This window comes from Ranitomeya variabilis, chromosome 4 (assembly GCF_051348905.1).
Source record: "Ranitomeya variabilis isolate aRanVar5 chromosome 4, aRanVar5.hap1, whole genome shotgun sequence".
Classification (NCBI taxonomy): Eukaryota; Metazoa; Chordata; class Amphibia; order Anura; family Dendrobatidae; genus Ranitomeya; species Ranitomeya variabilis.
The window spans coordinates 238,668,760-238,801,859 of NC_135235.1; the positions used below are offsets into that span (position 1 = coordinate 238,668,760).

Consider the following 133,100-nt stretch of genomic DNA (forward strand, 5'->3'; position numbering starts at 1 on the left):
ATATTCTGTACATAGCGGCAGTATTATAGTAGTTATATTATTGTACATAGGAGCAGTATTATAGTAGTTATATTCTTGTACATAGGGGACAGTATTATAGCAGTTATATTCCTGTACATAGGGGACAGTATTATAGTAGTTATATTCTTGTACATAGGAGCAGTATTGTAGCTGTTGTGTGTTCTTGTATGAGGGTATAATTTGCTGTTTTCCTCAGTGTGATATGTTCTCTTTACGGGAGGAGATGGATATGTTTCTCCCTATGTGCCATGTTTGGTGTGTTTCCCCAGCCCCATTAATACCAGTGGTGGTGCTGGTATACAGGGGTCTTCCGCCCTCCTCGCCGTTCCCTGGATGTCATCGTGTCCTCATGAAGCGGATGCAGGTGAACAATGAGGCAGGTGCAGGTCGGTCCTTGGCTCTCGTCCCGTTATTGTCTCTGGTGTCATCACTGTGCCGCCCGCGTCGTTCAGCAGGAGACGGTTCCGGTCTGAAGACACCAGAGACCTTTGTATAGCGCAGGAGCTGCAGCAGGTGATGGGGTCGGGGCATAGACATTCATGTCGGGCGTAATAAACGGCGCCATCATCTGGTGACGGTGTGTGATCGGTCGGGGGTGTAACCCGGGCCCTGGAACTTAGGGGGCTCAAAAGGTCCCTTTGCCCAATATGAAAAGGCGATAACTAAGGAAGACCTGTGATAGTTGGGGATGCTGTTGGAGCCCAGGAGCTTCACGCTCCAGCACTGTCAGGTGGTATTATTGTAGACGCGGGGTGCAGCACATGTGATGGTACTTTCCGCACAAGGTGGTGGTGGTGACTGTGGCTGCAGCCTGAAGTGTGGAGGTGATTATGGTGGCAGCCTGCGCCCACGGGGTTGGGGCATGGATGGTGGGGGAGGGGCGTCCTGTGCCTGGGGGAGAAGTAGGGTTGGCAAAGAGCAGGTGGCTTGTGCCCTGGGGTGGAGTTGGTGAGGGAGGATGGACCTGTGCCCGGGCAGGGGGATGGGTGGTCTGTGCCTGGGGATGGTGGGGGCAGGGTTGGTTTGGGGGGCGGCCTGCTTTTTATTCTTGTCTGTAACCACTTTGTGCTGCTTGTCAGCACTGGCAAGCACGGTGGGGGGACTTTGGGCGAGCGTGGTGAGGGGTGGGGGTCGTTGGGTATGTGAGGTCGAGGGAGGAGCGCGGTGAGGGGGTGGGCGCAGTGAGGGGGCTATGGGCGAGCATGGTGGGGGTTGATGGGTGAGGGGGCGATGGGCGAGCGCGGTGAGGGGTTGGGCGAGCACTGTGAGGGGGCGATGGGCGAGCGCGGTGAGGGGTGGGGATCGTTGGGTGAGGGTGGGCGCGGTGAGGGGGCGATGGGCGAGCACTGTGAGGGGTGGGGGTTGTTGGGTGGGGGCGGTCGCGGTGAGGGGGCGTTGGGCGAGCACTGTGAGGGGTGGGGGTTGTTGGGTGGGGGCGGTCGCGGTGAGGGGGCGATGGGCGAGCGCGGTGAGGGGTGGGGATCGTTGGGTGAGGGTGGGCGCGGTGAGGGGTGGGGATCGTTGGGTGAGGGGGTGGGGGTTGTTGGGTGAGGGGGTGGGGCTCGAGCGCGGTTGGGGGTGGCGTTGGGCGAGCATGGTGAGGGGTGGGGGGGCATTGGGCTAGCTACAGGCCACATTACACTCCTCTGTACACTCTGAGGCTATGTGCACACGTTGCGGATTTTGCTGCGGATCTGCAGCAGTTTTCCATGCGTTGTACAGTGCCATGTAAACCTATGGAAAACACAATCCACAGTGCACATGCTAAGGAAAAAAAAGCGCGGAAACGTAGCGTTTATTCCACAGCATCTTAATTCTTTGTGCGGATTCCGCAGCGGTTTACACCTGCTCCTCAAGTGAAATCCGCAAAAAAAACGCGGTAATTCCGCAGATGCTCCACAGTGCAGATTTCATGCGGATTTACCCAAATTAGTCCGGACAAATCCGCAGTGGTTCCATCTACGTGTGCACATAGCCGTAGACCTCGGCCGTGTCCGTCCTTTCAGCATTTTATATGAATGGTAAAAATCTGCAGCAAACCGTCAGTGTGTACAGAGCCTGAGGCGTCTGCGACCAGAAGAACAGAGAGCTGAAGTGGCGCAAAACATCCAGAGAACAAGGGGTAAATGCAAACCGGCTACAACGGGCCGGTGACCGAGGAGCCATCCGCACACACCGGACTCGGCTTCTCCGCCGCCTTACAGGACCCCGGTACCGGCTGAAGCCCCTTTAAGCCTCTAGCTACGCTGGACCTGTGCGGCCAATCAGGCTGCAGCTTTCATGTCTTCAGGTGTGAGAAGCGTCGTGATTGGCTGTTACAGACCACGCCCCGCCTGCAGCGCTGTCCTCCTGTGTCCGGGGTAACGGACCGGTCCGGTGGAGTTGTCGGTTGTTACTGGAGCGGAGGGACCACTACTCCCGGCATGCCCCGCGTACAGCGCCGGCGGCCGGTACCGACATGGCGGCGGAGACGGGTGAGAGCGGCGAAAACCACCCACAATGCACTGGCGGGGGGGTATATATATTACTCGTACCAGTGTGTGTAGGGGAAAATACTGGGACTGGGATGTGTGGAGGGGGGCTGGTCGGGGCGGGGTAATACTGGGACTGGTGTGTGTGTGTGGAGGGGGCTGGTCGGGGGGTTATACTGGGACTGGTGTGTGTGAAGGGGACTGGTCGGGGGGTTAATACTGGGACTGGTGTGTGTGGAGGGGGCTGGTCGGGGGCTTATACTGGGACTGGTGTGTGTGAAGGGGACTGGTCGGGGGGTTAATACTGGGACTGGTGTGTGTGGAAGGGGCTGGTCAGGGGGGTAATACTGGTGTGTGGAGGGGACTGGTCGGGGGGCTAATACTGGGACTGGTGTGTGGAGGGGGCTGGTCAGGGGGGTAATACTAGGACTGGTGTGTGTGGAGGGGACTGGTCAGGGGGGTAATACTGGGACTGGTGTGTGTGGAGGGGACTGGTCAGGGGGGTAATACTGGGACTGGTGTGTGGAGGGGGCTGGTCGGGGGGCAATACTGGGACTGGTGTGTGTGGAGGGGACTGGTCGGGGGGGGGGGTAATACTGGGACTGGTGTGTGTGTGGAGGGGGCTGGTGTGTGTGTGGAGGGGACTGGTTGGGGGGGTAATACTGGGACTGGTGTGTGTGGAGGGGGCTGGTCAATGGGGTAATACTGGGACTGGTGTGTGTGGAGGGGGCTGGTCAATGGGGTAATACTGGGACTGGTGTGTGTGGAGGGAGCTGGTCAGGGGGGTAATACTGGGTCTGGTGTGTGTGGAGGGGGCTGGTCGGGGGGGTAATACTGGGTCTGGTGTGTGTGGAGGGGGCTGGTCGGGGGGGTAATACTGGGTCTGGTGTGTGTGGAGGGGGCTGGTCGGGGGGGGTAATACTGGGTCTGGTGTGTGTGGAGGGGGCTGGTCGGGGGGGGGTAATACTGGGTCTGGTGTGTGTGGAGGGGGCTGGTCGGGGGGGGTAATACTGGGTCTGGTGTGTGTGGAGGGGGCTGGTCGGGGGGGGGGTAATACTGGGTCTGGTGTGTGTGGAGGGGGCTGGTCGGGGGGGGGGGTAATACTGGGTCTGGTGTGTGTGGAGGGGGCTGGTCGGGGGGGGGTAATACTGGGTCTGGTGTGTGTGGAGGGGGCTGGTCGGGGGGGGGTAATACTGGGTCTGGTGTGTGTGGAGGGGGCTGGTCGGGGGGGGGTAATACTGGGTCTGGTGTGTGTGGAGGGGGCTGGTCGGGGGGGGGTAATACTGGGTCTGGTGTGGGTGGAGGGGGCTGGTCGGGGGGTAATACTGGGACTGGTGTATGTGGAGGGGGCTGGTCGGGGGGTAATACTGGGACTGGTGTGTGGAGGGGACTGGTGGGTAATCCTGGGACTGGTCGGGGGGCTTTTACTGGGAGCTGTGCTTCTTGTCGCCATGGTGATTGAACCATTTGGTTGTCGCTTCCCCCTCCTGTAACCGCTGGTGTGGGGGGTTCAGCGTCTGTGGATTACTGACCCCCGTCAGCTGCTCCGAGGGTCGTCCCCTTTCCTGGACCCCTGAACGGAGGCAGGCTGGTGATAATGCGGCCCCTGTCCTCGGGTGCCGCCTCTTCTGTAGGGTGGCTGCTGCCAGTGGGCGTTGTGGGGTCACCACACAGGATGGGGTGACTACAGGTCAGAATCTCGGTGGGGGGGGGGGGACCCTTGTGAAGTTGCCCCATGTGACCCTGTGTGTGGGGGAGGGGGCCGTGTGATCTGTACACTGATGCGCTGACGTCTCGCCCGTCACATGTCGCCCGCCGGCTGCGTCACATGAGGACCGTGTGCAGGACGGTGCTGCGTCCCCGTGTGTTGGCCACACAGCGACTACAGGACGTCAGAGGGGGAAACTGAGGACGGTGGTGTCACGGCTGAGTCAGCGGCTCCGTCCTGCGCTCGGGGGCCTCGTGGCGTCACCTGCACTGGGGGCCTCTGCTCAATGTACTGTCCATCCCACCCCTACAGACCTGGGGGTCTCCCCTAGTGTCTCCATGTCTGGGGGGCACTCGGATGGTGACTAACGGGTGCTGTGATTTGGGGCGCCCCCTATTGTCAGGGCCGCGGTCTCCCGTGGGTTATTTCTGCTCTACAGGTCTTATCTGATCGGGGGTCCCGTGATCAGCGCTGCGGAGGGTGGGGGTCACGCGGCTCCGGTCGCAGCTTCTTCCTCTTTTTTGGTTGCTGATTGCTTTTCTTTCCCTTTTCTCTAGTTGTGGGCGCAGGTTATCGCGGGCGCAGGTTATCGCGGCAGCGGGCACACATGGTGCCCCCCGTACTGCTCAGGATTTGGGATTTTGTTCATTTTCTCATTAATTTTGCTCTTTCATCTTTTTAACAATTAGACCTCTGAAAATTGAGGTCTGTTCCCCCGACACGATCCGACGGCAGCGTCCGGGGAGGTGACACTGTAACGCAGCTGCTGTAAGAGATGTGATGTGGCAGCTTAAAGGGCCACAGACCCCACATTCAGCCGCTGGGAGGAGACGAGCCACACGTGGCTGACCCGAAATCTGCGGCTCTGGCTCTGCTCACTGCCGCCGAGGGGATAGCCACAATGATGCCACGTCTGCCGATACCTGCCAGGATGCCGCCGATATCCGGCAATAATGGATGGAGGGGTCCGCAGGTGTAATAGTACAGGGGATCTACAATAATCCAGGGGGATCTCTACACCTACCACCACTCCTCCCAGTGTAATCACCGTCCCCAGTAATGGCTGATGGCAGCGAGTAATAGATGGTATTTGATGCAGATTGTGTGGTGGCCCTTTAAGGACTTGTTTCTTTTTTTGATTACCGGAATTTTCCATCTTCTCAGGCTGCCCCCCCATCTTCGCTGATATGACTTCAGTGGTGACATCACAACTACTGCTCGCTGCAGCCAATCACTGAGCCCAGTGGTCATGTTGATGTAGACAGTGTCAGAGTGCTGAGCTCTGTGATTGGCAGCAGCGGTCCTTTCCGGTGGTGGTGGTGGTGGTGGTGGTCCTGTCAGCAGACACTGGGACCCAGCGCAGAGGCCGGGAATGAGTACGGATCACTTTGTCTTTGGGTTAAGCCTTTAGGCAACAAACTGAAAAACTGTTTTAATTAAAAATAAAATGTGGCCGGACCCCATGATCGAGGCAGCCGCACACCTGCCCCCGGAGCATACGGTGCGTGACAGGGCGATCCCTTGGGAGGAGTGATGCATTATATTCACAGCTTCCTTTTTCCTGGCAGTGCCCTCCCCAGCCATCTGCTGCTCTCAGGGGCAGGCACTGCAATTGTTGGGTTTCTTAGGCTATGTCTTCCAGGACCTGTGCGCCCAGGGCGGGGGATTGTACTCCCAGGCCCTGTGTGCCTGGGGTGGGGGATTGTGCTCCCAGGACCTGTGTGCCTTGGGCGGGGGGTTGTGCTCCCAGGACCTGTGTGCCTGGGGTGGGGGATTGTGCTCCCAGGACCTGTGTGCCTTGGGCGGGGGGTTGTGCTCCCAGGACCTGTGTGCCTGGGGTGGGGGGTTGTGCTCCCAGGACCTGTGTGCCTGGGGTGGGGGGTTGTGCTCCCAGGACCCGTGTGCCTGGGGTGGGGGGTTGTGCTCCCAGGACCCGTGTGCCTGGGGTGGGGGGTTGTGCTCCCAGGACCCGTGTGCCTGGGGTGGGGGGTTGTGCTCCCAGGACCCGTGTGCCTGGGGTGGGGGGTTGTGCTCCCAGGACCCGTGTGCCTGGGGTGGGGGGTTGTGCTCCCAGGACCCGTGTGCCTGGGGTGGGGGGTTGTGCTCCCAGGACCCGTGTGCCTGGGGTGGGGGGTTGTGCTCCCAGGACCTGTGTGCCCGGGGTGGGGGGGGGTTGTGCTCCCAGGACCTGTGTGCCCGGGGTGGGGGGTTGTGCTCCCAGGACCTGTGTGCCCGGGGTGGGGGGTTGTGCTCCCAGGACCTGTGTGCCCGGGGTGGGGGGTTGTGCTCCAGGACCTGTGAGCCCGGGGTGGGGGGTTGTGCCCCAGGACATGTGCACCCGGGGCGGGAGGTAGTTGAGCCCCAGGACCTGTGCACCCGGGGCGGGGGGTTGTACCCCAGGACATCCAGTGAACACACAGTGGTCCTGGTGTCCTCCGTTGCCTGCTGGCCGGATCGTCTGCCTCTTCCGCCTAGTGCGCAGCGCTATACCTCGTACTGGCAGGCAGAGCGCTGCAGTGCGCACATGGCCGGCAGTAATGGGATGATGAGCTTGTTGCCATGAGCGGTGGCATCTGAGCATTAACTTTAACATTTATTACTATCCATTCCTAGTGGGAAGACTTTGCCTTTAACCCTTGATAGACCCTCCATGCACAAGTGGGAGTGCGGGATAATCGGCTGGTGAAAGCAGCCGCTGTCCCTTTAAGCCGTTTCCGTCCTGTAATCCGTGAGATCCCGCTTCCTCCTCGGTAGACTTGGGTTAATGATTGAGCGGCGGCAGCTCGTTATCGTCTCCGCGGGTCAGGAAAATGTTATTAATGCCGCTGATCAGATATTGAAGAACTCCTGCCGCGGTCAGATTCTGGGGATCCTGTAGATCCTGTGTGGCGAGATCTGGTAATGTGGCCACCAGGGCCTGGGGGAGCGCGGATGTAACATGTATGTCTGATAGTGGGGGAATTCCAATCATCCAGCGGGGTCATGGACACAGACCCCACAATGTGCTTCCTTCTGGATCTCTGATTCCTGACTACGCTTTCTATGGGGGTCCGCTCAGCCGCCACAATCGGGGATGTCCGTCCCTATGGAAGGTAGGGGGATAGCGTTTGTGCTCTGTACATGAACCCTCCAAAAGTTTTACCACCCCATAGTACCGAACCTAAGGTTCAGGACCTGACGCCATACCGACCACTATGTCAGCTATATCTGCGAATACCTGATACAACCCTCAGCGTCCTCTGGCAGAGAAGCCTGGGAGTGATAGTTACGTCTCCGCTAAGAATCCTTAATCCTGATCCAGTTATAACCAACCGCCATATACATCCCGAATAGTGTGAAAGGCGAACAAGACGCGATGACCAGATTATTCCGCTTATAGAATAGGGGGCAGTATTATAGTAGTTATATTCTTGTACATAGGGGGCAGTATTATAGTAGTTATATTCTTGTACATAGGGGGCAGTATTATAGTAGTTATATTCTTGTACATAGGGGGCAGTATTATAGTAGTTATATTCTTGTACATAGGAGCAGTATTATAGTAGTTATATTCTTGTACATAGGAGCAGTATTATAGTAGTTATATTCTTACATATAGGGAGCAGTATTATAGTAGTTATATTCTTGTACATAGGGGGCAGTATTATAGTAGTTATATTCTTGTACATAGGAGCAGTATTATAGTAGTTATATCCTTGTACATAGGGGGCAGTATTATAGTAGTTATATTCTTGTACATAGGGGCAGTATTATATTAGTTATAGTCTTGTACATAGGTGGGCAGTATTATAGTAGTTATATTCTTGTACATAGGAGCAGTATTATAGTAGTTATATTCCTGTACATAGGGGGCAGTATTATAGCAGTTATATTCTTGTATGTAGGGGGCAGTATTATAGCAGTCATGTTGTGGTCTCCTTTTCCCCTGCTGTGTACAGGTGTAATATACTTTTGCTCGTTGACGCTGGTGATTATGTCCTGGTCTTGGCTTGTATTTGCCAGCATTTATGTCTCTGCCTCCTTTCCTTGCTCGCGTTCCTCCCTTCTGGTATCTTTATACTCTGAGGTCAAATGGAAAAACCGGTTGTATTGCAGCTTTCCGTGGCTGCCATGTGGCGGTTTGAGCAGTGGGTGTGATCAGTCGCATTTCTTGTGTGCTCAGGTTGTCGCTGCAGTCTGACACCTGTTTCCCCGGAGCTGTGCAGCGCAGGTGGAGCAGAACCGTCGTGTCCCCAGCCGCCCACCAGTGATCCGTGTGATCGGCAGCTGACACAGGTGAGCGTGGACGGGGCGGTCGTACATCTGATATCGGAGGCGATGACTATAACGCCGTGTGACTCTGGTGTTGGCTTAGTATTTATTATATTTATATAGCTCCATCATATACCGCAGCGCTGTACAGACATCATCACTGTCCCCAGCGGGGCTCACTTGCTGCATTGCCTGTCACTATGTGTCTGGAGTGTGGGGGAAACACACGAAACTCGGGGCGAACTTTATGCCATAACATTTGCCAGGGTTTGTACGTTCTCCTTGTTTTTTGGGAGTTTTCTCCACGTTGATTGTGGCCCCGATGGGGACAGTCTTGCATCGCTTCGGTATATGATGGCGCTATAAAAGTGAGTAAAACTTTAATGTTTGGGTGTAAGAGTGCCGGCCTGTATGAAGACTGTGGCCCCGGGATGGCCGGACTCGGGCTCTTGAGGGTCCTTACAATGTGCCCCTCGGATCCTGCCAGCGTCCTCACTATATGGACTGATCTGTGCCATAAACCCTCCGTCCTCTGCTGGAATCTGCATTATGGGTGACGTATCAACTGAGGCGGAGAGCAGGTAATGGCCTGGTATGTGCATAGACCAGAAGTGTCAGCGGGCTGCTGCCCTGTCGCCCCAGGCCCTGCTACTTCATAGCGATACATTCAGGTCACGTTCCGAAGCTTCATTCCACGGAGCCCTGAGATGAATGCAGCCCGACAGGAATCTCCTCATTGGTGTCACGGATCAGAGATTCCTGTAATATTAGTGTTCCCAGGATCCAATTCAGAACGGTCACCAGCTCCGAGGAAGAGTCACTACATACCGCGCGGAGATCTACTGCTCAGAGTAACTGGTATACCCCAGAGCTGTGCTCACAATTCTGCTGGTGCAGTCACTGTGTACATACATTACTGATCCTGAGTTACATCCTGTATTATACCACAGAGCTGCACTCACTATTCTGCTGGTGCAGTCACTGTGTACATACATTACATTACTGATCCTGAGTTACCTCCTGTATTATACTCCAGAGTTGCACTCACTATTCTGCTGGTGCAGTCACTGTGTACATACGTTACATTACTGATCCTCAGTTACATCCTGTATTATACCCCAGAGCTGCACTCACTATTCTGCTGGTGCAGTCACTGTGTATATAAATTACATTACTGATCCTGAGTTACCTCCTGTATTATACCCCAGAGCTGCACTCACTATTCTGCTGGTGCAGTCACTGTGTACACACATTACTGATCCACGTTGGTGACGCCGCTTTTCCCTGCTCTCATGCTTTGCACTGCAGCGCTGATCTCTGTGCCCGGCGTTGCTCCTCTTCTGTGTTTCTTACACCGGTTTCCTCTCTTGATATCGGCTGAATTGACAGGACTCAGTGTAAACAGACGTCGCTGCTGTTATCACAGGGAGGGTCCTGGGAACGTCACAGTGCACACAGCGCAGGATGCTGGGACTTGTAGTACTCACCTGCTGTTATCACAGGGAGGGTCCTGTGGACGTCCCCAGTGCACACAGCGCAGGATGCTGGGACTTGTAGTACTCACCTGCTGTTATCACAGGGAGGGTCCTGTGGACGTCCCCAGTGCACACAGCGCAGGATGCTGGGACTTGTAGTACTCACCTGCTGTTATCACAGGGAGGGTCCTGTGGACGTCCCCAGTGCACACAGTGCAGGATGCTGGGACTTGTAGTACTCACCTGCTGTTATCACAGGGAGGGTCCTGTGGACGTCCCCAGTGCACACAGCGCAGGATGCTGGGACTTGTAGTACTCACTTGCTGTTATCACATGGAGGGTCCTGTGGACGTCCCCAGTGCACACAGCGTAGAATGCTGGGACTTGTAGTACTTGCCGGATGCAGTCGTTGTAGTGAGACCTGAGCCCGATCGGATGTGATGATTGGATTAGTTGTCGCTGATTATGGAGCCTCCTGCCCTCCCCTGTGATGACTCTCTCTGAGGAGCCATTGCTCTGTTATCAGCCCTTCTGACCACAGAGGTACTACTCTGCTTGTGAGGAGGATGCAGATCCCTTCGGACTATAACCCTCAGCATTCTCTGGCTGGGTCCTCTGCGCCTTCTCATCCATCTCTCTGTTATTTGTTCCTTTCTGGACTTTACTCCTGATCACTGGTATCTGCAGCGGTGAGGTGCGCGCAGACTATTGCTCTCTGTTATCAGTCTTTATAGGGTCCCCGCACGCTCAGCCTGTCTCCCTGTATTTGCTGTACAGGTGATTCAGTTCCTTGCTCCGCTGTTGCTGTGTTTGCCTGTAGGCTATTGCTTGCTGGTATCAGCCAGTAGCAGGGTTTTCCGCACTCACACTATGGGCTTTGTGTTTGCAGATAGCAGCGAGCTGCTGGGCAGCCGGCAGAACAGCGGCTACGGGACGGTGCCGGTGTGGACCCCGAAGCCTCGCATGGTGAGTGATACTGGGGGGCGGCAGTGTACGGTGAGCGCGCCCCCGTAGCCGGTGACTGACCCGCCGCCGCCCTCTGCGCCCCCTTATTGCAGGAGCTTTGTGGGTACTGCAGAGTAAGATGGCGCACGGTTGTCTGCTCTGTCCTCTGCGTCCTCACCCTGGGGCTCCCCCTCATCCTCTTCCACTGGAAGCCTCGACTCCTCGTCCTGGCCACCCGCCGCCGCTGCTCCCTGGCCGAGGCCGACACGCTGGTGGTGAAGGTAAGTGGCCATCACTGGGGGGGGGGGGGGTCCGGCCTGTCACACCCGTGGGTTAACGCCGCCGTCTGTGCTTTCAGGATGTCTTCGGTCAGATCTGCATTGTGGAGGTGCGGGAGGAGCGCGGCGTAGATCCCAGGTGCGTCTGTGTGGCACTACACAACCTATATGGCGGCACAGTCACGGACCTGCGTAGGTAAAGTGCGTGCACCGGGGATAATATGTCTGATGTGCACAGCCTGCAGGTGGACAACGCCGGGCAGCTGGGGTCCGCAGCGGGGGGCAGCGTGGCTCTCGCAGTTGGGGAAGAGGAGGACTTCAAGGACACGATTCAGCTGCACCACAAGGAGGAGGTGAGGAGCTGCCTTCATCCTCAGCCACAGCTGTCCCAATATGATCAATGTGTGAATTATCGGGGTCTTGTGCCCCCTCTGGTCTGCGTGTCAGTAACGCTGGGTGTGCGGTTTTCAGGCGAACATCCTGCGATACTTTGTGTTCGAGGGGATGCGTTACATCTGGAGACCGGCGGCCATGGCCTTCATAAAAGTCAGGTACGGTGGTCGGGGGGGCTCCCTGTAGACTGCATGCTACTATGACAGGTCTTCTGGTCACACGGGAAATTACTGCAAATATTTCTGCTCGCAGTTCACTGGACGAAGGGTTAACGTGCGGAGAGGTTCATAAGTATAAGTCCGGCCTCAGCCAATCAGATCACGATAACAGGTGAGCGGCGGGCCCCGGGGAGGAGGCTGCGGGCCCCGGGGAGGAGGCTGCGGGCCCCGGGGAGGAGGCTGCGGGCCCCGGGGAGGAGGCTGCGGGCCCCGGGGAGGAGGCTGCGGGCCCCGGGGAGGAGGCTGCGGGCCCCGGGGAGGAGGCTGCGGGCCCCGGGGAGGAGGCTGCGGGCCCCGGGGAGGAGGCTGCGGGCCCCGGGGAGGAGGCTGCGGGCCCCGGGGAGGAGGCTGCGGGCCCCGGGGAGGAGGCTGCGGGCCCCGGGGAGGAGGCTGCGGGCCATGGAAAGTAGGTGGCGGGCCCTGGGGAGGAGGCTGCGGGCCCCGGGGAGGAGGGCGGCTGCATCAGAGAGGAGGCTGCGGGACCTGGGGAGGAGGGCGGCTGCATCGGAGAGGAGGCTGCAGGCCCTGGGGAGGAGGCTGGGTTCCCTGGAGGGGATGCTGCCCTGAAGGGGAGGCTGCGAGACCTGGGGAGGAGGGCTCCAGGGGGAGGGTAGCTGTGCTAGAGAGGAGGCTGTGGGCCCCAGGGAGGAGGCTGTAAGCTTCCTATGTCCTTTATGAACATTGACTCCATTTTCTTTCCCCCAGGAAGCTGATCTATGGTCCTAATGAAATTGACGTCCCTGTTAAATCCTACGGGCAGCTTCTAGTCGACGAGGTGAGTTCTGATCCCAGAGTGTCGACTTCCCTGCGCCTCGTCCCTGCTCTCCGTCCGGGGCTGTGTCTGGCGCCATCTTTCTTCTTCCCCACGATCGATGATTGTGTCTCTCTTGCAGGTCCTGAATCCCTTCTACATCTTCCAAGTGTTCAGCGTGGTGCTGTGGTTGTGTGAGGGATATTACTACTACGCCGGCTGCATCATCGTCATCTCCGTCATCTCCATCACCATCTCGCTGTATGAGACAAGGAAGGTGAGGTCACTGCTGCCTCCATCCTCAGGCGCTGCCTCCGTCCCCTCTGCAGGCGGTATATTATATGCCCCGATAATCAAATGGGGAATCGTTCTGCCACTTCACATCCCACAATGCATTGCTCCTGTCTCCCCAGCAAAGTGTCACCCTGCACAATATGGTGAAGCTGGCGGTGAGCGTGACCGTGCGAAGAGCGACCGGAGGTGAGTGCCCATCCTACATAGTGTGAAGGATGCGGGGGCGGCTGCAGGACGGGTGTGGGGGTGCACAGATACGCGGCTTGCATGGTGGGGCCACAGGCACCGGTGTAGGGTCTGGATTGAGGTGCTGCAAACATGGATGTAGGGTCTCAATTGGGGCGTCGCCGGCACTGGTGTAGGGTCCATATAGCAGCTTGGGTGCAGGTTCCATATGGCGGTGCAGGTGTAGATTGCAGATGTGGCCTCCCAGGCGCGGGAGTATGGTCTGGATGGTGGTGCCCCAGGTGCGGGAGTAGGGTCTGGATGGTGGCGTCCCAACCGCAGGAGTATGGCCCGGATGGTGGCTTCCCAGGCGCAGGAGTATGGTCCAGATAGTGGCGTCCCAGGCACGGGAGTATGGTCCGGATGGTGGCATCCCAGGCGCGGGAGTATGGTCCGGATGGTGGCATCCCAGGCGCGGGAGTATGGTCCGGATGGTGGTGCCCCAGGTGCAGGAGTAGGGCCCGGATGGTGGCGCCTCAGGCGCAGGAGTAGGGCCCGGATGGTGGCGTCCCAGGCACGGGAGTAGGGCCCGGATGGTGGCGTCCCAGGCGCGGGAGTAGGGCCCGGGTGGTGGCGTCCCAGGCGCGGGAGTATGGTCCGGTTGACAGCACCGCAGGGTGGTATGATGGTGCACAGGTGTAGGTGTTGCGTGGTGGCGGCTCAGGTATAGGGTGTGTAGCTGCGGACCGTGATGCTCCACCATTGTGCGTGTGACCTGAATCCTCGTCATCCCCTTCTCTCGTTCTCAGAAGAGCTGATGGTGAACTCCATGGATCTGGTTCCCGGTGACTGCATCCTCCTTCCTCCGGGGGCGCTGTTGATGCCGTGTGACGCCGCCCTGCTGTCCGGGGAGTGTATGGTGAATGAGAGCATGCTGACCGGTGAGCGGCCGTCGTCTATCCCCGTCGTCACAGGACCTCATTATACTGCATACAATGCTCCCTTTTGATATTTATTTTTTTTAAAGGTGAAAGTGTGCCTGAAATGAAGACCCCCTTACCTGACGGCCCCTCTACAGCGGATGCACCTTACTCCTCCGACGCCCATCGCCGCCATACTTTATTCTGTGGAACCCAAATCCTCCAGGCCAAGAGCTACGTGGACAAGGAAGTCACCGCCGTTGTCGTAAAGACGGGTATGACATGAGGAAACGCCATCAGTGATGGAGGAAAAAGGGAATTATTGTTATGGGTCAGACGGCAGGAGACTACAGCCAGGAATCGTTACACCCGTGTGATCCTCCAGAGCTGCGCTCCTGTGCTCAGAGATGGACGTTCTGTTACATCCACTTTACATGTTTTCAGACTTGTAAATCTTTGTTGTTTTTCTTTTTTCCTTCTTTTAGGCTTTTGCAGTGTGAAGGGAAATCTCATCAGCTCCATCCTGCACCCCAAACCCATCCGCTTCAAGTTCTACCGGGACTCCCTCTGGTTTGTCCTTGTCTTGGCCATATTCGGTGAGGGTTCAGCACTAAATATGCCATGTTGTTTATCCGACTGCTGTCCAGATCCGTGGTGCCGGTCCCTGCACCCCCCTTTGATTAGCAGCCGTGGTGCCGGTCCCTGCACCCCCCTTTGATTAGCAGCCGTGGTGCCGGTTCTTGCACCCCCCTTTGATTAGCAGCCGTGGTGCCGGTTCTTGCACCCCCCTTTGATTAGCAGCCGTGGTGCCGGTTCCTGCACCCCCCTTTGATTTGCGTCCGTGGAGTAGAATACATCAGAGTTACTCTCCGTCCTGGGTGTCTGGTTCCAGATCTGATCACTTTCTCCCGCTTTTTTTGCAGCCATCATTGGCACCATCTACAGCATCATCCTCCACCTCTTGTATAAGGTAGGTGTCCTGTGCCGCCCGCCGGTGCCCCCGACACGTGACGCTGATCCCCTTCCTGTCTCCTGGGCAGGCTGCCATCTCTGAGATCATTATAAAAGCCCTGGATGTCATCACAATCATTGTGCCACCTGCTCTTCCGGCCGCCATGACAGTGGGAACGATTTACGCCCAGAGCCGGCTGAAGAAAAAGGGCATATTCTGCATCAGTCCCCCGCGCATCAACGTCAGCGGCAAGATCAAGATGGTCTGCTTTGATAAGGTACGCTTTTTTTGTCAGACAGGATTTATGTGCGGAGGTGTGTCAAGGGGTCAGTATAAATTCTCACCCTTTTTGCTGCCCACAGACGGGGACCCTCACTGAGGAAGGCCTGGATGTTTGGGGTGTCGTCCCCCTGGAGAACGTCAGCTTCCTGCCGATCGTCCACGACGCGCGTTCCCTCCCCGATGGTCACTTGTTGTATTCTCTGGCCTCCTGTCACGCCGTCACTCTCCTCGGCGGGCAGCCTATTGGTGACCTGATGGATCTGAAGATGGTGGAGTCTACGGGCTGGGTGAGGATCCGGGGTCCCGCGTGTGTGACCCCTGAATCTTCTCATTATAACGGGCCGATGCCCAAAACTCGGTCCTCATATAATGAACAGTTCTGCGACTTCCTCAATGTTTATGCTTGCTGTCAATGAATGGAATTACATTTAGTGAGTCTGTAAATTGCATAACTTTTCTCATACAAGGATTTGCACACAACTTCTCACCCCTTTAAATGGCTTCTATCTCCTGCAGACCCTGGAAGACGGAGATGCGGATCCACAAACAATAGAGATTTTTGGGACTAAAGTTCTCTCGGTAATGAAGCCCCCAAGTCTGGAGGAGCAGCCTCTTGGCCCGGTAAATACTTTGTACTCCATCCTGTCCCCTCCTCGTTATCACCGACGACCTGAAACCTGAAAAAAGCAGTATTCTGCGTTGCAGTATGACGACGACTCCGCAGAAGTGCCGCCATCTCATGCGCCTGTCTCTCACAGGAGGGGATTTGGTTTCATCCTCCTCTTTCTTTCCCAGCTAATGTCGCCTCTTCTCTCCCCCCAGAAGCACCAGGTGCCCGTGGGCGTCCTGCAGAGATTCCCCTTTTCTTCTGGTTTGCAAAGAATGAGCGTGATAGCCACAGTGCCGGGAGCTGCGCTGCCGGAGCTCTACATGAAGGGGGCCCCCGAGATGGTGGGCAGTCTGTGCAGGCCAGACACAGGTGAGGGCCGCTGACTGTCCCTGGGACTGGCGCTGTCTGCGGGCGGTGAGCAGGGCTGCTCCATTGCTGCCTGTACCGTTGTGGTGTAATTGTTCTTCTCACCGCAGTGCCGCCCGACTTCACAGCCATGCTTCGCCAGTACACGCAGGACGGCTACCGGGTCCTGGGCTTCGCTCACAAACCGCTGCAGACAGTGCGAACGTTCGAGGAGGCGCAGTCCATCACCAGGTTTGTGTCTCGGGAATCGGGTCGTTCTATTTACTGTTCCACAAAATGCCGGATCGGCCCCTCTGTCTGCGGCGCTCCCCCCGCTTTGTGTCCGTGATGATTACAATTTCTTCCGTCCTTTCATATCTTGCAGAGATTTGGCAGAACGTGATCTCATTTTTTCGGGATTCCTGGTGATGAAAAATGTCCTTAAACCGGAGACGGCCCCCGTCATCTACTCGCTAAGGAATGCGGAAATACGGACCGTGATGGTGACAGGTGAGTGGCTCGCTGGCCGCAGGACCGTGGCTACGGCGGCCGTGACACTGACGCTCCTCGCTCTGCAGGGGACAACATGCTGACGGCTGTGAACGTCGCCCGGAGCTGTCAGCTGGTGGAGCCGGCAGAGAAGGTTTTCTTTGTGAACGCGTCTCCGCCGACATACAGCAGCTCGGCCACGCTGAAGTTCATTCCATCAGAGCCGACGTTGTCGGAGGAGTACAGAGAGGTGAGTTGTCGCCCCACATTGCTGCATCGGGGGGTGCACGATATGTGGCCACTGTGACCGCGTCTCGGCCGGCGTGTGCAGACATCAGCGTCACTCACCGTCCAATGCTGCCGGAGTAACACCGTAATATCTACGAGATGCACCACAGAGGGAAGTGGGCGGACGCTGGCTCACCACAGTGTGGTCTGTTTGGGGGTCTGCTATCCGAGCTCACCACCACGTCTCCTCCTGCAGGGACTGTACCAGCAGGGGCGGCTGTTCCTGGAGAGGCAGCCATACTGTTTCGCAATGAACGGGAAATCATTTGCAGTGTTGTCGGACTTCTTCCCCGAGCTCAAGCCCAAGGTAAGACGCTGGGACAGCGGTTACAAATCCTTCATCTTCTTCTCCAGTCACATCCAAAGCTGCAGTCTCTATCCTTCTGGGCGCCCTGCGCAGTCTGCAGCGTCCGATGTGAAGGATGAGGCCTCGGACTGTCACGTCGAGCTTCATTGCGTTGTCGTCTCCATCCGCAGATTCTTATTCATGCTGCAGTTTTCGCCCGGATGTCGCCGGAGCAGAAGACGCAGCTGGTGCGCGATTTCCAGGATCTCAAGTACGTGAGTTATCCCTCTGGTGACGGCTCCTCTGCCCCAGGACATGACCAGGGCGGTGGGGCGGCTCCTCTATGGGACACACCGGCCATTATTATTGCAGTGATCCATGTGGGTCGTGGTTCCGTGGCCCAGACCCAGCGTGGCGTGTACCGTGGGTGGGGAAGCGCCGTCCTGTGCTGGTCTGTGACCATTCTCTCCGGTGATGGCTTCTCTGCCCCAGGACATGACCAGGGCGGTGGGGCGGCTCCTCCATGGGACACGCTGGGTCCAGTGCTCTCTGTGGTTCCGTGGCCCGGATCTTTGTATAAGGACAGACCCAGCGTGGCGTGTACCGTGTGGGGGTGCGCAGTCCTGTGCAGGTCTGTGACCATTTCCTCCGGTCTCGTGCAGCTACTGTGTCGGGATGTGCGGTGACGGAGCCAATGACTGCGGAGCCCTGAAGGCGGCCGATGTGGGAATCTCGCTGTCTGACGCTGAAGCTTCAGTTGCGTCTCCGTTTACATCCAGAGTCGGGAACATTGAGTGTGTCCCCATCGTCATCCGGTAGGCGGCCATTACAGGCACTGAACCAGGACCGCATTAGTGTCGCTCATTAATATTCACCTGGTTCTTGGTAGTGACTGGGCTGACACAAGTATTGGTTCAGTCTGGTCCGTGCCGGTGACCGGCGGAGGGTGTACGACGCCTGGCACGGTGAGTGGGATGGATGCGCTCAGCCTCCCCCATGCTTTATACTGCAGCTCTCCTGACTTCTATTACCAGCACACTGACTGTAACCCACAAGTAACTGTCGCTGCGGTGAGCTGATCCGGAAGCTTCTGCTGTCTCACACCGCGGCGCCCGGCTGTGGGTGGTCTCGGCCCCCATTACCTGTCTTCTGTTCTTTCTTCCTCGGTGCCGCGTGTCTTGCAGGGAGGGCCGCTGCTCGCTGGAGACATCCTTCGAGATGTTCAAGTACATGGCCTTGTACAGCCTGACCCAGTTTATCAGCGTTCTCATCCTGTATACGGTGAGTGATGGAGGTCTGCCCTCCATGTATTGGGGTCGGGGGCTGCAGCCGGTCCCCCCCCCCCCCCCCCCCCCAGCCGTGCCGCATTACGGTTCTTCTGATATTATCGGTTTTACAGGTGGACACCAACCTGGGCGACCTCCAGTTCCTCCTATTTGACCTGGTCATCACCACCACCGTGGCGGTGCTAATGGGCAGGACAGGGCCGGCCAGTGTGCTGGGGACAAGGCGGCCGCTGGGCACATTGATCAGTATCCCGGTACTAGGAAGCCTGATCGTACAGACCAGCATGATCCTCCTCGGCCAGCTGCTGGCCTACTTTCTGATCCAATCCCAGACGTGGTGAGTACAGCGCGGGACGGAATAACCCGCCTATGTCATTGTATAATACCACATCACCCCACATCCCGTATCCTGACTCCTGTGTAATACCGCATCGCCCTGCATCCCATAACCTGACACCTGTGTAATACCGCATCGCCACTCACCCCATAACCTGACACATACCTGTGTAATACCGCATCGCCCCATATCCTGACACCTGTGTAATACCGCATCTCCCCGCACCCCATGTCCTGACACATACCTGTGTAATACCACATCCCATATCCTGACACCTGTGTAATACCGCATCGCCCCGCATCCCATATCCTGACACCTGTGTAATCCCGCATCGCCCCACATCCCATAACATGACACCTGTGTAATACCGCATCGCCCCACTTCCCATAACCTGACACCTGTGTAATACCGCATCGCCCCGCACCCCATATCCTGACACATAGCTGTGTAATACCGCATCCCATATCCTGACACCTGTGTAATACCGCATCGCCCCACATCCCATATCCTGACACCTGTGTAAAACCGCATCGCCCCACATCCCATAACCTGACACCTGTGTAATAACGCATCGCCCCGCACCCCATATCCTGACACATACCTGTGTAATACCGCATCCCATATCCTGACACCTGTGTAATACCGCATCGCCCCACATCCCATAACCTGACACCTGTGTAATACCGCATTGCCCCGCACCCCATATCCTGACACCTGTGTAATACCGCATCCCATATCCTGACACCTGTGTAATACCGCATCCCATATCCTGACACCTGTGTAATACCGCATCGCTCCGCATCCCATATCCTGACACCTGTGTAATACCGCATCGCCCCGCATCCCATATCCTGACACCTGTGTAATACCGCATCGCCCCACATCCCATAACCTGACACCTGTGTAATACTGCATCGCCCTGCATCCCATAACCTGACATCTGTGTAATACCGCATCGCCCTGCATCCCATAACCTGACACCTGTGTAATACCGCATCGCCACTCACCCCATAACCTGACACATACCTGTGTAATACCGCATCGCCCCATATCCCATATCCTGACACCTGTGTAATACCGCATCTCCCCGCACCCCATGTCCTGACACATACCTAATAATAATAATAATAATAATAATTTTATTTATATAGCGCCAACATATTCCGCAGCGCTTTACAACTTATAGAGGGGACTTATACAGACAACAGACATTACAGCATAACAGAAATCACAGTTCAAAACAGATACCAGGAGGAATGAGGGCCCTGCTGCTCGCAAGCTTACAATCTATGAGGAAAAGGGGAGACACAAGAGGTGGATGTGCCTGTGTAATACCGCATCCCATATCCTGACACCTGTGTAATACCGCATCGCCCCGCATCCCATATCCTGACACCTGTGTAATACCGCATTGCCCCACATCCCATAACCTGACACCTGTGTAATACCGCATCGCCCCACATCCCATAACCTGACACCTGTGTAATACCGCATCGCCCCACATCCCATAACCTGACACCTGTGTAATAACGCATCGCCCCGCACCCCATATCCTGACACATGTGTAATACCGTATCCCATATCCTGACACCTGTGTAATACCGCATCCCATATCCTGACACCTGTGTAATACCGCATCGCCCCGCATCCCATATCCTGACACCTGTGTAATACCGCATCGCCCCGCATCCCATATCCTGACACCTGTGTAATACCGCATCGCCCCGCATCCCATATCCTGACACCTGTGTAATACCGCATCGCCCCACATCCCATAACCTGACACCTGTGTAATACCGCATTGCCCCGCACCCCATATGCTGACACATACCTGTGTAATACCGCATCCCATATCCTGACACCTGTGTAATACCGCATCGCCCCGCATCCCATAACCTGACACCTGTGTAATACCGCATTGCCCCGCACCCCATATGCTGACACCTGTGTAATACCGCATCCCATATCCTGACACCTGTATAATACCGCATCCCATATCCTGACACCTGTGTAATACCGCATCGCTCCGCATCCCATATCCTGACACCTGTGTAATACCGCATCGCTCCGCATCCCATATCCTGACACCTGTGTAATACCGCATTGCCCCGCATCCCATATCCTGACACCTGTGTAATACCGCATCGCCCCGCATCCCATATCCTGACACCTGTGTAATACCGCATCGCCCCACATCCCATAACCTGACACCTGTGTAATACTGCATTGCCCCGCATCCCATATCCTGACCCCTGTGTAATACCGCATCACCCCACATCCCATATCCTGACCCCTATGTTATACCACACCCCCAGTCTCCTGCTTTCTGTATATTTCCGTGTCGCCCCTTAGCCCTGTTTACTAGGGTTGAGCGAAACGGATCGTTCATTTTCATAAGTCGCCGACTTTTGGTAAAGTCGGCGTCTCATGAAACCCGACCCGATCCCTGTGTGGGGTCGGCCATGCGGTACGCGATCTTGGCGCCAAAGTCGCGTTTCGTATGACGCGTTTAGCGCCATTTTTACAGCCAATGAAGGAGCGTGGGTAGAGTGATGACATAGGGGTTAGGGCGTGCACGCCTATCATCATTTTATCGCTTGTGCGCAGTAGCGATTTGGAATGTGTAAAATGAAATTTTCTGTGCTGGGACGGAGGAAGAGAGAGAGATAATAATATATAAATCCCCATTGACGTGCATAGGGTTTCGTGTTCCGGCCGATCCTCGACTTTGCGCAGTAATCGGCCGATTTCGCCCGACTCGACTTTTCCAACAGTCGGGTTTCGTGAAACATGACTCGACCCTAAAAAAGTCAAGGTCGCTCAACCCTACTGTTTACTGGTCTTGGTCTCTGATTCAGCTCCTCTCCTGTCATCTAGTGGCCGTTTCCCAGAATGCAGATCACTATTCCGCTCCTCTCCTTTCTTCTCATCAGTCACTTATTTATTTTACTCACTTACATAGCGCTAACATATTCCGCAGCGCTTTACAGGTTGCACACTTTATCATCGCTGTCACCGATGGGGCTCACAATCTGCATTCCCTATCAGTATGTGTTTGGAAAGTGAGAGGAAACCGGGTAACCCGGAGGAAACCCACGCAAACACGGGGAGAACATACAAACTCCCTGCCGATGTTGTCATTGGTGGGATGGTTGTTTGTCTGCAGGTTTGTTCCGGTAAATATCACAAGCACCGTGCCGCAGCACCTGCCAAATGATGAGAACACGGCCGTCTTCTGTGTCTCTGGATTCCAGTACCTGATTCTCGCTGTCGTCCTCTCTAAGGGATATCCTTTCCGGAAGCCGCTGTACACAAACGGTGAGTAGCTGCGGGGTAGAGTCGGGGCTGCGGCTGCCACCTGAGTGCACGGTGCAGGATGGACGGGGGAAGCGGTGACACCAGGGGCGTCCATCAGTGCTGGGCGGCCTCTCGAAAGTGATGTTCTCCTGTTGCTCCTCCGATGTCCTCAATGTGTACTTACTATCTCCTGCCTGTGCGGTGACCTGTCCTGTTCCTCATCTCCCTCCTCACTATGCCATGTGACCCCCAGTGACCTGTGCTGTTTCCCCCAGTCCTGTTCCTTGTCTCCCTCCTCGCTGTGCCATGTGTGACCCCCAGTGACCTGTGCTGTTTTACCCCAATCCTGTTCCTTGTCTCCCTCCTCGCTGTGCCATGTGTGACCCCCAGTGACCTGTGCTGTTTCCCCCCAGTCCTGTTCCTCGTCGCCTTCCTCGCTATGCCATGTGTGACCCCCAGTAACCTGTGCTGTTTCCCCCCCAGTCCTGTTCCTTGTCTCCCTCCTCGCTGTGCCATGTGTGACCCCCAGTGACCTGTGCTGTTCCTTGTCTCCCTCCTCACTATGCCATGTGTTACCCCAGTGACCTGTGCTGTTTCCCCCCAGTCCTGTTCCTTGTCTCCCTCCTCGCTATGCCATGTGTGACCCCCAGTGACCTGTGCTGTTTCCCCCCAGTGCTGTTCCTCGTCGCCCTCCTCGTGCTCCTCGCTATGATGCTCTGCATCACGCTCTTTCCCCTGAAGTTCATGGTGTCGCTCCTGGATCTCCAAGTCATCAACGACTTCAACTTTAAGTTTGTGTTGATTGGAATTGCAGCCGTGAACTTCATCGCCGCTTTCATCGTGGAGGTGAGTGATATCGGGGGTCTTGTGTAGGGGGCTGGGGCGACCTGCCAGCCATTGGGTTATCATTGCTGACAGTCTCCGCTTTCTTCCAGATGGCTCTGGATCACGGATATTTAAGCTGCTTAAGGAAAGTGCGAAAAAAGAAGGAACCCAAAAAAGTTTATAAGAAGCTGGAGCAGCAGGTCCGGGTGCAGCACAACTGGCCCCCTATAGACCAGACTCTGCACCCCAGCCACTCCAAGCAGCCCAGGTAGCAGGAGGTTCGGGGAGCTGGTGCTGTGCCCCCGTTACTGTGCACGCTCTGCGGAGATGGACGGCTTCTGACTGGGCAGCCATATTTAGGAGAGCACCGGGCTGGGATCCCAAACTTCCAGGCGGACACCCCTCTCCATTCACTTGTCTGCTGCTCCGCAACCTGATCCTCCGCTCACAATGCACAGGAAGCAAAGACCACCAGGGCGGCCGCGCTGGGGACCATCACTGTGCAGGGCAGACTAGGCAATTCCTGCATCGTGCTGTGTAGCCGCCCAGCTTCCTCGGAGCTGGGTTGTAGACTGTTTCAGGTTCTAGATCCCCATTACAACCTACTGTCAGATTCTCGGGGGACGGCGTGATGCCGATAATGACATTAAATTAGGGAATTGTGCTTTAAGGAATTGCCTGTCTTATTTTGCAAAGTTGAAGGATTTCTTCGTGCCACAGTCTGGGGGTCCGGTCTGATGCTGGTTGCGCCATGGTGGATCCGCGGCCTCTGAACTCTCAGGGAATATGTCCGCTCCGCAGATGATCTCCGAAGACAGCGACGCTGCTTATCTCCAGACGACCATGGCCCTGACTAATGGCCGCCTCTTATTTATTTCTGTTTTATGTCTGTGCTTCAGATTTTACTGTTGGGGGTGCTCACACCACAAAAAACAACGCACCTTATTCCGTCATCTCGCGTCTCATTTATATATCCCGTCTCTTCTGTTTCTTTTTGTTTGTTCCTTGAGACTCCCAGGAATGAAGATGAGATCTGCAGCGATGGCCGGGCGCGCGGTCTTCTGCTCGCTGGGCATTGTTTTTGGTTTTTTTTGCTGTGTATTTAAGTTTTGATAATTTTCTAAATGCACTAGATTTAATGCTGAGGTTAATTGTTCTGCATCAGTCAATCTGTCCCATGTTATTATAGGGACTCAGGCTTTTATTATAGCGGGGTCGAGGGCGATTGCACAACTGATGTCGGATGAGAGCAAGAGCAAAAATGAATGTGTGAACAGATTGCATATGTAGTACCTGTATTATAGCACTAGATTGCGCTGTGTCATCAGTGGTGTACTGTAGTACCTGGAATGATGACACAGCGCCACCTAGTGCTACAATTTAGTTTTGCATGGGATTTCTGAGGACATCTCCACTTAATACTGCTGCCATCCCGTGTCATACCGTACTGTGGCCCTGTACACCTTGTTGTACCCCTGCTATGGCACCATATATCATACAGTAACTGTGCACTGAAGCCATATTGTGGGCACAGGATGCGGGCCACTCATTGCACCTGCCTGTGTAATTCTCCTTTCGCTGGCCCATGACTAGCACATTCATGCCCTCGTGGTCCTTGGGTCCTGGTTCCACAATGTGGGGTCCGTACACAGTGTTGCAGGATTCCGGCCTCTGTGATAGAACAGTCTCCCTCTTCTTTGATCGCTGCGGCACTTTCTGCGCTCTGACTTGATACCTTCTTGGTATAAACCCGATAGATGAGGTGCGGCTGACAATAAACTTTATATTTTCTATTTTTTATTGATGTAATTTATGATAAAGTTAGAAAGGAAATTGACCGTGGGCAACAATCACCTGCTGCAGGAAGGGTCCGGCACCAGAGCAATGGTTGCCCACCGGCAGATTGCACCCGGGGGCAGATATCATATCTGTCTTATTGCCTGGGGTGTGATCATGAAATGTGTTCAGGGAACAGATTTTATATTTCTGGCGACAACCTGCAGTGTAAAGAAGGGGGATCTTTTGTTGTAGCGATGGTAATTGCTACATTGTAAATATTACAAGTATCTTTTATACCTGAGACTAATTCATCGTCTGCAGTTGGGGCAGCAGCGTGGAGGATAGGGGGCAGGGGGCATAAGGGGGTAGGAGTCTTGGGGCATAAGGGGGCAGGAGTCGCGGGGGACAAGGGGCAGCGCTGGGAAATACTGAGATCACAGAAGCTTCATGTGTTTGTCGATAAAATGTAACAATGTGCGGAATGTTTATGATTCTCTCAGTAACCATGGAAACCGGGACTAAAGAACAAAAACACTGAAGCCTCAAAATGTGTCAGTGTCAGAACTTATTCTCACAGCCGTACAGTTTACAGTCAAGCACAGCACTGGTGTGAGCGCAGGACCAAACCGCCATCCTTTACACTGCAGGCTCCATCCCAGGAAGGCGATATCTGGGGGCAGGAGACCTCTCTGGATTCCTGCGCATGATATAACACGATTTTAAGCTCCTGGGCCGAGTCCTCAGCAATCCGCACAGGCAGTCACAGTAGCAACCGAAAAGCTCACACTCTAAACACTCAGTCATCCACCCCAGGACTGCTGACAACCAGCCTGTATACCATGGGACAGTTGTCAGCTCCCCTAATACGTGATGTGTGACTGGTTTGGCTGTTGCTCTTCGGCAGCCGCCTGGCATTGAGCAGCAGTTCTGCAGATATCGGCGCTGAGTCCTCACATCGGGTTCAGATTTGACCCCTGTGATGGCCCCCGGGGCTCTTAGCATCTGGGCTCCTATCCCCGGCCCGGTCACAGTTTACAGAAGAGCTCAGGTCCTGTAAACAACAATTAGAAATGGATCCAAGATCCTCAATTCTGGACGAGAAGTCCGAACACAATGAGCGCAGCTGACATCATCAAAAGGTGATAAACTGCAGGCCCTGATGTGACACTGAGGAGAATGTAGAGCGATGCTCTGCAGAGAGGTCAGCGGTGTAATAATCTGCAGGATATATCACTATCTGTCAGGAGGTGGAGGAGCGATGCTCTGCAGAGAGGTCAGCGGTGTAATAATCTGTAGGATAGATCACTATATCTGTCAGGAGGTGGAGAAGCGATGCTCTGCATAGTGGTCAGTGGTGTAATAATCTGCAGGATATATCACTGTATCTGTCAGGAGGTGGAGGAGCGATGCTCTGCAGAGAGGTCAGCGGTGTAATAATCTGCAGGATATATCACTATCTGTCAGGAGGTGGAGGAGCGATGCTCTGCAGAGAGGTCAGCGGTGTAATAATCTGCAGGATATATCACTATCTGTCAGGAGGTGGAGGAGCGATGCTCTGCATAGTGGTCAGTGGTGTAATAATCTGCAGGATATATCACTGTATCTGTCAGGAGGTGGAGGAGCGATGCTCTGCAGAGAGGTCAGTGGTGTAATAATCTGCAGGATATATCACTATCTGTCAGGAGGTGGAGGAGCGATGCTCTGCGCAGTGGTCAGTGGTGTAATAATCTGCAGGATATATCATTATGTATCTGTCAGGAGGTGGAGGAGCGATGCTCTGCAGAGAGGTCAGCAGTGTAATAATCTGCAGGATATATCACTATCTGTCAGGAGGTGGAGGAGCGATGCTCTGCAGAGAGGTCAGCGGTGTAATAATCTGCAGGATATATCATTGTATCTGTCAGGAGGTGGAGGAGCGATGCTCTGCAGAGAGGTCAGCGGTGTAATAATCTGCAGGATATATCACTATCTGTCAGGAGGTGGAGGAGCGATGCTCTGCAGAGAGGTCAGCGGTGTAATCTGCAGGATATATCACTATGTATCTGTCAGGAGGTGGAGGAATGATGCTCTGCGCGGTGGTCAGTGGTGTAATAATCTGCAGGATATATCACTATGTATCTGTCAGGAGGTGGAGGAGCGATGCTCTGCAGAGAGGTCAGCAGTGTAATAATCTGCAGGATATATCACTATCTGTCAGGAGGTGAAGGAGCGATGCTCTGCAGAGAGGTCAGCGGTGTAATAATCTGCAGGATAGATCACTGTATCTGTCAGGAGGTGGAGGAGCGATGCTCTGCAGAGAGGTCAGTGGTGTAATAATCTGCAGGATATATCACTGTATCTGTCAGGAGGTGGAGGAGCAATGCTCTGCAGAGAGGTCAGTGGTGTAATAATCTGCAGGATATATCACTGTGTATCTGTCAGGAGGTGGAGGAGCGATGCTCTGCAGAGAGGTCAGTGGTGTAATAATCTGCAGGATATATCACTGTATCTGTCAGGAGGTGGAGGAGCGATGCTCTGCACAGTAGTCAGTGATGTAATAATCTGCAGGATTATCACTGTGTATCTGTCAGGAGGTGGAGGAGCGATGTTCTGCAGAGAGGTCAGCGGTGTAATAATCTGCAGGATTATCACTGTGTATCTGTCAGGAGGTGGAGGAGCGATGCTCTGCAGAGAGGTCAGTGGTGTAATAATCTGCAGGATATATCACTATGTATCTGTCAGGAGGAGGAGGAGCGATGCTCTGCAGAGAGGTCAGTGGTGTAATAATCTGCAGGATATATCACTATGTATCTGTCAGGAGGTGGAGGAGCAATGCTCTGCAGAGAGGTCAGTGGTGTAATAATCTGCAGGATAGATCACTATGTATCTGTCAGGAGGAGGAGGAGCGATGTTCTGCAGAGAGGTCAGTGGTGTAATAATCTGCAGGACATATCACTGTATGTCAGGAGGTGGAGGAGCGATGCTCTGCAGAGAGGTCAGCGGTGTAATAATCTGCAGGATATATCACTATGTATCTGTCAGGAGGTGGAGGAGCGATGCTCTGCACAGAGGTCAGTGGTGTAATAATCTGCAGGATATATCACTGTATCCAGTGTCGTACTGGGGGGGGCACTTTTCACCTGCATACAGATATTACACTCCCTTCATTCACAAATTTCCCTCTATCTCTATATAATAATACAATGGGCAGTTTGGTTAATGAATGATGCTGCTGCTTTTTTTCTGTACAGAGTGAGTCAAGTGAATTATGGCAAGTACTGCCCATACAGTGGGGTTGGGGGCCCAGATCTGCACAGGGGCCCACCGGTGATTCCCCTGTTACCCTGAGGGCCAGTCAGAGCCTGACTGTATCTGCAGCACAGGGGGGTCAGGAGTTGACTCTTTCCTCGTAGTTATCCTGTTTCTCTAGGACCCAGCGGAGCAGCGCGGATGGATGCTAGGATTTGTCCCCTTGTGAGGAGCCTCAGAAAGAGAGAAGATCAAGAGACTGCGAGAGCGAAGAGAGCCGGAGCCCACAGCACTGCCCTCTGGTAAGACCCCCCAGGACAAGACCCCCAGACTCTGCTGTCCCCCAGGATAGGACCTCCAAACTATGCTGCCCTCCAGGACAGGACCGCCAGACTTCTTTGTTTCCCAGCCCAGGTCCCATAGGCACTGCTACTCCTAGGAGATGACAACCCAGACATTGCTGCCCCCCAGGACAGGACCACCCAAATTCTGCTACTCCCAGGCAGGACCCCAGACTGTGCCTCCCCCACCTGGACAGGACCCTGGAATATTCATCTCCCAGCACAGAATCCCGATTTTGCCATCATCCAGTATAGGACCCCCAGACTCTACAACCCCCCCCGGAACAGGACCCCCAGACTCTATGACCCCAGCACAGGACCCCCAGACTCTACGACCCCCCTGGGACAGGACCCCCAGACTATACATCCCTACCCCGCACTGGACCCCCAGACTATACGACCCCCCCCCCCCGCACAGGACCCCCAGGCTCAGTTGCCCCAGCACAGGACCCCCAGACTCTACGACCCCCCCGCACAGGACCCCCAACTCTATGACCCCCAGCACAGGACCCCCAGACTCTATGACCCCCAGCACAGGACCCCCAGACTCTATGACCCCCAGCACAGGACCCCCAGACTCTATGACCCCCCCTGCACAGGACCCCCAGCACAGGACCCTCTGACTCTACGACCCCCCGCAGAGGACCCCCAGACTGTATGACCCCCAGCACAGGACCCTCTGACTCTACGACCCCCCGCAGAGGACCCCCAGACTGTATGACCCCCAGCACAGGACCCTCTGACTCTACGACCCCCCGCACAGGACCCCCAGACTCTATGACCCCCACACAGGACTCCCAGGCTCAGTTGCCCCCAGCACAGGACCCCCAGGCTCAGTTGCCCCCGGACAGCCCGCACTGTTGCAGTTGGGGGTCTCTGTGTCGGGGGCTCATTCATTTCTATTTTGTGATTTCATTCAATGTATCAGATTTGCGCTACATGGTAACAATCACTGCTGTCCACGCCCCCTCATTTACATACTCATTACTATTCACAGACAGGACATTGATATCTCCATATAAGGGACATCCGCGTCATTAACCCCTTAGTGTCCCTCCCTGGTGCATTGTGGGCCGTGGCGGGGTGATATTAGCGGTTTGGGGGGCAATGGTTCCCCCATAAACTCTGCATTGTTCTGATGGCAAAGCCGTTGATGAAGGGTTAATGGCACTTTCTGATGTCCGTGGGTTCAGTTTATGGGATCTATAGGGGGGTTCTGTAGAGTTCAGAGTTTTCTGGGGTCTCCGGTGCCCCCTCCCCGCCGCTGCCTGTAATTAGTTTCTCTTCCTGGGCAGCTGCCAAGTCCTGAATTTTGTCTGTTTTTTGCCTTTTATCCCCCTTGTTCACAGCTGGAAATGTATAAAAGGGAATTAGGGGGGTGGGGGCTGGGAGTGGCCCCTGGGGCTGGTGGGGTGGGCTGTCCTGGGTTTTGGATGGGGGGTTAGAGGGGGTTTTGCTGATGAATCCCAGATGTTTCCATCCTGTATGAACCACAAAATGAAGGGAACAAAGGCTTCCTGTACTTGTGAGGGGTGCAGGGGCGCGAGTGCTGTGGGGGTGCGAGCGCTGTGGGGGTGCGAAGTCTGGGGGGGCTTTGTGGGGGTGCGAGATCTGGGGGGGCGTTGTGGGGGTACGAGGTCTGGGGGGGGTGTTGTGGGGGTGCAATGTCTGGGGGGCGTTGTGGGGGTGCGAGGTCTGGGGGGGGGTCCGAGGTCTGGGGGGGTGTTGTGGAGGTGCAATGGCTGGGGGTGCGAGAGTTGTGGGCTAGGGATGCAGGGGTTGTAGGGTGCGGGGTCAGGGGGCTCCCGGGGCTGGGGGTTGTAGGGTGCGGGGGTCACCAGGTCCCAGCACATGGAGCCTCCGCAGCAGCTGCCCGGACACCATATGTCCACCTCTGACACCTCTGTACACGGCTGTGCGCTCCACCTGCCGACACCTGGACACCTGTGCCGTGATCGGGGTCCAGGCAGGGACATAATTATGGGGTCCCTGCGGTTTCCATCCCATTGTTCAGTGACAGGAGGAGGTATATTTTGTGGACCTGTTGCGTCCCACCATGAAGATACCTAATGTGCGGGGTCTGTAATGTGCGGGGTCTTAGGGGCCACAATAAGGAGCTGATCATTAGAGACAAGAAGTCACACGACGCTTCTTACTGACGCCTCACAGATGGATGATGGGACGAGTCCGTGCGGCTCCTGGGCAGGGGTCTTTCTTCTGGGGTCCTGGTTGGCACTTGGATGCCGCCATCTTTTTCTCCCTCATGATGATGTAATCCGGCGCTGTCTCCTGTGTGCGGGGTCTATGTGACGAGCGCTGCCAGCAAGCAGCAAAATAAACCTGAGACCCCCAAAGTCTGGCAGCAAAAAGCGGAAAATGTGACCTACAAGTGTCCACCTGTAAGCGACATCGTGCCAGCGCCACATGTGACTCCGGGAAGGGCGTGTAAACTTTCAGAAAAGACTGGAAAAAATCGAGGCCCAAAATATCATCCAATACATGTCCAACCGCAGATAATGGCGACTGTCATTTGACCGCGACCTTCACATCTGATCTGATTGTGGCGATTAATAAGGTCGCTAGTTGCTCAGTACATGAAGCCCTAAATCACTATTGGCACCCCGTTCCTCAGCTGTGGGAGATCTGGGAGCCTTATCTGCCTTGTCTGAGGCTCTGTGGTGGGTCTATGGCTCTGGGTGCCTCGTGTGAGGCTCTGTGGTGGGTCTATGGCTCTGGGTGCCTCATCTGAGGCACTGTGGTTGGTCTGAGGCTCTGTGGTAGGTCTATGGCTCTGGGTGCCTTGTCTGAGGCTATGTGGTGGGTCTATGGCTCTGTGTGCCTCGTGTGAGGCTCTGTGGTGGGTCTATGGCTCTGGGTGTCTCATCTGAGGCTCTGTGGTGTGTCTATGGCTCTGGGTGCCTCGTGTGAGGCTCTGTGGTGGGCCTATGGCTCTGTGTGCCTCGTGTGAGGCTCTGTGGTGGGCCTATGGCTCTGTGTGCCTCGTGTGAGGCTCTGTGGTGGGTCTGAGGCTCTGTGGTGGGTCTATGGCTCTGGGTGCCTTGTGTGAGGCTCTGTGGTGGGTCTATGGCTCTGGGTGCCTCATTTCAAGCTCTGTGGTGGGTCTGAGGCTCTGTGGTGGGTCTTTGGCTCTGGGTGCCTTGTCTGAGGCTCTGTGGTGGGTCTATGGCTCTGTGTGCCTCGTGTGAGGCTCTGTGGTGGGTCTATGGCTCTGGGTGTCTCATCTGAGGCTCTGTGGTGTGTCTATGGCTCTGGGTGCCTCGTGTGAGGCTCTGTGGTGGGCCTATGGCTCTGTGTGCCTCGTGTGAGGCTCTGTGGTGGGTCTGAGGCTCTGTGGTGGGTCTATGGCTCTGGGTGCCTTGTCTGAGGCTATGTGGTGGGTCTATGGCTCTGTGTGCCTCGTGTGAGGCTCTGTGGTGGGTCTATGGCTCTGGGTGTCTCATCTGAGGCTCTGTGGTGTGTCTATGGCTCTGGGTGCCTCGTGTGAGGCTCTGTGGTGGGCCTATGGCTCTGTGTGCCTCGTGTGAGGCTCTGTGGTGTGTCTATGGCTCTGGGTGCCTCGTGTGAGGCTCTGTGGTGGGCCTATGGCTCTGTGTGCCTCGTGTGAGGCTCTGTGGTGGGTCTGAGGCTCTGTGGTGGGTCTGAGGCTCTGTGGTGGGTCTATGGCTCTGGGTGCCTTGTGTGAGGCTCTGTGGTGGGTCTATGGCTCTGGGTGCCTCATTTCAAGCTCTGTGGTGGGTCTGAGGCTCTGTGGTGGGTCTTTGGCTCTGGGTGCCTTGTCTGAGGCTCTGTGGTGGGTCTATGGCTCTGTGTGCCTCGTGTGAGGCTCTGTGGTGGGTCTATGGCTCTGGGTGTCTCATCTGAGGCTCTGTGGTGTGTCTATGGCTCTGGGTGCCTCGTGTGAGGCTCTGTGGTGGGCCTATGGCTCTGTGTGCCTCGTGTGAGGCTCTGTGGTGGGTCTGAGGCTCTGTGGTGGGTCTATGGCTCTGGGTGCCTTGTGTGAGGCTCTGTGGTGGGTCTATGGCTCTGGGTGCCTCATTTCAAGCTCTGTGGTGGGTCTGAGGCTCTGTGGTGGGTCTTTGGCTCTGGGTGCCTTGTCTGAGGCTCTGTGGTGGGTCTATGGCTCTGGGTGCCTTGTGTGAGGCTCTGTGGTGGGTCTATGGCTCTGGGTGCCTCATTTCAAGCTCTGTGGTGGGTCTGAGGCTCTGTGGTGGGTCTTTGGCTCTGGGTGCCTTGTCTGAGGCTCTGTGGTGGGTCTATGGCTCTGGGTGCCTCGTGTGAGGCTCTGTGGTGGGCCTATGGCTCTGTGTGCCTCATGTGAGGCTCTGTGGTGGGCCTATGGCTCTGTGTGCCTCGTGTGAGGCTCTGTGGTGGGTCTGAGGCTCTGTGGTGGGTCTATGGCTCTGGGTGCCTTGTGTGAGGCTCTGTGGTGGGTCTATGGCTCTGGGTGCCTCATTTCAAGCTCTGTGGTGGGTCTGAGGCTCTGTGGTGGGTCTTTGGCTCTGGGTGCCTTGTCTGAGGCTCTGTGGTGGGTCTATGGCTCTGTGTGCCTCGTGTGAGGCTCTGTGGTGGGTCTATGGCTCTGGGTGTCTCATCTGAGGCTCTGTGGTGTGTCTATGGCTCTGGGTGCCTCGTGTGAGGCTCTGTGGTGGGCCTATGGCTCTGTGTGCCTCGTGTGAGGCTCTGTGGTGGGTCTGAGGCTCTGTGGTGGGTCTATGGCTCTGGGTGCCTTGTCTGAGGCTATGTGGTGGGTCTATGGCTCTGTGTGCCTCGTGTGAGGCTCTGTGGTGGGTCTATGGCTCTGTGTGCCTCGTGTGAGGCTCTGTGGTGGGTCTATGGCTCTGGGTGTCTCATCTGAGGCTCTGTGGTGTGTCTATGGCTCTGGGTGCCTCGTGTGAGGCTCTGTGGTGGGCCTATGGCTCTGTGTGCCTCGTGTGAGGCTCTGTGGTGGGTCTGAGGCTCTGTGGTGGGTCTATGGCTCTGGGTGCCTTGTCTGAGGCTATGTGGTGGGTCTATGGCTCTGTGTGCCTCGTGTGAGGCTCTGTGGTGGGTCTATGGCTCTGGGTGTCTCATCTGAGGCTCTGTGGTGTGTCTATGGCTCTGGGTGCCTCGTGTGAGGCTCTGTGGTGGGCCTATGGCTCTGTGTGCCTCGTGTGAGGCTCTGTGGTGTGTCTATGGCTCTGGGTGCCTCGTGTGAGGCTCTGTGGTGGGCCTATGGCTCTGTGTGCCTCGTGTGAGGCTCTGTGGTGGGTCTGAGGCTCTGTGGTGGGTCTATGGCTCTGGGTGCCTTGTGTGAGGCTCTGTGGTGGGTCTATGGCTCTGGGTGCCTCATTTCAAGCTCTGTGGTGGGTCTGAGGCTCTGTGGTGGGTCTTTGGCTCTGGGTGCCTTGTCTGAGGCTCTGTGGTGGGTCTATGGCTCTGTGTGCCTCGTGTGAGGCTCTGTGGTGGGTCTATGGCTCTGGGTGTCTCATCTGAGGCTCTGTGGTGTGTCTATGGCTCTGGGTGCCTCGTGTGAGGCTCTGTGGTGGGCCTATGGCTCTGTGTGCCTCGTGTGAGGCTCTGTGGTGGGTCTGAGGCTCTGTGGTGGGTCTATGGCTCTGGGTGCCTTGTGTGAGGCTCTGTGGTGGGTCTATGGCTCTGGGTGCCTCATTTCAAGCTCTGTGGTGGGTCTGAGGCTCTGTGGTGGGTCTTTGGCTCTGGGTGCCTTGTCTGAGGCTCTGTGGTGGGTCTATGGCTCTGGGTGCCTTGTGTGAGGCTCTGTGGTGGGTCTATGGCTCTGGGTGCCTCATTTCAAGCTCTGTGGTGGGTCTGAGGCTCTGTGGTGGGTCTTTGGCTCTGGGTGCCTTGTCTGAGGCTCTGTGGTGGGTCTATGGCTCTGGGTGCCTCGTGTGAGGCTCTGTGGTGGGCCTATGGCTCTGTGTGCCTCGTGTGAGGCTCTGTGGTGGGCCTATGGCTCTGTGTGCCTCGTGTGAGGCTCTGTGGTGGGTCTGAGGCTCTGTGGTGGGTCTATGGCTCTGGGTGCCTTGTGTGAGGCTCTGTGGTGGGTCTATGGCTCTGGGTGCCTCATTTCAAGCTCTGTGGTGGGTCTGAGGCTCTGTGGTGGGTCTTTGGCTCTGGGTGCCTTGTCTGAGGCTCTGTGGTGGGTCTATGGCTCTGTGTGCCTCGTGTGAGGCTCTGTGGTGGGTCTATGGCTCTGGGTGTCTCATCTGAGGCTCTGTGGTGTGTCTATGGCTCTGGGTGCCTCGTGTGAGGCTCTGTGGTGGGCCTATGGCTCTGTGTGCCTCGTGTGAGGCTCTGTGGTGGGTCTGAGGCTCTGTGGTGGGTCTATGGCTCTGGGTGCCTTGTCTGAGGCTATGTGGTGGGTCTATGGCTCTGTGTGCCTCGTGTGAGGCTCTGTGGTGGGTCTATGGCTCTGGGTGTCTCATCTGAGGCTCTGTGGTGTGTCTATGGCTCTGGGTGCCTCGTGTGAGGCTCTGTGGTGGGCCTATGGCTCTGTGTGCCTCGTGTGAGGCTCTGTGGTGTGTCTATGGCTCTGGGTGCCTCGTGTGAGGCTCTGTGGTGGGCCTATGGCTCTGTGTGCCTCGTGTGAGGCTCTGTGGTGGGTCTGAGGCTCTGTGGTGGGTCTATGGCTCTGGGTGCCTTGTGTGAGGCTCTGTGGTGGGTCTATGGCTCTGGGTACCTCATTTCAAGCTCTGTGGTGGGTCTGAGGCTCTGTGGTGGGTCTTTGGCTCTGGGTGCCTTGTCTGAGGCTCTGTGGTGGGTCTATGGCTCTGTGTGCCTCGTGTGAGGCTCTGTGGTGGGTCTATGGCTCTGGGTGTCTCATCTGAGGCTCTGTGGTGTGTCTATGGCTCTGGGTGCCTCGTGTGAGGCTCTGTGGTGGGCCTATGGCTCTGTGTGCCTCGTGTGAGGCTCTGTGGTGGGTCTGAGGCTCTGTGGTGGGCCTATGGCTCTGTGTGCCTCGTGTGAGGCTCTGTGGTGTGTCTATGGCTCTGGGTGCCTCGTGTGAGGCTCTGTGGTGGGCCTATGGCTCTGTGTGCCTCGTGTGAGGCTCTGTGGTGGGTCTGAGGCTCTGTGGTGGGTCTATGGCTCTGGGTGCCTTGTGTGAGGCTCTGTGGTGGGTCTATGGCTCTGGGTACCTCATTTCAAGCTCTGTGGTGGGTCTGAGGCTCTGTGGTGGGTCTTTGGCTCTGGGTGCCTTGTCTGAGGCTCTGTGGTGGGTCTATGGCTCTGTGTGCCTCGTGTGAGGCTCTGTGGTGGGTCTATGGCTCTGGGTGCCTCGTGTGAGGCTCTGTGGTTGGTCTATGGCTCTGGGTGCCTCATCTGAGGCTCTGTGGTGGGTCTATGGCTCTGGGTGCCTCATCTGAGGCTCTGTGGTGGGTCTATGGCTTGAGGCTCTGTGGTGGGTCTATGGCTATGGGTTACTCGTCTGATGCTCTGTGGTGGGTCTATGGCTCTGGGTGCCTCGTCTGAGGCTCTGTGGTGGGTCTATGGCTCTGGGTGCCTCGTCTGAGGCTCTGTGGTGCGTCTATGGCTCTGGGTGCCTCGTGTGAGGCTCTGTGGTGGGTCTATGGCTCTGGGTGCCTCGTGTGAGGCTCTGTGGTGGGCTTATGGCTCTGGGTGCCTCATCTCAGGCTCTGTCGTGGGTCTGAGGCCCTGTGGTCAGTCTGTGCTCTGGGTACCTCGTCTGAGGCCCTGTGGGGGTCTATGGCTTTGGGTGCCTCATCTGAGGCCCTGTGGTGGGTCTATGGCTCTGCGTGCCTCTGCTGAGGCCTTGTGGGGGTCTATGGCTCAGCGTGCCTCGGCTGAGGCTCTGTGGGGTGGTCTATGGCTCTGGGTGCCTCATCTGAGGCCCTGTGGGGGCTCTATGGCTCTGTGTGCCTCGTCTGAGGCCCTGTGGTGGGTCTATGGCTCTGCGTGCCTCGTCTGTGGGTCTGGATGTGACCGGCGCGGGGTCTTGTCTGGACTCGCTGTGCTGCAGGATTTGGATTTCCTCCAGCCTTCTCTGAACTTCCCGGATAATAACATAAACTGCTCACATTACCGTCAGGATCGTGTTATGTCTGCGCCGGCAGGAGGCGAACGTTAGCGCTGCGGGTGTACAGTATCGCCCTGTATTGCAATACAAGAAAATGGAGTAAAACAGTCCAAAGCTGCATTATAAAACAATTATAAAGTTTATTAATCAATAATTAATCACAAACATAAATGTATATCTGCTGTATGCAAGAATATACCGAACAGGACAAATGATACAAGAAGGATATGACGGTACATCAGGTGAAATGTGGTAGAACAGGGCATCATCCCTAAATAGTGCACATAGTATAGAACTGTGTCAACATATCACAGGGATGGCGAGCAATCACCACAAAACATCATTAGTATATCAGCCATCCCTGCACCGATAGTCATGCAATAAGTATTGCTACTATAAATTATATGCACTTACCCATGAGTCAAAGGGGACCCGACCACACTCCACCTGAATGCCCTGGACGCGCGTTTCGCGGTAAGCTATTTCAACAGAGATTTAGTTTTCCTCACCTCAGCTGAATGATTTACATCTCTTAGCCAGCTTCATTACATGTGGGGATTCCCTAGCAACCAGGCAACCCCCACATGTACATATGCTGGCTAACAGATGTAAATCATTCAGCTGCGACGAAGAAAATTAAATCTCCGAGCACTAAAAAATACTCGGAGGACACCCGAGCATGCTCAGGAAATCTCGAGTAACGAGTATATTCGCTCATCACTAGTGATGATGCTGTACAACCCTGGATGGTCCAGATGTATGGAGTAGTGGATGGTTGGTGGACGGCAACCATGAGCTAACAAGGCAGTGATGTCAGCCTGGGACGGAGTCATGTTTAGGCCATAATCAGGGAAAGAGGTGGTAGACCCTTTAGGGTCCCTGAAGGTGTAAAAGTGACCTCAGCAAAGACCATACAGTTTCTGACTGATCACTTTATTCCATGGTACAAAAAGAAGAATAGGGCTGTCTGTAGCAAATTCAACTCCTGGTGACATTGTCCCATCTCCTGCTGACATTGTCCCGTCTCCTGCTGACAATGGCCCGTCTCCTGCTGACCATGGCCCATCTCCTGCTCACAATGCCCCATCACCTGCTGACAATTCCCCATCTCCTTCTGACAATTCCCCGTCTCCTGCTGACAATGTCCCGTCTCCTGCTGACCATGGCCCATCTCCTTCTGACAATTCCCCGTCTCCTGCTGACAATGTCCCGTCTCCTGCTCACAATGCCCCTTCTTCTGACAATTCCCTGTCTCTTGCTCACAATGCTCCGTCTCCTGCTCACAATTCCCTGTCTCCTGCTGACAATGTCCCATCTCCTGCTGACAATGTCCCATCTCCTGCTGACAATGCCTCGTCTCCTGCTGACAATGTCTCGTCTCCTGCTGACAATGCCTCGTCTCCTGCTGTCAATGCCCCATCTCATGCTGCAGGGAAACCTCCGATTCATTGGCTGCTATGGGCATAAAAGAGAGAGACTCATGGTGTGGCCACCACCCTCCCCTGACCTCAGCCTTATTGAGAACCTCTGGAGTATCCTCAGCAGAAGATCTATGAGGGTGAGGGACCGATCACATTAGAACAGCAGCTCTGTGGGCGATTCTGACATCATGAGGAGAATTTCAGGCAGAAACTCTCCAAAACTCCCAAGATCAATAGATGCAGAATTGTGGCGGTGAAATCCCAGAAGCTCTGATGTGACATGGACTCGGCCTGAGGAGATTTATGGTAGAAAAGCTTCTGATGTCAGTAATGTGATGTCATAAAAATCCCCACTCCAGTGTTTTTCTTTATTGCACCATTAAGAATGGGGCTGTAAACGTGAGTCCCCGTCTCATACTCACCTTCCAGCGTTTGTGTCTTTTCACCGCCGCTCCCTTGATCTCCGGCGAAAAGTGACCAACCTGCAGCTCCAGTGTTTCATAGAGCTGCGCGGAGGTCACTTTTCAATATAAGTCTGAGAGCTTCTTTCTGGCCTCTTCTGCTCCTCATTCTGTCCTCCTTCAGGCCTTGTTCTGGCCTCATTATGTCCTCATTCTGGCCTCACTATGTCCTCCTTCTGGCCTCATTCTGGCCTCTTCTCTCCTCTTGGCCTCATTCTGGCCGTATTTTGGCCTCATTATGTCCTGGTTCTGTCCTCCTTATGTCCTCGTTCTGGCCTCTTCTGTCCTCATTCCGGCCTCTTCTTGCCTCATTATGTCCTCTTTTTGGCCTCCTCTGGCCTGTTCTGGCGTCATTATGTCCTCGTTCTAGCATCATTATGTCCTCGTTCTGGCCACATTCTGTCTTCTTCTGTCCTTGTTCTGGCCTCTTTTTAGCTTCTTCAGTCCTCGTTCTGGCCTCTTCTGTCCTCATTCTGGCCTCGCTATGTCCTGGTTCTGTCCTCCTTCAGGCCTTGCTCTGACCTTTTCTGTCCTGTTCTGGCCTCATTATGTCCTCTTTGTGGCCTCATTCTGGCCATGTTCTTGCCTCTTCTGGCCTCTTCTTGCCTCACTATGTCCTCGTTCTGACCTCTTTTTGGCCTCTTCTGGCCTCATTATGTCCCCATTATGTCCTCGTTCTGGCCACATTCTGGCCTCTTCTGTCCTCATTCTGGCCACGTTTTGGCCTCATAATGTCCTTGTTCTGGCCTCTTTTTGGCCTCTTCTGGCCACGTTCTGGCTCTCCTAGACTTGTATTGAGAACTTGTGATGTAACTTCTGACTTCCAGCCAGTCAGAAGCTACTGTCACAAGATGGAGCCGTAGGACCAGAGCAGCCGTGAAAAATGGTGAAGACACCAAAAGGTGAGCATATAACTGGAGGCCGGGGGGCTTCTATGTAAAGCGCCACTCCAGAGGGGCAAGAAAAGACCAGCTGCAGATCCCGCAAATCACCGTTCTCAGTTCTTTACAACCTATAAAATGTTTGGACTCTTGTTCTGCAGAAGAATTTGGAGCAGTGTAAAATCCAGTTCTGATTGGGAGATTTGTCCCATAAATGTGATTTATCTGATTAGTTTGTGCCGTTTCGTCTGTCTCTGTGGGGGGCCGCTAGATGCAGATGTGTGTAATGATGGACCCCCTCTGCCCTTGGGCATGATGCCCAGGATCTGGCTGGTAATGATTTCCTGAAACTTTGATCAGACGGCAAGAAAGAATCTGAGGGAGGATGCGAAGTAATGAGCGGCGGAGGGGAGAAATGGGGTAATGACAGAGGTAGGGGCGGATGGGGTCACACATGGGGGGTGGGGGGAGACATGGGTTAATGACAGGGGTAGTGGCTGACGAGGTCACACGTGGGGGGAGGGGAGACTTGGAGTGTCACAGATCACACCACTGGATATGTCAGGGATCCCACCACTATGTCACGGTACACGGGGAAGATACCTTTATCATCCCCACCAATCACACCAATTTGTCACAAACCGGGGTTTGGTTGCCCCTGGTTCCTTCTGAAGGGGATTTATCTATATCCAATTTCCCAGTTCCGGTTTGTAACTTGTCGCTCTCTGGCGCTCCCCTTACCCTCAGGTCAGTCAGGGTACTGCACTTAGGATAATTAGTCACCAGACAGGCTGGCTGCTATGTACTGGCTATTGGGCACGCTGCAGCGAGGGCGATTTAACTACTCCCACTCAGGCGGGAACAATAATTATCAGCGCCGCCATCGTACAAAGCCTCCCAAACACACAGAACAAAATATGCTGCCACCAGCTCCGATTTTCTAAGGATTAACGGGTCCGGAACCAACCCAAATCAGTAGCGTAATTCACTTCAGAGGACACGACAGTTCTTATAGAGCAAGGAGAGGCAAAGCTAGTAATTTCATATTTTACTCCAACAAATAAAATGGGATTAAAATTGAAAAGAAGAAAGAAGACTTACAGGTCGTTATGTCATGTATAATCTTGGCTGGCCGTGTGCTGGGGGAAAGGGTGAGCATATATCCAGATGCATTGCACCCTCTGTACAGCAGCAGGTCTCGAACAAAAGACGCTGCAAAAATGCTGTCTCACTAAGTCATTACTAGCCGAAAACCCAGGCACTCCCCTTGTGGTGACATCACTTAGAGGCTGATACCTCCCCTTTACTTAGAATATGAAAACTATTATTTATGCATATCTTGCTGTATGAATCTCATATAAGGAAGACACGATGATCAGAATGTGCCCCACATCATGGAGATTCTTTTAAGTGTACACAATGAGTAATTACCTGAACCGCTTACTGAGAAATCTTCACTTTGCACTCATTGCGTTTAGCTGCTAGCGCTTTCAGTGAGTGGTAGATCTACCGATGGACATCCGGAATATATAATTCTTATCTCTCTAGCCCAGATCGGTGCCAATATATATAACTTTAATCGAACAAAGAAACATCAGGGCTTTACACTAGTTCCAACTAGTATTAGATGGAAGGGGGGAATGAGGAGTGTAGGGAGATCTGCTTGCAGCTTAGAGCAATAAAACGTCAGTGATTCTAGAGAGGGTTTTGAATTACACACATAGCAGCAGGCAGAGAGAGAAGACGGTGAGTCGGAATGGCCCACAGCCTCTGTACTCTGCTCTTGAATGTAGCAGAGCTCAGTGTGCATGATAATACACAAATACCTCAAGTTCCTGACATGGGTTAATGACAGGGGTAGGGGCGGACGGGGTCACATGGGGGAAGGGAGACATAGGGTAATGACGGGGGAAGAGGCGGATGGGGTCACAGGTGGGGGAGGGGAGACATGGGGTATTGACAGGGGTAGAGGCGGATGGGGTCACAGGTGGTGGTGGGGACACATGGGGTAATGACAGGGGTAAGGGCGGATGGGATCACAGGTGGGGGGAGGGGAGACATGGTGTAATAATGGGTAAGGGCGGACAGGGTCACAGGTGGGGGAGGGGAGACATGGGGTAATGACGGGGGTAGGGGCGGACGGGGTCATAGGTGGGGGGAGGGGAGACATGGGGTAATGACAGGGGTAGGGGCGGACGGGGTCACAGGTGGGGGGGAGGGGAGACATGGGGTAATGACGGGGGTAGGGGCGGACGGGGTCACAGGTGGGGGGAGGGGAGACATGGGGTAATGACAGGGGTAGGGGCGGACAGGGTCACAGATGGGGAAAGGGGAGACATGGGATAATAAGCGGGGGAGGGGCGGATGGGGTCACACATGGGGAGACAAGGGGTAATGACAGGACGTCTCTTCCATCAGAATGGGAATGGTTACTGGTGATACAATGTAACAAGCATCTCCTAGCAACCAGTTTGTCTCCTCCATTCTGTGTTCCAGGACCCAGGGCTCGATCATGTGATCACGGTAGCGTCCTGGCCGCCATGTCTTGGTCTCACAAGCTCGATCTTGGTGTACAAGACCCCCAGACTGTCCTTAGCGCCCCCTCATGTCTGTCAGTCCGCGTACCCCCAGGGTCATCCCGTCTGCTGGCAGTTGTATGATGTTATGGGGGATCCCGGCACGGCTGTTAGTGAGGTCGGGGCACACGTTGTTGCTCGGGGGCTCACATTGTGCCGCGCTGCTGTGTGAGCGCTGCTCTGATGGCATCGTTCATTCTGACTGTTATGTTCCAGGTCTGACCGCTTCCTGCCGCCATGCGCGCCGCTTGTCTCCTCATCCTTTGCATCCAGGGTAAGTGACGACCGTCACCAGCTGACGTTGCTGATCTCATCCAACATGGCGGCCCCCACGGTCCGCTCCTGTACGGGGGCATCCGATATATAATGACCCCATGTTCATTGTGTTTTTTCAGGAATTTGGGCGCAACAGTTTGAAGCAAATGCCCAATATGATGGCCCCACAGGTAAGAAGACGGCAGCACCCTGTGTACAATGCGCCCTCCTGCAGGACTCCCATAAACCGCTGCATGACCAGCTCTACCCTCACCTACTGTATTCTCACCCATGCCTTGTAGATTGTGAGACTTCGCGGGCAGGGTCCTCTCTCCTACTGTACCAGTTATGACTTGTATTGTTCAAGATTATTGTACTTGTTATTATGTATACCCCTCCTCACTTGTAAAGCGCCATGGAATAAATGGCGCTATAACAATAAATAATAATAATAATAATAATAATAATAAATAACTCCAGGGACCCCCCATTTATATATATATGGAGCATGTTACATTTAAAGGGCCGGCGCGGTCCACTGTCAGTAATTCTGGTTTGTTCTGCTCAGATCCATTGTAACAAACCCTCAGTTGCCAGGAACATTAGTCTGCACCTAATACATTGTAACAAACCTGCAGCTTTGGCTGAGGTTGGATTTTGAGAAGCAGAGATATTGAGCAGAGCGATGAATTAAAAAAGAAAGTCCATTGGAAAGTTATTGAACTTTATTACACAATGGATAGCCCCATTAAAGGGGTGGTGAGAGATCGGGACGGGGTCTGCTTTACTGTCCACCGATCCTGTGAATTGGGCTGAGCTGTAGTACCGGCCATGGCCAGGAGCGGTGCCTTCCTCCCAGAGGTGGCAGGACGAATCTTGTGACATCAGGAGCCAGTGACGCGTGCGGATACCGTCGGTGTAGGGCGAGTCCTCAGCGCCCGCCTCTCATGTATGGTGCCCCGGTCCCGGATATTTGGCTCTGGGCCCTTATTTTACTGCTTCTCACTTCTTCTCTTTTCTTTTTTAGAGGTTCCTTATTACTACGACTATGACGGTAAGTGCCCAGGGTGGGATCCCCGAGGGTCCTCCAATTACCACCCCATCAGCAGCGCTTGTATAATGAGCGGGAATGAGCCCTGGTGCCGATGTAAACCCCTTACCCCTATTATCCCTGATTTCACAGTAGATCAGTCCGTGGCGCAGCAGCAGCCGAACTCGCACGTCCAGACCGGATTCCACATCCTGACCCAGCCCGATCTGCACCACTTTGAGTTTGTTCCTCAGCAACAGCAGCAAAACCAACAGGAGATCATCCCGGCGCCAACGTTTGGTAAGAAAATGGAACTGCGGAACGTTCCATGTGACCTTGGAGATCGACATCATGTTTCATGTGACCTTGGAGATCGGCGGAATGTTCCGTGTGACCCTGGAGATCGGCGGAACGTTTCGCGTGACCCCGGGGATCGGTGGAGCATTCCATGTGACTTTGGAGATCGGCGAAGCGTTCCGCGTGACCCTGGTGATCGGCGGAATGTTCTGCGTGACCCCGGAGATCGGCATTACGTTCCACGTGACCCCGGAGATCGGTGGAACGTTCCATGTGACCCTGGAGATCGGTGGAGCGTTCCACGTGACTTTGGAGATCGGCGGATCGTTCCGCGAGACCCTGGTGATCGGCCGAACGTTCCGCGTGACCCTGGAGATCGGTGGAATGTTCCATGTGACCCTGGAGATCGGCGGAACGTTCTGCGTGACCCCGGAGATCGGCGTTACGTTCCACGTGACCCCGGAGATCGGTGGAACATTCCATGTGACCCTGGAGATTGGCGGAACGTTCCGCGTGACCCCGGAGATCGGTGTTACGTTCCACGTGACCCCGGAGATCGGCGTTACGTTCCACGTGACCCCGGAGATCGGTGGAACGAGAACGTTCCATGTGACCTTGGAGATCGGCGCTGACTTGTTTGTCTCTCATTTCAGATAGTTATCAGACTGAACCGACAGAACCCGGACCCCTGGGTAAGTGAGCTGTGGCTCAATCCAGCCATAGACTGTACATTAATCGGGGGGATCTGGGGGTCTTGCAGGCCGTCTACTCCAGGTGTTGGGTGCTAGGGTATAAAAAAAGGCAATAGACTGAGAGAAGGAGCGAGCCTCAACCAGTGGCCGGTCCCAACATCCTGAGTTGTTATCTGCACATCCCCTCCGCCATGTGCAGATCTGGAGGAGGAGGATGGATTCATGTATAATGATGATGGATGAACGGTGATGATAGATAAAACTGGTGTTCTCTCACAGATTGTCGTGAAGAGCAGTATCCCTGCACCCGCCTGTACTCTGTGCACAAACCCTGCAAGCAATGTCTAAACGGGATCTGCCTGTACAGGTGAGCAGCTGTGGTCTGCGGGGGCGGGGTGTGGATAAGCAGCACTGGTTCTGTTGGGGTCTGTAAGTGGACGGTGGCTGAGCTCGTTGGGGGTGGGTGCATGGATAAGGTGGCTGAGCTCCTTGGGGGTGGGTGCATGGATAAGGTGGCTGAGCTCCTTGGGGGAGGGTGCATGGAAAAGGTGGCTGAATTCCTTGGGGGTGGGTGCGTGGATAGATGGCTGAGCTCGTTGGGGGTGGGTGCATGGATATGGTGGCTGAGCTTGTTGGGGTTTGGTGCATGGGTGAGGTGGCTGAGCTCCTTGGGGGGTTCATGCGTGGCTAAGGTGGCTATGCTCCTTGGGGGCGGGGCTAAGGTGGTTGAGCTCCATGGGGTGGTACATAGATTAGGTGGCTGTGTTCCATGGAGGTGGGTGCATGGATGAGATGGCTTTACTCCTTGGCGGCGGGTGCGTGGCTCAGGTGACTGAGCCCATTGGGGGTGGATGCATGGCTAAGGAGGCTCTGCTCCTTGGAAGTATGGCTAAGGTGGCTGAGCTCCTTGGAGGTGGGTGTGTGAATAAGGTGACGCTACTGTCAGTGCATTAGAAAGGTGGTTGATTTCCTTGGGAGCAGGTGAGTGGATAAGGTGGCTCTGCTCCTTGGGGGTTGGTGTGTGGATGAGATGGCTGTGCACCACTACGACTGGTACATAGAAAAGGTGGCTGAGCCCCTTGGGGGTGTGGATGCATGGCTAAGGTGGCTCTGCTACTTGGGGGCGTGGGCATGGATACGGTGGCTGAGCTCCTTGGGGTTTGGTGTGTGGATGAGGTGGCTGTGCTCCGCTACGACCGGTGCGTGGGTTAGGTGGCTCTGCTCCTTGGTTGCTGGTATGCGTGGGTGAGGTGGCCAAGCTCCTTGGTGGCGGGTGTGCGTGGGTGTGGTGGCTGAGCTCTTTGGTGGTTGGTGTACCTGGGTAAGGCGGCTGAGCTCTTTGGAGGCGGGTGTGCTTTGGCGGAGGGTGTGCGAAGGTAACGTGGCCAACCTCCTTGGTGGCGGGTGTGTGCGTGGGTAAGGTGGCCGAGCTCTTTGGCGGCGGTTGTGTGTGCGTGGGTGAGGCAGCCGGTGTGTAGACTGGCGTGTGGGTACGTTTTGGTCGGTGGCTCCGTCAGATTCTCCGGCTCCTCACTCTCCATCTCGGCTCCTCACCATTCTCCTCTTTTGTCTTTCCAGCCTACGGCGCATGTACGTGATCAACAAAGAGATCTGCATCCGTACGGTGTGCGCCCACGAGGAGCTCCTGAGAGGTGAGCGCTGCCCCTGGATGTCGCAGCCCCCTCATTCCTGATACACGATGTGCCACCAGATACCCTCATATGAACAATAGTAACATTCACCCCATTAAAGGGGAACTCCAACCAGGACTGCGGGGGCCGACATCCAGGGTCTCCATTACAGTGTAACAAAGTGTCTGGTTCTGGTTTTTGTGCTGTCGGCCAGGTTGGAGACATCACTCCCTCTCTTCTCCCCGCAGCTGACCTGTGCCGGGACAAGTTCCCCCGCTGCGGGGTGGTGGCGTCCAGCGGGCTGTGTCACTCGGTGGGAGCTCAGTGCACCAAGAGCTGCGGAGGCTGCTAGAAGAGAATGTGCCCCCAAGAGAAGCCGCCGCCAGCAGAGGCGCCCCGAGCCCTCATCAGTGTGATTACTGGACGGGCGGCTGGCGCCATTATATCCCCCATATGTTACTGTATTGTGCCACGGTTGGGGCGCGGTGGGCTCACGGCCTTCTGCCCAGCACACTGCACTGCGCTCCCGTATTCCTATGGACTCTGCTTGGGACTGGCTTCTCCGGCAGTCGGGGGTCTGGCCAGTCACCGGCGGTCACTGTGTACTGTATGAGCTCCCGCTGCTCAGTCCTCGTGGGCTCCACCTCGTCCGGCCGCCGTCCCCCACCCGCCGTGTTGTAGCCTCAGAGTCGCGATCCGCTCCACATTACGGGCCGATCACTTTTCTAATGTGTTTTGTATAAAAGAAAATAAAAGTGAAAATTTTTACCAGACGCGGCGAACGAGTCTGAATCCGGGGGCATGGCGGCACAGGGAAATGCGGGGGGGGACACAGGGAAACACGGGGAGAGTACGACGGCACAGGGAGGGCACAGTGGCGCATGAAAATGTAGGAGGCACGGCGACATAGGGAAATGTGGGGTGAGTACGGCGGCACAGGGAAACGCAGGGAGTACGGCGGCACAGGGAAACGCGGGGAGGGCACAGCGGCACAGGGAAACGCGCATGGGGGGAGTGGGGGTTAAGTAGTGTGGGTCTCTGCCCATACCTAAAACAAAGAACAGTTACTTTTGTCATCACCAGGGGGCAGGGCTGACAACCTCTCACATAGTGCACAGGATGGTTGTCAGTAACAGGTCAGGCCTGACAACCTCTCACATCTCATACAGGAATCAGCAGAATAGAAGATTGTGACTTTTTTCTCATTTTATTATTTTCCTATAATCAGTAATACTCATGTAGATCCCCGCGGTGTCTCCTCTCCCGACCGCCGGATCCTTGCCCCGCGGCGCCTACTCTCCCGACCGCCGGATCCTTGCCCCGCGGTGTCTCCTCTCCCGACCTCCGGATCCTTGCCCCGCGGCGTCTACTCTCCTGACCGCTGGATCCTTGCCCCGCGGCGTCTCCTCTCCCAACCGCCAGATCCTTGCCCCGCGGCGTCTACTCTCCCGACCGCCGGATCCTTGCCCTGCGGCGTCTACTCTCCCGACCGCCACATCCTTGCCCCGTGGCGTCTCCTCTCCCTACCGCCAGATCCTTGCCCCGCGGCATCTTCTCTCCCAACCGCCGGATCCTTGCCCCGCGGCGTCTCCTCTTGCATCTTTTCAGGTTCAATTCCTCTGAAGACAGAAAATGCCTCTGAAGACAGAAAATGCTAAAGAGCCGCATCTCGAAGACCGGCGTCTCGTGGGATCAGTCTGAGGTTTCCTCACTGGACGCCGTCCCCCAATATTCATTCAGAGCCCACAGATGGCGGAAGACTTCAGCCTGCAGCGGGGGAGGGGAAGACGCGTCTGATAGAGTCGCTTAATACAAGGAAATATTTTTGGTTTTTTTGCTTTTAATAAAATAGACATTTTCTCTACATGAAAAAATTAGAAAATCAGAGAGCGCCGCTCCGCCGCCATGTTGTGTCCAGAGTCTTCGTCCTTCACGATTGGCTTTAGATTTGCGGCCCCCCTCCCCTTCAGTGCGATTCACAGTTTTGTGCCCCCAACCCAAAAATATGTTCAGTGCAAGTGTCAGTGCTGGGCGCAGAGTAAGAAAAGGAAATGTGAAGACATTTTGGTCCCGGAGAGCGGTGGTGGGGTACAGCTCCACGTCACTTCCCGGAGAGCAGCGACGGTGGGGTACAGCTCCGCGTCACTTCCCGGAGAGCAGCGGCGGTGGGGTACAGCTCCGCGTCACTTCCCGGAGAGCAGCGGCGGCGGGGTACAGCTCCACGTCACTTCACGGAGAGCAGCTGCGGTGGGGTACAGTTCTGCGTCACTTCCCGGAGAGCAGCGGCGGCGCATAGTGAGACTGGCCCCGGCGCAGTTCCTGCTGCAGCTGCTCCTTCAGGGTGGAGATCTGGGGATGACAGACAGCACATGATACAGATGCAGGTCCTGAGGGCGCCTGCTGGGAGATGTAGTCCGCTGAGTTGTGAGTCTACCTGTTCCTCCAGGCCACGGATCCGCTGGCGGTGTGCTTTCTCCCTGGCATCCAGCGTGCGCTCGGCCTGGGTCTGCGCGCTCCGCAGTCTCTCAATCTCCACCTGCAGCTCCTGCCGATGCCGCGCGGCCGCCTCCATCAGGCTCTGAGAATGCGTCTGCTCCATGTCTGCGATCTGCGCCTGCAGGAGAAGCGGGGGATGGGATCGCACAAGGCACGGGTGCAGCTCACTGCAGGGGCCGAATCTACGAGCAGCAGAACGGCGAGCTCTGTGCTACAGGAGGCGCGAGACCAATGTATCGCCGAAGAACAGTCATACTCCAGAGCTGCGGTCACTATTCTGCTGTTACATTGTGTCTTATCCTCCAGTCACCTCCAGAGCTGCGGTCACTATTCTGCTGTTACATCCTGTCTCATCCTCCAGTCACCTCCAGAGCTGCAGTCACTAATCTGCTGCTACATCGTGTCTTATCCTCCAGTCACCTCCAGAGCTGCAGTCACTATTCTGCTGTTACATCCTGTCTCATCCTCCAGTCACCTCCAGAGCTGCAGTCACTTCTCATTTCCTGACTGGTCTCAGCTGCTGTTCTCTGTTGTCAGCCGGGCTACACTGGAATAACCACACTTGCGGCACCTTGTGAAATCTCCATGTTCACCAGGCAGTAGAAATGTCATTGCAGCTCTGGCTGTGACTGGAGTAGGATTTTTGGAGCCACCATCGGGAGTGGATCCCAGACGCCGCAGATCTCCGTTCCCGGTGGAGGCCGCGCTCCGTGTTACGGGGGGAAGCGCAAAGAACAGATCCGCCGACAGTCGGGAAAGAAGAGGGTGAAGATGGCGGAGACGTCGGCGCTCACTCACCAGACTGACGGTGATCCTGCGCCTAACCCTGTGCAGCTGCGCCTTTGCAGTATAGCGGGCGGGGGAAGGGAGAAAGAATGACATGAGGCAACCAATAGGAAGATGGAGCCCGTCCTGCGCCGCACCCCGCGCTGCCGCCTGCACACCCCACACCTACCTCCAGCGCCTGCACCTGGCTCTGCGCCTCCGCCAGCTCCTGCTCCACCGTAGTCAGTGACCGATCCAGGAGACCACGCTCGGCGGACAGGCGCAACGTGTCCTCCGCCGTCTTCAGCTTCTCTCGCTCCACCTGGAGGAAAAGACCACCGGCGGCGTCACACTGCAGCACATCCTCCGCGCAGAGCGGCTGCTCCGGACCCCCGCACAGAAATGTACACTGGGGCTACAACTGCCGATCAAGCTTCCAGCGCTGAGAAGTCGGGGGACGCGCAAAAGACAACAAAGCGCCAAAAAGACTGAACCCCCCGAGGCCGTAACGACGGGACCGTGCTCTGCACTAAGTCACCGGGAAAGATGACGGGACCGCGCTCCGCACTAAGTCAGCGGGGGACGACGGGACCGCGCTCCGCACTAAGTCACCGGGGGGGATGACGGGACCGCGCTCCGCACTAAGTCAGCGGGGGACGACGGGACCGCGCTCCGCACTAAGTCAGCGGGGGACGACGGGACCGCGCTCCGCACTAAGTCAGCGGGGGACGACGGGACCGCGCTCCGCACTAAGTCAGCGGGGGACGACGGGACCGCATTCCGCACTAAGTCACCGGGGGGGGGGATGACGGGACCGCGCTCCGCACTAAGTCAGCGGGGGACGACGGGACCGCGCTCCGCACTAAGTCACCGGGGGGGATGACGGGACCGCGCTCCGCACTAAGTCACCGGGGGGGATGACGGGACCGTGCTCCGCACTAAGTCAGCAGGGGACGATGGGACCGCGCTCCGCACTAAGACTAAGTCACTGGGAGACGACAGGACCGCGCTCCGCACTAAGTCACCGGGGGACGACGGGTCCGCACTAAGCCACCGGGGGACGACGGGACCGCGCTCCGCACTAAGCCACCAGGGGACGACGGGACCGCGCTCCGCACTAAGTCACCGGGGGGGGGGGGGGGGGGGGGGGGGGTTGTGTGGTGTTAAATAAAAAATACACCGAAGAAGGAGCGGACGAGAGGACGCGCTCAGGAAATTACCCCAAAAATGCTTAAAAAAAAAAAAACTCGCCAGCGTCTTCTGCAGCTTTAACCTATAGAAGAGCTTGTGTGCACAGAACCCTAAAGCCTCAGGCTGCACCACTGACACACTGTGCCGAAGGCGGCTGCGGTGCTTATAGTGGGGACCGATCCCTGCGGTGCTGATGTCGGGGAGGGTCCCTGCGGTGCTGATGTCGGGGAGGGTCCCTGCGGTGCTGATGTCGGGGAGGGTCCCTGCGGTGCTGATGTCGGGGAGGGTCCCTGCGGTGCTGATGTCGGGGAGGGTCCCTGCGGTGCTGATGTCGGGGAGGGTCCCTGCCATGCTGATGCCGGGGGTCCCTGCGGTGCTGATGTCGGGGGTCCCGGCGGTGCTGATGTCGGGGGTTCCTGCGGTGCTGATGTCGGGGGGTTCCTGCGGTGCTGATGTCGGGGGGTTCCTGCGGTGCTGATGTCGGGGGTCCCAGCGGTGCGGAGGTCCCTGCGGTGCTGATGCCGGGGGCCCTGCGGTTCGGATGTCGGGGGGTCCCTGCCTCGCTCCTCTCACCTTGTCCAGCATCTTCTTCAGGGCGCTCTTGTCCTTCTCCAGCCGCAGAGATGAACGCTCCATCTCCCGCTTCTCGCCCTCCAGCTGAGCCACCGCCCGCTGCAGCCCGCACAGCCGCTCCTGCAGAACGTCGCGCTCTTCCTGCAGCTTCTGGAGGTTGCGCACAGAGACGCCGTCACATTCCTGATGCTGCCGAAGAAGCTGTGAGGGACAGAAGAGGAAATGATGGGGGACGCACAAGGCAGCGGGACCCCTGTAAGCCGCGCGAGCGGTGACCGACCTCCTGCAGGTGGCGCACTTGTCCTTCCAGCTCCGTGCGGCGCAGTTCTCCATCAGCCATTTTGTCCTTTAGTTCCTGCATCTGCTCAATTAACCCCGCGTTCTGCTTCTTCCCATCCGCCACGGTGAGCCGCGCTGCCTCCAGACGCTCCTGGGAAATCAGCAGAGACCTCAGAACATTACCTCCATCACAGGAGCGACGCTCTGCAGCGAGCACATGGCGCTGACCTGCAGGATGCGGCGCTCATGGTCGCTGGTGGTCACCATCTTCTGCAGCTGCCCCATCTTCTTTTGCGAGGAGCTGCTGCTGGATACACTCTCCGAGAGCGCGGCCGACAAACTTTGCACCTTCTCCTTCAACGAGTTCTCACTGTCCTGGACCCTCCCTAGTGTCATGTTCAGGCGGTCTACACACATCTGCAGAGAGCCCACCTTCACCTCGCTGTCCGACACCTGCAGAGAGCACAAAACCATCCATCCTGTGCAGGACTTACATTCAATGCTCCAGAGCTGCACTCACTATTCTGCTGGTGCAGTCACTGTGTATATACATTACATTACTGATCCTGAGTTACATGCTGTATTATACCCCAGAGCTGCACTCACTATTCTGCTCATGCAGTCACTGTGTATATACATTACTGATCCTGAGTTACATCCTGTATTATACTCCAGAGCTGCACTCACTATTCTGCTGGTGCAGTCACTGTGTACATACATTACTGATCCTGAGTTACATCCTGTATTATACTCCACAGTTGCACTCACTATTCTGCTGGTGCAGTCACTGTGTACATACATTACATTACTGATCCTGAGTTACATCCTGTATTATACCCCAGAGCAGCACTCACTATTCTGCTGGTGCAGTCACTGTGTACATACATTACTGATCCTGAGTTACCTCCTGTATTATACTCCAGAGCTGCACTCACTATTCTGCTGCTGCAGTCACTGTCTACATACATTACTGATCCTGAGTTACCTCCTGTATTATACTCCAGAGCTGCACTCACTATTCTGCTGCTGCAGTCAGATACAGGACAAGTAATGTACAGTTCCTTGAAAAAGTCTTCATACCCTGTGAACTTTTACACGAAGTAACAAATATTAGTGGTGTATAAAGGAAATGATACAGGGGTGTACTAAGTATTGTAATAATATAAATCTAAACATTGTGAGGTGCATTAGTATTCAGCCCCCGGGAGTCTGTACTTTCTAGGACCACCTTTCTCTGCAGTCTTTTGGGGTCTGTCTCTTGCACATCTAGAGGTGACATTTTTGTCCCTTTTTTGCCCCCTCGCTCATTGACATTGGATGGAGACGTCTGTGATCAGTAATTTTCACGTCTTGTCTCAGATTGTCTGGGATTTGGGTCTGGACGGTGACACACAGGAGTATTCTCTGATCTACACCCTCCATTGTTGCTCTGGCAGGATGTTGAGGGTCATTGTCCTGCTGGAAGGTGAACATAGGCCCCAGGCTCAAGTCTTCTGTAGTCTCTGACCAGCTTTACTCCAGGATTACCCTGTATTCAGCTTCATCCATCTTCCCATCACCTCTGACCAGATTCCCTGCCCCTGCTGAGGAAAAGCCTCCCCACAGCAGGATGCTGCTACCACCATGTGTGATGGAGGGGATTATGTTTTCAGGGTGGATAGGGTTAGTTTTCCAAAACATGTAGCTTTTTGGTTTCATGCGACCAAAGGCCCTTACTCCACATGGTCGCTTTGCCCCTACATGGGACTTCTTATAGCTTTCTTCTTGCTGCTTTTCCACAAAGGGCAGATTTTCTGAAGTAAACAACTAATAGTTGTCCTGTGGACAGATTCTCCCCCTGAGCTGTGGATCTGCGGCTCCTCCAGCGACCATGGTTCTCTCGGCTGCTTCTCTAATGAGCACTCTCCTGGCTTTGGAGGTCAGGTTAGGAAATGTCTTCGTAGGTCGGGTTAGGTGGTCGGCCATGTCTTGGTAGGTCAGGTTAGGAGGACGGCCATGTCTTGGGGGGTCAGGTTACGTATTTGGCCATGTCTTGGGAGGTCTGCAGTTGTGCCATACTCCTTCCATGTTTGGATGATAGATTGAACAGTGCTCTGTGAGATGTTCAGAGCTTGGGCTATTTTTTATAACCTAACCCTGCTTGCCTTTTTCCACAGCTTTATCCCTGACCTGTCTGGTGGGCTCCTTGGTTTTCATGATGCTGTTTGATCCTAATGTTCTCACACAATCCTCTGAGGCCTTCACAGAACAGCTGTAGTTGTAAAAAAAAAAAAAAATCACACCCAGGGGGACACAATGTACTAATGATGTGACTTCTGGGGGCGATTGGTCACTCAGACTCTAGGGGGCTGAATACTAATGCACCTCACAATGTTCAGATTCATATTATTACAATAATTAGTACACCCCTGCATCATTTACTTTACACGTCACTAATATTTAGAACTTTGTGTTGATGTCACAGAAAATCCCAATAAATACATTATGCCTGTGGGTGTAACGTGAGAAAGCTCTGTATGGAGTCCGTGTAAATCCTCTTGGGGGTGTTCTGTAACCTGCAGTCCTATGTAAATGTGGTGAACACACAGGATAATACGACATGCTCGGCTCTGCTACATCTGCGCACATCACCTGTCTCTGCAGCCCTTCTATCTGCTGCTGCGTTTCTTGCATCTCAGCCTCGCGATCGGCCAGGACCAGCCGGACCCTCTGCAGTTCTCCTTCCAGTCTCCTCCGGGACAGCTCCAGCTTCGTGTTGCGATTCTCGGCAGCGTCCAGCACTTCCTTCAGGCGCCGTTTGTCTCCGTCGAGTTTTGCTTCGTTTGTTTTCATTTTATTTACTTTTTCCTGATGCGGAAATTAGAGGGTGAACAGTTAACACCCCTAACAGGAGAAGACAAGGACCCGGTGTTGGCTACGGTATGAGTATCCCCCGAATAGGTCCTCCGGTGCGTGGGGCGAGCGCTAACAGTGGGCCCCACCACATGGGGCGAGCGCCCACAGTCTGTCCCCCAGAGCGCGGGGCAAGAGCCCACAGTCTGTCCCCCAGAGCGTGGGGCGAGCGCCCACAGTCTGTCCCCCAGAGCGCGGGGCGAGCGCCCACAGTCTGTCCCCCAGAGCGCGGGGCGAGCGCCCACAGTCTGTCCCCCAGAGCGCGGGGCGAGCGCCCACAGTCTGTCCCCCAGAGCGCGGGGCGAGCGCCCACAGTCTGTCCCCCAGAGCGCGGGGCGAGCGCCCACAGTCTGTCCCCCAGAGCGCGGGGCGAGTGCCGACAGTCGGTCCTCCGATTCTGGACACTATGTACTGTCCTGTTACCTGGGCCACCCGCTGCTCGCTCTCGGCCGCCTGTAGGCTACGCTCCAGGCTGGCCACTTTCTCCAATGCCATCTTGCGCTCCCTGTCGTAACGTTGCAGCGATTCCTCCTGCAGGATGAGGGTGGTCTGCACGTTGCTGAGCTTCCCGTCCGTGGCGCGCTTCCCTATAAGAATATTGAGAAATGTATCAGACGGGAAGTCACAGCGCAGCCGCTAATCGCGTCCCCCGCATGGCACCATCCCCCCCAGCCCGGCGCCCCGAGGCTTCTCACCCTCCTCCACCTCTGACAGCACTTTCTGCAGCTGCTGCACCCGGGTGGTTGCTCCATCCTTCTCAGCCTCCATCTCCACCATCTGCCGAGCCGCGGCGCCCGCCTGGGTGCGCAGATCGTCCTGAAAGACAACGGATTTTACTATTGGTGCCAGTCCCGGGTGTAGCTCCTAATGCGCTGCCAGTGGCGGGTGCAGCTCCTGATGCGCTGCCAGTCCCGGGTGTAGGTCCTGATGCGCTGCCAGTCCCGGGTGTAGCTCCTGATGCGCTGCCAGTCACATGACCGGCCCCTCAGTAATGTCACCCAATGTAAGACCGGAGCTATAGATCCAGAGTAATCTTACTTAACCCCTTCAGTACGGGATGGCCGGGGACCGGTTCTTGTAGGACAAAGAACAGATGAAGGGTTAATACACGCAGAGACGCCGCCTCTTACCCGCTCTCGCTGAGTGTCCCGCAGTTCTTGCAGGAAGTCCCGCAGGGCGCCACGAATCACCTCCGGGTCAATGTCAGCTGTCAGCGGCTCCCCGCGTGTGGGAGACGTCGCCCTCTCGGGGGTCTTGCTGCGTTCCGGGCTTCCTGTGCGGGGGATGGGGCTGCCGCGCCCGTCAGTGGTGGTGGTGTAGGTGTTGTCATATCCTGGGTGAAGAGTGGATGGTGATGTTGGGGGTCTTCCCCGGATGGATGATCGGGGTCACCGCTATAGATTTACCCTTCAGTGGGGAGAACGTCCTCTTGGGGGAGCCACTGCGGCCCCTCACAGCTGGGCTCGGCGTACGTCCGGTGCGGCCGATCCCCAGAGTCCTCCTCAGGGCGGAGTGGACGCTGCCGAGCTTAAACTCCAGCTCCCTCTTCAGCCCCTCGAGCCGGGACAGTTCGGCCTCCAGCCCGTGCACGCGGCCCTCGCTGGCGCTCAGCCTCAGGCCCAACTGGACGGCCTCCTCCTGGGACGCCAGCAGCTTGATCTCCAGGTTGCGGCTGTTGTCCAGCAGCTTCTTCTCGTTGCCCCGCGCTTCCTCCAGGTTGCCCTGAAGCTCCCTCTCCCGGAGGCTGAAGTCGCCCTCCACTTCTGACAGCTTCCTCTGGAGGGCGCTGAGCTGTGGGGGGCGAGGATGGGACGTCGGTAATGGAGCAGGACCCCCATCATCTCACATCATGGACATGCGCTCACCTCCTTCCTGGCGGCATCGCGGCCGCTCTCCGTCTCCATGAGCTTCTGTTTCAGGGTGAAGCCGTCTCTGCGCGCCTCTTCTTCGCGCTGTTCACACAGAGAAAGACGCGCCTGCACCTCAGCCAGATCCCGGCCGCGCTGAGCACCCTCATCATCCAGAACCTTCAGCTGGAAGATAGCGGTCACAGATGTGGGAGAGGGCAGACAGACATTGCTGGGAGTTGTAGTTCTACACACTTTGGGGGCAGAGACCCCAGGAGTCCTGATGTGATCTTACAGATGCGTTAGTCCATAGCGCCCCAATCTTCTCCCCCATCCCGCTCACCTGTCTGCGCAGATCCTGCAGTTCCCTCCGCGCCTCCAGCCGAGAGCGCTCCACCTCCCGCAGGCTGCTGCGCAGATCCGCAGAGTCCTTCTCTGAAGCTGCGCGAGACTCTTCCAGCACCGAACATCTCTGCACCTTCTCCTCATTAGAGCGCTTCAAGCTGCAGAAAGACCCTACAGATGAGGACCCCCAAACCATAGCGCTGCCCCCCACCCTACTGCAGCAGTGCTGCCCCCCCAAGAGCTGCAATCACTCACATGGTGCGCGAGGAGATGCGGGGGCACGACGGGAGCTGGGACAGCACATGCGGGGGTGCGCCGGGAGGGCAGACGCGGGGGCGCGACGGGAGGGCAGACGCGGGGGCGCGACGGGACGGCAGACGCGGGGGCGCGACGGGACGGCAGACGCGGGGGCGTGCCGGTAGCCGGAAGGGCAGACGCGGGGGCGCTGGTAGCCAGGAGGGCAGAAGAGGGGGCGCTGGTAGTCGGGAGGGCAGACGCAGGGGCGCGCCGGGACAGCAGAGTTCCTTGGGTTTACTGCCTCCGTGTATCGCCCTCGGGTGGGATGACTGCCCCTCGGGGACGTGTCATGTCAGGATTCCCGCTGCCGCTGTACCTGATGCGCTCGCTCTCGGCCCGCCGCACTGCTCCCCGCAGCTCCTCGTTGGATCTCTGCACGGCTTCCTTCTCTTTGGACTCATCGTTGAGCGATCGGCGCAGCTCCAGGACTTCCTTCTTGTGGAGCTCGGCCGCCTCTTGATTTTCCCGCACACGACGGTGAGATTCGATCAGCTCCCGGCGCACGGCGTCCCTGGCGTCCTCCACCACACACAGCTGAGTCTTTAGCTCGTCTACCTGTGAATGACCAGAGGGGGCGCCATGTACTCGCTCATTATCTCCGCGTCCTCCTCTGCTTACTGTCGGCTGAATACTTTCCAGGAGAGATTTGTGCCACTCAGAGGATTGTCTGCGCTGACACACTGTAATGACAGCCCTGCAGACACCCCGAGCTCGCTCACCTCCCGCAGCGCCGACTCTCGCTGTCGCCCCAGCTCGCGGATTTGTTCATGGAGAGTCTTCAGCTCTCGCTCATGAGACGCCAGAGATTCTTCATACTGCACCCGGAGAGTCTTCAGCTCAGAGTTCAGGGCGACGATGGCATTCTGAGGGGCAGAGGACGGGCGATGAGACACGGGGGTTAGAGGGCGGACGATGAGACACGGGGGGTAGAGGACGGGCGATGAGACACGGGGGGGGGGGGGGGGGGGTAGAGGACGGGCGATGAGACACGGGGTGTAGAGGGCGGGCGATGAGACACGGGGGGGGGGTAGAGGACGGGCGATGAGACACAGTGGCAGCGCTGACCCCAATATCCCACCAGCTGCTCGGTAAGGGGTGACAGACGACGGGCGATGCTGTGCCCCCTCACTCACCCGCTCCTGCTCTTGCCTCGCCTGGCTCTCCCGCTTGTGTCGCTCCATCTCCAGGGTCAGGGCGGCCATTGTGCTGTGAGCGCTGCCCAGTTTCTCACTTAGAGTGACTTTTTCGGACTCCTTCAGTGATAAAGCCTGAGACGTAGGAGGAGAAGATGAGGGGCTGTGATATGGGCCCCGTGCCACGGTGCCGGACCCCCTCATCCTCACCTGCTGCTTCTCGCTCTCCGCCTGTAACAAGCCGTCGTCGCGCTCCTGCTGCAGCACCGCTATCTCCTCGCTCAGCTCCTCGCGCTCCGTCTCGTACCGCGCCAGCAGCTCCTCGCGCTCCTGCGTCAGCCGGCGGAGTAACTCTTCCTTCTCCGCCTGCAGCTCCAGGCGGACGGCATCCTGCAACACAGAACCGAGCATCACCACCTACAGACGCCCCCGAGCACTGCAGCCTGCTGGGACCTGTAGTTCTACAAGTCAGGGCTGCAAACCCACCTTCTCCTGCAGCAGCCGCTCCACGTCGTCTTCGTGCGCCTTCTCTCTGCTCTTCAGGGTGATCTTCGCTTCCTCCTCTATGCAGAGCAGTTTCTGGCTCATGGCCTCCTTGTCCTGCTCCAGCTTCACGATCTCGGCCTCCATCAGCCTCTGTGCTGCGCTGGCCTCCACTACAGGAGCAGAAACAAGGCGATGAGACTATCCGGGGGCCACCCCTGAGAAGCAGGGAGCACACACAGCCGGCCTTCCACTACAGGAGCGGAAACAAGGCGATGAGACTATCGGGGGGAGCCACTCCTGAGGAGCAGGGTGCACACACAGCCGACCTCCACTACAGGAGCGGAAACAAGGCGATGAGACTATCGGGGGGAGCCACTCCTGAGGAGCAGGGTGCACACACAGCCGACCTCCACTACAGGAGCGGAAACAAGGCGATGAGACTATCGGGGGGCCGCCCCTGAGGAGCAGGGTGCACACACAGCCGGCCTCCACTACAGGCCGGAAACAAGGCGATGAGACTATCGGGGGGCCGCCCCGAGGAGCAGAGTGCACACACAGCCGGCCTCCCCTACAGGCCGGAAACAAAGCGATGAGACTATCGGGGGGCCGCCCCAGAGGAGCAGGGTGCACACACAGCCGACCTCACCCTGTAACGCCTCCTTCGCCAGCCGCAGACCCTGCGCCTCTCCCTCCAGCTGTTCTCGGCGGTGGGTGATGTGGGCGAGCTGCTGCTGGACGTCGAACAGGGCCGTTTCCAGCGCTTCCTTCTCCGACCTGTGGGGGCCGACAGCGATCGGGATCAGTCACCAGTCGGCCTCTCCCGCGGGGGATCCGCTGCTCGCCCGCCAGTCAGTCCCGCGGGGGCTCCGGTGCTCGCTCGTCAGTCCCTCGGGGGCTCCGATGCTTTCCCGCCCGTAAGTTAGTCCCAAGGGAGCTCTCGTGCTCGCCTGCCCGTCAGTAGTCCCAAGAGAGCTCCAGCGCTCGCCCGTCAGTTAGTCTTGCTGGGGCACGAACGCTCGCCTGTCAGCAAGCCAGTCCGCAGGGGTTCCAGCACTCGCCCGTCATTCAGTCCCAAGGGGGCTTCGATGCCCGTCAGCCCCGGAGGTTTGTTTTGCCGCCTGTGTGTTCAGTTGCTGCTTAGCTATGTGCGGTTACACAGATGCTGCCCTCTACTGGCCGTCAGACATCAGAACAAGCAATAGTGCCCAGGAGAGCAGTGATGGCGGCCCGTCCAAGCCCAGCATAACCGCGTGGTATAATTCCACCGGGGATGGACAGAGACCAGGTCTGAGGGCGGGGGTCCGTATACCAGAGTGCAGGGGTCCATATACCGGAGGGCGGGGGTCCGTATACCGGAGGGCGGGGGTCCGTATGCCGGAGGGCGGGGTCCGTATGCCGGAGGGCGGGGTCCGTATGCCGGGGTCCGTATACGGGGGTCCGTATGCCGGAGGGCGGGGGTCCGTATGCCGGAGGGCGAGGGTCCGTATGCCGGAGGGCGAGGGTCCGTATGCCGGGGTCCGTATGCCGGAGGGCGGGGGTCCGTATGCCGGAGGGCGGGGGTCCGTATGCCGGAGGGCGGGGGTCCGTATGCCGGAGGGCGGGGGTCCGTATGCCGGAGGGCGGGGGTCCGTATGCCGGAGGGCGGGGGTCCGTATACCGGAGGGCGGGGTCCGTATTTCGGGGTCCGTATACCGGAGGGCGAGGGTCCGTATACCGGAGGTCCGTATACCAGAGGGCAGGGGTCCGTATACCGGAGGTCCATATACCAGAGGGCAGGGGTCCGTATACCGGAGGTCCGTATACCGGAGGGCGGGGTCTGTATAGAGGAGGGCGGGGTCCGTATACCTGAGGGCGGCCATCTCCTCCGCCTGCGCCCGGTTCTCTCTCTCGGAGGCGGTCAGCTGGACCACCAGGCTGCCTTTCTCTTTCATCAGCGCCTCTTTCTCTCTGGAGGCGCGGAGGAGGCTCTCGCTCTGCAGCTCCACCTCCCTGCGACTCTGCACCAGGTCCTCGCTGAGGACATTCCTCTGACGGCTCAACTAACGGAGAAGAGAAGCAGAACGGTCACACACAGCGCGGCCCAAGACCAGCCACAATGCTCTGCACCCACCAGTCCTATACTGGAGACTGCCCGACCCACAATGCTCTGCACCCACCTGTCCTGTTCCGGGGACTGCTCCTACCCACAATTCCGTGCTCTGTGGCCCCCTGCCCGTACCTGCCCCAGCTGCTCTTGCACATTGGCCCGGTCTTTGCGCAGCACCTGCTGCTCCTGCAGAAGCTTCTCCCGGCTCTGCTCCATGGCCTGCAGGGAGTTATCCAGCCCGTAGCGCTCGCTGTCCAGCTCCAGCTTCTCCTGCTCCAGGCGGACCAGCTCGTCCCTGATGGAGGCCTTCTCCTGCTCCACTTCATGCTTCTGCCCCTGCAGGGAGGATCGCTGCTGCTCCAGCTACAAACGGAGACGGCCATCAGCGCCGGCGACTCCGAGGCTTCTCTCTCACGTGTGCCAGACTCCTCACACACTACGAGGGGCTGAGGTGTGGGGGTCCGCGGCCTCACCGTGTGCCGGACTCCTCACACACACTACGAGGGGCTGAGGTGTGGGGGGTCCGCAGCCTCACCGTGTGCCGGACTCCTCACACACTACGAGGGGGTTGAGCTGAGGGGGTCTGCGGCCTCACCATATGCCGGACTCCTCACACACACACACACGAGGGGCTGAGGTGAGGGGGTCCGTGGCCTCACCGTGTGCCGGACTCCTCACACACACACTACGAGGGGCTGAGGTGTGGGGGTCCGCGGCCTCACCGTGTGCCGGACTCCTCACACACACACACACACACACACACACACACACACACTACGAGGGGCTGAGGTGAGGGGGTCCGCGGCCTCACCGTGTGCCAGACTCCTCACACACAATACGAGGGGCTGAGGTGAGGGGGTCCGCGGCTTCACCGTGTGCCGGACTCTTCACACCCACTACGAGGAGCTGAGGTGAGGGTGTCCACGGCCTCACCGTGTGCTGGACTCCTCACACAGGAGGGGCTGAGGTGAGGGGGTCTGCGGCCTCACCGTGTGCCAGACTCCTCACACACTACAAGGGGCTGAGGTGAGGGGGTCTGCGGCCTCACAGTGTGCCGGACTCCTCACACACACTACGAGGGGCTGAGGGGAGGGGGTCCGTGGCCTCACCATGTGCCGGACTCCTCACACACACTACGAGGGGCTGAGGTGAAGGGGTCCGTGGCCTCACAGTGTGCCGGACTCCTCACACACACACACACTACGAGGGGCTGAGGTGAGGGGGTCCACGGCCTCACCGTGTGCCGGACTCCTCACACACATTACGAGGGGCTGAGGTGTGGGGGTCCGCAGCCTCACCATGTGCCGGACTCCTCACACACATTACGAGGGGCTGAGGTGTGGGGGTCCGCGGCCTCACAGTGTGTGGGAGTGCTCACACACACTACGAGAGGCTGAGGTGTGGGGGTCCGCAGCCTCACCTACCTGAGCTATGACCCTGTTGAGCTCGGTCTTGTCCTGGGCCAGGCTCTCGTTCAGGGCACTCATCTTGGACAACGCATCTCGCACACAAGCCTCCTCCGTCCTCTGCCGGTTCAGCGCCAGCTCCAGCTCGGCCCGGTGTATCTCCGCCTGTAGGGATACGGGGGACATAATGTTCAGCGTCGTTAGTGGATTATTGGGGAGCGGTGGGGGGTCCTCTATATACAGCTGCAGTCTGACCGGTGGAGGTGACCGCGCTCCTTGCTGTCGCACCGGACTGGGAGAGATCCTCGGGTCCAGCGTCCGCCGCTTTATAACGGGCACAGGTTCAATTCTCTATTACTTTCAGGATCTTTGCAGTCAGTGAATGGCGAATGCTGGAGAGTGAGACCCCGACCGGCCTGCTCGCTGCTGTGGTGCTTGTGACAGTGTGTCAGGAAGGATTTGCTGGACTATACCTTGGATAGCGCCTGGGCGATGTCCGTCTTCTCGGTCTCCAGCACCTCCTTCTCCAGGTTGGACTGATGCAGAACCTCTTTCACCCAGACCAGCTCTTTCCTGAGGTCCGAAAGCCTCACATCCAGCAGCTCCTGGCTCTTGTTCCTGGGGATCAGAATAAGAGGGTGCTCAGCAATTTCCCCACAATCTGCTGACCCCTGTGCCCCTTCTGGGGTCTGTGCTTAGTGTGGCCCCCCCGGGCGCTCACCCTCTGTCCACCTCTCGCTTGGCTCGGTCAAGGTCCTGGCAGAGGTCATCCTTCTCCTCCTGTAGGAGGTCTCTCTGCCGCTGTAGGTCGCTGTTCGCAAGCTGCAGCTTCTCAGCCTCCTGACGCTGCGTCTCCAGCTGGTCCTGCAGGTTGTGGACGCTGCGCTCCAGGGCGGTGCGGTCACTGCAGAGAGTAGATGAGCATGGTGTGGTGTCAGCGCGGCCCCCCAGAGTCTGCGCGACCCCCAGCGTCTGCACCTGTTCAGCTGCTCCAAGTTGCTGCGCAGTCTGGAGAGCGTCAGCTCCGCGTCATCTTTGCTCATAGTGGACGAGTCCAGATCTTTCTGCAGTTGCGTTATTTTCTGCTCCAGGACCCTGCGGTCGTTCTCGCCGTCACTCAGCTGTTTCCGCAGCGTGCCCACCGTCTCCTGCCCGGCCTCCAGCCGCCCCCGCAGCTCCTGCAAACAATTGATTTAATCAGAGCAAAACTAACAATCCACCTGGGCATGGACCACCGGGGCACAACGTACCTGGATCAGCAGCTGGCGCCTCTGGAGAGCCGAGTGCACGGCGGACAGCGCGGAGTCACGGAAGGCCGGAGACAGGCTGCGTCTCGGGGAGCTGCTGCGGTTCGGAGAGGGGCGGCGGATGGGAGAGGATGTGCGCAGGCTGCTGGAGAGACCCCTCAGGCTGAGCCCCGGACCCTCACTGTCCAGAAGCTCGAAGGTCTTTTCACTGGTGGAGAGCTGAAGACCACTGTCTGCATCACTGAGGACGGCCTGGGGGAGACGGCACAAGGACGGACCCATTACCCACAATCACATGACCGGACAGTCAGTGGGTGCGGGGTCCGGAAACAGCAACATGGAGGAATAAGGGGGACGTCCAGGACGGCACTGACCGAATCCATCACTGATTACTCATGTCCCCCGATGAGAGCATTGTAAGGGGGCATCACAAGATCTCACGGGGGATATGGTGGGCGTCAGACCTCCCCGTGTCTTGTACCTGCGTCAGCTCCCGCAGCGTCTCCTGCAGCGTCTCCCTCTCACACCTCAGCGCTTCCACCTCTTCTCCTACCAGCGTCACTCGCTCGTCCACCCGACTCCTCTCCTGCAAGAACCAGATGAACACGGTCACATCCGACGCTACTGGAACAAGTGTCCTCCTTCTCCGTGCTGGATGAAGCACTGCTAGCACCGCCATTACATCTCCCACAATGCACTACAATAAAAGAACCTGAGGGGCAGAACGAACAGGCAGCCAGCCGATTGTGCTCGCAGCTTTGGTTGTGACTGGAGCACGAGACCTGATGTACTGCAGGTTACACACAAGGGTTAATCAGCTCTTATGTGAGCTTTCATAGCGGAGGTCGGGTTTAACCCCTTCCTACAAATGCCGCTCCTCTCGGACGCCCGGTACCTGCTCTTGCAGCTGTCGGATCGTCAGCTCCTTGTCTCTGCTGTCGCTCTGCAGCCGCTCAATCGTCTTCTTCATCTCTGCTGCCCTGTGATATAAATGGAGATTAGCGTCGCGCAGAGCGCCAGGCTCAGGCCCCACGGCTGGCTCCCGGGAGGCTCCGCACCTCGCGCTGAGCTCGGCTTTCTCGGCGTCGCACGCTGCTTGCAGCTGGATCATGTCCCGCACTTTGTCCTTGAGGTGCTCGTCCAGCTGGGCCATCTGTAGCGCCTGTCTCTCCACCACACCGCTGCTCTCCGCCAGACGCAGGGAGCTGCTCACGCTCAGGCAGGAGGCATGCAGCGAGCGACAGGACTGCGACAGCTGCTTCTGCATCGCCGACAGGTCCCTGCACACAGAGGGTGGTCAGATCCCGGACACGAGGGCAGCAGAGACCCCCGGCCGGTCACCCACCTCTCCGTCATGGTCTTCATCTCACTGAAGTGTCTCCTGAAGCCGACAACCTGTCTCCACAGCGACAGCAGACGACTGTGCTCATTGCTGAAGTAGGAGTTAAAGGACTGCAGGGGGTGACACCGAGGAGACAGCGTCAGTCCGGTATGTCAGCATGCAATGGCCGCCATGATGGCGGACAGCCCGGGAGGTTTCTCGGGTGCCTCACCTCCTCCTCGCGCCTCCACTCGCTCTCCTTCTGCTCCAGCTCGTCACGGGCTTTGGACCAGTCGGACGTCAGTTTGCGCAGGTCCTCACTCAGCGCCTGGTTGGCGGTGTTGGCCTGGTCCAGCTGCTCGCGCAGCATCACGTTCACCTGGGTCAGGCTGGCGCTTCTGTGGGCGCAGGAGAGAGTGAGCACGACGGCACAAGACCAGGAGGAAATGGACCCGAATCCCAAAAATGGGTGAACTAGTGCTCTCTGTTATCAGGCACTTTGTCCCCTGATGCTTTCTATTATGGGGATTACAATAATGGATGTAGCATATAAAGAGTTAAGAATATCTGGTGAATGGCCGCGGGCCCATACCTCTGCTGCTCCTCCTCCAGGCGGATCAGAGCGCTCTCCAGCTCATTGCTGCTCTCCTCCTCCTGCCGCAGCCGCGAGTCCGTCATCTCCAGGCGGCTCTGGGCGGAAAACGCCAAAATCACGTTATACATCACGGATTCTATGGAGCTTGAGAGTGCGGTTCCAGCACGGGTTGTATCGTGCCGCTATGCTTGCCCGGAGCAGGTTTCATCGCGTCGCTTCATCCGCCAGATGCGGGTTTCATCGCGTCCCTTCGTTCGCCCAGCGCGGGTTTCATCGCGTCACTTCGTCCGCCCGGCACGGGTTTCATCGCGTCACATCGTCCGCCCGGCGCGGGTTTAATCGCGTCGCTTCGTCCGCCCGGCGCGGGTTTCATCGCGTCACTTCGTCTGCCTGGCGCGGGTTTCATCGTGTCACTTCGTCCGCCCGGCGCAGGTTTCATCGCGTCGCTTCGTCCGCCCGGCGCGGGTTTCATCGCGTCGCTTCGTCCGCCCGGCGCGGGTTTCATCGCGTCGCTTCGTCCGCCCGGCGCGGGTTTCATCGCGTCACTTCGTCTGCCCGGCGCGGGTTTCATCGCGTCACTTCGTCTGCCCGGCGCAGGTTTCATCGTGTCACTTCATCCGCCCGGCGCAGGTTTCATCGTGTCACTTCATCCGCCCAGCGCAGGTTTCATCGCGTCCCTTCATCCGCCCAGCGCAGGTTTCATTGCGTCCCTTCATCCGCCTGGCGCGGGTTGCGAATTTCTGCCATTCAATGCTATAATTAATCACTGCAACATTGCAGGCCGACGCCTCAGGATCGCTGCCGGCCGCCCGGTTATTAGATGGCTACGATGCATTACGTCTGCTGTCGCTGGCAGCAAGCAGAGATGGGTACTCCGCTGCGGCCTTCATGTTGCACAACGCTCGGGATCGGGTCTCGCTGTCGTGTCCGCTCAGACTCACGCTCAGACGTTCCTGCTCCAGCTCCGTGGAACGTTCTAGAAGCTGCTGTTCCACCTCTCCGCACCGTTTCTTGTACTGCAGGACCTGCCAGAGGGATGAGGGTGATGAGCAGAGACATCGTGGGAACAAGTCACATGAGTGCTATTACTCTCTGTTATCACCTGCGGCCACTCGCTCACCTTGGCCTGGAGCTTCTGTACGAGCTGGGCCTGCCGCTGCTGCCCCTCCTGATAGGCCTGGAGCTTACGCTTGTACGCCGCCTGCTCCTCCTCCAGTCGCCGCCGCAGCTCCACATTCTGCTGCGCCAGGCTCCGCGTCTCCAGGGAATCTCTTTCGCGCTCGCCGGTCTCCAGCCGTAGGTTCTGCTCCAGCTGCCGGACCAAGAGGAGACGTCATCATATAACGGACCGGAGATTATAACGGGGGACGACAGCCGCGGCGGAGAACAGCGCCACCACTGACCAACCCAGGTATAACGGGATGGCTCTCCTGGGGTCTGCACAGACACACTAAATTGTAGTAAAAAACTCGGCACTCGAACTTAACTTTTGTTAGTGGTTTAATTGTGTCCACGTTAAACAACAGAAACGTGGGCACTTGCCGGATCTCTATACAGTCCTGAGATACAGTCTGTGTCCACCATCTCCCATGGTATGTTACAGCACGACTGGATACTCCACCTCTTGTACCCAGCAGCACCATTTAGCAGGATAGCACATTCTTTTTCCTTCACTCACAGAATCTATTGAGATTTCACAATCCTGGGGGTCTGCCTGGTGTCGACCATATCTTACTACTGGTACGTCCATAGCCACACATTAAGATTACTGATTCTCTCTAAAAGCATATATTCTTCAATCACATTCCCTGATCTAGAATGTTTATGATACTCAGCTATTATAATGCCTCTCAGGTTACCATATTTGACCTCATTTGCATATTGTATATACTTTGGTTCTGTTATTAGATTATCATTATTATTATTTTTTTTACACAATGTTCACTGTTTTACTATGTATTTGTTTATGTATTTAATTTTGTACCATAGTGACTGAGGAAGGTCCGAATATTCGGACCGAAACGTTTCTGTTGTTTAACGTGGACACAATTAAACCACTAACAAAAGTTAAGTTAGAGTGCCGAGTTTTTTACTACAATTTATGGTATTGGAACCTACTCAGGCACCTCACTATTAGGCTGTGCACGCGCTCATCTTCCTGCACAGATACACTGACACGCACCAAAGCCCGGGGTCCCAGAGACAGGTCAGACCTCCCCCACTAGGGTCCCCGGGACAGGACAGACCTCCCCCCTTAGGGTCCCAGGGACAGGACAGAACACCCCCCCCCACACCTAGGGTCCCAGAGACAGGACAGACCCCCCCTCAGTGTTCCCAGGGCAGGACAGACCCCCACAGGACAGGAGAGGACCCCCCCACTAGGGTCCCAGGGACAGGACAGACCCCCCTGGGCACAGCCATGATATCGCTGATTGCAGGACGGTGTAAGGACTGATCTGGGATATTACAGCTCTGCACTCCGCTTGCTGTCAGTGAATGGAAACACTAGCTTACAGTGTGAAACCCTGCCCGAGTCCTGCACACACATCTGAAGGCTCGTCACAGTGTCTCAGTACAGCTGGTCATCCAGGATCCTAGGAAAAATGCCATACAGTGCCCGGTGGGGTGTATTGTAGCTTTATAATGGGAGAGCTGTGATGTCATCACTCAGTGTAGGGGGCATCGGTCACCATGGAGATGAGATGACATCCACAGAGGGGGGTCTGGTGGGAACAGATGATGAGAGAATGAGGGCTATGAATGCGGTAGTGACAAAGTGAGAGCGGGCAAGTCTGAGCCTGCCGGCCGCCCATCACTACCCGCAGCCTGCCCGGACAAGCCACCGCGCGGGGACCCCCGAACCAGAGGAGGCTGAGACCCCCCACATCATCATGTACAGGAGACGGCCTGGTCGTACTAGATGTACATGTACCCAGAGCCTTGAAAAAGTCTTCATACCCCGTGAACTCTTCCACATTTCTCACATTACACCCTCAGACTTCTATGTATTTATTGGGATTTTCTGTGATACAAACACAAGGTAACATATTAGTGACGTGTAAAGGAAATTATACAGGGGTGTACTAATTATTGTATAAATATACATCTGAACATTGTGAGGTGCATTAGTATTCAGCCCCCTGGAGTCACATCATTAGTACATTCTGTCCCCCCGGGTGTGATTTCTTCTCAGTATAACAACAGCTGTTCTGAGAAGGCCCCAGAGGTTTGTGTGAGAACATTAGGAACAAACAGCATCATGAAAACCAAGGAGCCCACCAGACAGGTCAGGGATAAAGTAGTGGAGAAGAGGAAAGCAGGGTTAGGCTATAAAAAAATGGCCCAAGCTCTGAACATCACACAGAACACTGATCAATCCATAATCCAAACATGGAAGGAGTACGGCACAACTGCAAACCTACCGAGACATGGCCGTCCACCTAACCCGACCTCCCAAGACATGGCCGTCCACCTAACCCGACCTCCCAAGACATGGCCGTCCACCTAACCCGACCTCCCAAGACATGGCCGTCCACCTAACCCGACCTCCCAAGACATGGCCGTCCACCTAACCTGACCTCCAAAACAAGGAGAGCAGCCGAGAGGCCCATGGTCACTGGAGGAGCCGCAGATCCACAGCTCAGTCACAAATACTTGTTGCTTAGTGTTTGTATCACAGAAAATCCCAATGAAATATATTTAGGTTTATGGGTGTAAAATGGAAAAAAAATGTGGTAACGTTCACTGGGTATGAATACTTTTTCAAGCCACTGTATATAAAGGATATGCCCAGATTATACCGGCTGTACATATATCATTATAAACAGGAGATGCCCAGGTTATAGCGGCTGCACATACAGGTCCTTCTCAAAAAATTAGCATATAGTGTTAAATTTCATTATTTACCATAATGTAATGATTACAATTAAACTTTCATATATTATAGATTCATTATCCACCAACTGAAATTTGTCAGGTCTTTTATTGTTTTAATACTGATGATTTTGGCCTACAACTCCTGATAACCCAAAAAACCTGTCTCAATAAATTAGCAAATAAAAGTGTTTTTTAATAACAAACAAAAAAAACATCAAATAATAATGTTCAGTTATGCACTCAATACTTGGTCGGGAATCCTTTGGCAGAAATGACTGCTTCAATGCGGCGTGGCATGGAGGCAATCAGCCTGTGACACTGCTGAGATGTTATGGAGGCCCAGGATGCTTCAATAGCGGCCTTAAGCTCATCCAGAGTGTTGGGTCTTGCGTCTCTCAACTTTCTCTTCACAATATCCCACAGATTCTCTATGGGGTTCAGGTCAGGAGAGTTGGCAGGCCAATTGAGCACAGTAATACCATGGTCAGTAAACCATTTACCAGTGGTTTTGGCACTGTGAGCAGGTGCCAGGTCGTGCTGAAAAATGAAATCTTCATCTCCATAAAGCATTTCAGCCGATGGAAGCATGAAGTGCTCCAAAATCTCCTGATAGCTAGCTGCATTGACCCTGCCCTTGATGAAACACAGTGGACCAACACCAGCAGCTGACATGGCACCCCACACCATCACTGTCTGTGGGTACTTGACACTGGACTTCAGGCATTTTGGCATTTCCTTCTCCCCAGTCTTCCTCCAGACTCTGGCACCTTGATTTCCGAATGACATGCAAAATTTGCTTTCATCAGAAAAAAGTACTTGGGACCACTTAGCAACAGTCCAGTGCTGCTTCTCTGTAGCCCAGGTCAGGCGCTTCTGCCGCTGTTTATGGTTCAAAAGTGGCTTTACCTGGGGAATGCGGCACCTGTAGCCCATTTCCTTCCACACCAGACTCAGTCCACTGCTTCCTCAGGTTCCCCAAGGTCTGGAATCGGTCCTTCTCCACAATCTTCCTCAGGGTCCGGTCACCTCTTCTCGTTGTACAGCGTTTTCTGCCACATTGTTTCCTTCCAACAGACTTACCATTGAGGTGCCTTGATACAGCACTCTGGGAACAGCCTATTTGTTGAGAAATTTCTTTCTGGGTCTTACCCTCTTGCTTGAGGGTGTCAATGATGGCCTTCTTGACATCTGTCAGGTCGCTAGTCTTACCCATGATGGGGGTTTTGAGTAATGAACCAGGCAGGGAGTTTTTAAAAGCCTCAGGTATCTTTTGCATGTGTTTAGAGTTAATTAGTTGATTCAGAAGATTAGGGTAATAGGTCATTTAGAGAACCTTTTCTTGATATGCTAATTTATTGAGACAGGTTTTTTGGGTTATCAGGAGTTGTAGGCCAAAATCATCAGTATTAAAACAATAAAAGACCTGACAAATTTCAGTTGGTGGATAATGAATCTATAATATATGAAAGTTTAATTGTAATCATTACATTATGGTAAATAATGAAATTTAACACTATATGCTAATTTTTTGAGAAGGACCTGTATATAATGGAGATGCCCAGGTTATACTGGCTGTACATATATAATTATATACAGGAGATGCCCAGGTTATAGCGGATGTAGATATTTAATTATATACAAGAGATGCCCAGGTTATACCGCCTGTACAGATATAAATTATATACAGGCGATGACCAGGTTATACCGGCTGTACATATATCATTATATACAGGAGATGCCCAGGTTATACCAGCTGTACATATACCTATATACAGATGTTGCTGGTAAGGGGTAGCAGTTAGAGGGGTCACCCAGCACGGCGTCCTCGAGAGGCGATACGGCTGTGACCCCTGTCAGCGCTTCCAGGCTGGGTGTAATAAGAACGTCTCCATTCACTGACAGGCAGCGGAGGGGAGGAAATGAAAACCCCCGGATGGCAGCCGAGGCTACAGGGTGCAGGGGAGTCGGGGTCTCGGGGTGACGTCCTGGTGTGTGGTATGGTCGGGGGTGGGTCGGGGGTGGGCAGGGGGTCTCTTACCCGCTCGCTGATGGCGTTGTATTTGATGGCGAGCTCGTCCCGCTCCGCCCGGCTCTGCGCCAGCAGGTCCTCCACCCGCGACAGCTCCTGTTGCAGGATGCGGTTCTCCTCTTGTAGAGACAGAAGTGACGACATGTCTGCAGCGAGAACACAGCGTCAAGACCCCCACAGCCAGCGTCACGGCCCCCACAGCCAGCAACACAGCCAGCGTCACGGTACAGAGGTGTTGGTGTCTCTGGCAGGGTACGTGGGTTGGGGGGGTACAGAGGTGTGGGGGTCTCCGGCAGGGTGCACGGGTTGGGGGGTACAGAGGTGTGGGGGTCTCCAGCAGGGTACGTGGGTTGGGGGGGTACAGAGGTGTGGGGGTCTCCGGCAGGGTACACGGGTTGGGGGGTACAGAGGTGTGGGGGTCTCCAGCAGGGTACGTGGGTTGGGGGGGTACAGAGGTGTTGGTGTCTCTGGCAGGGTACGTGGGTTGGGGGGGTACAGAGGTGTGGGGGTCTCCGGCAGGGTGCACGGGTTGGGGGGTACAGAGGTGTGGGGGTCTCCAGCAGGGTACGTGGGTTGGGGGGGTACAGAGGTGTGGGGGTCTCCGGAAGGGGGCACGGGTTGGGGGGTACAGAGGTGTGGGGGTCTCTGGCATGGTGCACGGGTTGGGGGTCCTCACCAGTGTCCGGCGGAGGGCTCAGGTTCCGGGTGACGATCTCTCGGATTCGCGCCGGCAGACGGGCAGGTCGGGGGTCTGCAGAGTCTCCGCGGACTGTGAGGGTCTTGTGTTCCCGGGATCCGAGCACCTGGGCGGAGAGCGCCTGCAGCGGGAGAGAAGAGGGAGTGATCGGCGTTGGCGGTCTCAGCCCTTCCCTCCAGCCGCCCGTTACCGGCCCGGACACCCAGGTCCCTGCCTCGCGGCCTACACCCGGGCCCGACCTGTATCACCGCCTCCAGCGTCTGCTCCGCTGCGCTCATCGGGGCCACAACTCCCGGCTGAGAACGGCGCTGCCGGCGGCCCCGGGACTCGGAGGATTAGCGCCGCGGCCAATCTGCTCCGGCCCATCCTCCTCATCCTCCGGAGCGGCTGCCGCCTCCAGGGCCCTAGAGCCCGCCAGCCCCGGCTCACAATGAATGGAGCCATCAGAGCGGAGGGCGGGAGCTAGGACCCAGCGCCACCGGCGGACACGGCGACCAACGAGCGCCTGTAGCCATGGAAACGGCTAACAGCACTGGTCACGTGGGCAATGATCCCCATTCCACGCTATTCACACGGAGCGGCCGCGGTTTGTGCTCCTGTGGAGGGAGAGTCATTGTGTGCGCCTGCAAAAATCACAAAATCCGCCTCCTGTAAGGACGAGTTCACACACTGCAGCCGCAACTGCGACAAACGTGCCCAGGAGTCTGCGGTGCGGCTGATGGCGGCGGTCCGCTGCCCCCGTGTTTCCGCCCTTGCAGCAGCGCTCGTCGGACGTTCCGGATTATCGGATGCCGGAGTACCGGGATACTGCGGCCCGTCCTCACCCGTAACCATGGCAGCAGCCCGGCCCTGCGCCTGAGTTGTGTCAGTTCAGTCCCCGCCCCCTGTGCACCCAGCAGTGCCCGCCCCCTGTGCACCTCCAGCCTGATTTGCATACTGCTGATGCACTTGACTTCTCCGGATCAGACGTGGAAGGGGCCATTTCTATGGCGGGCGGCCGAACCACCACTGCCCGATGCCCCTGCCTGCTGAGTCTGACTGTTTCCCCCGCACTCTCCAGCTTGCAGCGATCGCCAGGTCTCAGGAGACGTCGTCCTCCCGCCACACTTCTATTTGTCCTGGCACAGAATGAAAAGCTTCCTAAATCCTTTGCCTAGAAAGAGCCGCCACAGACGGCCGAGGCATGAGTCGGCGAACCAGAAGTCCCAGCAGTGATGGTGTCTATGCTGTAGAAGGGGAGGTCAGGTGAATGTCACCCCAATGTGAGGCTGGGGGGCGTCATCCCACCAGGGGTTACAGAGTAGATACATCTATGGGGGCCACACAGCAGAAGGGCCCTGCACTGCCGACAGCTCATAGTGCTGTGTATAACAAAGGAATGGGGCCCGGGAGACGTCGGCCCACCATGTGCTCTGGGTATAAGAAAGGAATGGGGCCCGGGAGACGTCGGCCCACCATGTGCTCTGGGTATAAGAAAGGAATGGGGCACAGGAGATGTCAGCCCACCCTGTGCAGTGTATAAGAAAGGAATGGGGCGCGGGAGACGTCAGCCCACCATGTGCAATGTGTATAAAAAAAGGAATGGGGCGCGGGAGATGTCGGCCCATCATGTGCAGTGTGTAAGAAAGGAAAGGGGCGCAGGAGACGTCGGCCCACTATTTGCAGTGGGTATAAGAAAGGAATGGGGAGCTGGAGACGTCGGCCCACCATGTGCAGAGTATAAGAAAGGAATGGGGCGCCGGAGACGTCGGGCCACCATGTGCTGTGCGTATAAGAAAGGAATGGGGCGCGGGAGACGTCGGCCCACCATGTGCAGTGGGTATAAGAAAGGAATGGGGAGCGGGAGACGTCGGCCCACCATGTACAGTGTGTATAAGAAAGGAATGGGGCGCGGGAGAGGTCGGCCCACCATGTGCAGTGGGTATAAGAAAGGAACGGGGCGCAGGAGACGTCAGCCTACCATGTGCTGTGTGTATAAGAAAGGAATGGGGCATGGAAAATGTCAGCACACCACGTGCAGTGTATAAGAAAGGAATGGGGCACGGGAGATGTCAGCACACCGTGTGCTGTGTGTATAAGAAAGGAATGGGGCGCGGGAGATGTCGGCCCACCATGTGCTGTGTGTATAAGAAAGGAATGGGGCGCGGGAGATGTCGGCCCACCATGTGCTGTGTGTATAAGAAAAGAATGGGGCACGGGAGATGTCGGCCCACCATGTGCAATGTGTATAAGAAAGGAATGGGGCGCGGGAGAGGTCAGCCCACCATGTGCAGTGGGTATAAGAAAGGAATGGGGCGTGGGAGATGTCGGCCCATCATGTGCAGTGTGTAAGAAAGGAATGGGGCGCAGGAGACGTCGGCCCACCATTTGCAGTGGGTATAAGAAAGGAATGGGGCGCTGGAGACGTCGGCCCACCATGTGCAGAGTATAAGAAAGAAATGGGGCGCGGGAGACGTCAGCCCACCATGTGCACTGTGTATAAGAAAGGAATGGGGAGTGGGACACGTCGGCCCACCATGTACAGTGTGTATAAGAAAGGAATGGGGAGCGGAAGACGTCGGCCCACCATGTACAGTGTGTATAAGAAAGGAATGGGGCGCAGAAGATGTCGGCCCACCATGTGCAGTGGGTATAAGAAAGGAATGGGGCGCAGGAGACGTCAGCCTACCATGTGCTGTGTGTATAAGAAAGGAATGGGGCATGGAAAATGTCAGCACACCACGTGCAGTGTATAAGAAAGGAATGGGGCGCGGGAGATGTCAGCACACCATGTGCTGTGTGTATAAGAAAGGAATAGGGCGCGGGAGATGTTGGCCCACCATGTGCTGTGTGTATAAGAAAGGAATGGGGCGCGGGAGATGTCGGCCCACCATGTGCTGTGTGTATAAGAAAAGAATGGGGCGCAGGAGAGGTCGGCCCACCATGTGCTGTGTGTATAAGAAAGGAATGGGGCGCGGGAGATGTCGGCCCACCATGTGCAATGTGTATAAGAAAGGAATGGGGCGCAAGAGATGTCGGCCCATCATGTGCTCTGGGTATAAGAAAGGAATGGGGCGCAGGAGACGTCGGCCCACGCACGAAGACGCCAAAGCGCAAGTTCCAAAGAATGAAGAGAAAAGGTTACTCCAACGTGGAAAATATAAAACTTCATCTTTAATGGAAAAATTTCATAAAAATCTGGACAACAGATTCCAGAGCAGCCCGCCATGATGAAGACCAGAGTGTCGAAATGTGTCGGCCGCTCTCTGGGATCTGTTGTCCGCATTGTGCCTGTTTTTATGAAATTTTTCCATTAAAGATGAAGTTTTATATTTTCCTACGCTGGAGTAACCTTTTCTCTTCATAGTGCCGTGTGCAGCCTGGCGCTGGACGTGGCCCCTGATCTCGGGGCAATCCTGCGGCTGCACCAACAGTTTGTCCACCTTTAACGGATACATGAAGCGCAACCCCAGTAATGGAGGCTCCCCCGATTGCTCCATCACTTGCCCAAACTCCTGGCTCAGTAGCCAATGGCAGGGATTTACTTTGGAAGCGTCTGTGTGCACGGCGGGCTCACCTGTGTGCGGGGCTCCTGGGAGCGGCGGTCTCACCTGTGTGCGGGGCCCCCTGGGAGCGACGGGCTCACCTGTGTGCGGGGCCCCCTGGGAGCGGCGGGCTCACCTGTGTGCGGGGCCCCCTGAGAGCGGCGGGCTCACCTGTGTGCGGGGCCCCCTGGGAGCGGCGGGCTCACCTGTGTGCGGGGCCCCCTGGGAGCGGCGGGCTCACCTGTGTGCGGGGCCCCCTGGGAGCGGCGGGCTCACCTGTGTGCGGGGCCCCCTGGGAGCGGCGGGCTCACCTGTGTGCGGGGCCCCCTGGGAGCGGCGGGCTCACCTGTGTGCGGGGCCCCCTGGGAGCGGCGGGCTCACCTGTGTGCGGGGCCCCCTGGGAGCGGCGGGCTCACCTGTGTGCGGGGCCCCCTGGGAGCGGCGGGCTCACCTGTGTGCGGGGCCCCCTGGGAGCGGCGGGCTCACCTGTGTGCGGGGCCCCCTGGGAGCGGCGGGCTCACCTGTGTGCGGGGCCCCCTGGGAGCGGCGGGCTCACCTGTGTGCGGGGCCCCCTGGGAGCGGCGGGCTCACCTGTGTGCGGGGCCCCCTGGGAGCGGCGGGCTCACCTGTGTGCGGGGCCCCCTGGGAGCGGCGGGCTCACCTGTGTGCGGGGCCCCCTGGGAGCGGCGGGCTCACCTGTGTGCGGGGCCCCCTGGGAGCGGCGGGTTCACCTGTTTGGGGCCCCTGGGAGCGGTGGGCTCACCTGTGTGCGGGGCTGCGGCCGTCCTCACTGCTGCTCGGTGGCTTCTGTCCTCTCGGGTCACTTTCCATGGATGCCGGTGGCTGCCGTCTCCGCCCCGCACACAATCAATGTAAAAGGCTTTTGTTCTGCGCCCTGGTTACCAGGTAGGAAGCCGGGGGAAGGCAGCGGCGCTAATCCTAAGCTTATTAGCGTGTGTGCGGCTGGTAAACACAACCTGTGAGGTTGTCAGGGTGGAGGGGTTGTCAGGGGAGAACGGCCGGAATTCAGGTGACTCTGCTCCTGCAGAAAACCCCTCACATCGTCTCCATCACAGCCCGCACCTACCCAGAGGGTCCGACTCATAATGGGGGCACAGCCTGCACCTACCCAGAGGGTCCGACTCACAATGGGGGCACAACCCGCACCTACCCAGAGGGTCCGACTCACAATGGGGGCACAACCCGCACCTACCCAGAGGGTCCGACTCACAATGGGGGCACGGCCTGCACCTACCCAGAGGGTCCGACTCACAATGGGGGCACGGCCAGCACCTACCCAGAGGGTCCGACTCACAATGGGGGCACAGCCCGCACCTACCCAGAGGGTCCGACTCACAATGAGGGCACAGCCCGCACCTACCCAGAGGGTCCGACTCACAATGGGGGCACAGCCTGCACCTACCCAGAGGGTCCAACTCACAATGAGGGCACAGCCCGCACCTACCCAGAGGGTCCGACTCACAATGGGGGCACAGCCCGCACCTACCCAGAGGGTCCGACTCATAATGGGGGCACGGCCCGCATCTACCCAGAGGGTCCGACTCACAATGGGGGCACGGCCTGCACCTACCCAGAGGGTCCGCGACTCACAATGGGGGCACGGCCTGCACCTACCAAGAGGGTCCGACCTGCACCTACCCACAGGGTCCAACTCACAATGGGGGCACGGCCTGCAGCTACCCACAGGGTCCGACTCACAATGGGGGCACAGCCTGCACCTACCCACAGGGTCCAACTCACAATGGGGGCACGGCCGCGACTCACAATGGGGGCACAGCCTGCACCTACCCAGAGGGTCCGCGACTCACAATGGGGGCAGTCTGCACCTACCCAGAGGGTCCGCGACTCACAATGGGGCACGGCCTGCACCTACCCACAGGGTCCGTGACTCACAATGGGGGCACAGCCTGCACTTACCCACAGGGTCCGCGACTCACATTGGGAGCACAGCCTGCACCTACCCAGAGGATCCGACTCACAATGGGGGCACGGCCTGCACCTACCCAGAGGGTCCGACTCACAATGGGGGCACGGCCTGCACCTTCCCAGAGGGTCCGACTCACAATGGGGGCACGGCCTGCACCTACCCAGAGGGTCCGACTCACAATGGGGGCATGGCCTGCACCTACCCAGAGGGTCCGACTCACAATGGGGGCACGGCCTGCACCTACCCAGAGGGTCCGACTCACAATGGGGGCACGGCCTGCACCTACCCAGAGGGTCCGACTCACAATGGGGGCACGGCCTGCACCTACCCAGAGGGTCCGACTCACAATGGGGGCACGGCCTGCACCTACCCAGAGGGTCCGACTCACAATAAGGCATGGCCTGCTCCTACCCAGAGGGTCTGCGACTCACATTGGGACCACAGCCTGCACCTACCCACAGGGTCTGACTCACAATGGGGGCACAGCATGCCAGTTGGTGGCATTGCCTAACAAGCGTACACAGTAAAATAGTAAAAGGGGAGGCGTCAGTCTCTAAGTGATGTCACCACAGGGAGAGGGCTTTGGTTTTAGGCTAGGGAATAACTTCGTGAGACACTATTCTTGCAGTGTCTTTTTGTCCGGGGGCTAGTTGTTATACAGATGTGTGGCATGCATCTCGATTTGGCCCCTCCTCCTCAGCACATGGCCAGCCATGATGATATGAAATGATCTGAACGCTATGTAAGTTTTTTTTCAATTTTTTTTTTTATTTGTAATTGTATTGTACACGTTTTGTCTTCTTTATAATATATTTTTTATACTTTGTAAATACTGCCTACCTTTTTTTGGAGTAAAATATACAATTTACTAGCTTTTCTCTCCTTGTTCTATAACTGTCGCGTCCCCTCAGGTGAATTACGCTACTGATTTGGGTTGACTCCGGACCCGTTAATCCTTAGGAAATCAGAGCTGGTGGCAGCATACTTTGTCCTGTGCAATCGGGCGTCTTTGCAGCGACTGGCGGCGTTGATAATTATCGTTCCCGTCTGTGCGGAAGTAGTTACAGTATATCGCCCTCGCTGCATCGTGCCCAATAGCCAGTACATAGCAGGCAGCTTTTCTGGTGACTAATTATCCCAGGTGCAGTACCCTGACTGACCTGAGGGTAAGGGGGGGGGCGCCAGAGAGCTGCAAGTTCCAAATCGGAACTGGGATATAGATATATCCCCTTCAGAAAGAACCAGGGGCAACCAAACAACACTGGTTCGTGACAAATTGGTGTCAGTAGTGGGATGATAAATGTATCCTCCCCGGGAACTGTGACAGATTGGTGGGATCCGTGACAGCGGTAAAACGAAACCTATAGATGTGGGCGCAGTAATGGCGTCACCCTGCAGGACCAAGATGGCGGTGATCGGAGAACGACGATGAGACTTCTAGTTACTGAAATAAAACTTTATTTCACTGTTAGAAATCTTCATAGAATTTTATAAATATTATGAGACAAAAAGCCCAAAAAACAGAAAATCACGCGGTTATTAGTAAAAGCCGAAAACAGAAAAGAGGCCGATTGGTCAGAGAAATAATGGTCCAGACGGGAATGTTCCAGAACGGAGCAGACTGTCAGCTCTGCAGCCGCGCTTCTCAGCTCCAATCACAGGTAAAGCTGCAACAAAGTCACTCTGGAAAGGTTTCATTATTTCTCGAGTGACATCATGTGCACTCCACATATGCTGCAGCCACATCCAGAGCTGCACTCATCACAATCACTCCTGATAATGAGCTCACACTCGCTGGCCTGCATTGTGGGAGATGGATCATGTGCTGCACCTTGTCCTACAGGGTTCACAGTCACCACCGGGGGGGCAGCACGGAAAACTAGCCTGCAGCTCTGGCTGTGACTAGAGTATGAGACATAAAGTGACTGCAACTCTGGCTGTGAGTGGAGTATGAGACAGAAGGTGACTGCAGCTCCGGAGGTGACTGGAGTATGAGCCATAAGGTCACTTCAGTACGAGACATAAGGTGACTGCAGCTCCGGAGGTGACTGCAGCACTGGTTGTGAATGGAGAACAAGACGTGGTGACTGCAGCTCCGGAGGTGACTGGAATATGAGACAAAGTGACTGCAGCGCTGGCTGTGAATGAAAACGATACGTGGTGACTGGAGCTCTGGAGGTGACTGGAGTATGATACACGGTGACTGCAGCTCCGGAGGTGACTGGAGTGTAGGATACCCTGTGACTGTGTACGGAGCCCGTGCTCAGCCGGACCCCCAGCGTCTCTCGCTCGTTTTCCTCTTCATATTCGGCTTCCTGTATAAAATCATTTAAAATCTTTAGAAGTTTTAATTGCACCAAAAATCTGACAAGAAAATATATAAACATGGAGGCGGAGGGGAAAGCTGAAGACCCCAAGCTACACTTATTCAGGTCAGGACACCACATGGGGGCGCCACCATAAGGCACTTAGGTGGGGGGGCACAAGTCTAGACCCGGCGGCAGGGACAGAAAGCGGCAGCCGATCCTCAGGATTAAGGAAAAGCCTCCATACCTGCAGATAAGGCTAAGGGGTCTTGGAAATAATATTGGGGGCACCCAGCTTTCCCTGATGCAGAATGGCAGACTGGCCACCTCATGTGAGGTCACGTTTTGGGATTAGATCTTTGGTGACCGGTTTAGTCGGCGACCATTTAGTGGCGCTATTTTCAGTAAACAGTTTTCAGGGCTCCTGAGGATTTCCAGGAGGATTCAGACGGCCGCAGCTCAGACGTCCTGTAATAGATCGGCCCACCGCAATCCACCAGAAAGGTCCGGGAGGTTCTGAAGAAGCTGATCCCAGCAGCAGAAGACAGTAGGTCTGTATGGGAGACCCCCAACCCAAGACGTGAACAGGAAACCTTCATCAGACGCCGTCAAAGGAGCAACAACAGAACCACCATCATTGTCCGCCAGATCCAAGAGTGTCCAGTGCTGCTGTGGTCGGTCAGATAGAGACCCCGCGGGGCACAGAGGTCGGGACCATCAGAACTGCACCCACCCGGAGCTCGGCTGTCCAGAGGCTGAACTGTGAAGAGCAATACAGGAGAGATGGTGAAACACCTGAACGAGCCCCCCACCCAGAGCATGGAGAATCTGCTGTGACCCCAACTCACCCCGCAGCCTTCGTGAAGTCGCCCCACGCGTCTGTAGAAGCCGCTGGTTCTGCGCTGGAGGAAAAGCTTCCGATATCCAAGAGCAGCCCTGGATCAGGAGAGATCAGAGGGGTCAGGGCGCCGCTTGTCTCTACACAGGAATCCTGGGGGTGCACCAGGAATCATACCCTACCTGCTGAAGCTGCGGCCGGCTGGGGGGTGCTCTGCTGCGAGATGGTCCTGGTGCCGGGCGGTGGGGGCAGCAGACTGGGTCCGGAGCTCAGTGGTCGCGGTTTAGCAGCAGTAGGGGCGCCATCTTTTTTCTTCATGTTCTGAGGGGAGAGTGGGTACATGCTGCAGAAGAATCCATAGCCAGGTGCCCACCAAAGAATCAAACATAGCAGCAGCGTAATAGAGGAATAAAATATAACTTGTAACGGTTCATTAAAAACTATCTCAAAAGGAATAAAATATCAAAGCAGCAGATATAAGCGGGGTGTCTCCAATAAATGAAAAGGGGGTCTCCCCGAGAATCATCCCATTACAGGTGTCCTCACGCCCAAAATGTATATCAGGCATTGATTGTAGTCAAATACTGGATAAACAGGTGTCTCTAAATATTGCCCCTCTGGGCACCGCCAATATACAGCTATTGGGATTATTGGTTTCCGGTGAAGGTTTCACACGCTTCATATTAATTACCCGGAGATTAAGGAAAAAATACCACAATTCAATAGAGTAAGTCTAACTGTCCGGATAGCGGCAGATGAGCCACAACCTTCCCCTGATGACTGTAGGAGATGAAACGCGTCGGGACAGCAGGAACAATAATGACACAAAGGTTTGGTTTAGGACAAAGATGTAACCTAGAAACCATGACAAAAGGGGAAGATCGTTCCATTTAATGATGACACGAGTCAAAACTATACAAATGTCTCTCGCCAGATTCTTGGGAGACCCCTCTACATTCATCGGAGACACCCCGATTATTTCTGCTGCTTTGATATTTTATGCCTTTTGAGATTTTATTCCTCTGTTACACTACTGATACACGTAGCAGAGCCCACAGCTCGCTGGACTCCCAACGACACACACAAGACACGCGATAATCCCGACCCGTCACCAGAGAAGTACGGTCCCAGCAGGTGTGACCGCCCTCCACCTACAGCTATGTTGATCTTGATCGTCTGTCCCTCCTTGAAGCCGAGGTCCAGTTTCGGTCCCGGATTCGGGTTCTGAGCTTGTTTTGCAAATTCTGACTGTTGCTTCACCCACCTGGAGGTGGAAAGATGGAGACAGGAGTCACAAAACTGAGATACCCGGAAATCAACAGGCGGCCCAGAAATCAGCAACTGCGACCGCCACAGGCGGCCCGGAAATCAGCAGCCGCGGCCGTCACAGGCAGCCCAGAAATCAGCTGCCGCGACCACCACAGGCGGCCTGGAAATCAGCAGCCGCGGCCGTCACGGGCAGCCCAGAAATCAGCAGCCGCGACCGCCACAGGCGGCCCGGAAATCAGCCGCGGCCACCACAAACGGCAAGGAAATCAGCAGCCGCGACCACCACAGGCGGCCCGGAAATCAGCAGCCTTGGCTGTCACAGGCGGCCCGGAAATCAGCAGCCGCGGCCGTCACAGGCGGCCCGGAAATCAGCAGCCGCGACCGCCACAGGCGGCCTGGAAATAAGCGTCCGTGACCGTCACAGGTGGCCCGAAAATTAGCAGCCACGACAGTAACAAGCGGCCCGGAAATCATGACATATAGAGACATTTACACAGTAGACAGACAAGCACCTCCTCGGAGGGACTTACTTGAAGTGATCCTGCAGAGCCACATTGAAGTCAAACGCATCTCCGCGGTCAGCAAATCCCACCCCGATGAACGCCCGCCGGCCTGCAGGAGAAGAACAGGTAGGATACACAGGTCGGAGGCACATCCCTATGGGCACCCCGCGGCCACTCACCAGTCCCGTCCTCAATGCAAATCACAAAATAACGACTTGAATCAACAACATTTTCCACAGCGATTCCTGGAAACTGCTCCACCGACGCCTGAGCGAAGAGCTCCCCTGCGGAGAGAGGCGGGTGACCAACATGGCAGAGAGAGCCAGCGCGGCACACAGAGAGACGGCGCTCACACAGAGGGGAAAGGGTTAATACAAGGCGCAGATCTGCAGCTGTAACGACCTAACACTACAGATGACATCGGGCGTCTGCAGCCGGCACATCGAGGTTCTGAGCCGCCATCTGTACGGTCAGTGCAAACCACAAACATCGGCCACAACCTCAACTCCCGGGAGAAACGGAGCAAAGAGACGTCGGCCCGAACTACAGGGATATATCACGCCACAAGTATATCTCACGCTCTTACGTTCCTCCCCACCTCAGCGTCGCGTTCTTACGCTCCTCTCCCCTCAGCGTCGCGTTCTTACGCTCCTCTCCCCTCAGCGTCGCGTTCTTACGCTCCTCTCCCCTCAGCGTCGCGTTCTTACGCTCCTCTCCCCTCAGCGTCGCGTTCTTACGCTCCTCTCCCCTCAGCGTCGCGTTCTTACGCTCCTCTCCCCTCAGCGTCGCGTTCTTACGCTCCTCTCCCCTCAGCGTCGCGTTCTTACGCTCCTCTCCCCTCAGCGTCGCGTTCTTACGCTCCTCTCCCCTCAGCGTCGCGTTCTTACGCTCCTCTCCCCTCAGCGTCGCGTTCTTACGCTCCTCTCCCCTCAGCGTCGCGTTCTTACGCTCCTCTCCCCTCAGCGTCGCGTTCTTACGCTCCTCTCCCCTCAGCGTCGCGTTCTTATGCTCCTCTCTCCTCAGCGTCGTGCTATTATGCTCCTCTCCCCTCACAGTCGTGCTATTACGCTCTTCTCCCCATCATTTATATCCTACCTATGTTTGCGTCCGTAACGCAATTATGATAGTCTTTTCCACGCAATTTTTCCATGGGCTTTTTCAGTATATAATTCTGTATATAGGTGTTTATATTTGGACATAACTGTTACTTTCTGTGTGACCACAGATAGAATTTATTGATCTGATATATAACGTGTTTGTCCTTTTAGATTTTAATATATTGTACGTGTCACGGATCCCTACTCCATGTTGTCACTTATTCGTCACGTGCCTGCTCTCACACGTGACTTGGGGTTGTGCCTGCAAGGGTTATTCTATCTCCCCACTCTCAGTCCAGCATTCAACCTCTGTCCTATGCTGTAATGGGAGCATAAATCACACACCGACCCAGGCCACACACTCGCTCATACGCGTTGCCACTAGGGTTGAGCGACCTTGACCTTTTTAGGGTCGAGTCATGTTTTGCGAAACCCGACTTTTTGAAAAGTCGAGTCGGGCGAAATCGGCCGATTACTGCGAAAAGTCGAGGATCGGCCGGAACACGAAACCCTATGCACGTCAATGGGGATTTTTTTATTTTTTTCTTCTCCTTCTCTCTCTCTCCCCCGAAAATTTTGTTTTACACATTGCAAATCCCTGCTGCGCACAAGCGCTAAAATGATCATAGGCGTGCACGCCCCTAACCCCTATGTCATCACTCTGCCCACACTCCTTCATTGGCTGAAAAAATGGCGCTAAACGCGTCATACGAAACGCGACTTTGGCGCCAAGATCGCGTACCGCATGGCCGACCCCACACAGGGATCGGGTCGGGTTTCATGAGACGCCGACTTTGCCAAAAGTCGGCGACTTATGAAAATGAACGATCCGTTTCGCTCAACCCTAGTTGCCACTACTCATCGAATACATGGGCAATGAGTCCCGGACTAATAATAAAACTAATAAAAATATGTCTATCACTCATAAGGCTCACACACCTTTAGGCTATGGATTCTTTAGAACATTCAAGGTTCAACTTGTTAAAGTTTTATACTTTAATAACAGGGTCAGTGCTTACAATAAGAAAAGGTATAAAAATATGATAATAAAAAGACATACAACTTATGCAAAACAGTATAAAAATAAACAGGAGAAACTTACAGAAGTTATCTAACTGGTAGTTGCTTTCTGCTCCCTGAGGGTAGGACGAATGTAGATTGGATCACAACAGCTTCTCAGGCTGCCCTCACATGTGAACACAATTCTCTGTCTGCAGCCTAAATTTATAACTTTGGTCTGAGATCAGGTTTCTAGACCGGCCCCTCAGGCTAATATCATAATTGCAGGCTGTTTGATTGGCCACGGCCGCTCTACTAATGAATATATTATTTTCTCTTTTGAGACACTTGTGAAAAGGTTCTCAGGAACAGATCACCTCAGGCCGCATTTAGCATCTCCCCTCTAAATTTACCGTTACACTAAACGACTTACCAACGATCACGACCAGCGATACGACCTGGCCGTGATCGTTGGTAAGTCGTTGTGTGGCCGCTGGGGAGCTGTCACACAGACAGCTCTCTCCAGTGACCAACGATCAGGGGAACGACTTCGGCATCGTTGAAACTGTCTTCAACAATGCCGAAGTCCCCCTGCAGCACCCGGGTAACCAGGTTAAACATCGGGTTACTAAGTGCAGGGCCGCGCTTAGTAAGAGCTTCCCTGCACTGAATGTGTCAGCGCCGGCAGTAACAGCGGTGACGTCACCGCTGTGCTCTGCTTTACGGCCGGAGCTGACAAAGTCAGTGCAGGGAAGCTCTCGGCAGCAGCGCGTGCATTAGCAGCGCTCCTGCCGAAAGCAGTTTTAACCCTGTGGACTCCGGGGGACGTGACAGACATCAGAATGTGAGTATGTACTGTTTTTTTTTTTTTTTTTTTACTTTTACAATGGTAATCAGGGTAAATATCGGGTTACTAAGCGCGGCCCTGCTCTTAGTAACCCGATATTTACCCTGGTTACAAGTGAACACATCGCTGGATCGGCGTCACACACGCCGATCCAGCGATGACAGTGGGTGATCAGCGACCAAAAAATGGTCCTGATCATTCCCCAACGACCTCCCAGCAGAGGCCTGATCGTTGGTCGCTGTCACACATAACGAGATCGTTAGCGGGATCGTTGCTACGTCACCAAAAGCGTGACGTTGCAACGATATTGTTATGTGTGACTCAGCCTTAAGACCTAAGAGGTGCCAAATGTTACTTTTCTTGGCTCTAGCTAGACCTCCCGGTGAGATATGGGGACGCAATGTCTACTAATCCCAAGGAAGTACCTGTTAACACCTAGGTGCGACTTGCCTTCAGGACAGATGTTACATTATCACTAGTCACACATATAACCCTAGACATATGCCACTACACACATATAGATATATATATATATATATATATATATACACATATTTCTCCACAGTAGGTTTATGTCTTTTTCAGTGAGGTTTGATAAAGACCCAACACGGGGTTGAAATGTTACCTCAACGCGTTATATTCACTGTGGTGCTTTCAATAAATTTCACCTTTGTTATGCATTCAAAAATCCATATCTTGAGTGCGGCTAATTTTTCAAGTATACCTCTCCCCTCAGCGTCGTGCTCTTACGCTCCTCTCCCCTCAGAGTCAAGCTATTACACTCCTCTCCTCGTTCGCTATTACGCTCCTCTCCCCTCAGCGTCGCGCTCTTACACTCCTCTCCTCGTTCGCTATTACGCTCCTCTCCCCTCAGCGTCGCGCTCTTACACTCCTCTCCCCTCAGCGTCGCGCTCTTACGCTCTTCTCAGCATCATGCTATTACGCTCCTCTCGCCGTCGTGCTTACGCTCCTCTCCCTCAACGTTGCGTTATTACGCTCCTCTCCCCTCAGCGTCGCGTTCTTACGCTCCTCTCCCCTCAGCGTCGCGTTCTTACGCTCCTCTCCCCTCAGCGTCGCGTTCTTACGCTCCTCTCCCCTCAGCGTCGCGTTCTTACGCTCCTCTCCCCTCAGCGTCGCGTTCTTACGCTCCTCTCCCCTCAGCGTCGCGTTCTTACGCTCCTCCCCTCAGCGTCGCGTTCTTACGCTCCTCTCCCCTCAGCGTCGCGTTCTTACGCTCCTCTCCCCTCAGCGTCGCGTTCTTACGCTCCTCTCCCCTCAGCGTCGCGTTCTTACGCTCCTCTCCCCTCAGCGTCGCGTTCTTACGCTCCTCTCCCCTCAGCGTCGCGTTCTTACGCTCCTCTCCCCTCAGCGTCGCGTTCTTACGCTCCTCTCCCCTCAGCGTCGCGTTCTTACGCTCCTCTCCCCTCAGCGTCGCGTTCTTACGCTCCTCTCCCCTCAGCGTCGCGTTCTTACGCTCCTCTCCCCTCAGCGTCGCGTTCTTACGCTCCTCTCCCCTCAGCGTCGCGTTCTTACGCTCCTCTCCCCTCAGCGTCGCGTTCTTACGCTCCTCTCCCCTCAGCGTCGCGTTCTTACGCTCCTCTCCCCTCAGCGTCGCGTTCTTACGCTCCTCTCCCCTCAGCGTCGCGTTCTTACGCTCCTCTCCCCTCAGCGTCGTGCTATTATGCTCCTCTCCCCTCACAGTCGTGCTATTACGCTCTTCTCCCCATCATTTATATCCTACCTATGTTTGCGTCCGTAACGCAATTATGATAGTCTTTTCCACGCAATTTTTCCATGGGCTTTTTCAGTATATAATTCTGTATATAGGTGTTTATATTTGGACATAACTGTTACTTTCTGTGTGACCACAGATAGAATTTATTGATCTGATATATAACGTGTTTGTCCTTTTAGATTTTAATATATTGTACGTGTCACGGATCCCTACTCCATGTTGTCACTTATTCGTCACGTGCCTGCTCTCACACGTGACTTGGGGTTGTGCCTGCAAGGGTTATTCTATCTCCCCACTCTCAGTCCAGCATTCAACCTCTGTCCTATGCTGTAATGGGAGCATAAATCACACACCGACCCAGGCCACACACTCGCTCATACGCGTTGCCACTAGGGTTGAGCGACCTTGACCTTTTTAGGGTCGAGTCATGTTTTGCGAAACCCGACTTTTTGAAAAGTCGAGTCGGGCGAAATCGGCCGATTACTGCGAAAAGTCGAGGATCGGCCGGAACACGAAACCCTATGCACGTCAATGGTGATTTTTTTATTTTTTTCTTCTCCTTCTCTCTCTCTCCCCCGAAAATTTTGTTTTACACATTGCAAATCCCTGCTGCGCACAAGCGCTAAAATGATCATAGGCGTGCACGCCCCTAACCCCTATGTCATCACTCTGCCCACACTCCTTCATTGGCTGAAAAAATGGCGCTAAACGCGTCATACGAAACGCGACTTTGGCGCCAAGATCGCGTACCGCATGGCCGACCCCACACAGGGATCGGGTCGGGTTTCATGAGACGCCGACTTTGCCAAAAGTCGGCGACTTATGAAAATGAACGATCCGTTTCGCTCAACCCTAGTTGCCACTACTCATCGAATACATGGGCAATGAGTCCCGGACTAATAATAAAACTAATAAAAATATGTCTATCACTCATAAGGCTCACACACCTTTAGGCTATGGATTCTTTAGAACATTCAAGGTTCAACTTGTTAAAGTTTTATACTTTAATAACAGGGTCAGTGCTTACAATAAGAAAAGGTATAAAAATATGATAATAAAAAGACATACAACTTATGCAAAACAGTATAAAAATAAACAGGAGAAACTTACAGAAGTTATCTAACTGGTAGTTGCTTTCTGCTCCCTGAGGGTAGGACGAATGTAGATTGGATCACAACAGCTTCTCAGGCTGCCCTCACATGTGAACACAATTCTCTGTCTGCAGCCTAAATTTATAACTTTGGTCTGAGATCAGGTTTCTAGACCGGCCCCTCAGGCTAATATCATAATTGCAGGCTGTTTGATTGGCCACGGCCGCTCTACTAATGAATATATTATTTTCTCTTTTGAGACACTTGTGAAAAGGTTCTCAGGAACAGATCACCTCAGGCCGCATTTAGCATCTCCCCTCTAAATTTACCGTTACACTAAACGACTTACCAACGATCACGACCAGCGATACGACCTGGCCGTGATCGTTGGTAAGTCGTTGTGTGGCCGCTGGGGAGCTGTCACACAGACAGCTCTCTCCAGTGACCAACGATCAGGGGAACGACTTCGGCATCGTTGAAACTGTCTTCAACAATGCCGAAGTCCCCCTGCAGCACCCGGGTAACCAGGTTAAACATCGGGTTACTAAGTGCAGGGCCGCGCTTAGTAAGAGCTTCCCTGCACTGAATGTGTCAGCGCCGGCAGTAACAGCGGTGACGTCACCGCTGTGCTCTGCTTTACGGCCGGAGCTGACAAAGTCAGTGCAGGGAAGCTCTCGGCAGCAGCGCGTGCATTAGCAGCGCTCCTGCCGAAAGCAGTTTTAACCCTGTGGACTCCGGGGGACGTGACAGACATCAGAATGTGAGTATGTACTGTTTTTTTTTTTTTTTTTTTACTTTTACAATGGTAATCAGGGTAAATATCGGGTTACTAAGCGCGGCCCTGCTCTTAGTAACCCGATATTTACCCTGGTTACAAGTGAACACATCGCTGGATCGGCGTCACACACGCCGATCCAGCGATGACAGTGGGTGATCAGCGACCAAAAAATGGTCCTGATCATTCCCCAACGACCTCCCAGCAGAGGCCTGATCGTTGGTCGCTGTCACACATAACGAGATCGTTAGCGGGATCGTTGCTACGTCACCAAAAGCGTGACGTTGCAACGATATTGTTATGTGTGACTCAGCCTTAAGACCTAAGAGGTGCCAAATGTTACTTTTCTTGGCTCTAGCTAGACCTCCCGGTGAGATATGGGGACGCAATGTCTACTAATCCCAAGGAAGTACCTGTTAACACCTAGGTGCGACTTGCCTTCAGGACAGATGTTACATTATCACTAGTCACACATATAACCCTAGACATATGCCACTACACACATATAGATATATATATATATATATATATATATATACACATATTTCTCCACAGTAGGTTTATGTCTTTTTCAGTGAGGTTTGATAAAGACCCAACACGGGGTTGAAATGTTACCTCAACGCGTTATATTCACTGTGGTGCTTTCAATAAATTTCACCTTTGTTATGCATTCAAAAATCCATATCTTGAGTGCGGCTAATTTTTCAAGTATACCTCTCCCCTCAGCGTCGTGCTCTTACGCTCCTCTCCCCTCAGAGTCAAGCTATTACACTCCTCTCCTCGTTCGCTATTACGCTCCTCTCCCCTCAGCGTCGCGCTCTTACACTCCTCTCCTCGTTCGCTATTACGCTCCTCTCCCCTCAGCGTCGCGCTCTTACACTCCTCTCCCCTCAGCGTCGCGCTCTTACGCTCTTCTCAGCATCATGCTATTACGCTCCTCTCGCCGTCGTGCTTACGCTCCTCTCCCTCAACGTTGCGTTATTACGCTCCTCTCCCCTCAGCGTCGCGTTCTTACGCTCCTCTCCCCTCAGCGTCGCGTTCTTACGCTCCTCTCCCCTCAGCGTCGCGTTCTTACGCTCCTCTCCCCTCAGCGTCGCGTTCTTACGCTCCTCTCCCCTCAGCGTCGCGTTCTTACGCTCCTCTCCCCTCAGCGTCGCGTTCTTACGCTCCTCCCCTCAGCGTCGCGTTCTTACGCTCCTCTCCCCTCAGCGTCGCGTTCTTACGCTCCTCTCCCCTCAGCGTCGCGTTCTTACGCTCCTCTCCCCTCAGCGTCGCGTTCTTACGCTCCTCTCCCCTCAGCGTCGCGTTCTTACGCTCCTCTCCCCTCAGCGTCGCGTTCTTACGCTCCTCTCCCCTCAGCGTCGCGTTCTTACGCTCCTCTCCCCTCAGCGTCGCGTTCTTACGCTCCTCTCCCCTCAGCGTCGCGTTCTTACGCTCCTCTCCCCTCAGCGTCGCGTTCTTACGCTCCTCTCCCCTCAGCGTCGCGTTCTTACGCTCCTCTCCCCTCAGCGTCGCGTTCTTACGCTCCTCTCCCCTCAGCGTCGCGTTCTTACGCTCCTCTCCCCTCAGCGTCGCGTTCTTACGCTCCTCTCCCCTCAGCGTCGCGTTCTTACGCTCCTCTCCCCTCAGCGTCGCGTTCTTACGCTCCTCTCCCCTCAGCGTCGCGTTCTTACGCTCCTCTCCCCTCAGCGTCGTGCTATTATGCTCCTCTCCCCTCACAGTCGTGCTATTACGCTCTTCTCCCCATCATTTATATCCTACCTATGTTTGCGTCCGTAACGCAATTATGATAGTCTTTTCCACGCAATTTTTCCATGGGCTTTTTCAGTATATAATTCTGTATATAGGTGTTTATATTTGGACATAACTGTTACTTTCTGTGTGACCACAGATAGAATTTATTGATCTGATATATAACGTGTTTGTCCTTTTAGATTTTAATATATTGTACGTGTCACGGATCCCTACTCCATGTTGTCACTTATTCGTCACGTGCCTGCTCTCACACGTGACTTGGGGTTGTGCCTGCAAGGGTTATTCTATCTCCCCACTCTCAGTCCAGCATTCAACCTCTGTCCTATGCTGTAATGGGAGCATAAATCACACACCGACCCAGGCCACACACTCGCTCATACGCGTTGCCACTAGGGTTGAGCGACCTTGACCTTTTTAGGGTCGAGTCATGTTTTGCGAAACCCGACTTTTTGAAAAGTCGAGTCGGGCGAAATCGGCCGATTACTGCGAAAAGTCGAGGATCGGCCGGAACACGAAACCCTATGCACGTCAATGGTGATTTTTTTATTTTTTTCTTCTCCTTCTCTCTCTCTCCCCCGAAAATTTTGTTTTACACATTGCAAATCCCTGCTGCGCACAAGCGCTAAAATGATCATAGGCGTGCACGCCCCTAACCCCTATGTCATCACTCTGCCCACACTCCTTCATTGGCTGAAAAAATGGCGCTAAACGCGTCATACGAAACGCGACTTTGGCGCCAAGATCGCGTACCGCATGGCCGACCCCACACAGGGATCGGGTCGGGTTTCATGAGACGCCGACTTTGCCAAAAGTCGGCGACTTATGAAAATGAACGATCCGTTTCGCTCAACCCTAGTTGCCACTACTCATCGAATACATGGGCAATGAGTCCCGGACTAATAATAAAACTAATAAAAATATGTCTATCACTCATAAGGCTCACACACCTTTAGGCTATGGATTCTTTAGAACATTCAAGGTTCAACTTGTTAAAGTTTTATACTTTAATAACAGGGTCAGTGCTTACAATAAGAAAAGGTATAAAAATATGATAATAAAAAGACATACAACTTATGCAAAACAGTATAAAAATAAACAGGAGAAACTTACAGAAGTTATCTAACTGGTAGTTGCTTTCTGCTCCCTGAGGGTAGGACGAATGTAGATTGGATCACAACAGCTTCTCAGGCTGCCCTCACATGTGAACACAATTCTCTGTCTGCAGCCTAAATTTATAACTTTGGTCTGAGATCAGGTTTCTAGACCGGCCCCTCAGGCTAATATCATAATTGCAGGCTGTTTGATTGGCCACGGCCGCTCTACTAATGAATATATTATTTTCTCTTTTGAGACACTTGTGAAAAGGTTCTCAGGAACAGATCACCTCAGGCCGCATTTAGCATCTCCCCTCTAAATTTACCGTTACACTAAACGACTTACCAACGATCACGACCAGCGATACGACCTGGCCGTGATCGTTGGTAAGTCGTTGTGTGGCCGCTGGGGAGCTGTCACACAGACAGCTCTCTCCAGTGACCAACGATCAGGGGAACGACTTCGGCATCGTTGAAACTGTCTTCAACAATGCCGAAGTCCCCCTGCAGCACCCGGGTAACCAGGTTAAACATCGGGTTACTAAGTGCAGGGCCGCGCTTAGTAAGAGCTTCCCTGCACTGAATGTGTCAGCGCCGGCAGTAACAGCGGTGACGTCACCGCTGTGCTCTGCTTTACGGCCGGAGCTGACAAAGTCAGTGCAGGGAAGCTCTCGGCAGCAGCGCGTGCATTAGCAGCGCTCCTGCCGAAAGCAGTTTTAACCCTGTGGACTCCGGGGGACGTGACAGACATCAGAATGTGAGTATGTACTGTTTTTTTTTTTTTTTTTTTACTTTTACAATGGTAATCAGGGTAAATATCGGGTTACTAAGCGCGGCCCTGCTCTTAGTAACCCGATATTTACCCTGGTTACAAGTGAACACATCGCTGGATCGGCGTCACACACGCCGATCCAGCGATGACAGTGGGTGATCAGCGACCAAAAAATGGTCCTGATCATTCCCCAACGACCTCCCAGCAGAGGCCTGATCGTTGGTCGCTGTCACACATAACGAGATCGTTAGCGGGATCGTTGCTACGTCACCAAAAGCGTGACGTTGCAACGATATTGTTATGTGTGACTCAGCCTTAAGACCTAAGAGGTGCCAAATGTTACTTTTCTTGGCTCTAGCTAGACCTCCCGGTGAGATATGGGGACGCAATGTCTACTAATCCCAAGGAAGTACCTGTTAACACCTAGGTGCGACTTGCCTTCAGGACAGATGTTACATTATCACTAGTCACACATATAACCCTAGACATATGCCACTACACACATATAGATATATATATATATATATATATATACACATATTTCTCCACAGTAGGTTTATGTCTTTTTCAGTGAGGTTTGATAAAGACCCAACACGGGGTTGAAATGTTACCTCAACGCGTTATATTCACTGTGGTGCTTTCAATAAATTTCACCTTTGTTATGCATTCAAAAATCCATATCTTGAGTGCGGCTAATTTTTCAAGTATACCTCTCCCCTCAGCGTCGTGCTCTTACGCTCCTCTCCCCTCAGAGTCAAGCTATTACACTCCTCTCCTCGTTCGCTATTACGCTCCTCTCCCCTCAGCGTCGCGCTCTTACACTCCTCTCCCCTCAGCGTCATGCTATTACACTCCTCTCCTCGTTCGCTATTACGCTCCTCTCCCCTCAGCGTCGCGCTCTTACGCTCTTCTCAGCATCATGCTATTACGCTCCTCTCGCCGTCGTGCTTACGCTCCTCTCCCTCAACGTTGCGTTATTACGCTCCTCTCCCCTCAGCGTCGCGTTATTACGCTCCTCTCCCCTCAGCGTCGCGTTATTACGCTCCTCTCCCCTCAGCGTTGTGCTATTACACTTCTCTCCCCTTACTGTCGCGTTCTTACGCTCCTCTCCCCTCACCGTCACGCTCTTACACTCCTCTCCTCACCCCTCACCGTCACGCTTTTACGCTCCTCTCCCCATTATCACGCTCTCCAGTCTCCCCCTCCTCACCGGAGCTCCGGTCCTCCAGCTTGATGTACGCCATCTTCCCCCTGGCGGTGATGCGGAGGCGGCCGCTCCAGGCCGGTTGGTCCAGCTGCCATTCCGCCGCTCTGTGGAGAGGACACGGGTTACCCGGGAACAGCGGCTCCTCCCCGGAGACCCCGCCCCGCACTCACCTGTATCCCCGGTTGGACGATCGGGGAGGAATCCGGTAAACGTGAACTTCGGGCTTCACACACAACACCGACTCGTAATCGCCGTCCGCCATCTTACTACACCCGGACTTCCGCCAGCTCTATGGTCAATGGGGAGGCAGAGCGTCGTCACAGCAGCCTGGCACCTCCAGCCTGCATCACAGGGTGAGAAACACTAGAGGCTGCTCCACCTGCACATGGTCCTGTCAGCTGTGAGGGCTGCAGCCAACATCTCTGAATGGAGCCGCGTCCCTATGACAACACTCCCTGCCACAGTCTCTCCGGAGCTCGGTGTTCCTCTGCTGTAGATTATTATTTCTATAGCACTATTAACCCCTTTACCCCCAAGGGTGGTTTGTACGTTAATGACCGGGCCAATTTTTACAATTCTAACACTGTTTTCTCGTGACATATTGCACTTCATGATAGTGGTAAAATTTCTTCGCTATAACTTGGGTTTATTTGTGAAAAAAACGGAAATTTGGCGAAAATTTTGAAAATTTCGCAATTTTCAAACTTTGAATTTTTATGCCCTTAAATCACAGAGATATGTCACACAAAATACTTAATAAGTAACATTTCCCACATGTCTACTTTACATCAGCACAATTTAGGAACCCAATTTTTTTTTGTTAGGTAGTTATAAGGGTTAAAAGTTGACCAGCAATCTCTCATTTTTACACCATTTTTTTTTTAGGGACCACATCTCATTTGAAGTCATTTTGAGGGGTCTATATGATAGAAAATACCCAAGTGTGACACCATTCTAAAAAGTGCACCCCTCAAGGTGCTCAAAACCACATTCAAGAAAATAATTAACCCTCCAGGTGTTTCACAGGAATTTTTGGAATGTTTAAATAAAAATTAACATTTAAATTTTATTTTTTTTTGCACAAAATTTATTTCAGCTCCAATTTGTTTTATTTTAAAAAGGGTAACAGGAGAAAATGGACCCCAAAAGTTGTTGTACAATTTGTGCCGAGTACGCTGATACCCCATATGTGGGGGTAAACCACTGTTTGGGCGCACCGCAGAGCTCGGAAGGGAAGGAGCGCCATTTGACTTTTCAATGCAAAATTGACTGGAATTGAGATGGAACGCCATGTTGCGTTAGGAGAGCCCCTGATGTGCCTAAACATTGAAACCCCTCCACAAGTGACACCATTTTGGAAAGTAGACCCCCTAAGGAACTTATCTAGATGTGTTTTGAGAGCTTTGATCCCCCAAGTGTTTCACTACAGTTTATAATGCAGAGCCGTGAAAATAAAAATTCTTTTTTTTTTCCCACAAAAATGATTTTTTAGCCCCCAGTTTTGCATTTCCACAAGGGTAAGAGAAGAAATTAGACCACAAAAGTTGTCCAATTTGTCCTGAGTACGCTGATACCCCATATGTGGGGGGGGACCACTGTATGGGCGCATGGCAGAGCTCGGGAGGGAAGGAGCGCCATTTGGAATGCAGACTTGGATTGGTTTGCAGGCGTCACGTTGCATTTGCAGAGCCCCTGATGTACCCAAACAGTAGAACCCCCCCACAAGTGACCCCATATTGCAAACTAGACCTCCCAAGAAACTTATCTAGATGTGTTGTGAGAACTTTGAACCCCCAAGTGCTCCACTACAGTTTACAACGCAGAGCCGTGAAAATAAAAAATATTTTTTTTTCCCACAAAAATGATTTTTAGCCCCCCAAATTTATATTTTCCCAAGGGTAACAAGAGAACTTGGACCCCAAAAGTTGTTGTCCAATTTGTCCCGAGTACACTGATACCCCATATGTTGGGGTAAACCCGTTTGGGTGCACGGGAAAGCTCGGAAGGGAAGGAGCACTGTTTTACTTTTTCAATGCAGAATTGGCTGGAATTGAGATCGGACGCCATGTCGCGTTTGGAGAGCCCCTGATGTGCCTAAACAGTGGAAACCCCCAATTCTAACTGAAACCCTAATCCAAACACACCCATAACCCTAATCCCAATGGTAACCCTAACCACACCCCTAACCCTGACACACCCCTAACTCTAATCCCAACCCTAATCCCAACCATAAATGTAATCCAAACCCTAGCCCTAACCCTAATGGGAAAATGGAAATAAATACATTTTTTTAATTTTATTATTTTTCCCTAACTAAGGGGGTGATGAAGGGGGGGTTTGATTTACTTTTATAGCATTTTTTATAGCGGATTTTTATGACTGGCAGCCGTCACACTAAAAGACGCTTTTTATGGCAAAAAAGTTTTTGCATCTCCATATTTTGAGACCTATAATTTTTCCATATTTTGGTCCACAGAGTCATGTGAGGTCTTGTTTTTTGCGGGACGAGTTGACGTTTTTATTGGTAACATTTAAGGACACGTGAGTTTTTGATCGCTTTTTATTCCGATTTTTGTGAGGTAGAATGACAAAAAAACAGCTATTCATGAATTTCTTTTGGGGGAGGCGTTTATACCATTCCACGTTTGGTAAAATTGATAAAGCAGTTTTATTCTTCGGGTCAGTACGATTACAGCGATACCTCATTTATATAATTTTTGTTTATGTTTTGGCGCTTTTATACGATAAAAACTACTTTATAGAATAATTATTTTGGCATCGCTTTATTCTGAGGACTATAACTTTTTTCTTTGACGCTGTATGGCGGCTCGTTTTTTGCGGGACAAGATGACGTCTTCAGCGGTACCATGGTTATTTATATCCGTCTTTTTGATCGCGTGTTATTCCACTTTTTGTTCGGCGGTATGATAATAAAGCGTTGTTTTTTGCCTTTTTTTTCCTACGGTGTTCACTGAAGGGGTTAACTAGTGATATAGTTTTATAGGTGGGGTCGTTACGGACGCGGCGATACTAAATATGTGTACTTTTATTGTTTTTTTTTATTATTTAAAGAAATGTATTTATGGGAATAAGATATATATTTTTTTCTTTATTTAGGAATTTATTTTTTTTACACGTGGAAATTTTTTATTTTACTTTTTTACTTTGTCCCGTGGGGGGGGGACATCACAGATCACCGATCTGACTTACAGCACTGCAGGCTTACCAAGCGCGTGCTCTGAGCAGGCACTTGGTAAGCCACCTCCCTCCCTGCAGGACCCGGATGCCGCGGCCATCTTGGATCCGGGCACCTGCAGCGAGGAGGAGGTAAGAGACCCTCGCAGCAAAGCGATCACATCGCGTTGCTCCGGGGGTCTCAGGGAAGCCCGCAGGGAGCCCCCTCCCTGCGCAATGCTTCCCTGTACCGCCGGCACACCGCGATCATGTTTGATCGCGGTGTGCCCGGGGGTTAATGTGCCGGGGGCGGTCCGAGACCACTCCTGGCACATAGTGCCGGATGTCAGCTGCGATAGTCAACTGACACTCGGCCGCGATCCCCCCGTGAGCGCCGCCGATCGCGCTGGACGTACTATCCCGTCGGTGGTCATACGGGCCCACCCCACCTCGACGGGATAGTACGTCCAATGTCAGAAAGGGGTTAATTCCATGGTGCTGTACATGAGAAAGGGTTACATACAAATCACAGATATCACTTGCAGTAAACTAACAATTACAGACTGATACAGAGGGGCAAGGACCCTGCCCTTGAAGGCTTACATTCTACAGGATGGTGGGGATGGAGACAATAGGTTGTAGGAGCTCCGGTGTTGGTGAGGCGGCAGCTCCGGTAGTGGGGAGGCGGCAGCTCCGGTAGTGGGGAGGCGGCAGCGGGGTCAGTGCAGGCTGTATGCTTTCTTGAAGAGATGGGTTTTCAGGTTCCATCTGAAGGATCTGAATGTGGTTGATAGTCGGACGTGTTGGGGCACAGATTTCCAGAGGATGGGGGATATTCGGGAGAAGTCTTGGAGGCGGTTGTGTGGAGGAGCGAATAATTGAGGAGAGAAGGAGGTCTTGGGAGGACCGGAAATTACGTGAGGGAAGATATTGGGAGATTAGTTCAGAGATATATGGAGGAGACAGGTTGTGGATGGCTTTGTAAGTCAGTATTAGTAATGTGAACTGGATACGCTGAGGGAATGGGAGCCAGTGGAGATTTGCAGAGGGGGGAAGTGGAGGAGTAGTGAGGAGAGAGATGAATTAGTCGGGCAGCAGAGTGAAGGATGGACTGGAGAGGTACAAGGGTGTTAGCAGGGAGGCCACAGAAAAGGATGTTGCAGTAGTCGAGGCGGGAGATGAGGGCATGCACAAGCATTTTAGTAGATTGAGGGTTGAGGGAAGGACGGAGTCTGAAGATGTTTTTGAGCTGGAGGCGACAGGAGGTGGACAGAGCTTGGATGTGCGGTTTGAAGGAGAGGGCAGAGTCAAGGGTTACTCCGAGGCAGCGGACTTACGGTACTGGGAAAGCATGATGTCATTAATTGCGATAGATAGGTCAGGTAAGGAAGATTTATGAGATGGAGCCAAGATGATGAGTTCAGATTTGTCCACATTGAGTTTGAGGAAGCGAGAGGAAAAGGAGAATATGGCTGAGAGACATTCTGGGATTCTGGACAGCAGAGAGGTGACGTCTGGACCAGAGAGGTAGATCTGAGTGTCATCAGCATAAGGGCTCATACTCAGTTGCGAGAAACTCAGATGAGTCTCGCATGTTAATACCCGGCGCTGCTGCCGGCACTCAGATTGGAGCATGCGTTCGCATAGGAATACATGCATCCGCACGCTCCGCTCCTGAGTGTCGGGTATTGTCGTGTGAGACTCATCCGAGTTTCTCGCAAGTGAGTATGAGCCCTAAAGGTGGTACTGGAATCCATAGGACCTTATGAGTTGTCTCTGGCCAAGTGTATAGATTGAGAAGAGTAGGGGTCCTAGAACAGAGCCTTGGGGGACTCCAACAGAGAGAGGGTGGGATGAGGAGGTAGTGTAGGAGTGGGAGACGCTGAATGTGCGGTTGGAAAGGTACGAAGAGATCCAGGATAGGGCGAGGTCTTTGATGCCAAAAGAAGAAACGATCTGTAGTAGGAGGCAGTGGTCAACTGTGTCGAAAGCAGAGGACAGAGTATTGTCCATTAGCTTTGGCGGTAAGTAGGCCGTTAGTGATTTTGGTCCAGTAGATGAGGATGTTTCGCCGCCCCGGTCCCTCCGGCCGCTCAGTGTTCCTCTGCCGTAGATGAGGATGTTTCGCCACCCGATCCCTCCGGCCGCTCAGTGTTCCTCTGCCGTAGATGTTTCGCCGCCCCGATCCCTCCGGCTGCTCAGTGTTCCTCTGCCGTAGATGAGGATGTTTCGCCACCCGATCCGGTTGCATGATCACCAGTTTGGGGGGGGGGTCGCAGTATTATTACAGGTTTCTTGGCCTGCGCTGCTCATCTCCGAGGCTTGCAGACAGCGGTGTTCCCGCCGCCAAAACCGCAGCATCTGAGTCTGTGCCAAAACATCAGCGCATCGTCCCGCGGCCGCACACGACACACAAAATAGATCCACCAGGGCGACACATAGGACCACACCATCCCACGCAGGCGGCTCCTACAGAAATCAAAAGACCTTACCTTTCCTGCAGCTTTTCAAGTCCCAAATATACTGACACAGACAGTCACGCAGGACAGGAAAATCCACTGGTGACATTTTCACAGTCAAATCTGCAGGTGGATTCCAGCAGTGCTGCACAGGATGGCGGCCAAGGGGAGATCGGCAGAGGATGGTTGACGTGGCGCTGCGTCTTAGGGATTTCTGCACAGATCCTCGGCAGCACATTTTCTTTTTCTTCACGTTGTGGCTCCTGGGATACGACGTGGAATCACTGCCCGCAGATATGGAGGGTAAATCCACAGCAACCACCAAGCTGTGTACACACAGCCTGGCCCACATCATCGTCCCGCGGGGGCCGGATTGATCACATGGCGACTCAGCCCACAGTGGATCAATGGGAACAAGAAAGCGCAAAGGACGGGCGAAGTATCAGAGCAAAATCGGATCATTTCATATCGAAGGATTAGTGCAATATCTGCCAGGGAGCAAATACCAGGACGTGGCGTCAGAGCATGTGGTCTCTGCCCCCGACACAGGTCTTAGGGATGAGACAAGGTCCAGCTCAAACTCCAGGGTGTACATGGTGCAATGGGCAGCAGACAGCCAAAAGCACCTGGTGGACAAAAGCACCAAGCGAGGAGGCGGGCAAGAGCATCTGGTGGGCAGGCGGACAATAGCACTGGGCAGGAAAGAGGACCCGGAGAGCAGGCAGGTGAGAGCACCCAGCGAGGAGGGTTCAGGCAAGAGCACCCGGAGGGCAGGCAGGCGAGACCCCCGGCGAGGATGAGGGCAAGAGCACCCAGCGAGGAGGCAGGCAAGAGCACCGGGCGGGCAAAAGCACCCAGCGGGCGCCCCTCCCCCGGTCAGTAACAATAGGCAGAGGACAGTAGTGGAAATCACACAACACTCGTTTATTTAGAAAGAGTGAAATTTATCTTCCGGATTTTGTAAACCGGGAGTGGCACTGCCCCTCCAGAAACACGGGAAGTTGAGGACTGAACGCACGATTAATGCCCCTCCCCAGGACAGCTGACAACGCTAATACTGAAGATTCGGGTCAGTCAGGGGCCATACTGGCCCCAAGGCGGGTACATGACTATACACAGCGGGGCCCTGGGGTCTATTAAAGGAATTGTCCAGGAAGCATTATATTGATAGACTGCACCATGTCTGTGTGGGAGCATCAGCTGGTCTGCAATACCACACATGGACAGAGGAGGCGCTGGAAGATAAACAGATATTCCTTCCTGTCCTGGACAACCTCCAACTGCAGCAGAACCCAATCTTCCTGTGTCAGGACCCCGCCCTACAATGATCCCATCGTGTCCTGGACTCCAGTCACATCCAGAGCAACCCCCGTCCAATCTGCCTGTATCTGCGCAGCTGTCAGCTCAGCACAAGTGGTAGATGGAGACCATGAAATACCTGGAAGCAGCAGAATGAGCGCAGCTCTGGATGTAAGCAGAGGATAAGACCAGACATGGCTGATGCCCAGGCGCAGTAGAGACGCTCCCGAGGATGGTGACTTTTTACATTCTTTATTAAGGCTGACGTCTCTCCTGCAGTGAAATTCATTATTACAAATCTCTGACTTATATAAAAGAGCTACTACAACATTCACACACAAGGAAAGTGTAATAACCGCAGACCCGGCCCCCGCAGCGCAGCGGAGGCCCACGTCCTGAGCCGCACCATTATTAACCCACTGAGGGCACCAGATGAGGCCTTGATCACGGTCTATGGGGAATGCCGTAGCTTCCTCTTATATAAGGCTCCTCCATCGCGCCTATTCAGCTCTGGCTCCCAGCGGGAACGCAGCGGCCAACAGGCATTTTGGCATCGCAGGAACCTGAACTTTCTCGGATAATTTTACATGAAACCCATGATTATTACAAAATGAAAAATATATATACACAAACCAGCAACAGAGCGCAGTGAGCCGGAAGCCGCACAGTCTGTGCACGTGAATATGTCATCCCTCCACCTGGAGCATTCAGAGTCCTCTGTACAACATGGCCGCCCCGCTCATAGGACAGATAAGCTCTTACAGTGGTTCGGATCTGGATTGTTCAGTCCACTTCAGTGCACAAAAACCAAGACGACGTCCAAAAACTATCAAAAAAGACCCCACTGCTGCCTTCCATACCATCCACAGCCTTCGGGTGTCTGCTGGACCACCGCGTCGTCACTACGGAGGAATACAGCCCCAAAACGTGCAAAAAAATAAAAAAAATCTCACTCTCTTCTACATCTCCTTGTGCTCCGGGGACAGCACAGGCGTTAACTTCTCACGGCACCAGGCGGACCCTGCGGTCCTCAGCACTGGATGCCACCGGTCATCACACAGAAGCGGCAGCCGCTCCATTCCCTCTGCTAAAATAATCTCGGAATTAAAACTGGCTCATGCACACGACACCTGAGGAGCGGGGCCCCGGTCCCCACCGAGAACGTCCTCAGCAGCGAGGAGGCAGACATGCACTCAAAGGAAACTCATGACGAGGGGAGAGGACACAAGCGCCCCCCACAGACAGGACAGACAGAACGTTATTGCTGGCGGTAACTTCCAGAGAAGTGGCAGTTGCAGGCACGGGGCGCCCCCAACTCTGCCCGCTCCCTGCCCACCCATCTACTGCACACGCACATGCTTAACCCTTGTGATAAGACCTAGGGCAGCGTGTGGCGATGTGCCAGTCACAGTGGTCGGAGCTACAGGGGTGGCGGAAAGGGGGTCACAGTGCACGGGGTTTAAGGTCACAGTGGGCGGAGCAAAAGGTCATCAAAGTGCAAGTAAATGAGGCGACTCCCTCTGCTCGTGTCCATTGGTGTGACGGGCCAGTGGGGCCCATGGCGGATTTCGTCAGGTACATTTATCTGCGCTGTTTGAAACCCTGAGAACCGTCTGGACCCAGCGGCTGCCGGATCACATCATTAGAAGGTCTGCTGTCCTCTGACTGGTTGATCCGGACTGGCCTGAAAGACACAAAAGGGTGAACGTCAGCCCGGCGTCCATAATGCCACATCCAACGCAGGGGCGGCCCGAGAAGCCGACAGTCTGCGGGGTCCCTTTAGTACCCAAGAGCCATCCAATTCGCGGCCAGGTCCGCAGACCATAGGCCACTAATGGTGGCAGCGCTGCCTCGGGACCACTCACCGCTCCACTACTGGCTTCTCCGGCTCCTCCTCCGGACTGGCACAGCCGAGAATACGTTTCCTGGCCTCTGCGTACTCCGCCTCCCTCTGAGCCAACGACTTCAAAGGGACGGTCGGCCGGCAGCTGGCATGGGGGTTACTTGACAATCCGTTGCTTGTAGGCCTCTTCAGGATCCTGATCTGTGGGGGAGGACCCGCCGGGAGAGAATCGTCCTGAATGACCACCGGAGTTTTGGGAGGAGACTTGGATTTCCTTATGAACAAAGAATGAGAATATTATTATTGTTATTTATTATTGTAGCGCCATTTATTCCATGGCGCTTTACATGTGAGGAGGGGAGTACATAAAAACAAGTACAATAATCTGGAACAATATAAGTCACAGCTGGTACAGGAGGAGAGAGGACCCTGCCCGCGAGGGCTCACAATCTACAAGGGATGGGTGAGGATACAGTAGGTGAGGATAGAGCTGGTCATGCAGCGGTTTGGTCGATCGGTGGTTACTGCAGGTTGTAGGCTTGCCGGAAGAGGTGGGTCTTCAGGCTCTTTTTGAAGGTTTCGATGGTAGGCGAGAGTCTGAGGTGTTGTGATAGAGGGTTCCAAAGTAGGGGGGATGCGCGAGAGAAATCTTGTATACGATTGTGGGAAGAGGAGCTAAGAGGAGTAGAGAAGGAGATCTTGTGAGGATCGGAGATTGCATGCAGGAAAGTACCGGGAGACGAGGTCACAGATGTATGGAGGAGACAGGTTGTGGATGGCTTTGTATGTCATGGTTAGGGTTTTGTACTGGAGTCTCTGGGTAACGGGGAGCCAGTGAAGGGATTGAAAGAGGGGAGAGGCCGGGGAATAGCGGGGGGACAGGTGGATTAGTCGGGCAGCTGAGTTTAGAATAGATTGGAGGGGTGTGAGAGTGTTAGAGGGGAGTCCACAGAGCAGGAGGTTACAGTAGTCGAGGCGAGAGATTATGAGGGCATGGACTAGGGTTTTTGCAGATTCTTGGTTTAGGAATGTACGGATCCGTGAAATATTTTTGAGTTGAAGGCGGCAGGAAATGGAAAGGGCTTGGATATGTGGTTTGAAGGAGAGATCAGTGTTGAGGATTACCCTGAGACAGCGAGCTTGTGGGACTGGGGAGAGTGGGCAGCCGTTTACTGTAATGGATAGGTTCGTTGGGGGGGGTGGGGGTGGTCGCGTGAGATGGGGGAAAGACGATGAATTCTGATTTGGCCATGTTTAGTTTTAGAAATCTAGCAGAGAAGAAGGATGAAATAGTGGACAGACATTGAGGGATTCTAGTTAGTAGGGTGGTGATATCTAGTCCAGAGATGGAGATCTGTGTGTCATCATCAGAGATGATACTGAAAACCGTGAGATTCTATGAGATGTCCCAGGCCAAAAGTGTAAATGGAGAAGAGCAGGGGCCCTAGAACTGAACCTTGTGGGACTCCGACAGATAGGGGGCGAGGTGAGGAGGTGGTGTGTGAGTGGGAGACGCTGAATGTTCGGTCAGTTAGGTATGACGAGATCCGGGATAGGGCCAAGTCTGTGATGCCAAGGGATGAGAGGGTCCGCAGCAACAGGGAATGGTCCACTGTGTGAAAGGCAGAGGACAGGTCCAGGAGGAGGACAGAGTAGTGTCGCTTGCTCTTGGCGGTTAATAGGTCATTGGTGACCTTAGTTAGGGCAGTTTCAGTGGAGTGGTGTGACCGGAAGCCAGATTGTAAGCGGTCAAAGAGGGAGCAGGAAGATAGATGGGAGGACAGTTCAAGGTAGACGTGTTATACCAGTAGTTTGGAGGCATAGGGGAGAAGTGATAAAGGGCGATAGCTAGATACACAGGATGGGTCAAGCGAGGGCTTTCTGAGGATAGGTGTGATGGAGGCATGTTTAAAGCTTGAGGGGAAAACACCAGTTGTTAGTGATGAAGAGATGGGTTAGAGTTCGGATGAAGACTGTGGCGAGGTTTGGGATGAAGTGGGAAGGGATGGGGTCAAGTGCACAGGTGGTGAGATGCGATCTTGAGAGAATATAAAGACCCGGAAAGTCTCCAAATAAAGGACTCGCACCCCTCGAACGACAGCACAACACCGAGCGAGTCTGGAGAACGCAGCACTTCACTATAAGCCTGACCCAACTGGCTGCCAAGAGGAGCAGTCAGAGGACCACTAGTATGTGCAAGACACTGATCCCAATACGTTACATCCCGGATCATACCCCAGAGCTGCACTCACTATTCTGCTGGTACAGTCACTGTGTACATGCATTACATTACTGATCCTGAGTTACATCCTGTATTATACTCCAGAGCTGCACTCACTATTCTGCTGGTGCAGTCACTGTGTACATATATTACATTACTGATCCTGAGTTACATCCTGTATTATACTCCAGAGCTGCACTCACTATTCTGCTGGTGCACTCACGGTGTACATACATTACATTACTGATCCTGAGTTACATCCTGTATTATACTCCAGAGCTGCACTCACTATTCTGCTGGTGCAGTCACTGTGTACATACATTACATTACTGATCCTGAGTTACATCCTGTATTATACTCCAGAGCTGCACTCACTTTTATGCTGGTGCAGTCACTGTGTACATACATTACATTACTGATCCGGAGTTACATCCTGTATTATACCCCAGAGCTGCACTCACTATTCTGCTGGTGCAGTCACTGTGTATATACATTACTGATCCTGAGTTACATCCTGTATTATACCCCAGAGCTGCACTCACTATTCTGCTGGTGCAGTCACTGTGTACATACATTACTGACCCTGAGTTACATCCTGTAAGTATACTCCAAAGCTGCACTCACTATTCTGCTGGTGCAGTCACTGTACACGCACGGCTCTTACCTCTCCCTCTCCGTTATCCGCAGCTTCTTCTCTAACCGTCGATCTATTTCCTGGAAGAGATAAATGCTGCAGTGAGCCGAGTCTTTTAACAAAAAGAAAAATCGGAGTGACAAAATCCACCAAAGAATAATGAAATCCAAAGAGTTTATTATATAAACAATTACATATATGGCACTGTAAAAATATATATAACACCATAAAAACAGGACATCAGCTGTATTGAAGCAAAACTCAGATGCAGCACCACATGCGGACCGACCGGACACCAAGGTAAGTGCTCGTGCAATAAATATAATTACTTTAAGTGCTACTACCAGAGATAGCCATAGAAAATTAACACAGAGTCATAGTGACCACTAGTGCCAAACGACATTATCAATACCCTCCCATGGCACGCACGCATGACAATATCAAACTACGTGATTATTTCTTACCCATCTCTTATCAGGTCGGCCGCGCGTTTCGCGTGGGCTTCGTCAGGGGGGCTGTGATGGTGTGAGTACGTCCCTATCTCCCTTTTTATATATATAAGGACTCCCCGTCCAGCTGTAGGAGATCTCTCTAAACGGTGCATGTCTTCCACACACAGGACCCGGAACTCGCGTCACATCAAGGCGCCAAAATGGCGGTGCGGGTCACCGGGAACACTGGGTGACGTCACTGACCCGCACACGTCATCAACTGGCGCCAAGGCGACGCGCCGGCAAATCCTGTGCAGTGAGCAGAGTCTGCGTTTCAGTGTACCAGAGTCACACGTCTGACTTTCTGGGGCGCAGCGGCTTTCCTTGCAGGTTTCTCTACGCTCAGGATCAGCGCAGGGAAATCTGTCTATCTGTAGCGAGTTTCTGCCTAGTATTACACCCACTCAGGTACCTGCAATCACAGGGGCTTGTGGAGGGTCCACGGCCAGTACTACGACCTATAGGAACCTCAGAGCCCCCTGTAGTGGTTAACCCTTGAAATGTTGCAGTCACAAATGGTTGTGGCATCTAAGAGGTTAATCTACAGCCGGCACCAAACTCATACATGTCAGGAAGGGGTTAAGCTAGACTACAACTCCCAGCATTGACTGACAAGCACCTCGAGGGGTTACCAGACGGGGCGAGGCAGCGCAGGGTGTCAGGTCACATGACTACGCTGCAGCCCAGGACTTCAGTGCGACGCGTAGAGGTATAAATATCCGCAGCCGCTATAAATAGCCGCCATCTCCTGATACCTGCAGACATGGCCTTCACACCCCAAACCGGGCGACAAGGGCAAAACCCGCACACCGCAACCCCAGCGACTGCCAGAGGGAGGAGGAGGGGTGCCGGCACGACCACCGCAAGCACCGCCACAGGGAGGGAGGAGGAGGAGTGCCCGAAACGACCACCGCAAGCACCGCCACAGGGAGGGAGGAGGAGGAGTGCCCGAAACGACCACCGCAAGCACCGCCACAGGGAGGGAGGAGGAGGAGTGCCCGAAACGACCACCGCAAGCACCGCCACAGGGAGGGAGGAGGAGGAGTGCCCGAAACGACCACCGCAAGCACCGCCACAGGGAGGGAGGAGGAGGAGTGCCCGAAACGACCACCGCAAGCACCGCCACAGGGAGGGAGGAGGAGGAGTGCCCGAAACGACCACCGCAAGCACCGCCACAGGGAGGGAGGAGGAGGAGTGCCCGAAACGACCACCGCAAGCACCGCCACAGGGAGGGAGGAGGAGGAGTGCCCGAAACGACCACCCCAAGCACCGCCACAGGGAGGGAGGAGGAGGAGTGCCCGAAACGACCACCCCAAGCACCGCCACAGGGAGGGAGGAGGAGGAGTGCCCGAAACGACCACCCCAAGCACCGCCACAGGGAGGGAGGAGGAGGAGTGCCCGAAACGACCACCCCAAGCACCGCCACAGGGAGGGAGGAGGAGGAGTGCCCAACACTACCACCATAAGCACCGCCACAGGGAGGGAGGAGGAGTGCCCGAAACGACCACCGCAAGCACCGCCACAGGGAGGGAGGAGGAGGAGTGCCCGAAACGACCACCACAAGCACCGCCACAGGGAGGGAGGAGGAGGAGTGCCCGAAACGACCACCGCAAGCACCGCCACAGGGAGGGAGGAGGAGTGCCCGAAACGACCACCGCAAGCACCGCCACAGGGAGGGAGGAGGAGGAGTGCCCGAAACGACCACCGCAAGCACCGCCACAGGGAGGGAGGAGGAGGAGTGCCCGAAACGACCACCGCAAGCACCGCCACAGGGAGGGAGGAGGAGGAGTGCCCGAAACGACCACCCCAAGCACCGCCACAGGGAGGGAGGAGGAGGAGTGCCCAACACTACCACCATAAGCACCGCCACAGGGAGGGAGGAGGAGGAGTGCCCGAAACGACCACCGCAAGCACCGCCACAGGGAGGGAGGAGGAGGAGTGCCCGAAACGACCACCACAAGCACCGCCACAGGGAGGGAGGAGGAGGAGTGCCCGAAACGACCACCGCAAGCACCGCCACAGGGAGGGAGGAGGAGGAGTGCCCGAAACGACCACCGCAAGCACCGCCACAGGGAGGGAGGAGGAGGAGTGCCCGAAACGACCACCGCAAGCACCGCCACAGGGAGGGAGGAGTGCCCGAAACGACCACCACAAGCACCGCCACAGGGAGGGAGGAGGAGCACGACCACCAGAGACACCGCACATGTGCGGGGGGCGCTCTGCTGGCCGGACACGGCTGCCCTGTGGGCTCCCGATGACATTGGGGCTGTCACACCCGCCCAGGCTCCTGCCAGCACGGGCGGCAGCGCACACCGGAGAGGGGCCCCTCCGCACAGCCACCGATGCCGGCGTGCTCAAGCTCCACCCGCGGCCCCAGGCCCGCCCCCCTCTGCCCGCTCCCCGCCTCCACTCACCCCGCTGTCGGCCGCTTCCTCCCAGCTCTCCGCGACCTCATCTTCTTCCATCTTCCGCTCAGCCGCCACCGGAAACCAGGCCAAGCGCCGGGCTTTACAGCGCACGCGCCAAACGTGATCGCGCGCACCCTTGTCATTACACGGGCACCCGCCCCGACGTATAACACGTGACAGACAGCCACACCTCTTTCGTCACCTAGCTCTGGAAACTGGCCCGACGCCATATTGGTACACCCAGAAAACAGCGGTGGAGCCGAGAAGCCGTCGGCCACCAGCAGTGTCCAATCACAATGCAGGTGTCATGTTACCGGGGCAGTTCAAAAGCTGAGCTCTGATTGGTTGTTAAGAGCAAGAAAGTCTATTTTCTCTCCCTTGTAACCCGACAGCTGCAGGCGGTGCCCCGGCTCCGGTGATGGGCGGCAGGGGCCGAGCTGACCGGTGTTCTGATGCTGTTTTCCCCTTCATCACTTTTATTGTTTTTTTAGGAGATTCTGCAGCCAAAAAACCCGATGGAGCGGCCGCAGCTGTCCTACCGAGCGCTGATGTTCCATCATTTATCCGGGTGCTTTATGAAGGTTTTTCGCTTATTCTGTGTTTCCTGGGATTCTCCGATTACTGCTGCGATATACATGATACTATCCAGGTGCAGAAACACAGACCAGAGCCGTCCTACAGTCACCGCTGCAGACAATCATCTGATCCAGGGGCGGACACCGCGGTAACAGCCAGAGCCATCCTACAGACACAGCTGCAGACAATCATCTGATCCAGGGGCGGACACCGCGGTAACAGACCAGACCCATCCTACAGACACCGCTGCAGACAATCATCTGATCCAGGGGCGGACACAGCGGTAACAGACCAGACCCATCCTACAGACACCGCTGCAGACAATCATCTGATCCAGGGGCGGACACCACGGTAACAGGCCAGGCCCATCCTACAGTCACCGCTGCAGACAATCATTTGATCCAGGGGCGGACACCGCGGTAACAGGCCAGACCCATCCTTCAGTCACCGCTGCAGACAATCATCTGATCCAGGGGCGGACACAGCAGTAACAGCCAGTGCAATCCTACAGTCACCGCTGCAGGCGATCATCTGATCCAGGGGCGGACACCGCGGTAACAGGCCAGACCCATCCTACAGTCACCGCTGCAGACAATCATCTGATCCAGGGGCGGACACCACGGTAACAGGCCAGACCCATCCTACAGGCTCTGCTGCAGACAATCATCTGATCCAGGGGCGGACACAGCGGTAACAGCCAGACCCATCCTACAGTCACAGCTGCAGACAATCATCTGATCCAGGGACGGACACAGCCGTAACAGCCAGACCCATTGTCACGGATCCCTACTTCGTGGTGTCACTTGTTCGTCACGTGCCTGCTCTCACACGTGACTTGGGGTTGTGCCTGCAAGGGTTACTCTATCCACTCTCAGTTCAGCATTCTACCTCTGTCCTATGCTGTAATGGGAGCATAAATCACACACCGACCCAGGCCACACACCTGCTCATACGCGCTGCCACCACTCATCGAATACACGGGCGATGAGTCCCAGACTAATAATAATACTAATAAAAATATGTCTATCACTCATAAGGCTCACACACCTTTAGGCTATGGATTCTTTTAGAACATTCAAGGTTCCACTTGTTAAAGTTTTATACTTTAATAACAAAAGGGTCAGTGCTTACAATAAGAAAAGGTATAAAAATATGATAATAAAAAGACATACAACTTATGCAAAACAGTATCAAAATAAACAGGAGAAGCTTACAGAAGTTAACTGGTAGTTGCTTCTGCTTCCTGAGGGTAGGATGAATGTAGATTGGATCACACCAGCTTCTCAGGCTGCCCTCACATGTGAACACAATTCTCTGCAGCCTAAATTTATAACTTTGGTCTCAGGTCAGGTTTCTAGACCGGCTCCTCAGGCCAATATCATAACTGCTGCCTGTTTGATTGGGCACGGCCGCTCTACTAATGAATATATATTATTTTCCTCTGGAGACACTTGTGAGATGGTTCCCAGGAATAGCTAACCTCCAAGCAATTAACATCTCCCCTCCAAGCACTAGGAGGTGTCAAGTGTTCCTTTCTTCTTGGCTCTAGCTAGGTCTCCTGATGAGATAGGGAGACACAATGTCTACTATTCCCAAGGAAGTACCTGTTAACACCTAGGTGCGACTTGCCTTCAGGACAGATGTTATATTATCACTAGGCACACATATAACCCTAGACATATGTCACTACACACATATAGATATATATACACTGTGTTCCAAATTATTATGCACAAAGAGTTTAGGAGTGATAAGGTTAGAATTTTTTTGTTTGTCATTTAAACTCATTGATGGTGATGTGTGTCAGGGTTCTTTATATCACTGAAAGCAATTGCAGATACCTGTGCAAATTAGTTTGGCAGGTGTGTCCAAATAAAGGCAAGACTACTTAACCCCTTAGTGACAGCCAATTTGGTACTTAATGACCGAGCCAATTTTTACAATTCTGACCACTGTCACTTTAAGAGGTTATAACTCTGGAACGCTTTATCGGATCCCGCTGATTCTGAGATTGTTTTTTCGTGACATATTGTACTTCAAGTTAGTGGTAACATTTCTTCGATATTACTTGCGATTATTTATGAAAAAAACGGAAATATGGCGAAAATTTTTAAAATTTTGCAATTTTCAAACTTTATATTTTTATGCCCTTAAATCAGAGAGATATGTCACGAAAAATAGTTAATAAATAACATTTCCCACATGTCTACTTTACATCAGCACAATTTTGGAAACAAAATTTTTTTTTGTTAGGGAGTTATAAGGGTTAAAAGTTGACCAGCAATTTCTCATTTTTACAACACCATGTTTTTTTTAGGGACCACATCACCTTTGAAGTCATTTTGAGGGGTCTATATGATAGAAAATAAGCAAGTGTGACACCATTCTAAAAACTACACCCCTCAAGCTGCTCAAAACCACATTCAAGAAGTTTATTAACCCTTTACGTACTTCACAGGAACTGAAACAATGTGGAAGAAAAAAATGAACATTTAACTTTTTTTTGCAAACATTTTACTTCAGAACCATTTTTTTTAATTTTCACAAGTGTAAAAACAGAAATTTAACCACAAATTTTGTTGTGCAATTTCTCCTGAGTACGCCGATACCCCATATGTGGAGGTAAACCACTGTTTGGGCACACCGCAGAGCTTGGAAGAGAAGGAGTGCCGTTTGACTGTTTCAATGCAGAATTGGCTGGAATTGAGATCGGACGCCATGTCGCGTTTGGAGATCCCCTAATGTGCCTAAACAGTGGAAACCCCCCACAAATGACACCATTTTGGAAACTAGACCCCTTAAGGAACTTATCTAGATGTGTGGTGAGCACTTTGAACCCCCAAGTGCTTCACAGAAGTTTATAACGTAGAGCCGTGAAAATAAAAAATCTCATTTGTTTTCACAAAAATGATTTTTTCACCCACAAATTCTTATTTTCACAAGGGTAACAGGAGAAATTAGACCACAAAAGTTGTTGTGCAATTTCTCCTGAGTACGTCGATACCCAATATGTGGAGGTAAACCACTGTTTGGACGCACCGCAGAGCTTGGAAGTGAAGCAGTGTCGTTTTACTTTTTCAATGTAGAATTGGCTGGAATTGAGATCGGACGCCATGTCACTTTTGGAGAGCCCCTGTTGTGCCTAAACAGTGGAAACCCCCACAAATTACACCATTTTGGAAACTAGACCCCTTAAGGAACTTATCTAGATGTGTGGTGAGCACTTTGAACCCCCAGGTGCTTCACAGAAGTTTATAACGTAGAGCCGTGAAAATAAAAAAATCACATTTTTTCTACAAAAATGATCTTTTTGCCTCCAGATGTTTATTTTACCAAGGGTAACAGGAGAAAAAAGGACCCAGAAGTTGTTGTACAATTTGTCCTGAGTACGCCGACACCCCATATGTGGGGGTAAACCACTGTTTGGGCGCATGGCTGAGCTCGGAAGCAAAGGAGCGCCATTTGACTTTCCAATGCAAAATTGACTGGAATTGAGATCGGACGCCATGTCGCGTTTGGAGAGCCCCTGATGTTCCTAAACAGTAGAAACCCCCCAAAAGTGACCCCATTTTGGAAACTAGACCCCCATGGAACTTATCTAGATGTGTAGTGAGAACTTTGAATGCCCAAGTGCATCACAGAAGTTTATAATGCAGAGTCGTGAAAATAAAAAAAGATTTTTTTTTTTTACAAAAAAGATTTTTTAGCCCCCAAGTTTTTATTTTCACAAGGGTAACAAGAGAAATTGGACCCCAAAAGTTGTTGTCCAATTTGTCTTGAGTATGCTGGTACCCCATATGTGGGGGTGAACCACTGTTTGGGCGCATGGCTGAGCTCGGAAGGGAAGGAGCGCCGTTTTGGAATGCAGACTTTGATAGAATTGTCTGCGGGCATTATGTTGCGTTTGCAGACCCCTAATGTACCTAAACAGTAGAAACCCCACACAAGTGACCAAATTTTGGAAACTAGACCCCCTAAGGAACTTATCTAGATATGTGGTGAGAACTTTGAATGCTCAAGTGCTTCACAGAAGTTTATAATGCAGAGTAGTGAAAATAAAAAAATATTTTTTTTCCCACAAAAAAGATTTTTAGCCCCCAAGTTTTAATTTTCACAAGGGTAACAGGAGAAATTGGACCCCAAAAGTTGTTGTCCAATTTATCCCGAGTACGCTGATGCCCCATATGTGGGGGTAAACCACTGTTTGGGTGCACGGCAGAGTTCAGAAGGGAGGGAGCACCATTTGACTTTTTTAGCGCAAAATTGGCTGTCGTGTTTGGAGACCCCCTGATGTACCTAAACAGTGGAAACCCCCCAATTCTAACTCCAACCCTAACTCCAACACACCCCTAACCCTAATCTCAACCCGATCCATAATCCTAATCACAACCCTAACGATAATCACAACCCTAACCCCAAAACAGCCCTAATCTCAACCCTAACCATAACCCTAATCAAAACCCTAAATCCAACACACCCCTAACCCTAATCTCAACCCTAACCTCAAACCTAACCCTAATCCCAATACACCCCTAACCCTAATCCCAACCCTAACCTTAACCCTAATCCCAACCCTAATCCCAAACGTAACCCTAATCCCAAACGTAACCCTAATACCAACCCTAATCCAAACCCTAACCCTAATCCCAACCCTAACCCCAACTTTAGCCCCAACCCTAACCCTAACTTTAGCCCCAACCCTAACCATAACTTTAGCCCCAACCCTAACCCTAATTTTAGCCCCAACCCTAGCCCTAACCCCAACTTTAGCCCCAACCCTAACTCTAAATTTAACCCTAACCCTAGCCCTAACTTTAGCCCCAACCCTAACCCTAAGGCTACTTTCACACTTGCGTCGTGGGGCATCCGTCGCAATCCGTCGTTTTGGACAAAAAACGGATCCTGCAAATGTGCCCACAGGATGCCTTTTTTGCCCATAGACTTGTATTACCGACGGATGGCCACACGTCGCGTCCATCGTGCACTGGATCCGTAGTGTTTTGGCGAACCGTCGTCACAAAAAAAGTTCAATGTAACCTTTTTTTTGTACGTCGCGTCCGCCATTTCCACGCATGCGTGGCCGTAACTCTTCCCCCTCCTCCCCAGGACATAGACTGGGCAGCGGATGCGTTGAAAAACTGCATCCGCTGCCCACGTTGTGCACAATTTTCACAACGTGCGTCGGTACGTCGGGCCAACGCATTGCGACCACCCCGTACCGACGCAAGTGTGAAAGAAGCCTAAGGCTTCTTTCACACTAGCGTCGTACTCGGCCCATCGCAGTGTGTCGGGCCGACGTACCGACGCTAGCGTTGTAAGCGCCGCACAACGGGTGCAGCGGATGCTGTTTTTTCAACGCATCCGCTGCCCCATTGTGAGGTGCGGGGAGGCGGGGGCGGAGTTCCGGCCGCGCATGCGCGGTCGGAAATGGCGGACACGTCGCACAAAAAAAGTTACATGTAGCATTTTTTTGTCCTGACGATCCGCCAAAGCACGACGCGTCCGTCGCACGACGGATGCGACGTGTGGCAATCCGTCGCAATGTGTCGCTAATGCAAGTCAATGGAGAAAAAACGCATCCTGCAAGCACTTTTGCAGGATGCGTTTTTTCTCCAACGACACATTGCGACGGAAGCCAAAAAACGCTAGTGTGAAAGTAGCCTAACCCTAAATTTAGCCCCAACCCTAACCCTAAATTTAACCCTAACCCTAGCCCTAACCCTAATTTTAGCCCCAACTTGTCTCTCCTGCTGGCCGGCAGATGGCAGCAGATGGCGGGCGCACTGCGCATGCGCCCGCCATTTTCTTTACCGAGGAAGAAGCCGGCCGGCAAGAGGAGACGCAGGAGGACCCAGGGACACCGGGTGAGTATGATAGGGTCCCCTAATCCCCCTATTTCTCTGTCCTCTGATGTGCGATCACATCAGAGGACAGAGAATTACAGATCGCTTTTTTTTTTTTCTTCTTTTTTTGCGGTCGCCGGTAAACAGTTAATTACCGGCGATCGCAAAACAGGGGTCGGTAAAAACCGACCCCGATCATGTTCTTTGGGGTCTCGGCTACCCCCGGCAGCCGAGACCCCAAAGATCTTCCGGGTGCTGGGCGGCGGGCGCACTGCGCATGCGCCCGCCATTTTTTCCCGGAAAAAAGATGGCGGCGCCCATCGGGAGCCACGAGGAGCATCGGGGGAGATAGGTGAGTATTGGGGAGCTATTGGGGGCCATCGGGGACACTTTCTCTGTCCTCTGATGTGCGATCACATCGGAGGACAGAGAAATTAAATGGCAAATCGCGTTTTTTTTTTTTTGTTGCGACCGCCGGTAAACGGTTAATTACCGGCGATCGCAACTCGGGGGTCGGTAAAAACCCCCCAAATCATGTTCTCTGGGGTCTCGGCTACCCTCGGCAACCGAGACACCAGAGAAAATCCGACTCTGGGGGGCGCTTTTCACTTTTTCCACAGCGCCGTTAATTAACGGCGCTGTGGTTTAAGTACCCTTAGCGGCCGCCGTTAAAAGGCGTATCGGCGGTCGTTAAGGGGTTAAGAAGGCTGTTCCACATTATTAAGCAGCCTACATTTTTTGCCAAAATGGGAAAGAAAAAGGATGTGTTGGCTGCTGTGAAGCAACAAATTGTGGAGTATTTAGGTCAAGGCATGACTACAATCAACATTGCCAAGACACTTCTTCGTGATCATCGCACAATCAAGAAGTATGTAGCTGATTCCCAGCACACATGTGTGCGTGCTGATAAGGAAAAATTGAGGACTCTTTCCAACAGGCAATTGCGTAAGGTTAAAAGAGCAGCTGCAAAAATGCCTGGTCATAGCAGCAGACAAGTTTTTGAAGCTGCTGGTGCCTCCAACATCCCCAGAACAACAAGATGCAGGGTCCTTCAGAGGTTTGCAGCTGTGCGTAAGCCATCCTGTCGACCACCTCTATCCACTGCACACAAGCAGAAATGGCTCGAGTGGGCCAAACAATACATGAAGACTGACTTCAAAACTGTTTTGTTCACCGATGAGTGCCGTGCAATGCTCGATGGTCCAGATGGATGGAGTGGAGGATGGCTGGTTGATGGACACCCCATGAAAACACGGCAAAGGCACCAACAAGGAGGAGGTGGAGTAATGTTTTGGGCTGGAATCATGGGGAGAGAGATTGTCGGCCCCATTATGATCCCTGAAGGGGTAAAGATGAACTCCATAATCTATGTGGAGTTTCTAAAACAACACTTCCTGCCATGGTTCAAGAGGAAGAACCGTGCTTTCCGCAGCAAGATCATTTTCATGCATGATAATGCACCGTCTCATGCTGCAAAAAACACATCTGCATCTCTGGCTGCTATGGGCATAAAAGAGGACAAACTTATGGTGTGGCCACCATCTTCCCCTGACCTCAACCCCATTGAGAACCTCTGGAGCATCATCAAAAGGAGTGTCTATGATGGCGGGAGGCAGTTCACATCTAAGCAACAGCTCTGGGAGGGTATTCTGTCCACATGCAAAACAATTGAAGCAGAAACCATCCAAAAACTGACAAATTCAATGGACGAGAGAGTTCGGGAGCTTCTTTATAACAAGGGGTCCTATGTGCAAATGTAACATCACCTAGAATAAAGTTTTCACTTGAAAACTGTTTGATTTCATATTGTAATAAGCTGATAATGCTTATAACTTCACAATTGACCATTTTTTTGTTTAATAAAAAAAAAGGTTGAAAACTCTGCTGTGCATAATAATTTGGAACATGCATTTTGAGTGTTTATTTTTTTTAAAAAGATACTGTTTTCATAGGCAGTTTGTTCCGAAACATTGCAATTATACTAGAATAGTAGATGACTGGAAAATAACAATGACTGCAATTCAGATAGGTAATTTAGAGAAAATATGAGGAAATATTATTTGCATAATAATTTGGAACACTGTATACACATATTTCACCACACCCATCCTACAGGCACCGCTGCAGACAATCATCTGATCCAGGGGCGGACACCGCGGTAACAGCCAGAGCCATCCTACAGTCACCGCTGCAGACAATCATCCCATCCAGGGACGGACACAACGGTAACAGCCAGACCCATCCTACAGACACCGCTGCAGACAATCATCTGATCCAGGGGCGGACACAGCGGTAACAGCCAGAGCAATCCTACAGTCACCGCTGCAGGCAATCATCTGATCCAGGGGCGGACACCGCGGTAACAGGCCAGACCCATCCTACAGTCACCGCTGCAGACAATCATCTGATCCAGGGGCGGACAGCACGGTAACAGGCAAGACCCATTCTACAGGCACCGCTGCAGACAATCATCTGATCCAGGGGCGGACACAGCGGTAACAGCCAGACCCTTCCTACAGGCACTGCTGCAGACAATCATCTGATCTAGGGGCGGACACCGCAGTAACAGCCAGAGCCATCCTACAGTCACAGCTGCAGACAATCATCTGATCCAGGGGCGGACACCGCGGTAACAGCCAGACCCATCCTACAGGCACCGCTGCAGACAATCATCTGATGCAGGGGCGGACCCAGCGGTAACAGCCAGATCCATCCTACAGTCACAGCTGCAGACAATCATCTGATCCAGGGGCGGACACAGCGGTAACAGCCAGACCCATCCTTCAGGCACCACTGCAGACAATCATCTGATCCAGGGGCGGACACAGCGGTAACAGCCAGAGCAATCCTACGGGCACCGCTGCAGACAATCATCTGATCCAGGGTCGGACACCACGGTAACAGCCAGAGCCATCCTACAGCCACCGCTGCAGACAATCGTCCCATCCAGGGGCGGACACAGCGGTAACAGCCAGAGCCATCCTACAGACACAGCTGCAGACAATCATCTGATCCAGGGGCGGACACAGCGGTAACAGACCAGACCCATGCTACAGACACCGCTGCAGACAATCATCTGATCCAGGGGCGGACACCGGTAGCAAGCCAGGCCCATCCTACAGACACCGCTGCAGACAATCATCTGATCCAGGGGCGGACAAAGCGGTAACAGCCAGAGCCATCCTACAGACACCGCTGTACACTGTGTTCAAAATTATTATGCAAATTGAATTTAAGTGTCATAAAGATTTAATTGTTTTGTTTTCAAATAAACTCGTGGATGGTATTGTGTCTCAGGGCTCAATGGATCAATGAAATCAATCTTAAACACATGTGATAATTAGTTTTCCAGGTGATTCTAATTAAAGGAAAACTACTTAAAAATGATGTTCCACATTATTAAGCAGGTCACAGTTTTCAAGTAACATGGGAAAGAAAAAGGATCTCTCTGCCGCTGAAAAGCATCAAATAGTGCAATGCCTTGGTGAAGGGATGAAAACATTAGAAATTTTCCAAAAACATAAGCGTGATCATTTTACTGTTAAGAGATTTGTGGCTGTATCTGAGCACAAATGTGTTTGTGCTGATAAAGGCATAATGAGGACGATTTCTGCCAGGCAAGTTCATCGGATTAAAGGGATTAATTAAATTAATTAAAAATGGCCGCGGGATGCCGCGCGTGCGCAGATGGATATCGCGGTGGCCATTTTCCTGAAGCCGCGGCCAGCAGAGCGCCGCTTCTGCGCACGCGCGGCCAAAGGAAGATGGCCGCGCCCACCGATCACCAATGAAATAACGAACAGCGCGCTCTTTTAAATCCCCTGGCAGAGGATTCGGGACCTTGGGCATGCGCACACCACTACGCCACCAACGGAAAACTACGCAAAATCTGGGGGAAGACAACACGCCCTTTTGACCAGACCAGCCTGATTGACAGGCGAAAACGGAGACTTTGCAAAGGTATTTCGGCAACTTAGGTGGGTAATAAACGCATAACAAACACACTAATGTAACGCCCACCTCTGCCCCTATTTAACGCTATTTTTATCCCATCTTCCAAAAACGTGGTGACAGGTTCCCTTTAAGAGAGCAGCTGCTAAAAAGCCATTACAAAGCAGCAAACAGATAAACAGATATTTGAAGCTGCTGGTGCCTCTGGAGTCCCTCGAACCTCAAGATGTAGGATCCTTCAAAGGCTTTCTGTGGTGCATAAACCTACTATTCGGCCACCCTTAACCCCTTCACCCCCAAGGGTGGTTTGCACGTTAATGACCGGGCCAATTTTTGTAATTCTGACTACTGTCTCTTTATGAGGTTATAACTCTGGAACGCTTCAACGGATCTTGGCGATTCTGACATTGTTTTCTCGTGACATATTGTACTTCATGTTAGTGGTAAAATTTCTTCGATATAACTTGCGTTTATTTGTGAAAAAATGAATATTTGGCGAAAATGTTGAAAATTTCGCAATTTTCCAACTTTGAATTTTTATGCCCTTAAATCACAGACATATGTCACGCAAAATACTTAATAAGTAACATTTCCCACATGTCTACTTTACATCAGCACAATTTTGGAACCAAAATTTTTTTTTGTGACGGAGTTATAAGGGTTAAAAGTTGACCAGCAATTTCTCATTTTTACAACACCATTTTTTTTTTAGGGACCACATCTCATTTGAAGTCATTTTGAGGGGTCTATATGATAGAAAATACCCAAGTGTGACACCATTCTAAAAACTGCACCCCTCAAGGTACTCAAAACCACTTTCAAGAAGTTTATTAACCCTTCAGGTGTTTCACAGGAATTTTTGGAATGTTTAAATAAAAATTAACATTTAACATTTTTTCACACAAAATTTATTTCAGCTCCAATTTGTTTTATTTTACCAAGGGTAACAGGAGAAAATAGACCCCAAAATTTGTTGTACAATTTGTCCTGAGTACGCTGATACCCCATATGTGGGGGTAAACCACTGTTTGGGCGCATGGCAGAGCTCGGAAGGAAAGGAGCGCCATTTGACTTTTCAATGCAAAATTGACTGGAATTGAGATGGGACGCCATGTTGCATTTGGAGAGCCCCTGATGTGCCTAAACATTGAAACCCCCCACAAGTGACACCATTTTGGAAAGTAGACCCCCTAAGGATCTTATCTAGATGTGTGGTGAGCACTTTGACCCAACAAGTGCTTCACAGAAGTTTATAATGCAGAGCCGTAAAAATAAAAAATCATATTTTTTCACAAAAATGATCTTTCCGCCCCCAATTTTTTATTTTCCCAAGGGTAAGAGAAGAAATTGGACCTCTAAAATTGTTGTGCAATTTGTCCTGAGTACGCTGATACCCCATATGTGGGTGTAAACCATTGTTTGGGCGCAGGGCAGAGCTCGGAAGGGAAGGAGCGCCATTTGACTTTTCAATGCAAAATTGACTGGAATTGAGATGGGACGCCATGTTGCATTTGGAGAGCCCCTGATGTGCCTAAACATTGAAACCCCCCACAAGTGACACCATTTTGGAAAGTAGACCCCTTAAGGAACTTATCTAGATGTGTGTTGAGCACTTTGACCCAACAAGTGCTTCACAGAAGTTTATAATGCAGAGCCGTAAATATAAAAAATCATATTTTTTCACAAAAATGATCTTTTCGCCCCCATTTTTTTATTTCCCCAAGGGTAAGAGAAGAAATTAGACCACAAAAGTTGTTGTGCAATTTGTCCTGAGTACGACGATACCCCATATGTGGGGGTAAACCACTGTTTGGGCGCATAGCAGAGCTCGGAAGGGAAGGAGCGCTATTTTACCTTTCAATGCAAAATTGACTGGAATTAAGATGGGATGCCATGTTGCGTTTGGAGAGCTCCTGATGTGCCTAAACATTAAAAACCCCCACAAGTGACACCATTTTGGAAAGTAGACCCCCTAAGGAACTTATCTAGATGTGTTTTGAGAGCTTTGAACCCCCAAGTGTTTCACTACAGTTTATAACGCAGAGCCGTGAAAATACAAATTCTTTTTTTTTTCACAAAAATGATATTTTAGCCCCCAGTTTTGTATTTTCACAAGGGTATCAGGATATATTGGACCCCAAAAGTTGTTGTCCAATTTGTCCTGAGTACGCTGATACCCCATATGTGGGGGGGAACCACTGTTTGGGCGCATGACAGAGCTCGGAAGGGAAGGAGCGCCATTTGGAATGCAGACTTAAATGGATTGGTCTGCAGGCGTCACGTTGCATTTGCAGAGCCCCTGATGTACCCAAACAGTACAAACCCCCCACAAGTGACCCCATATCGGAAACTAGACCCCCCAAGGAACTTATCTAGATGTGTTGTGAGAACTTTGAACCCCCAAGTGTCTCACTACAGTTTACAACGCAGAGCCGTGAAAATAAAAAAATCTTTTTTTTCCCACAAAACTTATTTTTTGGCCCCCAGTTTTGTATTTTCCCAAGGGTAGCAGGAGAAATTGGACCCCAACAGATGATGTCCAATTTTTCCTGAGTACGCTGATACCCCATATGTTGGGGTAAATCCCTGTTTGGGCACACGGGAGAGCTCTGAAGGGAAGGAGCACTGTTTTCCTTTTTCAACGCAGAATTGGCTGGAATTCAGATCGGATGCCATGTCCCGTTTGGAGAGCCCCTGATGTGCCTAAACAGTGGAAACCCCCCAATTATAACTGAAACCCTAATCCAAACACACCCCTTACCCTAATCCCAACAGTAACCCTAACCACTCCTCTAACCCAGACACACCCAACCCTATTCCCAACCGTAAATGTAATCCAAACCCTAACCCTATCTTTAGCCCCAACCCTAACTGTAGCCCCAACCCTAGCCCCAACCCTAGCCATAACCCTAGCCCTAACCCTAGCAATAACCCTAGCCCTATCACTAGCCCTATCACTAGCCCTAACACTAGCCGTAACACTAGCCGTAACACTAGCCGTAACACTAGCCCTAACCCTAGCCCTAACCCTAGCCCCAACCCTAGCCCCAACCCTAGCCCCAACCCTAGCCCCAACCCTAGCCCTAACCCTAGCCCCAACCCTAGCCCTAACCCTAGCCCCAACCCTAGCCCTAACCCTAACCCTAGCCCTAGCCCTAACCCTAGCCCTAACTCTAGTCCTAACTCTAGCCCTAACCCTAACCCTAATGGGAAAATGGAAATAAATACAATTTTTAATTTTTTTATTTTTCCCTAACTAAGGGGGTGATGAAGGGGGGTTTGATTTACTTTTATAGCGGGTTATTTAGCGGATTTTTATGATTGGCAGCCGTCACACACTGAAAGACGCTTTTCATTGCAAAAAATATTTTTTGCATTACCACATTTTGAGAGCTGTAATTTTTCCATATTTGAGTCCACAGAGTCATGTGAGATCTTTTTTTTTTGCGGGACGAGTTGACGTTTTTATTGGTAACATTTTCGGACACGTGACATTTTTTGATCGCTTTTTATTCCGATTTTTGTGAGGCAGAGTGATCAAAAACCAGCTATTCATGAAATTCTTTTGGGGGAGGCGTTTATACCGTTCCGCGTTTGGTAAAATTGATAAAGCAGTTTTATTCGTCGGGTCAGTACGATTACAGCGATATCTCATTTATATCATTTTTTTTATGTTTTGGCGCTTTTATACGATAAAAACTATTTTATAGAAAAAATAATTATTTTGGTATCGCATTATTCTCAGGACTATAACTTTTTTATTTTTTTGCTGATGATGCTGTATGGCGGCTCGTTTTTTGCGGGACAAGATGACGTTTTCAGCGGTACCATGGTTATTTATATCCGTCTTTTTGATCGCATGTTATTCCACTTTTTGTTCGGCGGTATGATAATAAAGCGTTGTTTTTTGCCTCGTTTTTTTTTTTTTCTTACGGTGTTTACTGAAGGGGTTAACTAGTGGGGCAGTTTTATAGGTTGGGTCGTTACGGACGCGGCGATACTAAATATGTGTACTTTTATTGTTTTTTTATTTTATTTAGCTAAAGAAATGTATTTATGGGAATAATATTTTTTTTTTTTCTTTATTTAGGATATTTTTTTTATTTATTTTTTTACACACATGTGGGGATTTTTTTTTAAACTTTTTTACTTTGTCCCAGGGGGGGACATTACAGATCATTGATCTGACAGTGTGCACAGCACTCTGTCAGATCTGCGATCTGCTGTGCAGGGCTGCAGGCTTACCAGCGCCTGCTCTGAGCAGGCACTCGGTAAGCCACCTCCCTCCCTGCAGGACCCGGATGCCGCGGCCATCTTGGATCCGGGACCTGCGGCGAGAAGGGAGGTAGGAGACCCTCGGAGCAACGCGATCACATCGCGTTGCTCCGGGGGTCTCAGGGAAGCCCGCAGGGAGCCCCCTCCCTGCGCGATGCTTCCCTATACCGCCGGAACACCGCGATCATGTTTGATCGCGGTGTGCCGGGGGTTAATGTGCCGGGGGCGGTCCGTGACCGCTCCTGGCACATAGTGCCGGATGTCAGCTGCGATATGCAGCTGACACCCGGCCGCGATCGGCAGCGCTCCCCCCGTGAGCGCCGCTAATCGGTGATGACGTACTATCCCGTCGGTGGTCATACGGGCCCACCCCACCTCGACGGGATAGTACGTCAGATGTCAGAAAGGGGTTAAACAGTGTTCACAAGCAGAAATGGTTATATTGGGCCCACACATACATGAAGACTAATTTCCAAACAGTCTTGTTTACTGATAAGTGTTGAGCAACCCTGGATGGTCCAGATGGATGGAGTTGTGGATGGTTGGTGGATGGCCACCATGTCCCAACAAGGCTGCGACGTCAGCAAGGAGGTGGAGGAGTCATGTTTTGGGCCAGAATCATGGGAAACTGTTGGTAAGGCCCTTTAAGGTTCTTGAAGATGTAAAAATGACCTCTGCAAAGTATATAGAGTTTCTGACTGACAACTTTCTTCTATGGTCTAAAAAGCAGAAACGTGCCTTCAGGAGCAAAATCATCTTCATGCTGACAATGCCCCATCTCATGCTGCAAAGAATACCACTGAGTCATTGGCTGCTATGGGCATAAAAGGAGATAAACTCATGGTGTGGCCACCATCTTCCCCTGACCTCAACCCTATAGAGAACCTTTAGAGGATCATCAAGCAAAAAATCTATGAGGGTGGGAGGCAGTTCACATCAAAACCGCAGCTCTGGGAGGCTATTCTGACTTCATGCAAAGAAATACAAGCAGAAACTCTCCCAAAACTCACAAGTTCAATGGATGCAAGAATTGTGAAGGTGATATCAAAGAAGGGTCCTATGTTAACATGTAACTTGGCCTGTTAGGATGTTTTGGCATTAAATAGCTTTTTCGTTCAGTGAATGTGACCTCCTAATGCTGCAAATTCCACAAATGAGCATTTTCAGTTCTTTAAAACATATCAAATGTATAAAAATTCTACTGTGCATAATAATTTGGAACAGTGCATTTTGAGTTTTTATTCATTTTGGAGATTATACTGTTATCATTGGGAGGTTTCTTCAATAAAATTCGATGTATAATCTAATGGGTGATGACTTTTATTAGACTGACTGTCATTTGCACCGACCATTTAGGAAAATCTGATAAAAATGTAATTTGCATAATAATTTGGAACATAGTGTAGACAATCATCTGATCCAGGGGCGGACACCGCGGTAACAGGCCAGACCCATCCTACAGTCACCGCTGCAGACAATCATCTGATCCAGAGGCGGACACAGCGGTAACAGGCCAGACCCATCCTACAGTCACCGCTGCAGACAATCATCTGATCCAGGGGCGGAAACCGCGGTAACAGGCCAGACCCGTCCTACAGTCACTGCTGCAGACAATCATCTGATCCAGGGGCAGACACAGCGGTAACAGGCGAGACCCATCCTACAGTCACCGCTGCAGACAATCATCTGATCCAGGGGCGGACACTGCGGTAACAGGCCAGACTCATCCTACAGACACAGCTGCAGACAATCATCTGATCCAGGGGCGGACACAGCGGTAACAGACCAGAGCCATCCTGCAGTCACCGCTGCAGACAATCATCTGATCCAGGGGCGGACACCGGGGTAACAGGCCAGACCCATTCTACAGTCACCGCTGCAGACAATCATCTGATCCAGGGGCGGACACAGTGATAACAGCCAGAGCAATCCTACAGTCACCGCTGCAGACAATCATCTGATCCAGGTGCGGACACCGCGGTAACAGGCCAGACCCATCCTACAGTCACCGCTGCAGACATTCATCTGATCCAGGGGCGGACACCACGGTAACAGGCCTGACCCATCCTACAGGCACCGCTGCAGACAATCATCTGATCCGGGGGCGGACACAGCGGTAACAGCCAGACCCATCCTACAGGCACCGCTGCAGACAATCATCTGATCCAGGGGCGGACACAGCGGTAACAGCCAGAGCCATCCTACAGTCACAGCTGCAGACAATCATCCCATCCAGGGGCGGACACAGCGGTAACAGCCAGACCCATCCTACAGACACCGCTGCAGACAATCATCTGATCCAGGGGCGGACACAGCAGTAACAGCCAGAGCCATACTACAGACACAGCTGCAGACAATCATCTGATCCAGGGGCGGACACAGCGGTAACAGCCAGAGCAATCCTACAGTCACCGCTGCAGGCAATCATCTGATCCAGGGGTGGACACAGCGGTAACAGCCAGAGCCATCCTACAGTCACCGCTGCAGACAATGCTGCAGACAATCATCTGATCCAGGAGCGGACACAGCGGTAACAGCCAGAGCCATCCTACAGTCACCGCTGCAGACAATCATCTGATCCAGGGGCGGACACCGCGGTAAGAGAGCCAGACCCATCCTACAGTGACCGCTGCAGACAATCATCTGATCCAGCTTGGGGCCCCTGTGCAAGAGATGTGTCTGTGCCCCCTCCTTTAACTATTTATGATATTTCCTTGTATTGTGCACAATATCTGAGCTATGTCATTGTAATAATGATATTTTATGAGTGGTCACTTAGCACTGAGAACTTTGTATATTTTCTGTATACATTGTATACTTTTTAATATTTTGTAACTAATTGATGTACTGAATTGAGCACCCATATATACCTGCACTTTGAGAATATTCATTGCTTGACAAAGGATTGTATCCGAAACGTCGCCGCGCCGCTTGGGCAATAAACATCACTTTTCTGGAAGTCTGCTGTGCCGTTTCCACTTTACACACACTGCTCAAAAAAATAAAGGGAACACTAAAATCCCACATCCTAGAAATCACTGAATGAAATATTCCAGTTGTAAATCTTTATTCATTACATAGTGGATTGTGTTGAGAACAATAAAACCTAAAAATGATCAACGTAAATCAAAATGAATATCCCATGGAGGTCTGGATTTGGAATGATGCTCAAAATCAAAGTAGAAAATGAAGTTACAGGCTGATCCAACCTCAGTGGAAATGCCTCAAGACAAGGAAATGATGCTCAGTAGTGTGTGTGGCCTCCACATGCCTGTATGACCTCCCTACAATGCCTGGGCATGCTCCTGATGAGGCGGCGGATGGTCTCCTGAGGGATCTCCTCCCAGACCTGGACTAAAGCATCCGCCAACTCCTGGACAGTCTGTGGTGCAACGTGACGTTGGTGGATGGAGCGAGACATGATGTCCCAGATGTGTTCAATCGGATTCAGGTCTGGGGAACGGGCGGGCCAGTCCATAGCTTCAATGCCTTCATTTTACAGGAACTGCTGACACACTCCAGCCACATGAGGTCTGGCATTGTCCTGCATTAGGAGGAACCCAGGGCCAACCGCACCAGCATATGGTCTCACAAGGGGTCTGAGGATCTCATCTCGGTGCCTAATGGCAGTCAGGCTACCTCTGGCGAGCACATGGAGGGCTGTGCGGCCCTCCAAAGAAATGCCACCCACACCATTACTGACCCACTGCCAAACCGGTCATGCTGAAGGATGTTGCAGGCAGCAGATCGCTCTCCACAGTGTCTCCGGACTCTGTCACGTCTGTCACATGTGCTCAGTGTGAACCTGCTTTCATCTGTGAAGAGCACAGGGCACCAGTGGTGAATTTGCCAATCCTGGTGTTCTGTGGCAAATGCCAAGCATCCTGCACGGTGTGGTCTGTGAGCACAACCCCCATCTGAGGACGTCGGGCACTTAGACCATCCTCATGGAGTTGGTTTCTAACCGTTTGTGCAGACACATGCACATTTGTGGCCTGCTGGAGGTCATTTTGCAGGGCTCTGGCAGTGCTCCTCCTGTTCCTCCTTGCACAAAGGCTGAGGTAGCGGTCCTGCTGCTGGGTTGTTGCCCTCCTACGGCCCCTCCACATCTCCTGGTGTACTGGCCTGTCTCCTGGTAGCGCCTCCAGCCTCTGGACACTACGCTGACAGACACAGCAAACCTTCTTACCACAGCTCGCATTGATGTGCCATCCTGGATGAGCTGCACTACCTGAGCCACTTGTGTGGGTTGTAGAGTCCGTCTCTTGCTACCACGAGTGTGAAAGCACAACCAACATTCAAAAGTGACCAAAACATCAGCCAGAAAGCATTGGTACTGAGATGTGGTCTGTGGTCCCCACCTGCAGAACCACTCCTTTATTGAGGGGGTCTTGATAATTGCCAATAATTTCCATCTGTTGTCTATTCCATTTGCACAACAGCAGGTGAAATTGATTGTCAAACAGTGTTGCTTCCTAAGTGGACAGTTTGATTTCACAGAAGTCTGATTTACTTGGAGTTATATTCTGTTGTTTAAGTGTTCCCTTTATTTTTTTGAGCAGTGTATATTGTGATGCAGCGGTAGCACCGTACGCAATGACCCAAGCAAGTTCAAACAAAATGTTCCTTTATTGTGTTACTTCACACAGTCCATTAGAAATACACAATACACGGCTTTAGTTTGCAGTCCCTACACACACCAGACTTCCCTCTGTCCAGTTTCCCTGGGCGATCGCACGCCGGTACCAAGTCTCAACTCACGCTGTGCACCACACGCTATCCTCCGGATTGCAGCCGGGTAAACATAAGACAGCCCGGGACGCAGGGTGTCAGTCTCTTTGGTTCCTTCTGCCCCTGTGTTGCTCCACACAGAAAGAGCTCTGCAGACAACTTCTCTGTCTGCTTCCAAACCAACACTGACCCACCTCCCCCTCTACTACAGAGCTTTTAATCAGTCACTGCTTCACTAATCTAATTACAGCCACATCTGTGTCTGCAGTACGCCCTCATGGCCTCACTACGCCTCCATGAACATTCTGGAGAGCACAAACAGCGCTCCCTAGCTGTAACGGGTCACTGTCTCACAATATACTGTATATATATATATATATATATATATATATATATATATATATATATATATATATATATATATATATATATATATATATATATATATATATATAGCCACACACACATACATGTATATATTACATAGTCTCCTTTATTATGTATATTGCCGTCCCTTATTACACAGTGTCCTCTCTTATTATGTACAGCACCATCCCTTACATATTGGATTATATAGAGCCCTGTTTTTTATTACATACCGTCCTGTCTTGTTAGCTGTATAATGCAATGATGGAGCATGGGAAAGCTTCTTTTGTAATGGAGTGGCTGATGGACTGGTAGTCTGTTCAGTGGCTCCTCCATCAGCAGTCATTTTATATGTAAGAAGAGAGGGGACTATGTAATAAAAGAGGGTGCTGTGAATAACAAAAATAACAAGAATACACTGTAAGAGACAGCATTGTGCATAACAGCAGAGGAAGCTATATAATGAGGGACGGCAACATATATAACTAGAGAGGAAGGTACGTAATAAGGGACGGTGTTATACATAACAAAAGACGAAACTATGTAACTAAGGATGGTGTTACACATAATAAGTGAGTACACTATATACTAAGGGACTGTGCTATATATAAGTGAGTACACTATATACTAAGGGGACTGTGTTAGACATAATAATCGATAATAACATCTTCCTCCACCTCCCCTGTTCCTAAATCTATTATAAATCCCCCTTCCTCCTATCCCAATCCCCCACACCCCTCATTGTCCTCCTCCACCGCATCCCATTATTGCCCTCTCCCCCACTCCAATAATTGCTTTCTTCACCACCTCCATCATTGCTTTCTCCCCACCACCCCATTATTACCCATTCCACCACCTCCATCATTGCCACCTCCCCACCACCCCCATCATTGTCCTTTCCACTGCCACCATCATTGCCTTCTCCCCCACCACCCCATCATTACCCATTTCACCACCTCCATCCTCCAGACCACCCCATCATTGTCCTTTCCACAACCTCCATCATTTCCTCCTCCCCTACCACCCCCATTAATGCTCTTTCCACTACCCCCATCATTGCTTTCTCCCCCACCAGCCCTATTATTGCCCTTTCTGTCAACCCAATCATTGCCTTCTGTCACATCACCCCAAACATGGCCCTCTCCTCCACCTACACACACACACAGCACCATTCACCTCTCTGCACACACACACCTCACCTCTGCGCACGGTATTCTGAAGCCGCAGCATTGCCGGCAGCTTCCTGTCTCGCACAGCGGCGGCGCTGAATGATGATGTCATGTGAGAGACAGGAAGCGCGGACAGGAACCAGGACGGATCCATTCCCTGCAGCTCCGCTCCGCTGTCATTTTCTCTTGCAGGCAGCGGAGCTACAGGGATTTCTCCCTGCCCATCGTACATGAGGGCAATCTGGCCAGGGGACCCCCGAAGTCTGGCCAGATTGCCCTAATTATTAGCCGCCCTGCAGGGGCCTCCTGGAGCCTCCGGGCCCCGATGCAGCCGCAGCTGTAGAACCAGCTGTATGTCCGCCCATGACCTGATCCTCCATGCTATCTGTCACACAGGAGACATCAGAGTGCCCCACACCGCTCACAGAGAACGCAGAACGCTGTTATTTTTATCACAATCACTTCTGTGTAATTTTTCTCATAGATTTACATAGTCTGTTAGTGACAAGTAAAGGTGCAGTATTATAGCAGTTATATTCTTGTACATAGGGGGCAGTATTATAGTAGTTATATTCTTGTACATAGGAGGCAGTATTATAATAGTTATATTCTTGTACATAGGGGCAGTATTATAGCAGTTATATTCTTGTACATAGGGGCAGTATTATAGTAGTTATATTCTTGTACAGAGGGGCAGTATTATAGTAGTTATATTCTTGTATATAGAGGGCAGTATTATAGTAGTTATATTCTTGTATATAGGGGCAGTATTATAGTAGTTATATTCTTGTACATAGGGAGCAGTATTATAGTAGTTATATTCTTGTACATAGGGGCAGTATTATAGTAGTTATATTCTTGTACATAGGGAGCAGTATTATAGTAGTTATATTCTTGTACATAGGGGCAGTATTATAGTAGTTATATTCTTGTACATAGGGAGCAGTATTATAGTAGTTATATTCTTGTACATAGGGGCAGTATTATAGTAGTTATACTCTTGTACATAGGGGCAGTATTATAGTAGTTATATTCTTGTACATAGGGAGCAGTATTATAGTAGTTATATTTTTGTACAGAGGGGCAGTATTATAGTAGTTATATTCTTGTACATAGGGGGCAGTATTATAGTAGTTATATTCTTGTACATAGGGAGCAGTATTATAGTAGTTTTATTCTTGTACATAGGAGCAGTATTATAGTAGTTATATTCTTGTATAGAGGGCAGTATTATAGTAGTTATATTCTTGTATATAGGGGCAGTATTATAGTAGTTATATTCTTGTACATAGGGGGCAGTATTATAGTAGTTATATTCTTGTACATAGGGGCAGTATTATAGTAGTTATATTCTTGTATATAGAGGGCAGTATTATAGTAGTTATATTCTTGTATATAGGGGCAGTATTATAGTAGTTATATTCTTGTACATAGGGAGCAGTATTATAGTAGTTATATTCTTGTACATAGGGGCAGTATTATAGTAGTTATACTCTTGTACATAGGGGCAGTATTATAGTAGTTATATTCTTGTACATAGGGAGCAGTATTATAGTAGTTATATTTTTGTATATAGGATCAGTATTATAGTAGTTATATTCTTGTACATAGGGAGCAGTATTATAGTAGTTATATTCTTGTACATAGGGAGCAGTATTATAGTAGTTTTATTCTTGTACATAGGAGTAGTATTATAGTAGTTATATTCTTGTACATAGGGGGAGTATTATCGTAGTTATATTCTTGAACATAGGGAGCAGTATTATAGTAGTTATATTCGTGTACATAAGAGCAGTATTATAGTAGTTATATTCTTGTACATAGGAGCAGTGTTATAGTAGTTATATTCTTGTACATAGGGGCAGTATTATAGTAGTTATATTCTTGTACATAGGAGCAGTATTATAGTAGTTATATTCTTGTACATAGGGGCAGTATTATAGTAGTTAGTAGTAGTAGGCTGTTATTATGGGGATATGTTGGGGGCGCTGTAGACATGTTGGAGGCACTGTGGACATGTTGGGGGCACTGTGGCTGTTATTATGGGGACACTTTGGATATGTTGGGGGCACAGAGGCTGTTATTATGGGGACACTTTGGATATGTTGGGGGCACTGAGGCTGTTATTATGGGGGCACTGTGGATATGTTGGGGGCACTGAGGCTGTTATTATGGGGGCACTGTGGATATGTTGGGGGCACTGAGGCTGTTATTATGGGGACACTGTGGATATGTTGGGGGGCACTGAGGCTGTTATTATGAGGGCACTGTGGATATGTTGGGGGCTCTGAGGCTGTTATTATGGGGGCACTGTGGATATGTTGGGGGCTCTGAGGCTGTTATTATGGGGGCACTGTGGATATGTTGTGGCACTGAGGCTGTTATTATGGGGGCACTGTGGATATGATGGGGGCACTGAGGCTGTTATTATGGGGACACTGTGGATATGTTGGGGGGCACTGAAGCTGTTATTATGGGGGCACTGTGGATATGTTGGGGGCACTGAGGCTGTTATTATGGGGGCACTGTGGATATGTTGGGGGGCACTGAGGCTGTTATTATGGGGGCACTGTGGATATGTTGGGGGCGCTGTGGACATGTTGGGGGCGCTGTGGACATGTTGGGGGCACTGTGGCTGTTATTATGGGGGCACTGTGGATATGTTGGGGGCACTGAGGCTGTTATTATGGGGGCACTGTGGATATGTTGGGGGCACTGAGGTTGTTATTATAGGGGCACTGTGGATATGTTGGGGGCTCTGAGGCTGTTATTATGGGGGCACTGTGGATATGTTGGGGGCACAGTGGCTGTTATTATGGGGGCACTGTGGATATGTGGGGGGCACTGAGGCTGTTATTATGGGGGCACTGTGGATATGTTGGGGGCGCTGTGGACATGGTGGGGGCGCTGTGGACATGTTGGGGGCACTGTGGCTGTTATTATGGGGACACTGTGGATATGTTGGGGGCACAGAGGCTGTTATTATGGGGACACTGTGGATAGGTTGGGAGCACTGAGGCTCTTATTATGGGGGCACTGTGGATATGTTGGGGCACTAAGGCTGTTATTATGGGGGCACTGTGGATATGTTGGGGGCACTGAGGCTGTTATTATGGGGACACTGTGGATATGTTGGGGGCACTGAGGCTGTTATTATGGGGGCACTGTGGATATGTTGGGGGCACTGCGGCTGTTATTATGGGGGCACTGTGGATATGTTGGGGGCACTGTGGCTGTTATTATGGGGACACTGTGGATATGTTGGGGGCACTGAGGCTGTTATTATGGGGGCACTGTGGACATGTTGGGGGCACTGAGGCTGTTATTATGGGGGCACTGTGGATATGTTGGGGGCACTGAGGCTGTTATTATGGGGACACTGTGGATATGTTGGGGGCACTGAGGCTGTTATTATGGGGGCACTGTGGATATGTTGGGGGCACTGCGGCTGTTATTATGGGGGCAATGTGGATATGTTGGGGGCACTGAGGTTGTTATTATGGGGGCAATGTGGATATGTTGGGGGCACTGAGGCTGTTATTATGGGGGCACTGTGGATATGTTGGGGGCACTGAGGCTGTTATTATGGGGGCACTGTGGATATGTTGGGGGCACTGCGGCTGTTATTATGGGGACACTGTGGATATGTTGGGGGGCACTGAGGCTGTTATTATGGGGGCACTGTGGATATGTTGGGGGCACTGAGGCTGTTATTATGGGGGCACTGTGGATATGTTGGGGGCACCGAGGCTGTTATTATAGGGGCACTGTGGATATGTTGGGGGCACAGGCTGTTATTATGGGGACACTGTGGATATGTTGGGGGCACTGCGGCTGTTATTATGGGGCAATGTGGAAATGTTGGGGGCACTGAGGCTGTTATTATGGGGGCAATGTGGATATGTTGGGGCACTGAGACTGTTATTATGGGGACACTGTGGACATGTTGAGGGCACTGAGGCTGTTATTATGGGGACACTGTGGATATGTTGGGGGGCACTGAGGCTGTTATTATGGGGGCACTGTGGACATGTTGGGGGCACTGAGGCTGTTATTATGGGGGCACTGTGGATATGTTGGGGGCACTGAGGCTGTTATTATGGGGACACTGTGGATATGTTGGGGGCACTGAGGCTGTTATTATGGGGGCACTGTGGATATGTTGGGGGCACTGCGGCTGTTATTATGGGGGCAATGTGGATATGTTGGGGGCACTGAGGTTGTTATTATGGGGGCAATGTGGATATGTTGGGGGCACTGAGGCTGTTATTATGGGGGCACTGTGGATATGTTGGGGGCACTGAGGCTGTTATTATGGGGGCACTGTGGATATGTTGGGGGCACTGCGGCTGTTATTATGGGGACACTGTGGATATGTTGGGGGGCACTGAGGCTGTTATTATGGGGGCACTGTGGATATGTTGGGGGCACTGAGGCTGTTATTATGGGGGCACTGTGGATATGTTGGGGGCACTGAGGCTGTTATTATAGGGGCACTGTGGATATGTTGGGGGCACAGGCTGTTATTATGGGGACACTGTGGATATGTTGGGGGCACTGCAGCTGTTATTATGGGGCAATGTGGAAATGTTGGGGGCACTGAGGCTGTTATTATGGGGGCAATGTGGATATGTTGGGGCACTGAGACTGTTATTATGGGGACACTGTGGACATGTTGAGGGCACTGAGGCTGTTATTATGGGGGCACTGTGGATATGTTGGGGGCACTGAGGCTGTTATTATGGGGGCACTGTGGACATGTTGAGGGCACTGAGGCTGTTATTATGGGGGCACTGTGGATATGTTG

The 133,100-nt window shown here is 53.4% G+C and overlaps 5 protein-coding genes across 13 annotated transcripts; 2 read left to right on the forward strand and 3 right to left on the reverse strand.

Moving 5' to 3' along the window:
• The first annotated feature begins 2,339 nt into the window (after window positions 1–2,339).
• On the forward strand, window positions 2,340–24,680 carry ATP13A2 (ATPase cation transporting 13A2). 3 transcript variants are annotated; one of them, XM_077260374.1, is made up of 30 exons: window positions 2,340–2,495; window positions 8,363–8,475; window positions 10,816–10,892; window positions 10,985–11,152; window positions 11,230–11,288; window positions 11,388–11,502; window positions 11,621–11,700; window positions 11,795–11,872; window positions 12,466–12,535; window positions 12,654–12,788; window positions 12,925–12,991; window positions 13,780–13,911; window positions 13,998–14,165; window positions 14,376–14,486; window positions 14,814–14,860; window positions 14,931–15,119; window positions 15,205–15,411; window positions 15,641–15,745; window positions 15,947–16,103; window positions 16,211–16,331; window positions 16,465–16,589; window positions 16,658–16,818; window positions 17,053–17,163; window positions 17,334–17,413; window positions 17,805–17,957; window positions 18,327–18,423; window positions 18,542–18,765; window positions 21,932–22,083; window positions 22,736–22,908; window positions 22,998–24,680. In XM_077260374.1, exons 3-30 carry the CDS (start codon window positions 10,890–10,892, stop codon window positions 23,157–23,159), a joined length of 3,450 nt encoding a protein of 1,149 aa, XP_077116489.1. In that variant the 5' UTR covers window positions 2,340–2,495; window positions 8,363–8,475; window positions 10,816–10,889; the 3' UTR covers window positions 23,160–24,680. The 3 variants fall into 3 exon arrangements, with proteins under 3 accessions (XP_077116489.1, XP_077116491.1, XP_077116490.1); XM_077260375.1 differs by lacking the exon at window positions 2,340–2,495 and adding an exon at window positions 7,271–7,292; XM_077260376.1 differs by lacking the exon at window positions 8,363–8,475 and having other exon boundaries at window positions 2,342–2,495.
• A 3,410-nt stretch (window positions 24,681–28,090) lies between these two features.
• On the forward strand, window positions 28,091–46,303 carry MFAP2 (microfibril associated protein 2). Of its 2 annotated transcripts, none has more exons than XM_077260378.1 (9): window positions 28,091–28,196; window positions 41,844–41,901; window positions 42,023–42,073; window positions 42,910–42,936; window positions 43,069–43,212; window positions 43,863–43,901; window positions 44,181–44,268; window positions 45,480–45,553; window positions 45,781–46,303. In XM_077260378.1, exons 2-9 carry the CDS (start codon window positions 41,865–41,867, stop codon window positions 45,882–45,884), a joined length of 564 nt encoding a protein of 187 aa, XP_077116493.1. In that variant the 5' UTR covers window positions 28,091–28,196; window positions 41,844–41,864; the 3' UTR covers window positions 45,885–46,303. The 2 variants fall into 2 exon arrangements, with proteins under 2 accessions (XP_077116493.1, XP_077116492.1); XM_077260377.1 differs by having other exon boundaries at window positions 28,093–28,196; window positions 43,066–43,212.
• A 488-nt stretch (window positions 46,304–46,791) lies between these two features.
• CROCC (ciliary rootlet coiled-coil, rootletin) lies at window positions 46,792–75,468 on the reverse strand. 6 transcript variants are annotated; one of them, XM_077260367.1, is made up of 38 exons: window positions 71,918–72,043; window positions 71,073–71,214; window positions 70,406–70,542; window positions 65,612–65,803; window positions 65,433–65,516; window positions 64,489–64,586; window positions 64,129–64,294; window positions 63,921–64,027; window positions 63,634–63,855; window positions 63,471–63,555; window positions 63,057–63,161; window positions 62,579–62,827; window positions 62,307–62,506; window positions 62,050–62,232; window positions 61,802–61,946; window positions 61,347–61,493; window positions 60,055–60,285; window positions 59,682–59,875; window positions 58,483–58,610; window positions 57,837–58,006; window positions 57,561–57,740; window positions 57,351–57,485; window positions 56,937–57,080; window positions 56,534–56,772; window positions 55,919–56,078; window positions 55,594–55,761; window positions 55,135–55,519; window positions 54,859–55,061; window positions 54,424–54,544; window positions 54,152–54,315; window positions 53,468–53,683; window positions 51,065–51,289; window positions 50,838–50,987; window positions 50,558–50,758; window positions 48,984–49,115; window positions 48,827–48,868; window positions 47,967–48,146; window positions 46,793–47,881 (listed from the first exon to the last, which is right to left on the reverse strand). In XM_077260367.1, the coding sequence occupies exons 1-38, from the start codon at window positions 72,026–72,028 to the stop codon at window positions 47,798–47,800; spliced, it is 6,225 nt and encodes a 2,074-aa protein (XP_077116482.1). In that variant the 5' UTR covers window positions 72,029–72,043; the 3' UTR covers window positions 46,793–47,797. The 6 variants fall into 6 exon arrangements, with proteins under 6 accessions (XP_077116485.1, XP_077116482.1, XP_077116486.1 ...); XM_077260371.1 differs by lacking the exon at window positions 71,918–72,043 and adding an exon at window positions 75,381–75,468 and having other exon boundaries at window positions 46,794–47,881; XM_077260369.1 differs by lacking the exon at window positions 71,918–72,043 and adding an exon at window positions 71,333–71,619 and having other exon boundaries at window positions 46,794–47,881.
• Window positions 75,469–78,006: 2,538 nt separating this feature from the next.
• On the reverse strand, window positions 78,007–93,329 carry NECAP2 (NECAP endocytosis associated 2). The gene is made up of 8 exons (XM_077260379.1): window positions 93,024–93,329; window positions 92,857–92,957; window positions 81,661–81,765; window positions 81,509–81,590; window positions 80,865–80,973; window positions 79,892–80,030; window positions 79,720–79,807; window positions 78,007–79,631 (listed from the first exon to the last, which is right to left on the reverse strand). Exons 1-8 carry the CDS (start codon window positions 93,113–93,115, stop codon window positions 79,589–79,591), a joined length of 759 nt encoding a protein of 252 aa, XP_077116494.1. The 5' UTR covers window positions 93,116–93,329; the 3' UTR covers window positions 78,007–79,588.
• Window positions 93,330–99,389: 6,060 nt separating this feature from the next.
• SZRD1 (SUZ RNA binding domain containing 1) lies at window positions 99,390–107,545 on the reverse strand. Its single transcript, XM_077260380.1, has 4 exons — window positions 107,389–107,545; window positions 104,514–104,563; window positions 101,651–101,902; window positions 99,390–101,469 (listed from the first exon to the last, which is right to left on the reverse strand). Exons 1-4 carry the CDS (start codon window positions 107,437–107,439, stop codon window positions 101,367–101,369), a joined length of 456 nt encoding a protein of 151 aa, XP_077116495.1. The 5' UTR covers window positions 107,440–107,545; the 3' UTR covers window positions 99,390–101,366.
• Between the last annotated feature and the right edge of the window lie 25,555 nt (window positions 107,546–133,100).

Bases quoted from the DNA above. Each gene is read 5' to 3' on its own strand.
- ATP13A2 (XM_077260376.1), top strand. The intron at 15,120-15,204 runs GTACGCTTTTTT...TGCTGCCCACAG, and splicing joins AGATGGTCTGCTTTGATAAG to ACGGGGACCCTCACTGAGGA. The intron at 16,819-17,052 runs GTGAGTTGTCGC...CTCCTCCTGCAG, and splicing joins TGTCGGAGGAGTACAGAGAG to GGACTGTACCAGCAGGGGCG.
- MFAP2 (XM_077260377.1), top strand. From the start codon at position 41,865: ATGCGCGCCGCTTGTCTCCTCATCCTTTGCATCCAGG. The intron at 42,074-42,909 runs GTAAGAAGACGG...TTTCTTTTTTAG, and splicing joins CCAATATGATGGCCCCACAG to AGGTTCCTTATTACTACGAC. The intron at 42,937-43,065 runs GTAAGTGCCCAG...CTGATTTCACAG, and splicing joins TTATTACTACGACTATGACG to TAGATCAGTCCGTGGCGCAG.
- CROCC (XM_077260367.1), bottom strand. From the start codon at position 72,028: ATGCAAATCAGGCTGGAGGTGCACAGGGGGCGGGCACTGCTGGGTGCA. The intron at 65,517-65,611 runs GTGAGCGAGTGG...TCCCTCTGGCAG, and splicing joins TACAGAAGCTCCAGGCCAAG to GTCCTGCAGTACAAGAAACG. The intron at 63,856-63,920 runs GTGGGTGACCGG...CTCTGTGTGCAG, and splicing joins ATGAAGACCATGACGGAGAG to GGACCTGTCGGCGATGCAGA.
- NECAP2 (XM_077260379.1), bottom strand. From the start codon at position 93,115: ATGGCGGACGGCGATTACGAGTCGGTGTTGTGTGTGAAGCCCGAAGTT. The intron at 80,974-81,508 runs GTAAGTCCCTCC...TTCCACCTCCAG, and splicing joins GCTCTGCAGGATCACTTCAA to GTGGGTGAAGCAACAGTCAG. The intron at 79,808-79,891 runs GTAGGGTATGAT...CTCCTGATCCAG, and splicing joins GCCGGCCGCAGCTTCAGCAG to GGCTGCTCTTGGATATCGGA.
- SZRD1 (XM_077260380.1), bottom strand. From the start codon at position 107,439: ATGGAAGAAGATGAGGTCGCGGAGAGCTGGGAGGAAGCGGCCGACAGC. The intron at 101,903-104,513 runs GTAAGAGCCGTG...TTTGTTCATAAG, and splicing joins CGGATAACGGAGAGGGAGAG to GAAATCCAAGTCTCCTCCCA. The intron at 101,470-101,650 runs GTGAGTGGTCCC...TGTGTCTTTCAG, and splicing joins GAGAAGCCAGTAGTGGAGCG to GCCAGTCCGGATCAACCAGT.